This window comes from Polyodon spathula, chromosome 17 (genome assembly GCF_017654505.1).
Source record: "Polyodon spathula isolate WHYD16114869_AA chromosome 17, ASM1765450v1, whole genome shotgun sequence".
Taxonomy (NCBI): Eukaryota; Metazoa; Chordata; class Actinopteri; order Acipenseriformes; family Polyodontidae; genus Polyodon; species Polyodon spathula.
In genome coordinates, this window is record NC_054550.1 from 11411698 (window position 1) to 11555876 (window position 144179).

At 39.2% G+C, this 144179-nt stretch overlaps 4 protein-coding genes across 5 annotated transcripts; all 4 read right to left on the minus strand.

The window, feature by feature from the left end:
- Nucleotides 1–7930: 7930 nt before the first annotated feature.
- On the minus strand, nt 7931–12544 carry LOC121330036 (PHD and RING finger domain-containing protein 1-like). Its single transcript, XM_041276264.1, has 3 exons — nt 11387–12544; nt 9271–9399; nt 7931–8859 (listed from the first exon to the last, which is right to left on the minus strand). The coding sequence occupies exons 1-3, from the start codon at nt 11594–11596 to the stop codon at nt 8704–8706; spliced, it is 495 nt and encodes a 164-aa protein (XP_041132198.1). The 5' UTR covers nt 11597–12544; the 3' UTR covers nt 7931–8703.
- Nucleotides 12545–15262: 2718 nt separating this feature from the next.
- On the minus strand, nt 15263–19026 carry LOC121330034 (PHD and RING finger domain-containing protein 1-like). Its single transcript, XM_041276262.1, has 3 exons — nt 18554–19026; nt 15740–18199; nt 15263–15527 (listed from the first exon to the last, which is right to left on the minus strand). Exons 1-3 carry the CDS (start codon nt 18618–18620, stop codon nt 15280–15282), a joined length of 2775 nt encoding a protein of 924 aa, XP_041132196.1. The 5' UTR covers nt 18621–19026; the 3' UTR covers nt 15263–15279.
- Nucleotides 19027–32525: 13499 nt separating this feature from the next.
- LOC121330035 (PHD and RING finger domain-containing protein 1-like) lies at nt 32526–64511 on the minus strand. Its single transcript, XM_041276263.1, is given in 10 exon segments — nt 32526–33632; nt 46683–46870; nt 52925–53016; nt 53109–53230; nt 55058–55112; nt 55114–55136; nt 55292–55491; nt 55779–55910; nt 62200–62317; nt 64426–64511. Coding segments are annotated over 9 exon segments (1149 nt in total). The 5' UTR covers nt 62294–62317; nt 64426–64511; the 3' UTR covers nt 32526–33389.
- A 41224-nt stretch (nt 64512–105735) lies between these two features.
- LOC121329896 (ras association domain-containing protein 8-like) lies at nt 105736–142416 on the minus strand. Of its 2 annotated transcripts, none has more exons than XM_041275897.1 (6): nt 142156–142416; nt 113421–113566; nt 111850–112769; nt 109612–109780; nt 108369–108476; nt 105736–105964 (listed from the first exon to the last, which is right to left on the minus strand). In XM_041275897.1, the coding sequence occupies exons 2-6, from the start codon at nt 113521–113523 to the stop codon at nt 105933–105935; spliced, it is 1332 nt and encodes a 443-aa protein (XP_041131831.1). In that variant the 5' UTR covers nt 113524–113566; nt 142156–142416; the 3' UTR covers nt 105736–105932. The 2 variants fall into 2 exon arrangements, with proteins under 2 accessions (XP_041131831.1, XP_041131832.1); XM_041275898.1 differs by lacking the exon at nt 142156–142416 and adding an exon at nt 114846–114870.
- Between the last annotated feature and the right edge of the window lie 1763 nt (nt 142417–144179).

The window sequence follows — 144179 nt, forward strand, 5'->3', positions numbered from 1 at the left end:
CCTTTTATAAAAGAAAACAATGTCCACGTTCCAATGCAGCAAACCACTTTGCAAATATCTTTACAGTGAATAAATAAATAAAAATAACAAAACAAAATAATATAATAAAGAGTTAAACAAAAATAACATTTGTATAGATTGCCCTAGCCCATGCCCATGCCTATTACAGCAAAGGTCTGTGTCAACTGAGCTCTTGGGTAGAACTGACTGCTAGTGGAAATCAGGACTCGATAGCTACTTATCCCCACCCACTTTTACATGTGCACCACATTCACTTTAATGAGCTTGTTACCTTAAAGATAAAGCCTAACTGGAAAGCAATAAACATGAAATAACAATACATATAACAAACAAAAATTACGAGACTAATTCAGTGAACTGAATATAAAAAACAACCATGAAATAGTTAATGACTTAAACTATACATAAGACCAGCAGCCGTCCAGTTCCTGTATATAAACAGCACAGAACAAACAAGAACAACAACAAGCGCTTGGAAAAGTTTTACAAAAACAAATGTATTTTATTTATCTGTGTCTTCCGGGAAAGACAACAGCTAGTGACGATTAGAACGTTGATAGATGTGTTACTGGAATACAGGTAAGTCTGCGGTTTCCTGAAATTCCTTTATCAGGGTCCAATTCTAAACAAAAGAAAAGTTATAGGCCTGCGGCAAAGCCCATGTGGCAGGCGTGTGATGGTCCCCATCACAGTAATGATTACTGAATGTGATATATCTCTTATAGCCCGAATTTACTTCTGCACTTATCTCAAAGCTGCTCCTTTAAGAGCCATGTCTGCATTAGGCATCGTCTCAGCCCCCAGGAGATATCAACGACTGTCGCACAGGGATCAGCTTCATTTTTTCTTCAGGCCTGCTGCGTTGGTGTGAATGCAGCGACATTGAAGAGTAATGGTTACATTTCAATTTCAGGGAACCATGGTTATGATAATAACCTAACGTCCCCTTTCAAGTACAAAATGTAACCATTACCAAATACGATACAACACCCAAGCTGTCACAAGTGATGGCAAATGTGCTAAGAAGCAAAAAAAATCTACCTTTAGCATTCTGGCCAAAGAGTACAGTGAGGGAGAACCTCATGCAGTGTATACGCTGTAAGGTTAAACTAAATTATCTTACCATTAAAAACACCAGAAGTCAAGTTAAGGTGTGTGGCTAACTACCCCAGGGCCTTAAGTGGACCTTAAGGCTGTCCTTAACCGTCTGGTCCCAAAACCACGGTTCTGCTGATCTACTACATTCAGTGCCTATAGTAAGTATTCACCCCCCTTGGACGTTTTTAGATTTTGTTGTGTTACAACCTGAAATTTTGATGCATTTAAATGGAATTTTCCTTTGATTTACACAACCTACTCAATACTTTGAAGAGCCAAGAGAATTTTTATTGTGAAACAAGTTAATGAAAAATAAAAAACTGGAATGTCTTGATTAGATAAGTATTCACCCCCTGAGTCAATACTTGGTAGAACGACCTTTGGCAGCAGTTACAGCTGTGAGTCTTAAAAGGTAAGTCTTTACCAGGTTTGCACATCTGGACTGTGCAAAATTTGTCCATTCTTGGCATAATTGTTCAAGCTCTGTCAAGTTGGATGGGGATCATTGGTGGACAGCAATATTCAAGTTTTGCCACAGATTATCAATTGGATTCAAGTCTGGGCTTTGAATGGGCCACTCTAGGACATTCACTTTCTTGTTTTCAAGTCACTCCAGTGTTGCTTTGGCTGTGTGCTTGGGGTCATTGTCCTGCTGAAAGGTGAATCTCTGTCACAGTCTTAGGTCTTTTGCAGACTGAAGCAGGTTTTCCTCAAGGATTTACCTGTATTTAGCTCCATCCATTTTGCCCTCTACCCTGACAAGATTCCCAGTCCCTGCTGATGAAATGCATCCCCATAGTATGATGTTGCCACCACCATGCTTCACAGTAGGGATGGTGTTACCTGGGTGATATGCTGTGTTGTGTTTGCGCCAAACATAACGCTTTGCATTTAGGCCAAAAAGTTCCATTTTAGTTTCGTTAGACCACAAAACTTTTTGCCACATGGCTACAGAATCTCCTGGGTGTTTGTATACTTCAAACGGGATTCAAAGTGGGCTTTCTTGAGTAATAGTGTCCTTCTTGCCACCCCATCATACAGGCCAGATTTGTGGAGTTCTTGGGATATTGTTGTCACATGCACACTTTGACCAGTCTTGGCCATAAAAGCTGGCAGCTCTTGCAAAGTTGCCACTGGCCTCTTAGTAGCCTCTTTGGTCAGTCTCCTTGCTCAGTCATCCAGTTTAGAGGGACGGCCTGATCTAGGCAGGGTCTTGGTGGTGCCATACACCTTCCACTTCTTAATAATCATCTTGACCGTGCTCCAAAGGATATTCAAGGCCTTTGATATTTTTATACCCATCCCTTGATCTATGTCTTTCAACAACTTTGTTCTGGAGTGCTTTTGAAAGCGCCTTGGTGCTACCCAGCAGAGGGAACCTACAGGAACTGCTGAATTTATCCTGAAATCATGTGAATCAGTACAATTTAACACAAGTGGAGGCCACTTAACTTGATGTGTGATTTTGAAGGCGATTGGTTACACCTGAGCTAATTTAGGATTGCTATTATAAGTGTAGTGGACACTTACCCAACCAAGCTATTTCAGTTTTTATTTTTAATTAATTTTCTACAATTTTTCACTTGGAAGTTGTGGGGTAGGATGTGCAGATAAATGATAAAAAAAAAAAACTATTTTAATGCATTCTAATTCCAGGCTGTAAGGCAATAAAAGGTGAAAAATTCTTATACTTTAGACTTTCTATAGGCACTGTATATCATTTTTAATTAAGGACTTCTAGAAAGGTATTTACAAACACAAACAAGTTTCCAACATTTTGTAAACGTCAGATTAGGACAGTTTAGATTGAAACATTACGCCAACATATCCAGGTGCATCGCTGGTTTTAAGAAACACAACTCCTCCTGAAATAAAAGCTCAAATTACCGTTCACATTCTTTACTCAACATGGTAGTTTATTAAAACATTCACACAAATATTTACAGAGGTAAAAACATTCTGATTCTGTGAAGCATGTGACTAGCTTCACATCAATCCCATTTAATAAGCTCTTTCAAAATGAATCCCTCTATTAGGACCAACTATTATTAAGGCTTAGTACAACAGATTCAGTTGTATATGCTTCCTATCTTTGGAATATATTAAGTTACAATAAAATCCAATTACAAAGTTTGACACATAGAAACAAAAAAGTTTAAATAATACCAAACTTAATTATACTATAAAATACCTTCCATAAAGACTCTAATTCCGACAATCATTACTATTATAAATCATTCTTCCATTAGAAAACTACTTTCCTATGCTATAAGAACGTTGAGTTATTATCATAACCCTGGTTCTCTGAAATAGAAATGTAACCATTACTGAATGGGTATTGACCGCCTAAAGACATGCAGTCATGCCCCGCCCCAAGGACACAAAATGACAGCGCTCACAGACCTCAACGTCATTTGCACCTGCTGCAATGATGGACGCAGTGATCATGACGGTTAATGGTTACATTTCTATTTCAGGGAACCAGGATTATGATAATAACGTAATGTTCCCTTTCAAGTACAAAACATAACCATTACCGAATTGGTCAGTATACCCAAGCCGTCGCAAGGGCAAGATTACCGCCTGACTGGAATGCTACAAGGCTAAGCCGAAACTGCCTTGTGCGTTACCATTCGGAATCCCTGTAACAAGTACCTAGGGTTAAATAACTGAGGGACAAACTCACCTCTATGCCTGTGTTGTAATGGTTGATGAAAATGCTGCCCTTAATACTAGTTCCAAAGCCAGGGTTTTGAGGATCCATGAGCCTTATTCTTATAACTTAGTAAAGGTACGGTGAGTAGCCCACACCGTTGCATTGGATTTGACAGATGCACCCAACTTTTTGTCCTGTCAACGTAGTGTGCCAGAGCCTGCACTGGGCAGAGTATATGGAGCTGTCGCTCCCTGTCAGACTTGAAAGGAGGTGGATAGAAAGCCTCCAGTTCCTCAGACTGGTTGACATGAAATGCCGATGCAACTCTGGTAGAAAAACAGGATTTGTATGGAGTGTAACCTTTGTCCTGACTTCTGCAAAAATTAAGCAAGCTTTCTCAATTGAAAATCTTACTTAATCTCACAATCTCACTTAACTGCCTTGTGGAGGTGATTGCAAGCAAATTTCAGCTCAGCTGAATGCAAGGGCTCAAATGGAGGCTCCATGAGTATTAAGCAGCATGTTAAGCCTCCAGAAAGGAACAATATCCTTCATAGTTGGCCGAAGATCCTTTCAAAAAATTTCCTGCCAGGAAGTGAGGTCCTGGGTATACAGAGTAAATTTTGACATGGCAAGCTGAAATAGCTGCCAGATAGACCATCAATGTAGAGGGGGATTTCCCTCGACAAACAGGTGTTGCAAAAATTGTAGTATAACTGCCATTGGGTAGGTTGTGCGGTTGAACCCAAGGCAGGTACCACGTCTGAAAGATGCTCCACTTGTACCCGTACTGGGCTCACGTGGACGCTACTCTGGCAAGGTAGCAATATCCCTATTAGACAGACCCAGATGCCTCAAACGCAGCCGTTCAGGGGCCAGACCCAGAGCTGCAGGCTCAATGGGTCGGGATGTCATAAGGTCCCCCAATACTTGAATCCAATTTTTTCACATTTTTCACATTTAATTTGTTCAGGTCTTTTTGTGGGTTGTAGTAGTATATAGAGGGAGCCTGAGAGAAATAAATGACACCAGCGTTTGGTGCTTCTTTCATTTGTTTGGTGTGCAAGGTAATCAAACATGCAATCATCAGGTGTGAAAAAGTTAATGCCCCCCCCCCCCCCCCCCAGTTAACTCAACCCAATTAAAAGGGATAATTAGGGTCAGATGTTTGAATACTTTGGTTAACAATCAGGCCTGATTTGGGCCAGCCCTGCCCAATATAAATCTGACCAACTCTGGCCCTTCCCATCAGAATGAAGCTCTCAGCACACAGGTTCTAGAGGCACATCATGCCGTGATCAAAAGAAATTCCTGAAGACCTTTCCGGAAAAAAAAGTTGTTGATGCCTATCAGTCTGGAAAGGGTTACCAAGCCATTTCTAAGGCTCTGGGGCTCCAGCAAACCACAGTCAGAGCCATATTGACCAAATAGAGAAAGTTTGGGACAGTAGTTAATTTGTATCAGAGAATTCTACAGGAGAATGTCAGGCCATCCGTCCGTGAGCTGAAGCGGAAGCGCAGCTGGGTCATGCAGCGAGACAATGATCTGAAACACACAAGCAAGTCTACATCAGAATATAATGGTTGAAGAATAAGAAATTTAAAGTTTTGGGACAGCCTAGTCAAAGTCCTGACCTAAACACCATTGAGATGTTGTGGCAGGACCTGAAACACCTGAAACAAAAAAAAAGTTTATGCTCGAAAACCCACAAATGTCACTGAGTTGAAGCAGTTCTGCATGAAGAAGTGGACCAAAATTCCTCCGCCGCGCTGTGAGAGATTGATCTATAACTACAGGAAGCGTTTATTTGCAGTTATTGCTGCTAAAGGTGGCGTAACCAGTTATTGAGTTTAAGGGGGTGATTACTTTTTCATACGGAGGCATTGGGTATTGCACAACTTTGTAACAACAGCAGTGCTTTGTCCCCGTCAGGCACACGTGCCTGGCAAAGCCAGAGCTACCTACGTGCACCTATCAATGCAGCCAGATTCCTGAGAAGGAATAAGCAAGGGAAGTGAAGATGGTTCCCTGCGCAGGCTACTTTCCCAGATGCGTCGTTTGCTCTCCCTTGGTACAGAGCCATGGGGTGAGGATGCAGCCACCTCTCTAACAGAGGGTGATAAGGAAGAGCGCTGTGCAGGAGTAAGGGATGCAGAACACTATGTAGATCTGCTGGAGAGACGTTTCTCCAATGTGCACTTAAAGAAACATGCGCAAAACTTGCAGAAACTGCAGTTCACCAGTACCTCCTCGGCGTGCTCTGGCACCAGGCAGGAAGAGCATCTGTCCTGCTTATCCTCAACAAGCAGACTGGCCTTGCATGTCTCGCAGGGATAAAATCCAGGCATGATGCAACAAGCAAGCAATGCAGTGTACAGTACACAGATATGCAGGTGCTGCCTCAATCTGCTTATAGACAGCAACCAGGCAGGTCAAGACCGGTTTGGTACCGGACTGGGGGCGAGAGCACCGGTTGGTAGTGGACAATGTAGGACCGGGTAGAAACCAGGATGGTACCAGGACTGTACCGTAAAATAAATAAACTCGTAATAAAACAAGAATAATATGTCCCATAACAAAAAATTAGAATAACATCTCCAGCCGGATCTATTTTAGCAGCCTGGAGGGAGAGCACAAATCGGTGTACTGGTGTAAGGCCACAGTGGGACGTAACAACAGGCTGTAGTGGACAAATTACGTGTAATTAGTGAAAACTATTACAGCAATTATTTTAACATCACATCAATATCGTGTAAAAACACAATAAATGCAAAAATTATAGCAGATAGAGATAAAAAGTACTTCTTTGAACAAGGCTTGTCCCATCAGGTCAATCTTTGAAAGAAAAAATGGCACGGAGGTCTGTGACTACAGTACTTTTATGCCCTCGGGGGCAGGCCATGAATGTGTCATAGGGTCTGCGAGCAGCTTTGATATATCTTATTCAGGTTTCACGATCTTTAGGCAATAAATACACATACGGTAATGGTTACATGTCGTACTTGAAAAGGAACCACTTCCCTACCATTATAATACATTTTCTTTGAAAAGTAAAAAAAAAATTCCCAATTAAAGTACAGCCCTCTTCACCATCTCGTACGTAGTCTTAAGAACCCTGTTTGCAAACCGTACTTTCAAATAGTGTTGCATTTCCATGGTCATTACACCTGGAGGGGTAAAACTGTCACAAAAAGACACTGCTGAGTTGAAATGACAAGTGCAAGTGTAACAGATATCCTGAATTTAATGAATGGAAATAACTCTTTCGTCGAATGTAGTACTAGATATCATGTTTTAAAATGAAAATACATGCTTGTTATAACATGTGATTCTTTCATAACTACACATTTGAGACCATGTCATCACATACAGTGAAATACAGTATGTGCACTGTAAATGTATGGGTACTCTTACTTAGGGCTGCTGTATATATAGTGTTGTAACTTCAGAGCTATTTTTAAGTTAAGGAAAGCTATTAGAAATGAAAAGATATATTAAACAATTATAAGAGGAGCAAAGACAATGAAACTTGAATAATCACTGCTTGAAGTATTTTGTAAAATTGCCAGATGTATCAAATGTAAGGTACTGTCACAAAAACAGCTGGAGTGGGTGATGTCAGACCAGAAACAAGAAATAAACAAAAAGAGAGGTGGAGTTTTGTGCAGCTGAGCGAATGGTTTCGCTCAGCATTTAATAAAGGAACAGACAGCCAGAAAATAAACGGTTGTAACAAACAAAAACACAGGACACGGCACTCGTTGCCAAAACAAAAAAAGACAAACAAAACGGACTATACAGACAAAACACAGTGAGCAGATATTTATTTATTATTATTATTATTATTATTATTATTATTATTATTATTATTATTATTATTATCACAATTATTACCTCCGTCTCCAATCCCGTTCTCCACTCACCGAACACACAACCCCGAGTGGGTGAAAACATGTAGCTTTTATGCAGCTATACCGTGACTCGATTGCTAATCAATCATTCAATTGGAGTCGCGGTACAACTGCACGTGAATTAATAAAGTGCAATTCCCCGTGCTCACATATTATTACGTTTTACTTGCACGTGAAGTGCTGTGCAATCCTCGTGCCTAAATATAAATATACATTTTAAACACTTGTGTTACACAGACCCGTTTATATCCTGTGTACCAATGACTATACACCAACATTAACACACAACACAAAATACACACAAGTACATACACCTTTTTTTCCACCCTGTGCAGTGCTCCCAGCCAAGATCGGTGATTAAAAATACGCTTGCGCTTACTGTTCATTCCAAATAGCCATGCTTTTAATAGAGGAGTCACTCTGGACAGAGTAGATTATTTATACATTCCTGTATTATACAAGAATTAACATCCAGATATGATCTTTTAAAGAATATTCAACCATGAAAAATCTATCCCCTTCAGTAAAAAAAATAGACTGGAAAATAGCACCAAGAGACAATCTTGACAAGTGGTGGCACAATATGGGCTCGACTCAAGACAGATGTATGTCACGGCTTGGTTATTACAAATTGGGTTCTGTTCCATTTAATTTAATTTAGAGCATTAACAGCTTCTGCTATTAGGGAGGACACTAATTACTGCTACTCTTCAATGACCTAATGCTGTTGTGAACATCACAATCAGATTCAGAAAAACAAGCAAAAACTACAGTACAAATGCACCCTGGTAAGGCTGACAGACCTTGAACATGCTTTTCACGTTTTTACTACCCTGGTGTAATCTCTGAAAATACATGTGTTAAATAGGGGTAAAAAATAGTAAGTCCTGTTTCAGACATTAAAACGCATTTTCAGTGCCCTTCATCTTTAATGTTAGTAGAACAGAACACGAATGTCCATAAACGTCTGTGTTAATAACATTTTAAAAACTGCTTCCTTTGGAGTGGAACTGGCCTTCAAGAGTCCAGTGCTTCGTGGTTTGTTTCAGTTTGGTAACTTGATCCCACAGACTCCTTGTTGTGTTTTCTTGCATGCTTGTACTTGTCAACATATGCCTTGACTAAATTTGAAACTTTGACAGGGTTGATTTCTCCACTTTTGCTGTGACAAACCTAAGCACAACAAACAAAACAAATACAAAGTAATTCAGCTTGCATATTGTTTCATGAAACCTGTAGATTGCTTTCCTAAATAAAGTTTTCTCCAGAATCTGCTGGACTTAAAGAGTTATTTGTAGGGAAACAGAGAAGTCAAATCTGTTCCGGTCAGCACTGCTTTAACTACATTACAAATATTGGTATTTATATCCCTGATGACTGTAAATAGCTACTTTTCCTACATTAATGACGAAAACAAGAAGCTGCAAACATATGTATAATGTGTAACACTAACAAAATGCATACAGTACTATCATAGGAATTAAGCTTACATTACTTAATAAAGTGGCATAATAGGAACTTATATTTATGGATATTCTTTAAACAATGTAGTATTTTCAGGGCTAGCTTAGACAACATCATTACCTTCTGGACAGCTTTTCGCAGAATTTCCTTGTATTCCTCTTTGGTGATGTCCCTTTTCTGGTAAAAGGGTTTTATTGCAAGTTTAACTTCCTCCACTGCCCTCTCCTGCATGTGAAGTTTCTTCATGTACTGAAATGAAGGAAAATGTACATTCGTCAAATAATTTTAACAAGAAACAACAGCTTTGTTTCAGGTCCAATTTTACATATCCTTTACATCCAGTGCATGCTGCACATTTTCAAATAAAAAGCAACTGAACAAAAATCAATCAGTTAGGAAACATCTACGTGTATTAGCAACCAGGAGATGCTACCTCGTCCAAATTTTTATACAGGTATTAACCAGTACACCGAAGAGGGCACTAGATGAAATTTTTGTTTACTTGGTTGTCTAGAAGCTCTTCTATTGTCCAGCTCGCTAGGATGATTCTGCAGTAGGTGATGCAATGATAATTACCATGGTAACTGTACTCACATGTGGAACATTTAAATCAATACATGTTGATAAGTACACTTCTCTGAACGGAAAAAAAAAAAAAAAACATTTTAGAAACTATAACTATTCCAAAATCTAGTGGTGACTGTTCATGAAATGCTCAGTTGAAAAGGGTGTCATGTATTTTAACTGTGTGTGAGTTTATTTAAATATTTAACAAAACAAGCAAAGTTTAATATGACTTAAAAAATCTAGCAAATACAACTCATACTGACATGTCTTGTTTGAAATAATGCAAACATATACACACGGCACGGTATATAAATAGCATGCATTTCAAACTACATTAAGGATACATACAAGCATTGGTTATATTTAAAGTGTAGATAAAGAGAGAGCACACGTTATTATTTTTGCATTAACTTTGATTTGAAACTTTAAATTGATTCCTGTCTTGTTTTTACTCCATCTTTTGTTCTCCAGCAATAAAACACTCGTCTTCATTTTCTATGGACAACCTAACATCATATTCTTCAAAAGGAACGTCAATACAAATATTGTAGTTACGGCAACAACCAGCTCAGACATGTTGTAGGTAATAACGGAGGGCTCCTCCAAACTTAGTTAGACACTAGGACTAAGAATTGGTCTCTTGGCAAGAAACACAGGAAATAATTTGTGATGCCATTGCCTTACTAATAAAATGTAAATCACCAACATTTCTTTGAAATTCACCAGGTGCATAAAATGCCAAAGCTACAGACACTTAAATTTCGGTTAGTACAACGTGGCTTCTCATTGTCTGGTATTCAAGATCTCTTCTCAAAATGTCACATAATTCTAGCATTACATTTCGAGTAGCACTGTTTCAATTTCATTATCGTTATATTTAATCTTGCAGATTTGTTCTGTCCCTAGATATTCTTATTTTTCTTTTCTTAGGAAATTTCTGTCGGGAAATCACGATTACAGGTTTGCTGTCACAGTCACTGAAATATGGTATTTATTCAGATTCATCGACTCTCCGGTAGCCACTAGAAGACCTCCAATGGGCTTCTAGGTTTAGAATTTAACAGCAGCAGAACATTTCACAGTGCTTTGTGAGACTCTATGAAAAGCCACTACATATTTAGCAGGTCCTTCTAAAGTTACTGATACCTATAAAATGTGAAACTGATAGAAGGATGCTAACTAGATATAAGTCTGCTAAATGCTAGAAGTGCCCCTGGCAGGCCCCTGCTGGAGAATTCTTATGACAGTTTGTTTCAAACTATTCAACTGTTCATGAGTGGTTTGAACATAAACAAGAACTCACAAATCTGTCAAACTGAGCAGCTGTGGGATGAGCTGTAGCATAACATTTATTAAAGCCCACAAATGCAAGCATCCCTGCCACGATGGATATGGAATCTATCTCTCTGCAACTTTTTAATCTGGTTGAAAGGTGAACCAACCACATACTGAGGGGTGTTTCTAATAAAGTATATGGGCTCTTTATATGTATGGCTCTTAATTTTAGACTGGGCAAGAGGTCATTCACCCCGTGTGAAGAAAGACCTTATTTCAAAAGAAGAAAACAACATCCTGTCAATGTTCCCTTGTCAGTAACGGATGTAATTATGTTTTGTTTTTGATGGAAATCATTAAAAGTCAGTACAGCTGAATTCCCAGCTGATCTTACTTCTTCATTATTTGTCTTGTCGGCTGCATGTCTGCTTTTGCTAAAGTTCGCTTCCTCTTTTCCTGCTGGTGTTTGCAATCCAAGCTCTAACACACCAGCTTGTACATTCAGTTCTGGTGGGAAGGTCTGTCCAGCAATAGAACTAACATGGGAAGGGCTGATTGGGGCACAGGAGGATGAATCTGGAGTAACTATAGAGGCCAGGAGCATGGTTTGGGAACAATCCTGTGATGGAAAATAAGAGAAATAAGATACAACACAATAGGGGTGTGACTAAGTACATGAAGACACTGACTGTTTTTGATTTGATTTAAATAACAGAATATTAGGAGTACAATTAGTTTTCATAAGCATTAACTTAGAAGATAGTAGGGCTGTAACAAATGTTATATAGAACAGTAATCATGTTTTTACCATTTAAATACAAATAAAAATAGCTGTTGTTTATGTACACGTAATTAATCCTGCTTGCAATATTCACATACAGTAGTGCTGGACAAATGCAATTTTCTGTTATCGATTTTAGGCTGTAAATTTTCACAATAATCATGATTATCGGCTGAATAAACAGAATATATAATATTGCTTTATACAATAATGATTAATACTTACACTTTATTACTTGCAACTTTTGTTGCACAATACAGGGTACTCTGCTGTATCTTTATAACATTCATTCCCCTGGTCCCACCCTAGTCTGTTGAAAATAAATGCTAAGAAATACTTCTGACTGGGTGCACATATTTTTGCAAACTGTAGATAAAACGAGAGGTTTCTCTGTTTTTATAATTTTTTTTGTCTTCTATTTTTCTGAAAAACATTTCTTGGACACTGTAGAGGTGCCTGCCTCTGTGCTGTGACCTTTCAACTCTGGTTTGTTTTTATTTTTCTTTTTTTTTTTTTTTTTTTTTTTTTTAGTTTAGTGTTATAGACTACTCAGAAACAATCAATTACAAGCTGAATGTCTCTATTGTTAGTACATTAAGATGGTGCACATTTTACACTACATGACCTCCACAAAGACGTACATTTATTCTAAAATATGTTAAGCTCACTTCAATGTAAAGCGCTTGCTGTGAAAGGACATTTATGCCTCAGGCAGACAAGACAGTTCAGTGTCGGCATTATACAAATCAAAATATCTAATTTTGCATGTGAGTGACACCAGAAACAAGCAAGGACAAGCGGAATTGCGCTAGGGGGATAGCTGAAGAGGGATTTAATGTGTGTTTACTGTTAACAGATAAAAAAGAAAAAAACGTCTGACAGTGCATGAATGCACAGTTACACTGATACAGCAATGAAATGTAACTTTCAAGCAATCAACATTCTATATTACTGCTGCTTCAACCTAGACTTTCACGTATCTATAAATCACAGCTTGCTGCAGTCAAGTTTCAGTCACATGTTTTTTTGTCCTTGAATAACTCTCACCCACAGATTTCTCACGTATAACCAAACACCAAAACATACGTGCTTCTGCCCCTATAAGTCCTTGAATAGAATTACACCTAATCAGAAGCCAGTTGTTATAGATAACTTTCCTCAAACACTATCCGTCAATGCCACAAACAGCAAATCTATCACACTTCAAATGGAAACAAACTACCTTTATTCAATTAAGTCCCATTTATGAAAATAACCATGGCTATGCTATAACACAGTTTGTTACAAACACATGTTTAATACTTTTTATCCAAAAAAAACGAAAAAAAACAAAAAGGTCATCGGCACTAAAGCACACTCCATGTAAAGGATCACTATAAACTGGGGATGGGCAGTTCTGTATATTTTAATAATCGTATACACATGTACTTTACTAAATTATTACACTATTATATTTTGTATCAATCGCATCAATCAATATTACAGTGTTAGCCAAAACCAGCCATATAAACTGCTAAATATGACACTGTACTCCCCCGTGATACAACTGAAGTCAATGCGATATGCGGTTTAGTTAACTTGTCCTGCATCTTCTGAAGACTAGAAGGCGTGATCCGACTAGAAACTGGTTTCTTATAGACTACTTCTGAAGTAGTGTTTCAACAGCAGGAGTCACACACTGTAGCTTGTGAATACCAAAAGCTTACATTGAGTTAGTCATTTTGAGCCTACATCAGCCTACTGTCTATCAATAAGTTAAGCAATGCTTTTGCTAAAAAATATGGATAAATGCAGCATGCTACAGCCCAAATGAAAATAGTTCTGGTGATATTATATAAATAAACCATAGTGGCTGAGTCAGTGGTTGCTCGGGGGCTAAAGCTGCACAGGAAAAAATAGAGAATAAGGAGTATCCGGCAGGAATGTTAACATAAGTTGAAAAACAATCGATTCAGCTAAACGTAGTAGTTGTGTACGTTCACCATTTAATTTCACTTACCGTGCAGATGTGTGTAATTTAAACCAAGAAGTAATAAAAATGTTTCTTAACGCATTTCCCAAGTGACAAAAGTCAGCAATGTACAGGAAGAATTCAAATTCAGGATTACTAGTGAGTACACTAATTTATGATGTTATTATTTTTGTAGCGTACTGAATTATATGGCACAAAAACTGCGGGTTTCCTCATCTAAATTGTTTCGGGGAATATTTAAAATATACGCATGTATTTTGCAAATACTTTTCACAACAAGTGTGACGTGGTTTTAAAAGTTTATTGGCTGCAATGTCATTTATGGTCCATACGGTATTGGCTTGTTTATTAATATTAACCACAGCGGTGCAAGTATGAATAATGATACCGTGGCTGTTGGCAATACCGCAATGTATGATATCTCTTTTTTTGTAAACTAACTATTTTGTCATCTCTTATATTAATTAATATAAATAAATATAATACATATAATTTTAATACATGCAATGTGGCATTCCAACCACCTCAGTTACCCACAGCTACAGTACTGCTATCACCTTGCACTTTTAAGAAGGCCTGTTTTTTTTTTTTTTTTTTGTTCCTCATGAAGAACTTGCTGAACGGTACCTAGATCTCCTTCTAGCTCATGACCTTGATCTGGAATGTTTTGTCTTCATGTTATTTTTGCCCTTGGTCAATTCTTTCTTTGTGGCCTCTGAACTACTAGATCTGGAACAGTCTTTAGAATTCTTTCTGTCCCTAGATTTAAAACTTTGGTTCAAGCCCAATCTTGAAGCTGCACTAGACTTTTGTTCTTCACAGACAGGCCTCTTCCTATTCTTAAATTTCTTTTCACTTCTAGTACTTGATGTTGAGCTGGATCATGAGAGCGAATGGGCTTCCTTTTGATGTACTTTCCTTGAGAGTTTACTAAATATCTCATCATCTGTCGAACTGGCATACTTGTGGCATCACTCTTACATCCATCTGGTAAAGGGTCATTATTTGTTTTATACTAATATATTGGGCTGCAGCAGCAAGCTTAGAATGGCTAATGGGTCTGTTCAGACATTTATATTTATTGCAATTACACGATAAGTAATTTTCTAAACGATTAAAAATTTTCTAATCGATTACTCAAACATATACACATGCCCATCCCTACTATAAACCTTTTCCTAGTTCTCATTAGCAGAACGACGTTTTGAGAAACCACTTTTCTGTTGATTAATTTATTTTCCAGATCTGATTTTTACTTCGATTTGGTTGAAGATTTTTTGTTTTGTTGCCATAACACTAAGTTGCTTTCAAGATCCAACACCCAATAACAATAAACCACACTGGGAGAATATTGGGCATATCAAACTTGTAGTTTTGTGACAGGATATATGAGCTTCACTTGAATCACAGTTAAAAAAAAGAAAAAGGCAAAAACAAAAAGAAGAGCAGCAAAATTAATATGTAAAATGCATATAGAAAATATTTTAATGAGACATTGCAATTCGCAATTAAAAATCAATGTCAATGAAACATTTTATAAACAGAAGGTATATATGGACATGGTTACAGGGCAGTTACAAATAAGATGAGTTGAGATAATCCACGATGCTTTTGAACAAATCTGGGTGCAGGCACCAACCTGTGAAGGATCAACACTGGAAAACATTGGTTGAGGAACCATGTAACTGGATGTAGGAGGTTCATTTAACTGCGCCTGGCTGGGATCCGGTACCTTCCAGGTGCCTTCCTTGCTTCTTCTTTGCATTTTATAGAGCGGAATTTCTAGAAGAATAAAAGAAAGGAGTTGCTTTCCCTTCACATGATAATACTAGAAAAATAAATGCTTAACTCTACTGCGTTTGATTTGGAAAAACAGTTAACAGCAGCTGTAAGAACAGAGAATCAATAGCTGCAAAACCAAGTAGTACACAGCAATACATATTTAATAGATTGTGTATTATCGATAATATATATCCCCATCATTTTAAACTTACTTGCAGTCTTTTCAGATGATGACTGATCCACTTCTTGCAGATTCCAGGTCACTCTCTTGACAAGATCCTCGGATTTGGAGCCAGCAACCACTGCAGATGGTTCTGACTCAGGCTTGACTGCTTCCTGCTTCACTTTCAACTCCGGTTCCTCTGATCTTACACTGGAATTTGTCATTTTTGGTACATTACTTTTTATGAAATCAAGGATATTGAGGACATCGCCTTCCAACTTTATTTCTTCAATCTTTACTTTCCCAAAGGATTCCAGTTTTTGGAAAGCTTCTTGGGTTACACTACCTATTTTTAACTCACTAGTTTTGTCTTTAGTTACAGTGTGAGTGCAAACAATATCAACATTTATTTTATCTGAGACCTGGTTCTCACATAAAATAGTTTCCTCAGACCACACAAGCTCAGATTTAACCTCTGACTCTAGACCAACACTATCTTTAATGCAACTTTCCGTGATTTGGGGTGCAGATTTTGAGATGTCTGGTGCATCCTTCACAACCACCCTCAAAGATGTCCCAACTTTTTGGGTGGAAGGCAATGCAGAAGACTTGCTTGCCTTTTGCAAGCTTCTCTCTCCCTTCCTCTGTACAAACAGCAACAAATCTCCACTGTCTGCACATTTCTTTTCTATGGATCGTGATCTAGACCTCTGCATTCTCTCTTTTGATCTTGACCTTCCTTGCACTTTAGATCTTGGTGAGGATTGTGACCTTGACCTCCCATTCTTTCTCTCCCTAGACCTTGATCTTGACCTGGATCTCCTTTGTTTTCTGTCCTTTAATCTTGACCCCCTCTCTTTACTATTATATCTTTCATAGCTTCTTCCATGCATAGGCTTTTTCTTTTCTACTCTTTCAGGACTGCTGGAGCAAGAATGCCTCCTCTTCTTCCATTTCTCAGAGACCCCGGATGAAGAACTCCTGCTATGATCAGATTGCAAGCCCAACCTTGAAGTTGCACTAGACTTTCGTTCTTCACAGACAGGGTTCTTCCTGTTGTTTTTTTCACTTCTAGAACTTGATGTTGAGCTGGATTGTGAGTGCGAATGTGCTTCCTTTTGATGTACTGTACTTGACATTTTACTAAATGGATCATCATCTGTCGAATTGGCTTTGTCACTTGTATCACCCTTACCTCCAACTGGTAAAGGGTCATTACTTGACCCCAGACAGACATGTTCCTTTTTTACACCATCTCCAGATGACATAGAAGCATCAGTGCAAGGTAATACATCATGTTCCTCTAAATCTGATCCTCCTTCCAAATCCTTATCTTTAACTTGAAGTTCTTCAACATTACCAATGTGTCTGGAAGCTAATGAGCTTGCAATTTGTAATTCTTCCTCCTGAGATATTGAGCCTTGAACACCACGGCTGATTGTTTCACTTTCTGAGGAAGGGCTCTGAAATATATCACAGATGCTACCAGAAGAACTAGAATCAGAGCAAGTGGGCTGAAAAGGATCATACATTTCATTTTTTATATATTTTTCTTTTTTCTCTGAATGTGAAGGGAATAAATTACATTTTTCTTTACTAGAGTTTTGTTGGGAGTCATCTGCATATTTTAAAGGGTTACTGAAAGCACCAGTGTTAGCATGTCTCCTATAATGCCACAAATTTCCACTTGTATTTATCCTAAAGCTCACAGTTGAAGAACCTGTACTTCCCTGGGAACTGTAAGACACTGACCCTGCATAGCCACCGAAAGTGGTAGATGTGGATCCTCCAGGACCATGTCTTTGTCTTTCATTGGTCTCACTTTTACTCTGATCACCTCTTAATGATCCTTGGTCTGCTGTCTTATCACAATCTCTATTACCCATCAATCTGTTCATGCACGAATCAGGTATGCCGTTATTTTTACTATCACTTGGCTGTGAGTCTCTAGCATTGTCTCTTTTAATCTTTGGTATTCTAGGAAGTTCAGACACATCAAACCAAACAGGTTTTAGAGGATTCCTTCTGATGGCACCGGCGCTACTTTTTGAATGCAATTCAGAGTTACCATTTGTGTTCTTTGAAGAAGATTGCATAGTGGACATTGCTCTTAATGCACTAGCATTTTTTATACTGTTCCCTCCTGTTTTTAAAGCAGTACCATGAGAATCTGCAATGCTGTGTGACATATTAGGTCTTGGAGTCACTGAAGTCTTTGGCCTAACATATACAGTTACTGACTTGGTTGGCCTTGAACTGAACAAATGTTCTGGCTGGGAAGATGGTTTTGGTGTTGATGGTAAGGAGTGACAGCCAGAAGCACCAATAGAGCCAAATAAGCTAGACGTAGATGATCCTGAATTGACATCAAGGTCTAGCATCTGAGTTTCTCCTCTGGAGCTAAAGGCACTTGTTCCTGAGAGAGATGAATGTCCACTGTAAATTTCTATTGATGTCTCTCCATCTCGAGAACTATTTCTGTTTAAAGATGTAGTTAAAGATGTAACAACTGTAAACAAAAAGGAACACTATTTAGTAAGCGTAGTAAATATCCTTAGTGTTAAAGCCAAAATAATGATGGCTTTACCACAGAGCATTTTATTATTTACTAAAGTAGGACTTAGAAGTGTAGACTCTTACCATAGTTCAGATTACCAAAAACCCAAGCCTTAAATGGATAGTTTATTTAAATGCTTAGCTTATTTTTACATAAAGAGTCAAATAAAAACTGCATGCCCCAATTAGTGTTATTATATAAAAAAGAACAAATCCAGATACTATACACACAAAAATTGCTGCATTATTCCTAAATTTCATTTAAGGAACTATGAAACAAATGCAACAACAAAAAGTTCCACATTACCAGGATTTTTGGCTTTCAAAGATCCATCTCTGTTGATCAAAACATCAGAACTATCCATCAGTAGCATGCTCTGTCCTGACAGGATACTTCCTAATAGGTCGGTTACTGGGGCTGCCTCTGCAACTGCCTCAGCTTCTGGGATACTTACCCCTCCCCTAGGTGCCAAAGAAACAATCAATTACAGGGGCTACATCAAGAGCTGACAACTACATGCTCTTGTTACAATGTTACAAGCATTCTGAACAGTGTTACTGTATAATCACACTAATAAGAAGAAGGGCTTATATGTATGTAGGAAGTCCACCTGTGTGTGATTAATGCAGGTGTCACGGGAAATAAGTTAGCATTTGCCTTTTTGAGCCTTTCTATGCATGCAGGAATCTTAGAGCTTAAAGGCAAACAAGCTGTCGACTTTCTGTCTGTGTACTTTTATTCAGGACAGACTTACTGCGATGTTTCCAATGTGTCTAGTAAATTATTTTACAATTATTATATTATAGGTTTTCCTAGTACATTTACTTGCAATATATTTGCAAGCATTAGCAAAAGAGAAATACATACAATACATGCGTTATTTTGTATATCGGTGTCACAGAGACGGCCGAAGTGGGCGGCGTCAGAACCAGGAAAGGTAAGGCAATACACAAAACACAGGACGGATGAAATGAAATGATGAAGACGCCTGTTGGCGCCGGTTTAATACAAAATAAAAGGTTTACACAAACACGAAAAACACAGGACACGGCACTCTACGCCAAAATAAATAGACAAACGAAAACAGACTACTACTACTAATTTCCTCCGTCTCCAATCCCGTTCTTCGCTCACCGAACACCCAACCACCAGTATGTGCCAACGTGCATCTATATATACTATTGTGCTGGGATTCAATTACCAATTAATTATTCACTTGAATCCCAGCACGTGAATTAATAAAGTGCAATTCCCCGTGCTCACATATTACTACATTTTACTTGCACGTGAAGTGCTGTGCAATCCTCGTGCCTAAATACACATATACATTTTTAAACACTCGTGTTACACAGACCCGTTTATATCCCGTGTACCAATGTCTATACACCAACATTAAACACACCACACGCAACACATAACAGATAATATACACAGGGGCGGGCACTTTGTTACAATCGGTTATGACAAACAGAAATAATTTACGACTTATTTTTATGTGCAATTATATTTGTGATTAAAATGTAATAACAGTTTTTAATATGACATATTATCTATTATTTAATAATAGGTGTTAATTTTAATTCCCAGTTTACAAAGACGTGACAAACTTTCACCAGAATTGTTATTTTAAATTTGTAATCAATGCGGATATTTATATATTAGGTACAAATAATACAGCGAAAGAGAAAAAAAAATATATATATATATATATATATATATATATATATATATATATATATATATATATATATAATTTGTATGTGTTGACATACTGTATCAGAAACTATTATGCATTTGTCTTGCGATTTATTTTGATGTGCAATTATATACTGCTGTCATAAGACAGTGTTGAAAGCTATCAGTCAGTTTTGAAATGCCGGTCAAGTATCAGACACTTATCTCACAATCAAATGCTTAACTTGTATAGTTAGTTTTCCTATTTCAAGCAGTGAAATTCTTCACTCCGAGTGATTCAGAAATGTACTAGAATTAAACGAGCGATGAAATACTTTCAAAAAGAATGAAAAATGTATTATTTAATGGGTATGAAAGAAATCTCACTAATAGCTTATTGTAACACAGTTAAAGCACGATTCCATGTTTAAATTATTGAGAATAGACATTTTTGCTGCTTACTATTAAAATGTTTTTGACCAAAATCATGTGTGTGCTCGTATATATATATATGCACACACCGGAATTTCATGGAAGTTACCAAAGAGAAAATCACCTCAGGCTGGACATGCACCTGCCGTCCTTCTCTGTCCGCTGGTTCAGACGGAGGGGGCTTGGGCTTTTTTTTTTTTTTTTTTTTTTTTTTTTTAATCAAATGTGGAATGTTAGAAAAATGAAAAAAAGATTCAACAAATTTGCATGAGCTATTTCCAAATACAAAAATATTTTTCTCGTGCATCACCCAGCCACATCTTTGGAAAAATGTAAATGTAAAAAAAATTTAAAAATAAATTAAATAAATAAAATAAATAAAAAATGTAACAGGGTGAACAACGTAATTTTGGATTTTGCAAGGGGATGCAATTCGGCATCCTGAAATTGAATCAAGTTGGGCTTTTTAGGTGGGGGGCTGGCCACATGAATGACACTGATAATAATATATTCCTAAAAAACCTCCAGCATGGAATTAAACCACACCTTCTCTAAATATACCCCTCCTTCTCATACCCACCCTTACACCTGTTTGTTTGTATATATTGTTTTGTATTGTATATTTTGAATTGTGTACATGTATTTATGTGTATTGTTTTGTTTTATTAAATTGTGTTTTTTAAATATCTTTGTTATTGAGAAATGTATATAGACATTAGTATTACTGTATGGTATGCAATGAATGCTGTAAGATATCAACATTATATTCATGATATCTTTATATTTGATTAATCAGATCTGGTGTAAAACATAATTAAAACAAATCAGATAACGTTAAGAGCAAGTTCTCACACAGTGTTTCACATAATAATCTACAAGTAAAAAGTATAACCTATGATATGACGTTTTATCTTTCCTGAAATACAATGACTGATGGGGACTTTTATTGTAGAAGTAAGGATGAGAGATTTGCACAGGGTACTACATTAAACTGGAGAGCTATCTGAATTATTAGTATTGTACAGTATGTCAACTCGGATTACATATGTTCATATAAATAATATAACTGGACTTTAGGACAGTACGTATAGGAAGCCAATCGTTTTGTGCATTTCTCAAATTATATATACACCTTAAAACACCATCTTCCACTAAAAACGTGTATGTTTTCTATATTAACATGTTTAGATATGCCACATACACTTAATTACAAAGTCAAAAACATTATTCTCTACATGAAGAAGTGTTTGTACCCACTTTCCCACTCAATTTACTGAAAAGGTTCAAAGTCACCAAGCAATTTACCGTGAAAATAATATAACTGTTAAAGTGAGCTTACATAAACACCCATTAAACACTTATTTGCTTACCTCACAGTATGACATGTTCACAAACGACATTTTTTTAAAGGAAATACACATTTGGCAAGTAGTGATTTTAACTATGCATTGACATAAATTATACCGACATAGTAATGTTTTTAAAATATTTATGTTAAAAAATAAATAAAATAGAGAGCAATTTCCTGAAGATAAAATGTATTTATAATACAAATGAAATGTAAATATACATTACGATAAATGTAACCTTTAAAAAGAATACTGTCTGCAATTATTTGATAAATAATATATTTAAACAACAACTACTGTCTGAAATGCAAAACTTGTTTTCATTTCTCAAAAGGAAAAAAATAAAAATGGCGTCCTGTAATTTTCGATGAACACCGAGAACCTTGCCTTTAAGCGCTAAGATTCGCGCATGCGTAGAAAGTCTGAAAAAGGCAAACGCTAACTTATTTCCTGTGACACCGGGACTATTTCAGAAGGAAGTGAAAATACAGTTTTGTTCTTGAACACTTCTTAAAGAACATTTTACAATCAACTATTATTGTGGTGCTGTGTTGTATTGAAAATGTAAAGACCTCTTAGCTACGTAGTTTAGCTATGGTATTTGCAAATTCACTTTTACCAGTTTTAATGTGTCAATGACATGTGCTTGTATCCAAACATATGTATATTCCAATTAAATTAAAGGAGTAAATGCATTTTACTAAAATTATTAAAAAAATAATAAAAAAGATTATCCGTAATCTAGCAACAGGGCGAGGATGCTCATGGATAGGCAGGAATAGGGGAAGAAAGTTTCACGGAATGAGTCTCAATTTAAACATATATGGTGGGATACTGTTTATATATCTACCACAGGCTGAAGACCTAACTTACTGTAGGCTACGTTATCTCTTTCTGGAACATTTCTTAAAAAGAAGGTACGCCAACACATTGTGATACTCAGTAAAACCAGAACCTTTATTACACAACAATAAATGAAAGAGGAACTGAACCTGTCCTTCACTCCCAAAGATGGTAGTCCCTCCAAGGAAGACAAAAATTACCTGTAATATGGTTTCTTCATAGGATGATGAACAGCCTCCATGCTGCTTGGTCAGTAGAAACAAACTGATCTCTTACCCAGAGATCATTGATGTAATCCTTTTTGGCAAGAAAGGCACTGTTCCTCCACGTCATATACAGATCGCTGCTCAAGTTTTTGCCTCTCTAATGATTTATGTACCGGTTTGGAGGCAAAGTGTTTTCAGCGCTCAGCAGATTGCTGAAAGTCAGAATGATTTAAGTGAAGGTGTTTATTGTGTTAACTGAGCCTCCAATAAGTGTGGTCCCTGAAAATTGCCACCTTTTGGTTACTGTTGCAGAGGAGTGTTAATGTGGAGGGAAACTGGAAAGTTTAAATAAGAAAGAAGACATTACCTGTGCACGTGACAGGTGTAGTTTTGCTTATCTTACTAAGGAGATTACTGCTGCCGGTGCCCAGAAATTCCTGAAATAACTGTGCTGTTGGCCCCTATCTAGAAGAGACCCGACAGCTGATGGTTTGTTGCCATCTACACCTATGTGGAATACACTAGGATACACTCTTCCTGAGTGTAAAGAATTCAGTCCTCAAGAATACAGAGAGTATGCTGTAGTGATATTTCCTTGTAGACCAATGGGCCCCTGTCTCAGTGAATGTATTACTTTGTTTATCACCATTATGAGTACCCCGGCTGTAGGAATCCCAAAGGGGAGCACCTATTGACAGACACTGATGGAGAAACCAATGTATTACTGCAGTTCTTGTATATGAGGGTATGGAAGTGACCATACCTATTGGAATCTGTCAGTCCCATGGTTGGACTGCTTTGATGATGGTAGTGGAAGTGCCACCTTGAATTTTTCCCCAAACTGATGTAAATGTTCAGACCGCCAAGATCTAGAAAAGACAGAAACTCACATAGTACCCAGGCTATGTAAGGATGAGGGAAACTGTTCTATGGCACAGCAATAGAGCATGAATTGATTTCTTCTAGTAATAAAAACTCCCTGTGGCAACCTTCAGTGTTCAGTGTGTGAAAATGCCTGTTGCTGATGGCGAGACAGAAGTGATATCTGTGACATTAGTGTCAAAAGCAACAGGTTTTGCAGGCAGCATCTTTTTTTCTTTCTCCCGCTGTAACAGGGATGCAAATTTAGTAAATCACTCCCACAGGGAGACGTGGTGGTGAGCAGCTCAGAGCAGTGGAATAGCCGGTATATTAAACTACTCTGTCATCTCGTCCTTTATGGCTGCTGGATCCTGCTGTGTTTTCAAGGAGATGATAAGCGCTTTGTCTGGTCGCAGAGCTAAAACGGTGGAGCCCTTCCCTTCTGTTTTGGCGTTCACAATACCTAACATTAACAAAGATTGCTGCTATAGGCTGTGAATCAGGAAAACACACCAACCACTGGAGTGAGGGGGAGGGCAGATACATAAAAGAAGCATCAGTAACCGAAAGCTAGCGAGGCAGAGATATATATATATATATAGATATATATATATATATATATATATATATATATATATATATATATATATATATATAGACACACACACACACACACACACACTTCCTACGCACCTAAACAAAAGCAGGAGAAATGTGGACAATGATAAGGATATGACGTGGGGTTGTATGGACGAGGGACACTGTTTTTTGTGACGAAAAGGATTACATCAATGATTTCTGGGTAAGAAATCAGTTTGTTTCTCCCGACCAAGCAATACGTTCATCATACCAGGTAAGAAACTTCTATTACCAGTGCATTTCATAGTCTTGCTTTGTGAAGCTGCTTTTCAACTACATAATGTTACATTTTGTCTGACTTTGCCAATGTATATTATTTCAGGACATTTTCCTGAACAAAAAGGTATTTGGAACATGCATGCATACATACACACACACACACACACATTAGATAATATATATATATATATATATATATTAATATATAGATATATATATATATATATATATATATATATTAAATGTTCGTTTTTACTTAATTTACAAGCAAAAATGCATTGTATCTCTATTTAAAAAAATCCTATACAAAGCATAACATTAATATTATAAAGTATTGTGACTTGTACCTTGAAAGTCCAATTGAAATAGGCCTTGCTACTGGCTGATGTGATCTAACAGCGGATTGAGAAAGACCTTTTCTCTTGACTTCAGCTGGTGACGAGGAACTTGCAGGCTGTTCTGTAGGTCCACTGTAATTAAATGAAGATAATGAAACCAAAACATTCAGCAAACCAAAAATTCATAAACTACCTGGTAAAAGTACAATTTTCAATTGTGTAAGAAATCAGGTTTTAAATAAATAATTTAAGCTAGATTCTGAATTTATATAATTATTTTCTCTTCTTGCTCTTCCGTGTACTAGTACATTAGCAGTTTCTACGGCAACCTGCTGCATATCTCGGGAACATGTGCATTTCCTTATATTTTTATGATGGTGTAGATCTTGCATTCAAAATGTCAATGATAAAAAACACTAATCATTTAAACCAAAACAGAATCTACTTGGTCATATTGGCTTATTTTAACAATATATACAGATAAGTAATCTAAGTAATTAGTTTAAGACTACAAATTCTGGGTAGTTTGCAACAAAGGTTTCTTAATCAAGGTAATTTATTCAGAATCTAAACAACATGGTGCTTAGCCACCTTTGCTTCAAAGGAAGATCCTTTTGGAAAACCAGACAACAATTCACACTTCCTGGCCCCTAAAGGGTCATGGAAGGACTAATATAGACCAAAGTAAAGAGAAAATATATTTAAGAAAATATTTCAAACAAAATAAGTAATACAGAAGGTATTGTGCTTAACACCTTTCCCTCAAAAGAAATGTCAACTCTGATATGAATAATCAGAAACTCCCTACAGCCTGCTTTGTTCCAAAATCCCACAAAACGAGAATTGTAGCAACTTTTTCTGCTGCAAAAACAGCTTCCAAGCTATTAGTGCTATACTGTGTTCTTTAAATTGCTCCTCGGAGGAACCCCATTTTGCTGCCTTAAGAAGTCCTTAAGCTGCATCCACACTGCAATGCGAGCAAAGTCGCCGAATGTCAATCCTCACCAGACTTGACTTGGAACAAACTGGAAATAAATACCTGAGCCTGTCTATGCATTCCTATTGGACACACTAGATGCCATGTTAACTTTTTGAAGTATTTTAATGTGCAACATTATTATTATTATTATTATTATTATTATTATTATTATTATTATGTTGTTGTTGTTAAGCACTACATAATCACTATCTTCATCTTTACTATTATTATTATTGTTATTAAAATCTGTATAATGATGTGCAGGTCACCACTTACCTTGTATTTATTTTTATTTATTTTTTCCTTTTAAAACAGTCTGCTGAACTTATAGAATAACGTATAGAATAGTAGGAGCTTGAAAATATTTAGTTTGTTTGGAGAATCTCCACAAAACTTAGCTTTATACATTTGTAAAGAACTTCTTGTCATAAATTTGTGCCACAGAACAACTTAGTGAACAAAAACGTTATTTATGATAACAACAAACAAACAAACAAACAAAATAGAGCTGAAAATTAGGTCACATGTTCAAGTTGTGTGAATGCGGGTCCTTTATTTGTGTCATTTTGAAAAGACAGCAAAAGTGCACATTTTAAATTTAAATGCTGGATATGTACATTGCATGTATCCTCCGGTTTATTTTTACTTATTAATAAACCTATTTTTATGAAACTTGCATAATCGGAAAGAAAATGTCTCGCTGCTGCTAAATGCACCACCTGCAAACCACCCAGACTTAGTCTTTCTTCTGGATGTCTTTGAAGTCGTTCAATTTACAGTTAATTAAACTCATAGATTAACATTTCGTCATCCATGATCAACTTGTTTTGAGGTGTGTGTTTGACGTGTCACAAGGGTGTTAACCTTGCTTCTGATTGGCCAGTTTCATTCTAGTCACACGACAATAAAACAGGTTCTATTTTAGCGATACAAAATTTTCTCAAAGCGATGTTACTCGCTGCTGGTGTAGATACTCCCATTTGACTGCAGTGACTCCTAAATGATTTGCTCATGTCCAGTGTGGATGCAGCTTTACTGCTTTACTTAACTATACAACGCAAACGTCACACTGGTATTACATAAGGTTAATGCTTATTAGGGTTACCTAAGAAGAGATGTGAACCATGACAGAGAGTTAAAATCTATGTCTGTATGCGATTAGATAACAGATGTTTTGATGTATAAATGTTAGTTTAAAAGCTATTTTAGGAATAATTAATAATTAATCTCACTGCATCCAGTACAATCTGATTTGCCCTTAGGGAACTATGAAAGAGATCCTATTGTAAGTTTGATAACTTAAGGTATTAATTGTGAAGTCATTTTACTGAATGTCTTATATGTAATATCTTAGAAATTACTTTGCCACATGCTATAGCAGGGGTGTGGAATTCATAACACCCAGGACATTTGCCTGAGCAACAACACGTTTTGCCGTTATACTTTGCCCATTGGACAAATCATTGTAATTTTTTATTTACTTATTTATTTTTTACTATGTTTGTTCTGTTGCCTCGCAAGTTTCTTAAAACTGAAATGTGGAAGTCTAGCACACACAAACAAACATTTAAAAATGCGTACCTCTAAACCTCAAACTAAAACTATATACATCACATATACATATCCCCTTAAAGCATACATAAGGACTTTTTTATTTTATTGTGTTACATGTGTTGCTACAATTGTTTATGTAAGGTGTATTGTTTTTAATTTTTCTATTTTTATTTTTACATTTTGACCACTTTTTGAAACTTTCCCTGCCTCAAGATGGCCTCCCATGTACCTGCATGAACCTCTCAGAACTACATTTCCCATCATCCTCCTGCTCACTGGTAAATCCATCTCAGTTACATATGTTACACAGCAGGAAGATGATGGGAAATGTAGTCCTGAGAGGTCCATGCAGGTATATGTGAAGCCATCTTGAGGCAGGGAATGCAATTTAAAAGTTAAAAAAAAAAAGTGGTCAAAATGTTTAAAATAAATAAATAACAAAACACACCTTATGTAAACAATTGTAGCAACACATGGGAACATGTAACAATAAAAAAAAGATCCTTATGTGCCCTTTAATTCAGAAACCCTCAGTCATACACACATACACATAACAATTAAAACTACAAAAAAATTTAAACAGAATAAAAATAATTTTAAGGCGCGGATTCAGATCAGTTTATGTAAACTGGTCAGAAAACAAATATCAATCCATACTTCATAAGAAATATGAACTCCCAAAGCAGAAGACACAGTTGGGTCAATTAGGAGAGAATGGCTCACAGTTTTCTTGGTTGCTGTATTAGTTGATGATGGAGCAGACTCCAAATACTGCACACTTTGTGGTAGAAAAACCAGAACAAATGCAGAAAAACATGACAGGATATACACAAGTCCTTTAAAAATCGGGTGCTCTACAGTTACAAAACTGAAAGAATATCAGGAAAAATCTGATATATGGCACTGATTTCGTATCTCACACTACACATTCAAATTTTTAAGCAGGAAACCAACTGAGAGAAAAAGTGGAAAAAAACAGACAGACGCTTTTAACATTGTTTAAACTATTTTCATATTTTAGTAACTCCAAGTATTTCTTATTAGTTTTACCCTTAGTATGTTACTTAAATGTACTTGCAAATAAATGTGTTCCAAGTTGCACTGAAAGAAACATTTCCTTAAAGTACTGTTAAGGTGGGGAGGGGTCCGAGAGATTGTGTGTATCTTGAAGAATTTAGTGTGTGTGTAATATACATATATATATATATATACTGTAAGGTACCAGGGAGGGGGTTAAAATCCTTCCCTGCTAAAAACCTTGTGAGAATGCACATTTGGGTATTATGGGGTTTAATTGTGTAATGGTTTAATTGTTTAGTAATCCCCTGCACCTGATGGTAGTTGTAAATTAGAGCCAGGTGCAGGGTATTTAAGAGAGGCAGCCAGTCTGTTCCAGGCTGCTGTGCGTAGGGAGGCAGAAGGTGTGGTCCGCTTCCAAGCAGTCAAGGTAAAGTGCTGTGTTAAACCTTGTGAGTTGTGTTTGGGTTACAGGTAAACAGCTTAGCTGTCCTGGTTGAGTTAGGTTCCAGACTGTATAGTTAGTGCTCCAAGAAGGAGCTAGGTGTTTGTTTGTTTTGTTTAATTTATTTGATTGGTGTTTATTAAAAGTGTGCGTCAGCACTTAAATCAATTCCATTTCTGTGTCCTGGGTCTACTTTGAAAGGGGCAACGAACGTGAAAAGTGAAAGGATCATTTACACATACACACACACACACATACATATATATATATATATATATATAATATATATATATATATATATATATATAACCAAATTCTATATTAGGACTGCCACTTGATAACAAATTTTGATTGGTTAATTTATGGGCATTAGCTGATTCATCCATGCACATTTTTAATAAAGGTAAGAATTTTATAGCGGCTGTCAGGCATACTGAAAAAAAAATAGAATTAAATAAGCCCAATGGGAATTTGGTCTTTTTAAAAGTATATATATATACACACACACACATACACAATGGCTTGCAAAAGTATTCAGACCCCTGACTAATTCTCTCATATTACTGAATTACAAATGGTACATTGAAATTTCGTTCTGTTAGATATCTTATTTTTAAACACAAACTCAGAATCAATTATTGTAAGGTGACATTGGTTTTATGTTGGGAAATTTTTTAAGAAATATAAAAAACTGAAATATCTTGCTTGCATAAGTATTCAACCGCCACACGTTAATATTTGGTAGAGCCACTTTTCGCTGCAATAACAGCTTTAAGTCTTTTGGGGTATGTACGTACCAGCTTTGCACACAGTGTCGGAGTGATTTTGGCCCATTCTTCTTGGCAGATTTGCTCCAGGTTGTTCAGGTTGGTTGGACAATCCTTGTGGACCGCAATTTTCAAATAGTGCCACAGATTCTCAATGGGATTGAGATCAGGGCTTTGACTTGGCCACTGTAGGACATTCACCTTTTTGTTCTTGAGCCACTCCAATGTTGCTTTGGCCTTGTGCTTGGGATCACTGTCCTGCTGAAAGGTGAATTTCCTCCCAAGCTTCAGTTTTTTAGTGGACTGAAGCAGATTCTCTTGTAGTATTTTCTTGTATTTTGCTCCATCCATTCTTCCTTCAATTGTAACAAGATGCCCAGTCCCTGCTGATGAGAAGCATCCCCACAGCATCATGCTGCCACCACCATACTTCAGTGTAGGGATGGTGTATCTTGAGGCATGGACAGTGTTAGGTTTGCTCCACACATAGCGCTTTGAGTTTTGGCCAAAAAGCTCTATCTTGGTCTCACCTGACCACAAAACCTTTTCCCACATTGCAGCTGGGTCACTCTCATGCTTTCTGGCAAACTCCAGACGTGCTTTCAGATGGTACTTTTTGAGTAACGGCTTCTTTCTTGCCACCCTCCCATACAGGCCAGTGTTATGCAGAGCTCTTGATATGGTTGACTGGTGCACCATTACTCCACTCCCAGCCACTGAACTCTGCAGCTCCTTCAAAGTGATTGTTGGCCTCTCTGTGGCTTCTCTCACAAGTCTCCTTCTTGTTTGAGCGCTGAGTTTTGAGGGACGGCCTTTTCTTGGCAGTGCCTGGGTGGTGTGATACAGCTTCCACTTGCTGATTATTTGATTATTGATACAACTGTGCTCACTGGGATATCCATATACATGGATATTATTTTGTACCCTTTCCCTAATCTATGCATTTGTATTACTTTATCTCTAACTTCTGTAGAATGCTCTTTGGTCTTCATTTTCCTTCAGATTCACAGTAGTAAGGTAATTGTGTCCTCGTCTGGGCAATTTCTTTCATCGGTGCAAACTGGGAGCTTCCACAGCACAGGGGTTGAATACTTAAGCAAGCAAGATATTTCAGTTTTTTTATTTTTCTTAAAAATATTTCCCAACATAAAACCAATGTCACCTTACAATAATTGATACTGTGTTTCAGTGTTTAAAAATAAAATATATAACAGAACAAAATTTCAGTGTACCATTTGTAATTCAGTAATATGAGAGAATTGGTCAGGGGTCTGAATACTTTTGCAAGCCACTGTGTGAGTGTGTGTGTGTGTATATATATATATATATATATATATATATATATATATATATATATATATATATATATATATAATTTTAGTAAATGTAACACATTTTCACAGAACAACCGTTCTGTCAGGTCACTGTCAGTCACATACCTGACAACACAACACAGCTGAGCTGGTTTTCATCGTCGGAAGTTTAACCTATCATTACAGCTCCATACTTGGCTTCCTCTAGTTCTGCTTTTATTCTGAATACTGAATCTTGTTACCCAAGAAAACTGTGGCTATTGACAAGCGATTGTGTAACATGCTGTTGTAGTCAGAATTCCACATAATTACCTATTTTTGAGGAACTGGTGCCTACATTGTGCCTCCTGAATACCAATTCTTGTTTGTCAAGGTAAAGAACAGAATCAATCAAGTGTTTAAAAACCTGATTATTGATCCAACTGTGCTCACTGGGATATCCAAACACTTGGATATTATTTTGTACCCTTTCCCTAATCTATGCATTTCTATTACTTTATCTCTAACTTCTGTAGAATGCTCTTCGGTCTTCATTTTCCTTCAGATTCACAGCCTTACAAATGATCCTTCAACAGCGGGGTTTTTATCCAGAAAACATGACAGCAACTTTAATAGTTCACAGGTGGAGGCCAATGGTAAGGTAACTGTGTCCTCGTTAGGGCAATTTCTTTCATCGGTGCAAACTGGGAGCTTTCACAGCACAGGGGTTGAATACTTATGCAAGCAAGATATTTCAGTTTTTTATTTTTCTTAAAAATATTTCCCAACATAAAATCAATGTCACCTTACAATAATTAATTCTGAGTTTCAGTGTTTAAAAATAAAATATCAAACAGAACGAAATTTCAATGTACCATTTGTAATTCATACATACATACATACACTACCGGTCAAAAGTTTTAGAACACCCCCATTTTTCCAGTTTTTACTGAAATTTAAGCAGTTCAAGTCTAATGAATAACCTGAAATGGTGCAAAGGTAAGCGGTAAACTGGCAGAGGTTAAAAAAAATAGTTTAGGTTACCAAAAACTGAAAAATAATGTACATTTACAATGCACAGTTATACAAAAAGGCCTTTTTCAGGGAACAAGTAATGGGTTAACAACTTACAGCTGTTCTGCAGCAATGGAAGTAAATTAAGCCTTAAAAGTTGCTGCTAACAATTCCTACAGGTGTCCCAAATTTTGTTGATTACTTACAAACCCTCTGTCTGTATAAAAGCAGTGTTGGAACAGACTGTGCTACTACACCCTCTTAAGCATTATTTGGACAGTACTGTACTGCAGGAAGTAGTATATTGCTATCATAATGGCAAGAAAAAGGCAATTAACAAAGGAAGACAGACAGACCATTATAACCCTTAAAAGTGTAGGTCTTTCATTTACAGAAATTGCAAAGAAAGCCAAGGTCTCAGTGAGTATAGTTTCCTACACCATCAAAAGGCACTTCGAAACTGGAGGAAACTCTGACAGGAAGAGGTCTGGCAGACCCAAAGGCACAACAGAATCAGAAGACGAGTTTCTGAGTGTCAACAGGTTGTGTGATAGGCGGCTCACAGGACAACAGCTTCAAGCACAGCTTAACACTGGTCGAAGTAAGCAAGTATCCGTTTCAACTGTGAAGAGAAGACTTTGAGCTGCAGGTTTGACAGTCGAGTGGCAGTAACAAAAAGAGGCTTGCCTGGGCCATGAAGCACCGCCTGTGGACCCCTAGCCGACCTAAGTCCTACCCCCCCACCCACCAGAGCGACGCTTGGCAAATTGTGCCAATTCTCCCCCTGGGAGCTGCTGTCCATGGTTGGCAATGGAATAGCCTGGAACCTCGAAACGGTGACGTCCAGGCTATAGGGCGCATCCTGCACTCCACATGGAGCTCCTTTACCGGATGCGCCATTTGGAAGCCCGCTCCATCTTTTTTATATGCACTGTAAAACACATTAATAATTAGAATTTCATAAAATATGACTAAGTCAATAAGAACAATCCACATATACATGGTGGCTACAAAGTCTGTGTACCACTTTGTAGTGCTGCTGTGAGAAAAAAAGCATTAACTGCAGGTAAATGTGATTGTAAATGACGACCACCAACATTGTGGGTAATAAATGGCCCTGTAGCCGTATATAAATTCCACCGCTTTGTTTTATTATCAACATAAAATTAAAAACAGCAAATTGCTCCATTTTAGAAGGACATACAACAGCACTGGTCTGTTCTTCACATCACTTATGAACGCACACCACCCCCCACCCCACCCCCCAGCAGCACTGGAAAATAGCATACCCTGAATAAAAACCTTTACTCTGAAAGCTTTAAAAAATCTAACCTACTGTTGTTAGCCTGTTTAGTATTCTGATCTTTCAAGAAATTATCAGTGGAAACCCATCAGAGTACAGGTTTGAAAGAGGCCCTGTAGTTAATGCATGGGGACCTCTAACCTCTGCATAGGGGGCTCTTCAGTTTCCTATGCTGTCAGTCCCTCATGAGAACTACATTTTTACATGACACTAAATAAATAAAAAGGTAAAGAATTGTGATTTAAACATAGATACTTGCCTGTCATCAAATGAATCCAGCCGAAATGGGTTTCCATAGACTGACAGGGGTGCAGCTCCAATATCTGACCTCATGCCTCCCAAGCTAGCATCCACTTGTCTGTACACAGATGGAACTGACACCCCATGAAGTGGCTTACCAATCCCCAGGTTTTTAGCAATACGGGACCATGCAGTTGTGTCCTTTCTTACCTGCTAAAAATGAAAAGAGTGTGATTGAAATGTTCTTGCCAAGCTCTGGTGGTATTGCAGGAAGCAGACTTGAGGCTTAAGAGATCATCAAAAGTGGTTATTTATTAAAGCGGCCATCTTGTTGTAACACAATTATTTACAAGTAAAACAAACAAAATAAACAGAACTAGTAATATTTGTATTGGCTGGTAACTCAACAGCTATTTATTACACCAACACTATTCACACTGAGCCACAGGATAAACTACTACCCATATCAACATGTATGTATGACTGTATGGGACAGGCTACCGATCTATATTAGTGTGCCACAGCCAACAAATGTGCACCCTTACTGTAAAATAAACACTGATCCCACTGCTATAACAAAGTTAAAACTCGGCTTGTGTTTTCTTTTACAGGAGACAAAACTCAACCGGGAAAGAACCCGCCAATCATCACTCCTACAGGTAAGGGTTATTTTTTATATTCAAAATATTTGCTTTAACAATTAATAATTGCCCACACAGTTCAGGGCGTAGCAGCCTATAACTGATCACAACATCCTCCATCACAACAGGAAAATATTATTAGATAATGTATTTATTATTAACTTGGAAAAATCCATATTAACTCATTCATCCTGCCCAGTGCCTGCAGGTGCTCTTCATTAAAGCCAAGTTGCTCCCGATAATGCTTTGAGGCCTCCTCTCAACAGTGACTTTCCTCCCGATGGATGGCTACAGGCCTCTGCACGCTTGTGCAGTTAAAAAAAAAAAAAAAAAATTATAGAATTTTTAATTGACAGAGTGTCTGACCAATAGGAGACTTCATATATATCAAATAACCTCTTCCCATTGGGGAAAAAAAAAAAAAAAAAGGATTTAATCGAGGCTTTGCTGGCAATCATATGCCGCCACCTCTTCCTGTTTAGCAGCAGAGGACGAGAAGTGTTGAGGCTGTATAAGCCTGGTGAGGCAAGGTTTCAGATACAAGTGCACAAAATCAGTGCAGCAAGAACATATTTATTGTACCATTTTGCATTGCCGTTTTTCACTTAGCATGTTCACAAATAAAAATGCAGCGTTTGTTGCAGCTGTTTGTTGATTCTATTGAGAGCTGAAAGCTTTGTTGCCAAGTTTGATCCAATGTAGGATTGAAGACTTTGTTGCTGAGAAGACAGTGTACTGGACACCTCAACAGATTGAGTTTCCAAACCAACAGACCAAAAGTCTAAGCTTCAAGGAACCGCATAATTCCAGTTGCATTTTCCTTTCATGGAACTAAATTAATTGTAACATATTCACATAGAATCGAACTGTTAATTATTTAGCTTGCACACTGCGTGTGAAACAACTTTTAGTGAAACTCGAAGTAACTATAAGTAATCTACTTCATATTGTTGTATGTAGAATTTCTTTAGAAGTAAACTTGCCATATACTTCATCTATATATCATTAATAAGCATGTGACATATTCTAAGATTGTCTGCATCATCTCAGTTGAGGCTGTGATTGTATGTGGGCTGTGACACAGCTGGCTGAGTGGTGAGGCAGAAAGAAACACACACCATCATGAGAATGATGAAGGCGCTTGCTTGCGCCGGTTTATTGCAAATAAAAAAGTTGAACAAAATAAAGCACACAAAACAAACTGCACATTGGCCAAACAAGACAGATGGGACGAACCAAACAAGTACCGTGAGAGCCCTCTTGCACGAGTAACATTTGTTATATTTTTAAATCACCTTCTAACTCCACCCGTTCTCCACTCACGAACACACAACCCTGAATGAATGCTTCGTGCATCTATATATACACTTGTACTGGGATTCAATTTCCAATCAATTATTCACTTGAATTCCAGCATGTGTGAACTAATCTGTGCACTCCTGTGCTCACATATCAGTACACTTTCAATTTGCATGTGAAGTGATTTGTGCCACCCTCGTGTCTAAACACAATTATACATTTTTAAAACACTCCTGATCAGAACCCTCATTATATCCCATGAACCACTATATCCACATATAACTGACAACATGAAACACAAAAATAGCACAGGGGCGGGGAACTTTGCCAAAGTGCGTGTGTGTGAGCAAGCTACTACGTCACAACTTGCTCGAGAGCTGCTGGTGTGTCAGGAGACAGGTGGTGTCATATTTCAAATGCCTGCTAGTCAAGCATGAATGTAGTGAGAGTTTTTTAATTGTGTTTGTGCTTAGAGACTAACAGATTTACTTTATGACCTTTCTGATTTCTGTTTATTATTTGTATACTTAATAAGTTACTACTATTGATTAGCCATTCCTTGTGTCTGCGCGTGAACGTGTGTTCATAGTAAATCATCGATCTTTGTAGTACGTCAAATAACCCTTTGTAGTCCGATGTCGGACCAGGTCCGACGATACAATTTTCCATTTCCAGTCCGATGTCGGACCCTGTAAAGCACAGGTCTCTAGTCGTTTTTTCTTCGGAAAAAGCAGAAAAAACCTTTCAATGGCCGAATGAAGCTGAAAAAATGGGTGTACCTGATAGCCCCATGCACCAAAGAGATAACACAGACACAAACAAAGGAGATAGCTGCTTCTGCATCCAGCGCTCAAAGAATATCATGGACAATTGCAGAGCTTTTTGAGATGTTATAGTAAGAAAATAATGACTTTGATCGCATTATTGAGTAGTTTGGTAATAAAACGAGTGATCAGGAGAGGATTTATCAGTACCTATAAAGAGATATGTGAAAAATACAGTGAACAAGGGGTGGGGCTTGGCTGGAGATGCAGTACTGATGTCCTTTGCCATGCACTGCTTTTTAAACCTGTTTTACTCTAGAAAAGAAATAAATAAACAGCGTGTTTAAAATAAACCATGCGTGTGAAAATAAATTGAACTGTTCCTACACTGTTTTGCATACCAGTCTGCCAGAGCACGGGTTACGATGTACAATTTGCGATCCAATCAAATCCGCTAATAAAAGCCAAAATAAATTCTCCACCAAAATTTACCGTTGTACGGTAACTATACACATGGGTTTGTGAACACCAAAAACAAGTAAGGTGAGAGAGCTGTTTTTACTAAGTAAAAAGATTTGTAAACATTAATACAAGTATAAGACTTATTTGTCATATACAATAACCTATATATATCAGACAAAGGTATTTGGGCAGTTTTTAAAAAAACAACGAAAGTGATTTCTAGAATTTCTAATTGTTCTACTGAAAGACATAAATTAAAGTAGTATTTGGGCAATCAACATATTTCGTATGAAACCCATTAGTTGCTAATTATTGACAATTATCCTGATTGAAAAAACACCACCTGATGACAACTATAGAGTAAGTAAATATATAATCAAGTGCTGAAAAATAAATTGGAAATTTGCGATTCAAAAATGTTTAAAACTAAAGAGTACAGCAAAGAAAAAGGAGAAACGGCCTGAAAAAGCATCGTGTCGGCTATTATTGACAAACACAGGAGAACAGTAGCTACTACAACTAGCTCGATGTGTGGAAGATCAAGAAAGATTTCTGCAAAATCAGAAGAATCGTTCAAATAGCCTCGCAAAATCCTCAGATTACTGCAAAAGATTTGACAAAAGAACAGAGAGAAGATGATCAAGAAATTCAAAGTGAATTTAAATTTATCTTTCAATAGAACCATTAGAAATGATAGAAATCACTTTCTTTAATGTTTTTATATATTTTTTTAACTGCCAAAATACTTGTCTGTGACTTTTTATATATATATATATATATATATATATATATATATATATATATATATAACTTCAATTTGGCACCATCTAATTAAAGTACTAACTAAAGCCCTCGTCCTGACGCCGCAGTCATATATCAGCTTTATAATACAGGCCGTCCTCAAATAAACGCCGCTATCAATAAAAAAAAAAAAACTTTAAGGTATTTTTTTTCTCCACCCTACTAAAAACACACACACAATAAACAAATAGACACGCAAACTGACTACGTACATGTAACGCCCCTAAAGAGACAGGAGTCTCAATCTAGCAAGTAAATTACAAACTAATGTACACACAGATAGTAAGCACATTTTATTTTATGGTACAGTTCTGAAAGAAAATCCAAGATAAACTACGTACAGAACAGCGGTCGTTCTGAAGTTATAGATGGTTTTGTTTTGTTTTCAGTTCAACTGTAATTCCCGTACTCAATCCCGTACAAACAAAAACAATGTGCTTACTATCTATGATAAGATTTCAATTTCTCTTGCAGATAAATTACAAACAAGCAAGTTACAGTGAGAAAAAAAAATGAGTAGGATATATTAAGTTTTTACAGAAATCAAGCTGATATTCTGAAGTAATTTTTGGTGTAGAAAAACATATACGTCACATTCTTGGACTGAACTGCGACACCAGCATTGTCCCACCCCTTAACAACCAATACACACTCCTAATTCGCTGGTACAGTACTCCCTGACCTCCCAACTCCCACCTAATAGGCTCTCGGTAACTGTCAGTAAATGTACTACATTCAAGCCCCAAAAACACACAGGAGTATAGTGCTGCAGATCGGAGCCTCTCGCGCGCCGCTTCCAAAATGCCTTAAATCATGTAATAAAACATTGCACCATTTGTAAAGCATAGTATTATTAATAAAGGCCGCCCTCATATAATCGCCACAGTCATTTTGATCAATTTAAAATAAACGCTGTGGTGCAAAGTAATAGGTGTGTGTGTGATACAGAGCAATGCATGTATTTGTACTGCATAAAACAAATGCAAAAGAATATATCTTTTAAATCGTTGACAATTTGACTACAATACTGTTTGCGGCAAATTGACTTCCAGACATTTAACTAGCAAGTATTCTGGTGGAAAATAGGTAGTATTTCCTGCCCAACTCACGTGATAACTCGGGTAACACAGAAAAGCATGGAAACACCACATTTTTCAACAACACGAGTTGTCCATCAACTTGACTTCTGGGAGAATTCTGGCCAATTCGAGCGCACTCAAGTAAACTTGAGTTGGCTGTCCATGGAAACGAGGTATTAGTCTGCAACTCATTCATTATTTTTGATTATGGCCATAAATCAGATTTTTTCTACCATCAAGTGGATACATCTGTTATCATCCTAACTAGGACTGGGACAATGCATTGAATCATTGGAATAACCATCGATGGATAAAAGAACCATTGATGAAGGTTGAGAAAAAAAAACGCATCTATCAGTTCATTAATAGGACCGTTTTTTATTAGGACCAGCAAAATGTAAATCTACACTCTTATTCCTTGCCTTTCCTTTGCTTCCTTTAAAAATAATATTAATAAAAAAAAAAAAAAACTCCCTGTCCACTACGCACCATGTACGTTTTCAGAGTAAGCGTGACAAAAACACAAAACCTAGAGAAGACTAGAGGTATGCCGCATTTCAGGATCAGATTTTGCTAGTTATATTGTCGATTTAATTACAATTTAAATAACGGCATCATACATTTGGAAGTTTTTTTTTAAAAAAAAAGAAGAAAATGGAAAGGTAAAATGCACTGTTTGTGAAGTTTTAAATGAGCTTCTGTGGCAATACCACCAACTTGCAGGATCATTTAGTAAGACAGCACCAGACAAAATATGACTGCGGGAACACAAGTAAATAACAAAAGGAAGCAACACCGTTAGTGACAGCTTATTTTAGAAAGATGATCCAAAAAGCATTGGAGCAAAAGAAATAACCTGCCTGATTGTGGATGTTGTCACACAAGATACAGACCTGATAGTATAGTAGAAGGAGCTGCGTTTAAAAATCTGATTGTGAATCTTGCTCCAGGCTATGAAATGCCCTGTCGAAAGACAATCTCCAAATTACTCTGGATCACGAACGTGCAAAGGAAAAGCTTTGATAGGATTTAAGTCAGGAGTGTAATTCAATGTCCACCACTACTGACGTATGGACAAGCATGGCACAAGAAGCATTTTTAACCGTCACCTGCCATTACATTAAGCAAAACTTGGAACTCAACACAAAAATTACACGAGACACACACAGCTGGGAATTTAGCAGAAGCGATCAATCAGATAAACACAGAGTCTGAAGTGGCTACAAAAGTAATAGCTTGTGTTCATGACAACACGGCCAATATGTGCAGTACAATGTCTCTGCTTTCTGTAAGCGAGCGTGCTGTGTTACTTTTTCGTAGCGTGGCAAGTGTGAGCTGTGCAGGGCTGCAATAGAGATAAAGAATCAATGCTGTAAATCTCCCTCCCAACAAGAAGGGACTCCGTGTAAGGACAGTGGTATGCTGCCTCCTAGATGGACCGAACCTTGATGGTAGGTGGAAACCGGAAGGTGACCATACTAGGAGGGGTGCGTAGTTGCAAGTACCCGGAACGACTCCATTGCAAGCAGCTGTGGGACAGCCCTCTATAGGAGAAACCATGGCGATGGGTTGTTTGCAGGGAGGAGTCTATGGGTACAAAGGGGAAGCAGCTACGTCGGTACGCTGCCTTGCGCTGAGAACGTAACCACTGGCCGAAGTGTTGCGTTTTCTTTTGTTACGTGTTTTGTTTTTTTTGTTGCAGAGGAGGAGTTCGGAGCCAGCGGCTGCAGCCACGGAGCCAGCCTGCAACACCAGAGCACTACCGTCACCACACGACACCAGCACTACCCTGTGGATAAAAAGCACACTTTCGTGCAACGGACTGTTGGAGTGGGGATTATTATGGAGTATTGTTTTTGTTTTGGTCTGCAAACCAGCCCGATACCATTGCCGGTAGAGGGGTGGTTCTTTTTGTTTATTTATTAAAAACACAGATATTTTTGGGAAACGTAACTATTTGGACATTGGTTTATTCACACCACCCACATCACATTTGGTGTCAAAAGTGAGATCCAGGATGGACGCGGCCACATTGGGAGCGATGCTGGTGGCACAGGAGCAAAGACAACAGGAGGGGATGGCGACCATGATGGCGCGGATGCACTCCATGTTGCTGGAAGCCAATCGGGGGAGGGAACCGGCAACTGAACCAACGGTGCCTTTTCCAAACGTAAGGGTTGTGAAAATGTCGCTGGAGGATGATCCCGAGACCTATCTGGTAGCCTTTGAGAAGCAGGCAACTGCAGCACAGTGACCTCGGGAGTGGTGGGCTACCCAGCTGGGACCCAATTTGATTAGTGAAGCCCAGGCAGCCTACCAAGCCATGACCAATGAAGACGCTCTCGATTATGACCAGGTGAAGAGAGCAATTCTATAGCGACTAGACATCACAGAGGAGACAGACCGTCGCCAGTTCCATGAATACCAGCGACCCCCAGGACTGCGACCTTGCGTGGTGGCGCAACAAGTCGCAGACCACGTGACCCGGTGGCTCTGCCCTGGCACCAACAACGCCAAGAAGATCACAGAGTTCCCCAATAGCAATTGAACAGTTCATAAAGGTGCTAGCGCCAGACACCCAGAACTGGGTCAGCCGCCACCGTCCCACCACGCTGAACGCAACAGTCAGATTGGCTGAAGGGTTCGAGGATGCTCTGCCCACCCCTCTAGTGGTTACCACGTCTGCTCCTGCCTCCAACAAGCCCCGACTGGCAGGACCACCACAACGCCTCACCCCCACTACCCACGGACCAGCACTGCAAAGTCACCCCATGGGCGGCCTCCCTCCAGCACAATGGAGATCGAGGGCGACCCCCAGCGGGGTAAGAGCAGAGCACCCCTCCCCGCTGTCGAACCGGCAGCGGGACACGCAAGCTCCGTGGGCGCCCTTTCACCCCACTTGTTACCGGTACCAGGAGGTCGGCAACCTCGCCAGGAATTGCCTGGCGGAAATGGAATGTGGTGTGACCTCCCATTATGTCCTGACAGGACCAGGTAAGTCCAGGGGTAATGATTAGGAGGGGCCTTGTATTATTAATTTACGGGTTGGACCTTGGTGGTCACGTGGGGTTGTGGTCATTTCCTGTACCCATGGGGATAACAAGGACTACCCCCTCACTAAATCAGATTTGACGATTGGATGTCATACCCGCCATGTAATCATGGCTGTGGCTGAAAAGTTGCCATATCCAGTTAATTTGGGTCAAGACTGGCCACATTTTGATACTAAAGCCAGTCTCCGGTAAGACCTTGGGAGCAGCGGCAGAAACTATTGGGGATATTTTTCCGTTGCACACTGATTTGTTCCATTCCCGATTTCACCCAAGAAAAACAAGAAGAGAGCGAAGGGTTGAAAAATGGGAAGGAATGTTAATAAAAAAAGGCTGGGGTTTGGTGGGGGAAACTTCAGAATCGGTCAAATGTAAGAGAAAGGGGATCAGGACTCAGTGTGACCTGCAGGGGCAGGTTACTGAGGCCCCCAGTGCTGAAGCTACTTAAGCTCCGCTCAATATCCTGAAATTCTGGGACAGAAATGTGGACGTAGCGATGGAGCAAAAGAACAACCCTTTGCTGGCACACATCTGGGGGCAGGTTCGGTCTATCGAGGGGAAGGATGTAGAGGATAACCGGCCTCCTGACATATCCTCACCACATTATTGTCGAGCACTTACTGTATAGAGTATCCCAAGCCACGAGCACAAGTCAGATTGTAACATAATTACTTGTTCCCCAGTCTTTTCGACATGAGATCATGCGGTTAGCTCAGATTGTCCCATGTTCGGGCCAATTAGGTAGCAACAAGACTTGGGAACGAATATTGGCTCGGTTTTATTGGATGGGAGTTTTTGGTCAGGTGACGCAATATACAGTGAAGTGTCCGGAATGCCAGCAAGTAGCGCCCCCAGCCCCGCTGGTCCCACCGCCCCCGATCTCAGTCCCCTTTGAACGCATTGCTATGGACATAGTGGGTCCATTGAGCCAATCTGACTCTGGATATACACATATTTCAGTAGTGGTGGACAACGTGACCAGATATCCAGAGGCAGTACCATTGAGATCCACTAGTGCTGCAGCAATTGCTCGAGAGCTAGTACATATTATAGCGAGAGTAGGGATTCCAAAAGAAATCCTCACTGATCACGGAATAAACTTTATGTCAGTGTTTAAAAGAATTATATAAATTGTTGCAAATTAAGCTTGGAAGATGTACGATAAGTCCACATGTTAGCGGCAGCAGCAAGGAGACTGGTTGCACATTTTAAAAAGAGTGAGATGGCAACAACTCCTTTAAATAGGAAACAAACAGTAATGCTGAACACAGAAAAAGCACCAGTCAAGTTAATACAGGACGTACAAACAAGGTGGAACATGGTTTATTATAAGTTTGAACACCTTCTTGAATTAAAATGTCCAGTTATTGCGGTTTTGTCAAACCCAGATTTGACCAAAAAGTATGACGCAGCTACTTTAGATCTCACGACTGGCAGTGGAAGCTAATGGCTGAAATACTACCTTTACTACAGCCATTCGAACTGGCTACAATACCTTTGAGAGCAGAGAAAAACATTATGGCTAGTTCTTTGTACCCACTTGCAACAGGGATTAAAAACACTGACTGAAATTCACCATGAATGGGAGACATCGTCTTCTTCAAATTCAACTGATTTGCTAATTTCAGTTACAAAGAGTTTGACAGATAAGCTAGTGTGTCATTTGTCACAGCAATTTTGTTTACATCAGCTGAATGACCCAAGTAATGAGATTATGCCACTGATTTTGTGTCATTTCTTGACACCACAATTTCGCCATCTGGATTTCCTAACCGAACAGGCCAAAGCCTGTGCTTCTGAAGCACTGTCTTCCAAACTAGTGAGGCTGGTGGAGGACAACCTCGAAAATGACAGAAATCGTGCCTGTATAAGTGACTGCAGCGCAGAAGACTTACCTGTTAAAAAGAAAACGGAGACAGAACAAGCAAAGGAATTGTTACTTTGTGGATGGCAACAAACACACACTACTTCCAAGGAAACCTTAATCCAACAAGAGATGATGATTTATGCTTCTGAAACTTCATTAAACATCAGCGAAGATCCCCTGATTTGGTGGAAAAATAACCAGACATGCTTTCCCAACATAGTAGCCTTGGCAAACAGCATGTTAAGTATCCCTGCAACATCGGTCCCAAGCGAGTGCGAGCAAAGCACTCTGAAACCAGAGAATGTGGATGCCATAATATTTCTGAATAAAAACAAAAAATAAGCTCTGGAGAGAGCACAAACGTTGTTATGTTCGCCTTGCAAATAGTTATTCTTGTGTTCCCCATTTGAGTTTTTTTTTTTTTCTCTAATCTGGTTACTGTCAAGACCTCTTCAGGTAAGACAGTAATAATGTTTTATTAACTTTTTGTGGCGAACCTCACTGCCAGTGTGAGACAAATTATTAGAAATGTGTAGTTTTAAGTTCAACTGGAGAAACATTTACTTTTCGTGATTTCAATTTAATGAAAAGGGTTGTACTTATTATTTACACGTTTCGTGTTATGAAAAAACAATGCATCTAGGGAGTGGACGGTATAAAATTTGCACAGTGATAACCGTTAAAAAAAATACCATGGTAACCTTAATATCATGGTATACAGTACATCATGCAAGTTATAAAATAAAGGCTTAAATGAAGAAAGACTAATGTAAATCACTTAAATTACTATAATTCACAAAAATAAAACCAACAAATCACACTTCCTTTCATGGAATGATTTAAACATTTGGTATTTGATATTTGGTATTTTACCACGCCAAATAACTTGGTACCTTTTTTTTTTTTTATAAAGACAATCAATTTTAAAAAAAATTTAAAAATTGTACACTCAATGTTATACTACAACAGTATTAAGATCTACTTGCTCAAAATGAGGTGGTGATGTAGTTTGTTAAAACATTTTAACGTATACAATTAAATAAATACTTTGTTTAGCTGATGGTAAATAGAGTTGGGAAACGATCAGTCTTTTGGTTAAAACACAAACATGTATCACAGGTTATTATTTAACAGCAGAGATGAGTCGTTTATTTTTTCAACCAGATAAATAAAATATGTATAGCAAAAAAAAAGTATTTTAATACTAAAATGTGTTATTGGATTTATAGCTACACGTCACGACATTGTACAAGTAAGCTTCCAATTATCGTTACACGTGGAGTTTGTAAAAAAAAAAAGAAAAACCTAAGAAAACTGGAATACTGTTATAACTTGTTTAAACAAAACTACATCTATCCTGCTACAGTCACAGGTCTGTGCTAATTTTATTTGAGACATTGGTCATGTTCTTATAGTGCAGATTTCCGCAATTTTGCACAGTGCTGCACAGAATCGCGGAGATGTGCTGTAGACGTCACTCAACACCCACAGAAATCTGCGCAGATTCTGCACAGCCTAGCACAGCTTTGAAATGTTACTGCGGGAGGCTAGCTACGCATGCCTAAAAAAGGTACCATGAAATGTTCCTGTCTAGACAACTGAGAAAGTCAGCACCTCTGTTTTTTTTTTTAAGTAACAAAAACACTTATTCACTGCCAAACATGAACTTCTTTAGATGTGTAATAGCTGCAGTACAGGATACTGACCTTTAGGGCTTCGGTGCTGGGAGAGGATTATTAATTGTTTTACTAACCATAATATCAATCAGTGCAGTGTCCTGACAGGAACATTTGGTGGTACCTTTGTAAGGACACCGCTGACTGCGGCCGTGAACCAAAGGGACGATGCAAAGACCATGAGTGACCTGTTAATTGTAATGCAAATGCTGCTGCCACCTTGTTAGCGGAAACGAACAACATTTTATCATGTTACAATGAAGCCGTGAACAGCCTTGTCAACACTATATTAAATAAATCAAACAATGTACTAAATCCGTGATAAGTGATGTATAATTTTACAATAAAGTTAAAGTTAATCAATTACATTAAACTGACTTGATTATCCCAACAAATGTAAATATAGGACGCTGAAAATGTATGCTGTGCTTTCTCTAAAAGCTGCGTGTGTCGTCAGAAAGACGGCAGCCAAGAGCAGACAGCGCAGCAAGCTCTGGTTAACAGAACGCAGCACTTGAAACGTGTATTCTGTGTCATTGACAGTTTCCTTCAAATCCATTATCATAATACAGTTCACAAAAAGATCTTCCTCAGACATTTTGATATGGCTGCAAGTAATATCTCTTAAGGTATCTGTGACCAACAGATGCATATCTCTATTCCCAGTCATGTGAAATCCACAGATTAGGGCCTAATGAATTTATTTCAATTGAGTGATTTACTTATATGAACTGTAACTCAGTAACATCTTTGAAATTGTTGCATATTGCGTTTACATTTTTGTTCAGTGTAATAGTAGTCTGTCGTATATATTTGTATGACTTACATCCACTGTATGTACATGTAATAACTTTAGTGACATACACACATTTGTATGCTTCCTTTTACCGGCTGAATGCATTCCCCCGCAGAAGATAAGGAGTTTATTATTTGGGAACACCAAATATACACAGCGGGAGAGATCTGAGTGGTTTGCCCTGAAATGAGTTAACTTATCTAGAGGTTATTTTAGGATTACCATTGAAAATAAATAAAACTTCTTAAATTACAATGTGGCAGAGCAAAGCTCTGCCCTTTTAAATTGGCAGGGATGGGGTTAACTTCCCCTGCCTGCCTGGGTTTATTATGTTCAGGTGGCTGGGGTTGATTAGGGTTGATTATCCAAATTAACATGTATTTATACTAAAGTAATACAAAGATGACTACAAAAGATTTAGAAGCGAGTAGTAGTATATTTACAGTATAATAGTAAATTATACAGTATAATTGTAAATCTCGAAAAACTACTCACTTCTAAATCTTTTGTAGTCATCTTTGTATTACTTTAGTATAAATACATGTTAATTTGGATTCATATGTTGTTTTTTTCTGACTTTATGTGAACGAAAAGACACACATTTGCCAGTTTTCCCATTGGAAATAGTGATATTTTGAAATATCACTGTCCTGGTCACAAAAGCAAAGTTTGTGGGGAATAATAGCCATTTTCTATACTTTTGAGGCATAAGCAATTAGGAAATAACACTTACTACCCAGGAACAAAAATTGTGTTACATAGTGTAATCTAAGTTTTTTTCAAACTGCACCTTGATACATCCACCCCGTTCTATAATCTGTGAAATACCTGTGCTGTCTGAGCCTGTGTGATCCTGATCCTGTTGACGGAGGCTCTGACCCTCTCACTCTGACGAGTCCTGGCAATGGCTCGTGTCCTCCCTGTATTGGTGTGCAGTCGGCTGGTGATGGGCACTGCATCAGCCACTAGGGTGGCCACTTCTTCCCCACTCACCTCTTCCACTGCTACTGCTGCACCTGAAGAAAATATACATCACACTAAAATAAATCAGGAACAGTTTAAGTAATTTTAAATTAAAGGTTTGAAAAATCGCTTGCCTTGTCTGTTTTCATGAAATCCCATTCTGTGAAACTGACATCAATGTGACATTAATATTTAATTAATTGATGATCCAAATTTTACAATGGCATCGTCCTCCTATTCATTTCTACATGACATTACAGCTTTATCATTAAAGTGCAAACTATAGGAAAGGATTAATTAGCTGCTAAGAAATGGTCAAGCATTGATGGCCCGAATGGTCTCTTCTCTATGATAACCTTTCTTATGTTCTTGTCTAATAAACACAACCAAATGTTTCATAAATAACTATACAAAACTCACTGGTGATGAATTTAGAAATTCTAAAAGAAACATAAAATCAGTGACAAACCTTTTGACCTAAAGTAGAGGTGCACCGATAATCAGTAGCCTATCGGCACTGCTCCGATAAGGAAAAAAATCACAATCGACTATCGGCAGTTTTTGTTGTTTTAGCTGATAATGTACACCGAATGCCTGAATTTGTTCCAGCACAGAATTTAATGTTTGGTTTGGCTTGCTTACTAATGACGTAAGAACAATGAGACAGTAATTTTCCTTGCAGTACCGTGTAAAGTGCGATCAACCTGCAATATATGTCTCAAAAGAGCGGTGTTTGGATTTATTTTTAGATATCTAAAGACAACAATAGGATAGCTGAGTTGTGTGTAGCAAAACAGACTCGATGCTACATTAAATGCAACGATGAACTGTGTGTAGAACTTTATTGTGATGCTTTTGTATTTTATTTTTTTTCAGGTTGAATCCTAAATAACACTGATGGTTTAAGCTATTATTATTTATTATTATTGTTATTATTATTATTATAATACAATGTACTTCAAAAATTCCCTTTTGTAATTTATGTTGATCTTGCTTAATCTGTATTGGTTGCAGGTGTACTCAGCGGTATTTTGAAGCAGAAATTGATTCTTGTGCCGTCTTTTGTTAAGTAACAAATTAAAGTTTAACTGAATTTTGTAACCTTTTTTTTTTTTTTTTTTTTGGTTAAGTGAACAATTTAAGTGTGCTGCATTTTTAAGCAGTGTATGCTTAAAATGAATTTAACAAAAGTTATTGTAGTTGACATTGCGTAGGCTACATTTTGTTTTTCTACTATACAGTACAGGTCAAAGTTATAATATGCAGTGCTTGACTGCAAGTGGCTATAAAAGTTAATGTCACATTATATATTTTTTTTCTACAGAAGTGTTTTTACTAGCACAAATGCAAAATATTATTTTTGTGTGACGATCTTGTAAAACAAATGTACAAGCCTACTTTGGAGATTTACAATTTAGTTTTTCAACTTCAGAATTCAGCACTACATGGCAATGCCTAGAAGTTGGAATAATGGCAAGATGTACCATTTCTCCACTGACTTTTACCGTGGCAATGGAAGTAATTATAAGGGCAGCAAAATGGGTAGTGGGAGGAGAGCGCTTGGCTTCTGGAATGCGACTACCACCAATTCGAGCATACGTGGATGACATGACAACAATCACTACAACAGAAGCCTGCACTAATCGGTTATTGGGCAATGTAGCAGGGGGAGATCTGTGCTGACTCTGCTAGCGTGTTCACAGTGCTGCAGGAAGAGGGCAGCAGTCGTCCGACAACCGCCTGTGAGTCATGGCAGTGACACGGAGGTGGGAAAGTGGGTGTGTGGACTTTCCCCCTCTCTGAATGGCTGAGAGGCGGGTCTTGGGGATTGTTAGCTCTATAAGTTAACGCTCTGTTGTTTCCTCAGGTCTGCCCTTTTAAACGCGCCGAGTGTGCGGAAGCGCTGGTCCACGACCGAGAACCAGTCGGAGAGAACGGAACGGAGGTTCAGAGCGAGACAGTGAGGGCGGGGAACCCTTGGGCAGACCCCTTAAAAGTATAGCTGAGCAGGCTAGTTAGCCGGCAGCGTAGGACGGTGATCTGGGTCGCACGGGCAGCGGCGACCGGGATATTGCTGCAGAGTGCAGCACCTTTTCTTTATAGTTTTGTTACTGTTTTATTTTCCCTGTTTCTTTGTGCCTTCTGTTTTGAATTATTGTTTCGAAGCACCTGCAAGGGCGCCAGTATTGTGTACCCTCGCTTGGTATGCCCGTGGTTCTGTTTACCATCGTTGGTAAATCAGACCACTAACCCACAGCGCCATCTGCGGGCTAAAAAGAAATAAGGCACCCTTCAAAATAAAACTAGGAACCTGTGTGGTGTTTTCAAGTACACCTGTCTGTCTCCTGGTCAGTGAATTACCCACAACCCTTCCACAGGCAAATTAACCAATAACACTGAATGGGCATGAATGCAATTCAAGCCCACTAAATCAAGGAGCATCACTATAATTAAAGATAAAGTAGTAAATAAAAGGTTCCACGTTAATGGTGAGGCAATACCAACAGTGTCCAAGAAGCCAGTGAAACATCTAGGGTGATGGTACGACAAGGATCTAAAGGACAAAGTTCGTGTGGGAGAAGTTAGACAACAAGCAGTGGAAGGGTTGAAGAGCATAGACAGCAGCGCTTTACCGGGCAAAGTGAAACTATAGTGCTTTCAGTTTGGTCTACTGCCAAGACTGCTATGGCCACTGACTGTGTACGAGGTTTCCTTGACAACAGTTGAGAAGCTGGAAGCTTTAATCAGTTCATATGTCAGGAAACGGTTGGGCGTTCCACGCTGCCTGAGCAGAGTGGGACTTTATGGTAAAGGAATACTGCAGCTACCAATCTCTGCTCTAACCAAGGAGTTTACGTGCGCCATGGTCTGACTGGAAATGACATTAGTAGATTCATGTGATAAATGCGTAAGTAAGGCAGCGCCTGTGCTGAAAACTGGAGGAAAATGGACGGCAAAGAAAGCTGTGGAGGATGCTAAGGCTACCCTTCGAATCTGAGATATTATGGGGCAAGTTCAGCATGGAAAAGGAGGTTTTAGTCTCAGTTCAGCTCCTCCTACATGGCACAAGGCAACCCCTGCTCAATGGAGGAAGCTGGTAGTCAATGAGATGCAAAAGCAGGAGGAGAGGATCAGGTGTGTAAAGGCGTTTTCTCGGGCCAAGCAGGAAGAATGGATGAGATGGGGGTGTGTGGAACAACGCAAGATCAGCTGGCAAGACCTATGGACAATGGAAGAGAACAGGATCAATTTCCTCATCAGATCAGCATATGATGTTCTCCCATCACCACAGAAACTAAACCTCTGGGTGGGTGAGGATCCCTTATGTCCTTTGTGTTCATTACCTGCAACATTAAGGCACATTTTGACAGGATGTAAGGTGGGTCTTAGCCAAGGATGGTTTTCTTGGCACCTTGACCAGGTGCTGCAATGTTTGGCCTTAGCATTGGAAGACAAGCGTAACCTGACCAATAAGTTGCCACCAGTTCCATCAAAGCATTACACACAAAAGACAACATTCCTCCGTCCAGGAGAGCAATCACCAAGAAAAGGTGTTAAAATCAAGCCTAGCTCAGGACAACTGGAAGCTGCTACAGACTGGAAAATGCTGGCAGATGTTGGTCAACGGCTTATTTTTCCACCTGAGATTGCCACAACTAACCTTCGACCAGACATTGTCTTTTGGTCTGGATCAGCACGCCTTGTTCATCTGGTAGAGTTAACAGTGCCATGGGAAGATGCTGTGGATGAGGCGTAGAAGAGGAAGAAACTTTGGTATGCTCAACTAGCTTCTGAAGCGGAACAGCGAGGTGGAGAGTCTGAGTTTACCCAGTGAAGGTGGGTTGTCGAGGATTTGTGGCACACTCTACAACCCAGTTTCTCAGAGACGTCGGATTCAGTGGCCAAGAGTTGCGTGGCACAGTGAAGAACTTATCTGAAGCAGCAGAAAGGAACAGCAACTGGCTGTGGTTGAGACGTAAAGATTCTGGATGGGGATCTCAAGCACAACAGAAAGAAAGCAACGCTGATGTAAAGGTAAGTAAGCTGGGCTGAGCTGAATTGGGGATGGAGGGGGGTGATGCTGGGACGCCAGAATCACTGTTGAGCACTCTTGATGTGTCGTGGGCTAGCCAACGAAACACAGAGGATGGAAGGTGCCCACTTGAAGACCCCAGAGATGTATCCTACTTAGCTCAATCCAGTCAGCTGTCATGCTGATGCGCTGGGGAGACCACACTGGGTTGATCCCTGGAGCCAGCATCGCAGCCGTTGTGTAAGCTGACGCAATGTGGAGGCAAAATGAGCTGATCCCTAGAGCCAGCATTACACTTCAGCAATCAACATCAGACAGAAGTATATCTACATCATCAGATGGAAAACAATGCAAATGGATGGAGATGCAGATGGATCACATTAGTTCAACTCAGCATGAAGTTTTAACATCTACTCTCATGTAATGGAAATCAATAGCTTACCTGCACTACCTATTATTATCAGTATCGGCCAATATCGGCAGATAATCATCGGCTATCGGTATCAGCCAAGAACATCTTAATCGGTGCACCCCAAACCTAAAGTCACAGAGCGTCTTTTAGTTCAAACACTAAACAGTAAATGTATGTATTTTAGTATTCTTAAAGTAGTTTGAAAAAATTATAGCCATTTGTAAGTGTATGCCAAACAGAATATGCAACTCCATGTATTCACAGATTCTCTCACTTGCTTGTGCTAAAGAATGTCAATCTCCTGAAGTAAGCAAACCTATGAGTGACATACAGCACGTACCTACAGGGCATAATGCCCATCACTACGGCTGCTATGATTAAATCGAAAATCGATTTTTCGATCGATTCTATTCTTCATTATATACACCGATATAAATACTTGATAATCGATTCAATAATTACATTTTTGAATATGCATAGTTAATAACATTATTTAAGTTTATCAACGAAACTATACCAAACGCCTTGCTATTTACAGTATTTCTGCCACAGACAAGCAGTGGGCATGCTCTTCTTTTCCTGCTCGTGTTAACTAGCCTCTGATTTGCTGGTCCCATCCTACCAATGAATCAGTTTTGAAAATGCTTTGTAAGTATACCCCTCTGTGTATTAGCTGTAATCAACAAAAAAAAGCATCCAGAGCAGAACGACAGGCTAGTATACCTGGCAAATAGCATGTAAATAAATTGTGCACATTGAAGAAAATTGATTGTAAATAATTACAATGAACTGTTACATAATGAATACTGAATGTTACATAATAAATATTTTTAAATATTCAATAACGCTAAAAAAATACAAATAAATGATCAGTGACGGTAAACGCATTTTTTGAGTAACAATCAGCTTGACCTATAGCAGGTCTGCATGTTGTGGTAAGTAAATCAATTTTTTATTATTATTATTATTATTATTATTATTATTATTATTATTATTATTATTATTATTATTATTAAAGGCAGGGATTTCTGCATTGTTTCACAGATAGTGAAGGTTAGGTGGTACAGTATTAACAAGATGCAATGGAAGACATTTTTCAAAAACCTGTGTCTAATTTATATAGATTACATTCCAAAGTACTGTAATCTGTTTGGAATAAATATTTTAGTAACACTCATGTAGTATGTTAAACTTGCATTTTTTTTTCCTCCTTACGCTACCAAGGTGTAATTACCCCACCCATTCAATTGTTGTGCACAAGTTTTTACTGAATTGCAATATGAAAATAATCACGTTGGAGGTAGAGGAATGGAGCAAAAATGTATGTGGGCAGTACAATCAACGATATTTATTTGAATCGATTGCTATTTTGAGGCTTAACTGACAGCCCTACCCATCACCATATCTTTGTATGTGTAACCACTCTGAAAACACATACTTGCAGAGCATTAGGAGTCAAAAAATCAGTGTTGCAAGAAAGTTTTATAATTGTGCTCTTAGATGACCTAGGCCTCCTATGATACATAATTCCATTAAAAATATGATACATAATATGATATAAAAATATATCATTAAATATGACCAATTTAAAATAAACAGAATTTGAAAAACAAGTAAAGAATGTAATTGTCTTTCCTAAAAATGAATTCAAAAGGATTATACCATGAGGTGCATTTTGAACAGCGCATTCAGGACAGAACCATTCCTCCACTGGAACTACATTCAGTGGGGGGTTAAGGCATTCCATGTGGTACCTTAAACAGAAATAAAGGTTTCAGTGGCATGCAATCAGAACAGCAATGGGAGTATTCTTTTCTTCCCTGTAAAGAGATTGTTGCTTACATACCCAACATCGCACCCATCACAGAGGAGAAGGCGGTCCTCTCTGTCACTTCTGCCACACACCTCACACTGTGTGTGGTCCTCCTCTGCCAGTTCATTGGCAGCAGCATGATTCTGAACAGGAATCTTTAAAAACACAAATTAAAAAAGGGAAACGGGAAAAAATCTGATCATTACTTTGTTAGGAAAGTTTTTTTTTTAGTACTGATGTAAATTATTATTATATTGGCTAATAATTCTGAGATAGATGTTCGGGTCGGATTGTTAATTTTTTCCCGGTTTATGTTTCGGCCTGAATTTGAATCCGCAAACTGTTTTCTGTCCTTTCAGCGTACTCGTCTGTAACCCTTTCCCAAGAAACCTATTGGAAGATGTACTGATATTTCCTACACTAAAGCAGGAGGCGATTAGGGAAGAGTCAGCTAACTAAGCAGTGTTCTCTGTTTGTATTGCCGCTTGTTTGTTAAGTCGCAAGATCCTTTTATCAGGTCTGCTTGGTGATATTAAAAATGCATGTGGACGGGGTGAAACAAAAGATAGCGCAGGGTTTATATCATGTACTGGGTAACAGTGCGAGAGGTGAGGAGAGAAGTGTGGAATTCTTTTGGAATTATAGCGAATGAAAATAATGATAATGTGACTGAATTCGTTGCTTGTAAAAACGTTATGTTTTTATGTACGACAGCCACAAAACTGGCACATCTCTGTAAAAGCATAGATGTAGCTCCCTTTCAACTGGTAGCACAAAAGGAAGAGATATGTATTTTATAATAGATAAGTAGAGATAGTTAATATGTTACAATGTTAAAATATATCCAGACCACTACGGCAAGCTACCTCGCTGTATAGCCTATTGTATAAACTCAATCTGTGCAGAATGGTAGATATATCCGTGTGTGAATGTGAGTGTGAGAGAGTCAGTCGGTGCAGGCAGTAGGTAAAGGACAAAGGTTGCAGGTTCGGGTCGGGTTTCAGGTCTTATTAAAACGGGTCGGGTCGCGGGTAAGAAGACGGTGCTGCAGTGGGTTCCGGGTTCAGTTCAGGTCCTGTAGTAGCAGGTCCGTGTCAGAAGTGGGTTGTAAAAATCGGACCCGGCAGGAACCTACCACATATTGCTACAACTGTTTAAATAATGTACCTGTGTTTTCTTTTCATTGTTAACATCCTGACAACTTTTTATACTCACAACTCTTGTGCCCTGGGGTTTGAGAGCTGTCCTCTAAATCACTGCAGGAAGAGCGAAAAAAAAAACATAAGTGCCCTGGCTTTTCTGTTCCATACCACATCATGGATCGTTATTGCTGTGTTACCTGTTTCACCATGTGGGCTATAATCCTTATACTATCAGTGCACTAGAGCGGCCATTTTGAAAAGAGATTTGAAACAGACTTTAGTTATAAGTGTAAAAAGTTGTCAGGATGTTAACAATGAAAAAAAATTACAGGTACACTATTTAACAACACGTGGGGAGGTGTAACGCTACATTTTTCAGAACCTTGTTACTTACTCTAAAAGGACCTTCAGAAAAGGTCTGCACTGAGATTTGGGGTATCAATAGCTTAGAGTTTAAAGGTTAGCCAAGTGTTAGGTGTTTAAAATTGTGTCTAAACATTTAACAATTGACAAAAATACGCAGGCCAAAGACCAATGTTAGCCTTAATGTTTACATAGCAGTAGGTACACAGTGTAAGACAATTTATTTCATATTCGGTACATCTTCACTGTGCTTTCTACATTCAATTAACTGCTGTACATACAGTCATACACAATTAGTAATTTATAAAACGTGATGGAGGGCTTCTTATGTTGACTTTTCTGGTAACAAATTCTAAATATGCAAAGTTTAAACATTTAATTTCCCACATTTTTAAACTTTAGTACTAAACTGAGATCATTATAATAATAACAAGGCTGAACATACATCAATACATTAGACCGCTTTTATTTACCTACCTTCTTGAGGATTTTCCCTCCAAAGCAGGATCTCATACAGATGTCTGTATAGATGATCCACAGGGCATGAGTTAGCATTCTATAAAAGAAAAAACAGCACCTATCAAATTCCTGTTCCAGGTAATATAGTGAGGTAGACTTCACACAATTGTTTGTGGTGACAGAAGAGTCTTTTTCTCTATTATTTCAAAATGACAAAACATTTGCAAACATTTATACATCACAAGCCCTTACTTTCGACCACTCTAAGATGCAGTCGAGACAGAAATAATGTGCACAGCTCTCCGGAGTTCCCAAGGCCTGCTCCTGGAAAGTGTTGAGACAGATGGGGCAGTTTTCAGCATCTTCGTCCAAACTCGGGCCAACAAACTTAGCCTCTTTCCCTCCGACTGCCCCCTCCTTCTCTGCTCCTTTAATCTCATCTTCTTCAACATCTAAACACAATCCACATCGATGACAATCAGAGACAATCAATTAGAATCACTGAGCTCTCCTAGATACCCCAATGTGGATTGCAAGCCACCTGGAAAAATTCATAAAAAGTCACACTTCTCCGTGGCAGCAGGTTTTTTAGAATTCAAAATCTTGTCAAGTTTTAAACTCCTCTGCTAATATCACAGTCACTAAACATTAGGCATTACACTGACAATGTTTTATGAATGGTGCCATTACAGTATTTATGAATCCGTATTTGGAAAAACACAATAAATGTTTTCCTTACCGTCACTATACTCTTCTTCCTCATCATCATCATAATCATCTATATCGTCACCATCTTCACCATCACTATCCTCCTCTTCACTTTCTGTGTCTCCTCCTTCAAACTCATCCATATCTTCATCACTAAATTCATCTGGGGGGGGGGGGGGGGGGTTATACAGTCAATCATGCTTAAATCTACACTGCTTCTTTATACAATTCTAAAGCAGCCTGACTCCAGTGCGTCTGACTGCAACACACTAGGTTATAACGAGACCCACATCACAGCAACTGAAACAGCATATCATAGCCACTACAATTTTGGAAAAATGACAATACCAAATGTGATTAAAAAGTGCAGTCACAACCAAAAGCACAACAAACCAGGATCAGTGGTTGAACACTGAGTTACTGTACATGTTTTGAAAATTGATCTCGAAGAATTACTGTCAATATGACCAATCCAGACTTTCTTTACAAAGCTTATTATTTTTTATTTTATTTGGTTCTAATGGTAAAAATATGAATACGTTTGTATTGTAAAGCATCCTGGCATGTGCTGCATGAAGCTATATAAAAGCAAATTGTAGTGTTGTATACATATGAGTTTATGGATAAGACCACGCACTTGATTTCAATCAACATGCTGGTAGAATGCAGAAACAAAGTAATCAGACAAACAAAATTTATTTCAGTATACACATAGTAAATGAAGCTATCGTATAAAAAAATAATCTGACTTGCTTAAAGAAACACCTAATTTAAAATAGCTTTCAGACATTTGCAGTAAGACTTTAGGCTGTAGGCTACAGTGCCCCTTAGAATTCACATGCTTATTTTTCAAATTCTGTTAAGCATGGCGTTCCTCAAATTACTATTACTAGTGGTCCTTGTCGGTAGCATCCCTTGGCTTGTTTAACAGCTTTGCCCAGTTTACTGCTTATTATAGTTTCACAATGGTTCAGAACCACATCTAATGTTTTATTTTCTTTCAACACTTTTGTATTTGGCTCTTTTAGCCAGTTTAACATAATTATTTATTTTTTATTAGGTCTACCAAGAGTAATATAACAGACGCAACTTCAGCTTTTCACTCCTTAGAATGCATTTTTTTTTTTAAACAAAGGTTTAAGTTAGGGTTCGCAGTCTGAGTGTTAGCCTATTGCTGGTACTACTAGCACCAGAAACTTTCATCAACAAACTGTTTTAGAAACCTGAAAAGAAAACAGGCTTATACATTCTGACACTTCGGCTGTCAGTACTAATCAGGTAAGTCTTGTCATAACTTTTGATTTATGCTCAAAATCTAACATGAAAGGAGATCACGTGACCTGCAGACAGGAATGGAAGCCTGAGTCTGCTGTTTCCTTCCACACGACAGTTTATTTTTTTTCCTTTAAACTTTATCCGGGCATTTTTCAGCCACTTAATTCGATAAAAGTTATTATAAAATATCGGAGAAGGCAATGAAACGTGACAAAGACATGAGTTCCTTTACCATTAAAGAAAGAGTTAAAAGATATCAGTACTGACCTGCCCAAGTCACAGCTACGTGCTACCGTTGCAGATTTGCTGAAACAACAGCTCAGGGATTTTCAGCCCCTAATGAGGCAAGTGATTCGGGAAGAACTTCACGGTTTAATGGAGAGGCTCGGATACTTGGAAAAGGATTTGAAAACATTTAATTTTAAGTTTGACAATATGCAGGTAACTGTTCGGGCGGTCAAACAGGAGTCAGCTGAAACCAGACTCACTGTTGATAAACTGCAAGAGAAACTGGTCCAGTACGAGGACAAACAGCACCAAAATAATCTAAGGCTTGTTGGGTTAGACGAGGGTGAAGAGAAGGATGACCCTATTAAATTCCTCCAACATAATCTTCCTAAATGGATTCCGGCTTTGGAGGGCAGATCTATTGAGATCGAAAGAGCCCGCATCTACAGCGGAAAGGAAGGCCGTAGAAATAGGCCGCGCACCTTGATTTTCAAGCTGCTGCGTTACAACGATTGCCAGGCCATTCTCGCTGGAGCTCAGACCAGCTCCACCCTGCAGCACAGTGGCTGTTCATTTTGCTTTTTCCCCGGATTACAGCAATGTCACAGCTCAGAAGAGACAGGACATGGCGCTAGCCAGGAAACTTTTGATTCAGAAGGGGATCAAGTCTTTCCTGATTTATCCAGCTCTGGTTAAGGTGTTTCATGGGGGGGAAACAATGGGTATTTAAAACACCTATGGAAGCTGAAGAGTTTGCAGTCTCTTTGGAGTCTGCGGGTCCTATTTCGGCAATGGACGCAACTCAGCAAGGGATCTGAACTGTGAAGCGATGTCTGAAGTTAAACGGGACTTAAGGTTTGACAGTACTGACATTACAGATTGCTCATTGATTATTGACAAATTATTTGTTAATGTGGTTGCATTTGTGCTATACTGTAAAGTGCCTTTTTTTTGTTTGTTTCGGTGCTAGGTGTGTAAGGTTAAAAAATAATAAGCCGATATACAGATATTTTTTGTCTTGTGGTTGACTTCGACTCGGGGCGGGGGTTTAGAGATCAGAGAGTTACCTTGCTGTGTTGAGGGGTCACGGATCAGCGAAGTTTTATGATTTTGCCAGCTAAAAGAGTAATTTCTACCCCTCTGCTGACCGCCTTGTGTTTATTGTTAATATGTCTCAGTGTTAACTTTCTACGAATATGTTCTTCATTGTTTATTATTTACACCTTCTTTTCTGCTAGACACAAAACCTATTCTCGGATTGACTATATTCTTACCTCATCTACACTTATTGAATATGTGACAAAAACTGACATACTGCCAATATTAATTTCTGATCATTTCCCTGTACTGTGTAATATATTACCTACAATACGCCCTCCACGTGCAAAGAGATGGCGCTTTAATACTTCTCTATTACAAAAAATTCAGAGTTTATTACACAACTTAATAATAAACTACAATAATTTATTAAGTTTAATCTCAGTTCTGCTAAGAATCCTCAGGTTCTTTGGGAAGTTACTAAGTGTTTTCTGAGAGGTAATTGCACTGCATTTTCCTCCCATATACACACCTCTAGAAGCAAACAAATTATTAATCTTGAAACCCAAATTCAAATTTTAGAGAATGAACAGAAGCAGGCTTTTTCTGATGATAGACCAAAACCATTAAATATTCTCAAAACCAAATTTAAAGCGAGCATAATTCCTCATTCATCGCACCAAGCAAAATTATTATTACCACGGAGAAAGGCCTAGTAGATTACTGGCTCTGAGACTAAAGCATAATGAATGTTTTGCAGAAATTAGCGCGATTAAAACTGTAACTAATATATTGGTTACAAAACCTGAAGAAATTAATAAAACATTTCAAGAATACTATTCCAAATTATATACATCAGAGACCACTACAGATCACGCTGCTTGTAAAACATTTCTAAGCAAACTAAATCTACGTAAACTGGATCCTGATCAAAGTAAACTTCTTAATGCACCTATTACCTTAGAAGAATTAAAACAGGGAACTAAATCTGTGAAAAAGCACAAGTCTCCGGGCTTAGATGGCCTCTCCCGAGTTCTTCCTAGCAATATAGTATATAGCTGGTCCTCTTATATTGAACTCTATAAACTATGCTACTGAAACAGGCTCTTTTCATAGGGACGAAAATACAGCCTTAACCTCACTATTATTGAAACAAAAAAAAGATCCAAATCAATGTTCCAGTTATCGTCCAATTTCCCTTACATGCACGGATGCAAAGCTCTATGCTAAGGTCATGGCTTCTAGATTAGAACAATATACTGTTAGTTTGAACCACTTTGCTCAAACAGGCTTCATGAGAGGCTGTCTAGTTTCTGACAATATTCGTACATTACTACATGACATTTGTGATGCTGCCTCCCACTCTGAATCATGTGCAGTTTTTTCCCTGGAGGCGGGAAAGGCATTCGATCGAATTGAGTGGCACTACCTCTGGTTGGTCTTGGAATGCTTTGGATTTGGTCCAGGTTTAATCCATATAGTGCAAGTACTATATAACAATTCTTTGGCATCTGTGATGACTGGTAATTGTCAATCCTCCCCTTTTAAACTTCAACAGGGAACATGTCAAGGATGTCCTCTCTCCCCATTGCTATTTGCTCTATCGTTGGAACCGTTAGCTCAAAATGTTAGACAAAGTACAGATATCTCTCCAATAACAACCGCAGGCTCAAAACATTACATTTCTCTTTACGCAGACGACATTCTTTTATATCTTTCAAATATTTCAGAATCAACTCCTTGTTGTCTAGCACTATTTACAAAATTTGGCAGTATGTCTGGTTATAAAATTAATTGGGCTAAATCAATTTTAATGCCTCTAAATCTAGCTGCAAAGAATACAGGACTCCCTATTACAATCCCAACTGATAATACATTTACATATTTGGGAATACAGATTCACCCCTCTGCAACTTTGAAACAAAGTTAATTACACTATTTCACTCAACAAGATTAAACAAGACCTGCAGAGATGGTCTCCTTTGCATTTATCTTTACAAGGCAGGATAGCCACGATTAAAATGAACATATTACCGAGAGTTAATTTTTTATTTTCTATGTTACCCCTATCCCCATATCGTTCTTTTTAAGGAAGCCAATTCTATTATATCTAAATTTATTTGGAATGAAAAATGTACCCGCATTCGTCTAACAGTACTGCAATGCACAAAGGTCAATGGTGGATTGTCTCTTCCTGATCTTAAACTATACTATTGGTCTTTTCAAGTTAGAGCCTTAAAAACATGGACCAACAGAGACTGAAAGGTCACCTGGCGCAATTTGTTAGCAGTTATAGTTCACCCACATAGACTACAGGACTTATATAAATAAATAATCATTTACTGACAGGAGGTAAGCCTTTTATATACCCTTTCTGGTCAAATACAGGTGTGCATAGTTTTAAAGATATTTTTAACAGTAAAGACCTTCGAATGTTCCAGGAACTCAAGGAAGACTTCTCTCACCCAGGTTTCTCTTATTTTCTATATTTAAGCAGCTTTACGTGCCTATGGGGTTCCTTGGGACTCAGATGTATGTCCTCAAACTTTGATAGACTGGTTGGTGACAGACAGCTGTTCACGAAGGGCAGTCTCAACTATCTATGGACAATTGCTAAAACAAGCATGAAATACTGCCAGTTACAAAAATTTGGGAGCGTTAAATGGAAAAGCTGGGCTTTTCTCCTGATTGGGGGACAATGTACGGAACAATACGTTTTTAGCTTCCAAGAACCCAGCTCAACAATTAATACACTTTAAACTTATCCATAAAGCATATGCTACTCCATACATACTGTTTAAAATGAAAAGGTCCCCTAGTCCGCTCTGTGCAGTTTGTCAGACTGGTGCAGTGGGCACATACCTACACATGTTTTGGGAATGTCCGATTGTGGCTGAGTTCTAGGACAGTGTAGCTCAAACTATTACTGAGCTGACAGAGGTTCAGATAAAAAAAAATCTGGTTGTATTTCTATTGAATGATGACTCCTCCCTGGGCCTTTCTCTACACCAGAGCAGGATACTTCTGGCAGGGTTAACTGCAGCCAAGAAATCCATTTTATGGCTTTGGATAGACCCTACTCCTCCTATGATTGCTACCTGGCTCTCGGACTTTAGAAGCATTGTTTTTTGGAATGCTCCACAGCCAGGATTAATAAGGCACGCCTGACAACTATACAGGCATGGAGTGCAACTGCTGCCGATTTGGCTACGCTGATGTTTAAATGACATGGGCTTCCTTTCCATTACCTTCATACTAGCTTCTATTTTTGGTATGTAATTTTATTTTTAGATAACAATATTGTAGTAACTTTCTTAGTTATTTTATTATTATTTTAATGTGAAAGCATTGGCAATATTGTAAATAGTTTATTTTATTATTATTTTTTATGCTTTGTTATTAAAAACTAAAAAACAACTGATCACAAAAAAAATCTAACATGAAATACTGTATTACTATCACAGATTTCAGTAGACTTATGAGATATTGGTAGTTTCTTTGATTACATGATGCAAAATAAAAGATCAAAATTATGTTCATATAGTTTAATTTATATCTCAATCCTAAAATTCTAGGTGATGCAAAACTTTTGGCCATAGCTGTATATAAAATAATTAATGTATGTTAATATGAACCGTCTACATTAAGAAAAATGTGCTACGACTGCCTTTTCATTGTACAATAATTTCGGTTTCAGTTCAGTTTTATCTTTTGTTGATATCATTCAGGTTTGGAGTTTTACGAAAATGACGATTTCAGTTTGGGAAAATCATAACCGTTGCATCCCTAATGAAGTTTGACCACTGTCTTTTACATTTAACGCACCTGAAGTCAAATGCATTTTATCATACTTGAATACACAGTTGTAATTAATTTCTCTGTTGTTATGACCAGTTTGCATTATGAATTACCTTCGTCACTGAGTATGGTGGCACTTCGTCTTCTGCCTTTGCCTATGTATGCCTTCTTGTTAATGAGTTCATCCTGGCTGTCCTCATCATCCATGGCCGGTCATTAGAAAAATTATCACTACAAAATTGAAAAAAAAGATTTCAGTTAGTTACATAGCTCATTTGTCTACTGCTTTCCCAGTGTTTGTTTTATGAAGGTTAGCCGTTCTGTTATACCACAAAGGGACGCCAAATAAAGCATAGCTGAGAATGACACTTATAATGACACCTGTTCTAAAACCACTTCTTACTGATGAAGCACTTCACATAAACACAACTCCTGCACTCTGCTTTGTTTTTGGTATAGGCCTAATACAAAGAGGACAAACAGAAACTTTCAAAAGGAAGTTTACAAGGAACATAATAACTGTAATACAAGATGGCCATAATAACAAATCAAATGTCAATCTCAACAAGTAGAATGTGTCATTGAATTCCCCAAATAATGTAGTGCCAGAAATTGTGAGAACTGGAATGTACCAATGCCTAAAACCGTTCTTACATGTGTCAAAAATATTGGCAAAACAGGGAATACTCTGATACAATCACCAAGTGCTTTCCCTATAAAGTGGGGAATCCCGCTAAAGCTGCTACAGCAAATAAAGCAGATGTATTTGTAAAAACCAGAGACTGTCATAATTTTATTGTGTGTTAGTTTGGATGTCTTTTTGTACACTCTTTCATAATGGTAGGGGCAACACACACAATAGCTCACTGTTATAACAAAGGGTTCCCCCAAAACAAGTACACCCAAACACTGTCTAGAAATAGATCCATGAGGATAATCATTTGCTAGCGCACATCCTTGTGGCTGTGTTTTCAAGTTTCCAAACTTAAACCTAACTTGACATACAACCTGTATATTCTAGCATTTGTTTTACATGCACAATAGATCTTCTAATTAAGTTGGGTACTGGTTTCTAAACTTCCTACAAAACAAATGTTCTTATTTAAAAAAAGAAATGTCACTAAACTGTGAAACCAACTTCATAGTACCATCTCTGGTATTATCTAAAAGTACTGCAGACAATAATGCATTGAAAAAACTCACAAACACTGTTTAAATGTTTTGATTTCATAAAATTGGTAAGCAAATTTGAATCCTCATTGGCATTATTAGGAACTGTCACTTATTAGATCAACTGAATGGACCCCCGTGTGCTTACTGGATGCTTATTGGGTGGCTATTTATTTATTTATTTATTCATTCACTGGCCTTTTTAGGTTTTGGCCAATAGAAGGTTATTTAGTGAACTGTACTGTAAAACTAAAAATATCACAACGTTTGCATGCACTCTTAATTGGTTACTGTAGTTTATTTTAAAACTAGCAAATATCTGGTACCTAATATATTTGAAGTCTTTCCTGTTGATTTCTTGAACAAAACTTTTTATTCATAATGTTATAGTCTCTACGATATTGCAGTGTACGGTGTATAAACATACAGTTTTATAATATGCTTAATGCCCTCATGCTTTCTGTAATTTGTTCTCTGAACAATTTTCACCGTTTTAATAAGGCTTGTTTAACTAAAATCATACTGTGTCCTTAGTTATTCAAGTGAAGGTAAGCGACGTGCAATGAAAATGAACTATTTACAGAAAACAAAACGTGCGTTTCGGTGTCTTTTATTAGGTTATTTTATTATTGTTTCACTGGCTAAGTGTATGTATAGTGTAATAAATACGGCAACTCAAACTGAGCAAACAATGTAAAAATGCAGGTGATTAATCAAACTAAAATGAGTTTATTAACACAGAAATAATAAAATACAACTGTTTTCATAGTACAGCCAATTATATATCTATGTTTATATCAGCCTGCAATAAAAAAAACCACACGTTTGTTGTCGGTTTCGTTTTATGTCACGTCGCAAATGTAATTACCAGCACAAAAAATTTAAACCTGTTTAAATAAAACCAAAACACATCCACTTCAATCCCTCAAAACCCTTATAAAACAACTGGCAAATTCCAGACGTTTCTTCGGCCACGGTTGTTTTGTTGTTGACGAGACCAGTCTAATTTGTGCAGCTAAAGCTGGAAAGTGATTTTATGTAAACATTTTATCAGCCATCCATGTATTATTTTGAAGCTCTGTAATGTATAATTATTAATAACCATTCTCCCTCCTCCTCCTCCTCCTGTTTTAAATAAAATACCGTACTTAAAGGTGTTTCGGACCTACCCTACGCTGGGCTGTGATGTGAGGTTTATTTTAGGTATTTCGCTGTCCACAGTACATGTGTTGACAGACACAGCCGGCTGGTCTCGAAGACGGAAATGATAGAATGTGCTCGAATTACTGTTACACACTTAAAGGGACAGTACATATTTAAGCCGTACAATACTACCTAAGAAACAACATCAACCGCACCAGTAGAAAGTCAACATTTAAATTCAAAACTGTGCAAGTGCGCTGGAACTAAGGGTGCTGACGGTGCGGTAGCACACCCTGGCTTTGCATGGCTTCCACCATATACTGGGGTTACAGTTTTGTCAATGGCTTTCAGCACCCCCACTTTAAAAATTATTACAATGCCACAGAAACTTTATATCATACAAACCGAGATTACTCAAATATAAATTCCAATAATTATTATTACTATCAGTTATGAACCGCCTGTACAAAAGTATACAATTATAACATGGTTGTGTGGGCCACTGCAGCTTTAAATTGCACATTTCGTTCAGGATCTAGTGTACTTTCTAGTATGAGCCACCAGGTGGCAGTTGCTGCAGAATAAGGGATTAAAAAACAATTCTATATAAGGATCTATTTGAATTCACTTGTGGTTTGGAACATTGCGTCACATTGAGCATGTGTGTGTGAAAAGTGAATGAAAGGGAAGAACACTGATTTGAAATCCTTGGTTTGCATTCCTTTAATAAGGCATAGAAGCCAAACTCCTCTCCTGACAAGGTTTCCTATGTGCAGCTCATTGGTGGGGTCCAATTAAGTTAAAAACTGTCTCCTTACACTTTATTGAAGTTTGTAATCATTTGTTTTTCAGAAACAAATGAAAATACTATATTAAAAACGCACTTTTATTTTGAACAAAATGTGCGTACAATGACAACCCAACGGTAGCTCTTACCCTTAGTAACATTCTTAAGAGGTAAATGTAAAGTGATATCTGGTACTACATTAGCTAAAATAAATATCTGTTTACAAGCCATGCATTTAGACTTGCACTTCCTAGGTCATGTCACATGTAGTGGGAAATGGTTTCCATCCCCCCTCCCACCCCCATAAGACCATAGGAGTCTATTTATGAAAATTGATAATAAGTCAAGAACTCTTTCTGAAAAGGTAAAACCCCATATAACAGATGAAAGAGGTAATATATCAATATAACAATAAAAACCCTTTTTACTTTTCTTTTTACTAGGCACAGTGCCAAGACAGCCTCTACTCAGCTCTGTGAAAACCCTATCATTCAGCCCTGGCCCTCTTAAAGCAGAGGCTTCCAATGATGTTTGTTTTTGAAGTTTGGACTAAATAGAGACCACAAAACTTAGATGAGAATTCCAGATCAATTAGGCTGTTTTCTCATGTCGTTTTTAAAAACACATGTTGGTCAGAGCATTACTCATTTAAATTAATTGTTGCTGGCAAAATAACCCCATGCATCTCACCCATTAGCTACACAGCTCTCAGGTGTGCAGTTTTGAAAGAAACACATTACAACAAACATGGATTTTCATTTTAAAACAGACATCTGGTTGTACACTAGGCCAAACAAAGTCCTCAGTTTGCTTGCCTTGCCTCACAGGAAGTCTGTGGAACACATGTAACTAATTATTTGCCATCTTGAGATTACAGATGACAATTTATTGTGGGTCATCACATTATTCTTTTCTTCTTTGTTCTTATTCTTTGATGATGTGCATTGTATATGATGACATGGCTAATAATTTTTTTTTGTTTGTTTGTTTGTTTTTAATAACCATTGTTTTTGGAGATGACTATTATGTGTCTGTTATTATCATTTCAGTAAAATATTATTCAAAAGCAAAAAAGGAATACAATACTAGTGAATTACAAAATATTAGTTGTCTTAATATTTCTTGGCTGGCATTTATCTATATTAACTTAATACTTGCAGGCACCTCTACTGTAGATAAAGTACTGTGATGTTTCAATTTGGAAAGACCCCGATTCAGTCACTAATAATATAATTGGATAAGCGTCTGTTTTTATTTTTCATTTTCAACGTATTGCTAGAACCTATTTGTACTATGGTTAGTTCCTGCTGTTTTTAACTAACCATTAAGCAATTAAAGATGGGCTCATTGCGTGTTGTTTAGCTTCCTGTTTTTCTAAATATTTGAAGTGATGTTTACAGGCTTCATTCTGTTTTAGGCTTATATTTTCCTGACGCTGAATTTTATCACGCTGTATCTGAAGGACGTGCATACTGGCACTATTCTAATGGAAAAACCATACAAGTGGACAGAGTTCTACCACTTAGAAACACGGGTAGAGCTCTTTACGAATTTTACGGTGCTTTCGCGAATAGGCAACACCCATCCTCCGGTTTGTCCTGTGGTAACCTCTGTTAATATGAGTCTTTCACTGCGTCGATACATATATAAGTGAATAGCCGCTGGTAGCAGGAAGTCGATGGGGTGAAAATGGTTTATTCCCACAGTAAGACGTGCAGAAATGAACGCTCCTCGCCCCAACGATAACTCATGGAAATCCACCAAACGCACAGCGATGAAGACACGCCTCTGTATACTGGTGATAAGAGGAGGCTGAATAAGGCGGGAAAAGGGACTCAGCGACTGCTTTTGATTGGTTAACCCAGATGTCTGTGAATGCAAATTTGTATAGCCAGGGATGGTTGTGTAGGCAGAGGTGTGGGCTGGACTGGTATTGTAACTGAAATAAAGTTCAGTGCTAAGAAGCGTGATATTAAAGAAATGTAATTTTGTATCTGCTCTGTTTTATATATTAAAGAAGAAAAGAAAAAACGCGCATCACTGTTTTAATGGTCAACTTCTTGATCAAATTGTATTTATTTATTCTGAATAATTTAAGGTAAGTATTATACATGAAATTACATTGTTTTTTGATATTGTGTATTATTTTTTAAATGGTTAAAATAAAATAGGATTGTTACAAAGAATATACTGTAATTTGCCTTTTAACATTATACGAACTTCTAAAAAAAGGGTGTTCAATTTATAATAAATATATTTCATATTTGTATTAATATGTTGGAAAGCATAATATATTTGTGTTCCTAAAACTATACTTAAAAAGCCTGAAGTTCAAAATGGTGTCAGTCTTTTATTAAAATATAATTTTAAAGCTAATACTAATTGATTTCAATTTCTACAACACAACACAAACTCAGTATATATTCTGATAATGTCACAAATGCTTTGCTAATTACATAATGAAAGTGTATTCAAGGGTTTATTGATGGATGTTGAACGGACTGAAATGTAGGCAGTTAAACCTGCAGAAGGTGTATTCTACGTTATTAAAAAAAAAGGTACTGCGTAATGAATTACGTTTTGTAAAGAATTGCGTAATGAATTACGTTTTGTAAAGAATTGCATATTGAATAACGTTTTGTTGTGGGATATTTTTTACATTGTATGTTGTAAGTTTCATAATGTCAGTTTTAATGGTGGTATCGTGGGGGGGGGGGTTGGCAAGTATGTTGTTATATTTACAGAATCGCTACAGTAAGAACGATCAAGCTGGATCCAGCAGTAGGAAAGCCACTGACTAACGCACATTGCGCTTATTTTTGATTCCACTGTGCGTGTGACAGCGGCTAACCTGCTTTTCGGACATCACGTGATTAATGTGTAAGCTTGCCTTTGTAACACGTGTGATATACAGAGGGATTGCAGCCCAAGCCAGAAGTCGTAAGACAAAAGTGGTATGGTAAATGCATATTATAACCATGGAAAAGGCATAAGAAAACCGAAAATGGTTGTGCAGATTTACAGTTATAAACGTTTTTAGGGTTCTTGCATAGCTTTTAAAAACTAACAAATATCAAAACAAACAATAAATTAAAAAAAATAATAATAATAATAAGCATGAAATAATCGTAGTCCGTTAGATTAGGGTTTGCTGTGTATATTTATGGATTTTTTAAATATTGTTTATAACAGTGGATTGTAAAAAGAAATAATATATAATATTACCTTTGAATACATTATTTGTTTACCACTTTGAAGTTATTTTGTGGGATAATTGTTAATTACTGCTATGGGTAGGATGGATTTAAAACGATACATATTCAACTGAGTTGGCCTGGGTGGTGGTAGAAAGTTGCACAATCAAGTTTAATATATGCACCAGGCCATTTTCGTAGTGTGTCTGTGTGTGTGTGTGTGTGTGTGTGTGTGTGTGTGTGTGTGTGTGTTTTGTGTGTAAATATAGAAAGCAACAGCATTATAATGTGTCCTGGTCAATATGTAATTTCAGGTTTTCAACGCAGGGGTTCATTTGATCAACCTATACCCTGCCAGGATAAGCAACAGTTGGAATTTTAGAGCATTTTACAGCACTTAGGAATCACATATGCTGTAAAATACTTGGATCACAACTTGAAATAGTAATCAAGTTGTGATACAAGCATTGGTAGTGTTAGGGTTACCATATTACAGATCCTCAAAAAGTGGACACTACCCAGGGGGGTTGCTGACGGGCAACCAATTTTTATTTAAGATTAACCTTTCGTTGTGCAAAATGAACACGAAAAAACTAAATTTATACTAAATACTTTAAACATCTGAAAATTATTTTAAAAAGAAGTATAATGGCCTGCATTAAACATACACATAACTTTTTACAGTCAGTACTTTATTGATTGGCAATCAAAAAAGTCTTTGCAAGATAACTCAAATCTGTGCACCAAACATCCGTTTCATACAGTGCTTCTTTTTGTGGCCATGCATATTTCTCTGCAGAGCGTATCTTTCTCAGCAATGGTTGAAGTAGCTCTAAAAGTCTTTGCAAGATGTATGCCTGAAGTTGTGCTGTACGAGCAGGATCCCTTTTAGAGACTCAACAGTAAAGTTGTTCCTTTCCTTTCTCCACTGGCTTTGCATCAGTGAAGAAACTCGCTCTACAGTTGCATTGTGAGAGGGAACAGCAAAGAACGTTAGGTTATTACCATAATCCTTGTTCCCTGAAAGAGAATGACAACAATTACCGAATGGGAAGAGCCCTGTCTTACCGCTAACACTATGTAACACAATTTTTGTTCCTGGGTAGTAAGTGTTATTTCCTAATTGCTTATGCATCAAAAGTATAGAAAATGGCTATTATTCCCCACAAACTTTGCTTTTGTGACCAGGACAGTGATATTTCAAAATATCACTATTTCCAATGGGAAAACGGGCAAATGTGTGTCTTTTTGTTCACATAAAGTCAGAAAAAAACAACATATGAATCCAAATTAACATGTATTTATGTTTCTTTTGTATTTATAAATCTTTTGTAGTCATTTTTGTATTACTTTAGTATAAATACATGTTAATTTGGATTCATATGTTGTTTTTTTCTGACTTTATGTGAACGAAAAGACACACATTTGCCCGTTTTCCCATTGGAAATAGTGATATTTTGAAATATCACTGTCCTAGTCACAAAAGCAAAGTTTGTGGGGAATAATAGCCATTTTCTATACTTTTGATGCATAAGCAATTAGGAAATAACATTTACTACCCAGGAACAAAAAATTGTTGCACGGTGGTAATCACTGAGCATATATAAAAAGCTGCGCTATCAGCTGCCCTGCTGTGAGGGGGAAGTCCCTCCCACCTCCTGCTGAAGAGAGACGTCCTCACAGTAGCATATCGCCATTTTCTTTTTCGAAAACAGAGGTCAGCTGGGGACACAACCTCGAAGGGTAATGGTTGTCATTCTCTTTAAGGGAACCAGGGTTATGGTAATAACATAACGGTCCCTTTCAATGGAATGACAACCATAAGCAAATGGGAAGCTGTACCAAAGCTGTCGTGGCTTCAGATTGCTAACAGTACAGCCTCACGGCGATAGCCACAGAGCCCACATGACACCTAAGGGCATGCCGCCTGCAACACCCTAGAGCCCAGAGAGGGTCTAGCTCGGTTTGCAACATCAAGCCGGTAAAAACGTGCAAATGTCTGACTACCTGTCTATGTAGCAGCATTGCATAGCTCATCTAAGGAGGCGCCATGAAGGAAAGCCCACAAAGTTGCCTGGCCCCTGGTAGAATGGGCCATAATGTCCCCCGTTAAGGGGGAGTCCATCTGTTCATAAGCCAAGCGTATCGCATCTGCCACCCAGTGCTCTTGACGTTGCTTCGATAGGGCCTGACCTCTAGAGCGGGACCCATAGCAGACAAACAGCTGGTTGGACTGTCTCCAGGGCGCCATTCTATCCAAATAACAGCGCAGACCCTGTACGGGGCATAGCATGTGCTGTCTATGGTCCGCCAGTGACTTGTGCGGGGGAGGTTTGAAAGTTTCCAAAACCACTGGTTGGTTAATATGGAATGGAGCTACCACCTTTGGCAAAAAGGCTGGATTTGTTCTTAATGTTATCCGCGACTCATTTCCAGTGACAGCCATACATGTATCATTGATGGACAATGCATGAAGCTCACTTACTTTTCTGGCAGACATAATGGCTATTAAAAACGCCACCTTCAAGGAAACAGGGCCCAGTTCTGCTGATGCCATGGGCTCGAATGGGGGACCCATAAGGACCCACAGTACTACTTTTAGATCCCCCTTGGTTACCATACTTTTCATGGAAGGACGAAGCCTCCGAGCCCCTTTAAGAAATTGCACTGCCAGGAAATGTGTTAGCACACTGATATTGCTGCCAGGTATACCTTCAAAGTGGACTATGATTTTATTGTGTCAAACAGGTGTTGTAAGAAGGTTGATATTGTCTCATTAGGGCAGGTCACCGGATTGTGACCTTCGGCAATGCACCAGTCTTGGAAAACTTTCCATTTGTATGAGTACTGGGCTCTAGTGCTCGCGCCTTAGCAGACTGTAGTGTTTCTACTACTGCATCTGGCAAACCTCGTTTGAATAGACGGTTCCGTTCACCGGCCAGACCCAGAGTTGGAGCTGGGCTGGGTTCGGGTGCCATAATAGCCCCTTCACTTGGCTCAGGAGGTCCTTGCGCAGCGGGAGCTGCCACGGCTGATCTGACAACATGTCGGAGAGGAGAGCAAACCAGGGGCGTCTCGGCCATCTGGGTGCAACCAGCAAAACCTGTGCTCTCTCCACCCTGATCCTCTCTAGAGTTAAGGGTAATAATGGTAGCAGAGGGAACACATACAATAGCCCCTGTGGCCAGGGGTGAGCTAGCCCGTCTACTCCCAAGGGGCCCCCGTCTCTCTCTATGGAGAACCATAGTGGGCAATGAGTGGACTTGACTGTGGCAAAGAGGTCGACTCGTGCAGTACGAAACCTCTCCCAAATCTGTTTCACCACTTGAGGATGCAGTCTCCATTCCGAGCTGTCTGGAGCTCTTCTGGACAGGAGGTCTGCTGCCTTATTGTCCACAACGGGGAGGTGAACCGCCCTGATGGAATGCAATTTTCTTTTGTCCAGGACAGGAGTCTGTGCACTGCGTGGTGAAGGCCCGGCGAGCGCAGGCCGCCTTGGTGATTTATGTAAGCTTCCACTGTGGTATTGTCCGTCCAGACCAGCACATGTTTGTGCACTAACTGCTGGCGAAAGTGAGATAACACCAGGTTCACTGATTGCAGCACTTGGGCATTTATGTGCGCTGGCTGCCAATGTCCATTCCACTGACCTCTTATTCCTGTCCCATTCCAGACCACTCCCCAGACCAGGCTGGAGGTGTCTGTAGTGACCACTTCCCTTCTGTGAGGGGATCCGAGGGGAGATCCTAGGCACATTGGCAGGACGGAGCTACCACTCCAGTGTCTTTCGGCATTGTCTGGACACTCGCACCAGCCAGTACCGATCTTTTTGACCTGTAGGAAAGTGTCCTCTCTGAATAGGGAGAGTGTGGCCTCCAACGACCAAATCCTGTCTTCCGGCAGTGAGGCAAGCATGCTCACAAAGTTCAGTTTAATCCCCAGGAACACTGTAGACTGAGATGGTACAAAGTTTCTCTTCTGTTGATGTACTGAGAGCCTTAACTTTGTCACATGATCTATGACCTGTTTTGTGTGTGCCTCTGTGCTTGCTTTGGAATGTGCGCAAACTAGCCAATCGTCCAGATAGTTCAGGATCCGAATACTCCGCAGCCTGAGTGGAGCCAGTGCTGCATCCATGCACTTAGCAAATGTGCGTGGCGCCAGCGAGAGGCCAAATTGCAGCACACAGAATTCTTATGCGTTGCTTTGAAAGGCAAAGCGCAGATATTTTCTGTGCGCGGGACGGATCGGGACGTGAAAGTAGGCGTCTTGTAGGTCGATCGATGTGAACCAGTCATCCAGTTGGATGGACTGGAGGATACCCTGTGCTGTCAACATGTTGAACTGTTTGAGGAACAAGTTGAGGACCCTGAAGTCCAGAATTGGTCTAAAACCGTCATCCCTCTTGGGCACCAGGATGTACCTGGAGTAAAAGCCGCTGAGAGCATCGCTTGGACTTACCAAGCGCACAGCGTTCTTCTGTTGAAGATTGGTGATCTCCTGTTGAAGAGTATCGCACTCGCTGGTTCGACGGTGGTGAGGAGCACACCTTTGAAGGGTGGCGGACATAAGTGGAATTGCAGAGCGTATCCGTGTCTCATTGTCGATAGCACCCAGGAGTCCTGGGTGCAGGCTTGCCATGGGTCATTGCCGTTGGTCAGTCCGGTTGTGGGTGCGATTGGTGGCAGCCGGGGCCCCTCAGGGGCAGTCTCCCTTGGGCTTGGGAGGGGGTGGGTCTTTCTTAGGCCCACGGCCTCGGTCTCCAGCAGGAGAACCGGATACCCCTGGCCAGCGGTGGTCCCTTGCCGCCGGCTCTGCCTTTATCGCCCTTGGTGAAGGTGGAATCTTGCACCAATACCATGACCGTGTCCCTGATAGTGGGGAATGTGCCTAGGCCCGCTTCTTGGGCTCCTGCAGTGTGCTGTTCTGGAGGCTGAGCGTGCAGACGCTGGGTTGCTCCAGGAGGAGTGCACCAATTCCAGGAAGTCCTGGCGCAAAGGGAGGGCTTGCTGTGGTTGCCCTTTTTTTCTAGAGGAAGCGGTTCCCCTTTCCCTCCTGTTCTGCCGGCCAGGGAACATCCGTGGCTGCAGCTGCACGCTGCATTAGCTCCCGGAACTCTTCCCTCTGCAACACATGTAGCAGGGGCGGTAAGGAGCCCCCCACTGTGGCCTGCCCGATGGAGGTGGCTGGGTCCAAGACGTTTGACCTTGGCGGTGACCATCTCGCCTCTGCATCTCTGTACCGGTGGTGGGGAAGGGGAGGGTGATCCAGGTGTGCCGGAGAGCTCTCTTGTTACTGTAGTGGGTGCAGCTTCGCCGAGCACTGGTCGCACTGGTCGCACTGGTGGAAACCAGCAGAGGATCCAGTTGACTACGCTGACATGGCGTTGCAGATGGGGCTGCTGCACTCGGTTCCGAGATCGAGTGGTCGGTGCCGAGTCAATCGGTGGCGAGGTTGGTGCCGGGCTGTAAATGGCTCCGAAGCTGTACACCTGTGCCGAATCAGTCGGTGCCGGGATCGATGTCAAGGAGAGCACAGTTGGTGCCGAGTGGTTGATGTCGAGTCAATCGGCACAGAGGTTGGTGCCGATGGGTCACATGGTCGGTGCCGGGCTGTAGACGGCTCCAAAGCTGTTCACCGGTGCCAAATCAGTCGGTGGCGGGATTTGCGTCGAGGAGAGCACTGTCGGTGCCGAGTCAGTTGGCTCCGAGGTCTGTGCCGATGGGTAGCGCTGTCGGTGCCAGGCTGTAGATGGCTCCGAAGAGGTTCACCAGTGCCGAATCAGTCGTTGCCAGAATCGGCGCCTAGGGGAGCGCTGTCGGTGCCGGGCTGTAGACGGCTCCGAAGGTAGTCACCGGTGCCAAGTCAATCGGTGCCAGGATTGGTGCAAGGAAAGTGCTGTCGGTGCCTGTGACAGGGTCTTCCTTGGGTCACACATGTGGGTAGCCGCTGTTCAAGCATACAGAGAGACAGAGGTGGTGTTGAAACGCCGGCAAAGGCGCGCAGGATTTATTAACAAAAACAGAAAACAAAAGTAAAATAAAGGCGGTCATGTGACGTTACCGGCGATGGTAACGCACAGAGGACAAATACAGCAAACTGTACAAAAAGTGCAAAATAAAACACAATAAACTACATATTTCATTGTGCAAGGCTTACGCTTTGCCACAGTGCCGAACAGTTGGTGCCGAGTCAATCGGTGCAGAGGTCGGTGCTGATGGGTAGCGCGGTCGGTGCCGGGCTGTCGGTAGCACCGAAGATGGTTACACCGGTGCCGAGTCAATCAGGGCCGGGTAGGCACTGTTCCAAGCCCATAGGTACGGCGGGAGAACCGTGGTCGATGTCGGGGTATGCAGCCGATTCAGTCGGCGTGGTTGCCGAGGACAAGTGCAACTGTGCTAGGAGAGCCCGAGGCACCAGAACAGCTCTCCGCATGGTGTCTGAAACTACACGAGGCCTTGTGTAGTAGAAAAGAGTAATGGCCACTCGCTAATCTCGTAAGAGGGGTCGAAACCAGCTCTAGTCAGTAAACTGAAGGGAGAATAAGGCAAGAGCACTCTTAGTAACGCTCGAAAGCAGGAGGTGGGAGGGACTTCCCCCCACAACAAGGTCCTGACAGGGCGGTTTTTTTTATATCAGTGATTGGCGGTCAGAGAGGGCTCTTCCCATTTGGTAATGGTTGTCATTCCATTGAAAGTTAACCGTGCAATACAGTATGTAACAGTGCTGAATGACATTCAATGTTTTTGGACCTGAAATAGTTTAAATATTTGGCCTATTTTTGGAGTGCTAGCAAGTTCTTGAACTCTTCATCACTTCTACAACCTTCCACACATTTCTTGAGATTGCAAGATTGCAAAGCACTTACCTAAATAACAAGAGGGTCAGGTAGAATTTGCAGCAGTAACAATTCAGGCTTTCTTTGCTTATCCTGCTGCCAGTGTAGCTTGTGGCATGTCATTATACAGCTTCAGGACTGAGCTATTTTCTGCTGATCACACGGTAATGAGCTTTGCATTAGTTCAGCTTCTGTCATTAGCAGTGCATATGGTACTGCTTACAGGGTTCTTTTTCAGGCACCATCCTTTTGAACTGTTTGAAAAGGAAAACTCAGCCTACTCTCTACAGCATTCATGTTAAAGTCCAAAGTAACATCACTTGATTAAAATTGCATAATACCTGGTGTAAAATGAAAAGAAAATTGTGGCCAGTGTAAAGGGCAGTGTTCTGTGATGCCCTGTTGTTAATGATTCAGACCCATTTGGTGAGTTGAGGTTTTAAGCTTTATTCCAGCCCCTGCCATGGAGTCTGGTTCTTTTTTGTGTCATGGACGCCAGGTTTAATTTCTACCATTTATTTTTAAGGGGATTAAACTTTAAATATATTTTCAACAGGAACTTCAAGGTCAAATCCTTTTTTATTTTTTACTTTTTGTTTGCTAAAGATCTGTTTTTGCATTGTGGCAAACACTATCAAGACGGGAAGCTTGTGTCTCTCGAGCCGTCAACAAACTGCTTTCTCATGAAGAGGTGAACACTGCAGGCTAAAATATAGAAGAATGTATTAATGTTACCCGGGAGAACTGAAATTATATTTTATCATTTCATTTGTTGTTTTATTTTTTAATCATCAACAATGACAAGAAAATAATATATACAGTATTAGTAAAATCAATAAAAAAAAAAAAACAGGAAAGGAACAACAGAAGACATACAAACTGAAAGGGAGAGAGAGCAAGCTAGAATAAGGAAATTGATGGAGTCAGTGGATTTGTATTAAATCCAATCTAAACAAGTTATCAGCTATGCTACAAAGATACACATGAATAATCTTGCTGTACAGCTACTTATGAAGTAGAACTTCATAAAAAAATCTCAGTCTTTATTCTGTAGGAGTTTTGAACACCCATAATGTATTCAACACTTGAAACTTAAAAACCTCTCTCCAGGCTATATTCTGGAACTTTTTTTGTTTAATCTTTATTTTAGTTTACACAGATATGATATGGCAGATTAGCAGAGAATAAATACATCAATAAACTATTTGTACCATAAAAACAATAATCTAAATGTTGAAAATTGAATTCAATTTTACGATTAAATACAATGACGTATCAAACAAGTATAATATGAAATGGATTTAAAACACAATTTTAATAAAACTTAGTTATCACAATCAAGATTTTTAAAAGCAATACAAAGTCACTGACTGCAAGTACTTTCCAATGTCATATACAGGATTAAGAGGATTCTTTTTTTTTTCTTCTTTTTGACGTACAACTTATTATTAGTGAGTTTGAGATGAAAATCCTTCTAATAATTTGGGTATGAATGAGTGACCAGCTATTACACCTGTCTAGACACCAGATATCACTATTGTTCCTGTAGTTTTTTATAGCCGGGAATATGCAGATTGTAGGAAGTAGGATGACTAGGATAAATGTGTGTGTAGGTGTTGGTGTGTTTTTAACAGAATGTAATGCCTGTTTTTAAATGAAATGGCATAACAGAAATTAATTCCAAGTAATGTAAATAGTTTGAAACAGTAAATGCAGTACAATTTCAATTCAGCAGCACAACTCACTCATTGTATATAGAAGGTTTAGTATATACATACACTGTCAAATGTTCTTATTGCAATCACATAAGCTGAAGTTTCTCTTCAGTTCTACAGTATTTATCTGCCATAGATATTTGTAAGCCAGGTTAGATAAACACCAGTGCCATCTAGTCCACAGCTGTGTATTGCCGGCAATACAAAAATAAACTTTACCATTCATGCCTGGTCACAAGATGGCGCTTGCTCTATGTGTTAAATATGCATGTGTGTGTGTGTTCCGTGATGTATCTTTCAAAATGTTTATTTTAATTGGTTTATTCCTAGCAATTATGGGCATTAATAACACAAGTCTGCTTGTTGCAAAAACATTTGGCACATTGCTTAACCATAACTTTCATAAATACTGTCCATCACTTCTTAATTTACACATCGAGGCTGGTCTGTTCCCACATTTGGATGCATGCCTGAACCAAACCTTCAGACAGTTCTTCTACATAACATAAGATACATCTTATGTGCTTTTTTACCCTTAAGAAATTAAAGAAACCACATTCATCTAAATTGTATAATATGAAAATCTGTTTACATAATCAGGTTCACAGTAATTCAGAAATGATTTTTCATTCATCAGATCCATATCAAGTGTTATGCAGATTTACCAAGATAAACAGTGTGTGCCAATAAAAGATCCCCTGCCAAGTATATAAAGAACGCATTACAGGTGTCGGTTGCAGCAAGACATGGGGACGTATAACGTTATAGTTTCAGAACCCCGCTACTCTAGGGTGATAGTTTAACCAAATGAATGTCCAGTTATGTTCCCTCACAGCAGCATCTCCCACAGGAAAACTGAAGGTCAGTGGGTGTGCTCTGCACATAACATGATCAAGCGTTTACCAGGTGAGCCACTCTGGGAACCCAGAAATAATTTCATTTAACTAAATATTTAAACAATATGCTTTTTAATTGTGTTCATGACCTAGATGTTCTTTACAGCAAACTGGAAAATATCTCAATGGCCTCAATTGCAAATGGCATCATTTTGGAGCAACAGCCATTAACTGCCATTGTAAATAGTGTGTAGGGGTCATTTTGTATTTAAGTTTGGCAGGGAAGGGTTAATTCCGTCCCTGCAAAATACACGTGGGGAATGTGCCTGGGTCTCACACAGTCAACTGTCAGGCTGTTAGTATCCACAAAATCTGTCAGGATCGGAAACAGCTGAGATTCCACTGCTCGGTCTAGTTTTCCAAATCTCTGCTTTCTTCCGAAATGCTGCAATCTTGTCACTCACCTCAAGTATGGTTGTATTACCCCCTTATGTCTGCGAGGTATCCAAGCTTTGTGATCCGTATTATGTCAGAAAAGTTCACGGCAAGTATGGGATTGTGCACAGAACGAAAACCCAGCAGCTCATTGCGAAGCTCAGAAACTCTTTCCAAGACAGATAACCAACGCACTTCCATATGAAACAATCATTTGTCATGTTCTGCACCCATGTCTGAACACAGCTTTGCAAACAGGCATGAATTCCACGGTCTGAACTTCAAAATTCAACACTGTCACAGTTGCATTTATTACAGCATGTAATTCAGGATCCATTGTCTTCGATGCAAGGTCCTGGCAATGCAGCATAGAGTGTGTTACGATTACCTGTGGGTTTATGACTCCTATTCTTGCTACACTACCACTCCTATTGCCTGTCATAGGGACAGCTCTGTCTGTGCAAACAGCAACACACTGCTCCCAATTCAACGATTCAGCTTTCATGAAATCATCCAATAGTTTGAAGATTTCCTCACTGGTTGTACGTTCTGATAACTCCTGACAAAAAAGAAAATCTTCCAAAATTTCCCCCAGCCAAACATAATGAACAAACTAAAAATTGCGCTGCATTACCCACATCAGCTGAATTGCAAACTGCTCACATGTACGTAGCCTTGGAGTTAGTTGGCATTTTATATCATCTGAAAGCTCTTCAATGCTCTTCTGTCTGATTAAGCTAGCGGACAGCTTGAGTTGTGATGGTGCTGAATCCTAGGTTTTTTTCCGGGACTTAAGGCCCCCTTGGGTCAAGGGTTTCTGAGGGAGGAGCTGTGTAACCCGGAGATTTGCACGTTATCTGTAATTTCTTATTCCAACCACACCACTAGCTAGCGGGAGGGGAGGGGAGAGGAGGGTGGGTTGCGCAGATGTCCACCTGTCTGGGTCCTGGCACATTAGAGAGAGTAGTAGTTGGAGCAGAGATAAGAACAAAGCCAAAAAAAGATGGAGTGAAGAGTCTAACAGGGTAACAATAGAATTACATAATGTTGATTTTATTTTAGCATGGACCTTGTCTGTCAATAAACCGTGGATTCAAGGTCTGAAAACTGTGTGAGCCTGCTTTTATTTTCCCACGACACTGCAGCGTGCAGTATATCTAAATATAAATATATATATATTATATATATATATATATATTATATATATATATATATATATAGTATTACGTCTTATATATATATAATGCAGACTTGCGAAAGTATTGACCGCCCCCCCCCCCCCCCCCCTTGGCATTTTTCCTATTTTGTTGCCTTAAAACCTGGAATTAAAATGAATTTTTTGGGGGTTTGTATCATTTGATTTACACAACATGCCTACCACTGCGAAGATGCAAAATATTTTTTATTGTGAAACAAACAAGAAATAAGACAAAAAAACAGTAAATACAGTTTAATCGTAAATCTCGAAAAACTACTCACTTCTAAATCTTTTGTAGTCATTTTTGTATCACTTTAGTATAAATACATGTTAATTTGGATTCATATGTTGTTTTTTTCTGACTTTATGTGAACGAAACGACACACATTTGCCAGTTTTCCCATTGGAAATAGTGATATTTTGAAATATCACTGTCCTGCTCACAAAAGCAAAGTTTGTGGGGAATAATAGCCTGTGGCAGGCTGGCGAGTGGATAGAGGCCCAGAGACAGACTGCAGTTCAAAAAAATAACTGTTTTATTATAAATAAACAAAAATAAAGTGCACAAGGGCAAAATAACAAGATACTCAAACACAAATAAAACAAAAACAAAACTCACAAAAATAACAGTTTCCAGGCTGGGCAATGCCTTCACTGGATTCAAGTTTTCTACACAACAAAAAAAAACCAACCTGCTTCCTCAGCTCCCTCTCCCCAAATGAGAAGCTGAGGCCTCCTTTTATATCAGGTGGCTGGGCGCTGATTGATCGTTAATCAACCTAATCAACTAATCAACCCCAGCCACCTGAACATAATAAACCCAGGCAGGTAGGGGAAGTTAACCCCATCCCTGCCAATTTAAAAGGGCAGAGCTTTGCTCTGCCACACACCTCCCCCCATGTACAACGTACACCGGCCGCAATCGGCCAACTCCCCCCCTCCCCCCCCCCCCCCCCCCCCTCCTCCCCCCAAGAGTCCAATTATGTCCCTTGGGTGGGCTGTTATGGTGGGTGGTGGTGGGCGGGGTTGATGTCGGAGCCCCCAAGCCTTCTTTGGTTGAGGGGGCCCCGAATGTCCAAGGTAGCATGGCGACGGCGGCCCGGCTCCCTCTGGTGGCGGAGGCGGCGACGGCGGCCCGGCTCCCTCTGGTGGCGGCGGCGGCGGCCCGGCTCCCTCTGGTGGCGGAGGCGGCGGCGGCGGCCCGGCTCCCTCTGGCTCTGAGAGCGGCGGCGGCTCCTCCCTCTCGGGCTCTGAGGACGACGGCAGATCCTCCTCCCTCTCTGGCTCTGGGAGCGACTGGCTCCTCCCCCCTCTCTGGCTCTGGGAGCGACGGCGGCTCCTCACCCCTCTCTGGCTCTGGGAGCGACGGCGGCTCCTCACCCCTTCTGGCTCTGGGAGCGACGGCAGCTCCTCCTCCCTCTCTGGCTCTGGGAGCGACGGCAGATCCTCCTCCCTCTCTCTCTCTGGGAGCGACGGCAGATCCTCCTCCCTCTCTGGCTCTGGGAGCGACGGCAGATCCTCCTCCCTCTCTGGCTCTGGGAGCGACGGCAGATCCTCCTCCCTCTCTGGCTCTGGGAGCGACGGCAGATCCTCCTCCCTCTCTGGCTCTGGGAGCGACGGCAGCTCCTCCTCCCTCTCTGGCTCTGGGAGCGACGGCTGATCCTCCTCCCTCTCTGGCTCTGGGAGCGACAGCAGATCCTCCTCCCTCTCTGGCTCTGGGAGCGACAGCAGATCCTCCTCCTCTCTGGCTCTGGGAGCGACAGCAGATCCTCCTCCCTCTCTGGCTCTGGGAGCGACAGCAGATCCTCCTCCCTCTCTGGCTCTGGGAGCGACGGCAGCTCCTCCTCCTCCCTCTCTGGCTCTGGGAGCGACAGCAGCTCCTCCTCCCTCTCTGGCTCTGGGAGCGACGGCAGATCCTCACCCCTCTCTGGCTCCCGGGAAGGCGGCTCACCCCTCTCTGGCTCTCGGGAAGGCGGCTCACCTCTCTTTATTGGAGTGACCGGTGCATCTCCCATGTCTACCGCCAGGTAATTAACCACCATGAGGGCAATCTCTGGGAAGGAGGCCGGGTGGTGTTGTTCCTCCCACTGTTCCCACCTCTCCCCATCTCGACGCCACAGCGTGTTGATAACTATGGGGAGATCGTGGACGAGGTCTGCCTCAGGGTGCATCAACCAGTCCCAGATCTCCTGGGACGGTGGTGAAGGTGGTGGTGCTGGAGGTAGTGGGGTGGCCCCTGATGCCCGGGGTGAACACTGCACTGGGCCTGGTTGTAGGGGCATCCTGCCCAGTTGTGGCCGTCCTCCTCACACCGGCCACACCAGTTTGCCGGTGGCACGTCTGGGCAGGACCGCCAACGATGTTCCTCCTTCCCGCACAAGGAACACCAGGGGAAGAGGCTGGCCGGGTCCTTTTTTGGCTGCAGCAGCTTAGCAAAGGGGGTGAATACATATGCACGCACCACTTTTCCGTTATTTATTTTTTTTTTTTTTTTGAAACAAGTTATTTTTTTCATTTCACTTCACCAATTTGGACTATTTTGTGATAGAGGCCCATTACATGAAATCCAAATAAAAATCAATTTTAAATTACAAATACTTTAAACAGGTTCCAGGCTGGGCAATGTAAGTTTTCTACACAACCAAAAAAACCACTGTAGGTTACTGGAATAACTATGGCATTTGCAGAAACACAGTAATGAAGTGGCCAGAAACAGGTGTCCTGTCATTGTTCCATAATGAATTCAGGAACAGCCAAGAAAACCCTCTAGTTCAATGTGTATTCCAGCTGCATACCCAGGACACAAAAATTGTGTTACATAGCGCTTATGTGACTTCTGAAGGTAATTGGTTGCACCAGATTTTTTTTACAGGAAATCACTTTTACGTTATATTTTTTAGAATTTTTTGAAACATTTGCTGATTGCAGAAACACAGTATATGAAGTGGCCAGAAACAGGTGTCCTGTCATTGTTCCATATGAATTCAGGAACAGCCAAGAAAACCCTCTAGTTCAATGTGTATTCCAGCTGCATGTGCACACAGGAAATCACATTTTCTGATTTTATCTATCCCAATTCCCCCCCCTCTCCGCACACAAACAGACAAGCAATTGTTTTACTTCCATAAAACAGAGTCCTGTGATTTGACTGGGCTTGCTACAACTATTTGCCAAGTAAATTTTGGAAAACTTACCAGATTCCTCAATCCAAACAAAGGGTTAAAACCTTTAAAAAAAAAAAAAAGAAAAAAGAACACCATTGAAAAACCATCTAAAATTTTGCAAAACCCCTTAGTCAGCAAAAACATGGTTACCAACATTTCAATTAAATGCTTGGTCAAGCAGAGCTATACCTTTGTAAAGATACAATCCTACAAATTTAAGAGTAAAAAGTATGCAGAGAAAAATTGAACAGAACTAACTTGCACTTCTTATTCAGAGTCCAAGCTCCACCCCTCCTGCTTCAGCACAGCCACTGGAAGGCAAATTGGCCTGCTTCATCCTGCCAAAGAGACTTCAGCCATCGGCCAGGGTATCTTGCACAATAGCCATTAAGTTTATTGCGCCCCATTGTCAAGTCAAACTAGTAACTCCCTGTATACCTAAAGCAAGAGAGTTTACGTACACTGTAACGTGCTAAACGTCAAATTAAATTGTGGGTCTCGAGGTTTGACAGTCATTTAAACAAATGAGCATTCTAGGTGAAACTATAGTACCAACGGACCACTGAGGACTGACAGCAACCCCAGCCGTTCAGAGCGGAATACAGATAGCAAGTATAAAACTACACAAGCTAGAAGATTGCTAACTTACTTTTGGCAAAAATAGTGGTTTTACTGATATTTATAATTTGAGTTGGACGCTTTTTGGGAATTTGACATTTGAGCTTTACTGGTTCATTTTATTATTTTTTTTTTTTATCTAATGAATTTTGTTTGCCCTCAAATACAAAGCCCCGTCTTACAGCAGGGATAGTCCAGAAGTAGCAGCACCAGGTCCCTATCAGTCTTCATTGTCGGCACGATAAGTCCATTAAAACATCCGTGCTATTGGGGTATATATATATATTATATATATATATATATTATATATATAATATATAGTTATATATATATATAGCAAATCCAATTATGTAATGTACAAGTCAATTTCTCGAATCCTACTTTACTAACATGCCCCACAAGCCCACCCCCCCCCCCCGCCCCCTCCTTCTAGTTTGGTTTTGAGGAAGATCAAACCAACCAGTCTCAGGGAAGCGCCATGGACCATGGGAGCGCATCCAGTGCTTCTCTGCAAGAGGAAGATGCAAAAAACAAACTTAGTGGCAGAATATTTTGGTGCTCAAGTCAATAAAGAAGCTCCAGGTCAGGCACTAATCAGTGCATTTCACCCAGGCCTAGATACTTAAGCTTTGGCCCAAACTAAACCTCCATCTTCAAAAAGGATAGCACTGCTTCTGTACCACCATCTCAATCACTTACCCATTAATTCATAAGGCAGTCTTATCCAAAGTGAAGGTTCCTTCACCAACAGTGATGAGGCCAGTATGACCATGAGCAGATCGCTTAGCCTTCCCAGGCCAGGGCTTTCCTGCACAGTGCCCTCCCACACCAAGATCTACTGGAATAGGCATCTGTGGAAGGAGAGAGTCATTGGAATAACTAACCAACATGGTCTGAAAAGTAAAAGGGCAGACTTCATGCTGCAATAATTGAAGGCTTGACCTAAAAAAAAATGTCCAAGCTTTAAAAAGGACCAACATCCTTGTTGGCGTCCAAATAGTGCCTTTCAGGAACATACCTCTCCCATCAAAGCATCCTTCATTACAAACACTGCGTTCTGGGGAGCACACTTCAGTTGAACACATGAAAAATCTAAAAAAAAGAGAAAGTAAATAACAATAATAAAAAAGTTAGAGCAGCATTTGCCTAAGAAAAGCTGCACTTCCAGATACACCTTGCTTCCAAGCAAGAATCTCAGGGGCAGATGGGACTGTGGGTAGAAGCTGGTGTCCGCAAGAGACAAGTGCTTTAGAATAAGCAAACACTCTTACTAAACCAACCATTGAAAGGGGGACTTCAGCCAGTCAAATCTAGCAGTCATTATGTGATAGATGCCCAACATAGGGCTACAGCTCCACAAGACAAAATGGGAGAAATCATACTGAAAGACATTACCTTTGGTTTAAAATGGAGATTTGAAAGCCTGCATTTTTATTCCATTACCTGTGGCAATCCTTAACCTAACCCCAAGCAAGCCAAAAGCCAAAGCTGACGATGTAGGCGGTGGGTTCCCCACAAAAGTAACCAGTGCTGGCCAAATTTCCTTGAGAATAGCGACATTCTACCTGGAAACTACAGTGTGGAGAGGAGACAGTGAAGATAAAGAATCAATTTAGTTACCAGTTACCACAGATGCTCCATTCAGTAACAAAATGCATGAGGGCTTTTTACTCCAATCATGGGGTCCCCCACCCACCCATTACAACCAGCAAAACTGTAAAATAGGCTTCTTTTCCAGCAAGAGGGTTAACTGGCTGCCTGTTCCTAGCTTGTGTAAAAGAAATTACCGATAAGGGTGGTCTCTGCTTAATTTGCCATACATATGCTGGTTCCCCTGAACCAAACCATGAACTTTAGCAAGATAGATAAAAAAAAAAAACACCTTGGGGATGAGAACACTGAAGCAGATAGTAGGACTGTAAAATCAACTGGGCCAGCCCAAAACCACTGGTAGTAGAGTAGATTAGCAACCTACTCCCCCCCTCCCCCCTTTAGAACATATGGCTAAATAAGGACTGTAATATTGTCCATGTACTATCTTTGCAGTACCCAGGAGAGTGCACTTACAAAGACATGTGTCCCACAGCCAGTCACAGGAAATTTGGAAAGTCTGGAGTGCAGATTACAGGGGCACATGATTGGTTTCCTGCAATTACCAGACTGCCAGGATCAATCTCTGGCTTGGTTGAGATGCGGTATACTGCAAATACAAAATGCCCATCTGCTGTGCACGCTGAAAGAGCCAAGAATTAATAAATGAATGCAAATGCAATAGTGAAACTTGTAGGAAATCTTCCACTTTCTTTGCAAACTGTTCAATCTGGATTGCTCTTTAGATGAGCAGTGCTATATCAAAGTGTAAAACCAAGCCATACCATCCAGAGGATAGTAACACTGGGAAGTTACTGCATCCACACAACATCCATTGACCACACAGTTGTGGATCAGCATTAAGCTGACTGCAAGCAACCTGCCGATTTCTTGGTATCTTGCACCCTGCAATACAGTAAACATAAATGCTTGTTATATAGGACCCTGTAGTTTAGGTTTTAATATCAAAGTAAATCCTCAACTTAGTCAAGCAGCACATTGTATGCAAGTAAACGCAACACGAGACTGAAGCACTCCTGCATTATGAAGAAGTGTCCAGTGAACAAACACTTACCTTCACATGGTACTAGACCAGGAGCAGGACACTTTGCCTGTATATCTCCTCGCTCCCCAGTAAGTGTTATGTAAATGACTCAGGATATAAAAGTTATTCTGGAAATAGGAAGAGAGTTTCTTTGATCACTTGCAATACAAATGGGGGATCACGGCTGCAATTGTCCTCAGCTTACCAGTATCTTGACATGACAGGCCTTGTAAGGAGCAGTCAAGATGTTCTTGCTGTTTCCCCTCACCACACTGTAGCCACAAGTCTTGGGAGCACTGGTAACAGCTACCAAGTTGTTGGATCCATCTACAACAGATGCCACATTTAGAGCATGCTTTCTGTTTTACAGCACCCAAGTTACTGTGTACCAAGCCAACTCACCCATTAAGAGGATATCTTGTAGCAGTCCCCCAGGAAGCTCCATTGTAATACAAGTATCACTGCAGAGGACAGAAACCCCAAAGGGAGGGAGCGGCGATCTGGTTGGTAAAGCTGCACTAGCTGGACATTTCATCTGCACCGGTACCCTTTTTCCAGTAAGGGAAAAGGAGTCAGGACATAATTCCCATTCTGGAAGAGAATGAAGGGAGGGGGAGGGAACATTTACATGCATAGGAATTTTAAAAGCAACAGTACTGAAAGTTAAACATTTACCAGCATCTTGACATCACAGGCTGCGTAAGGGGTTGTGAAGATGTTTGTTCTTCTCCCATGCACCAAGCTGTAGCCACACTTTCTGTTGTCATCTTGGACAGTTAGAGTGTTGGATTATCTGCAAGGTTGCCATGAGATTGGGTTTCCAGGGTTATCCTCCTTGCCAAGCAGTTTGGGTGGGAGGTTATCTGGGACAAGGCACAACTTACCCATCAGGGCTAAGTGTTCAATTGGTCCTTCAGGCAACTCCATTGTCATGGTGGAGGGTTTGCAGACAGTGGGTATTGTTGGTTTTCCAGTAATGGTTGTAGAAGGAGGTGTTTTTGTGGGCTTTACAGCCCTGGTTGGGCAGATCATCTGAACATACCCTTGTTGCCCAGAAGTTGCATAGCAGAGTGTCAAGATGTAGTTTCCATTCTAGAATACAAGAGGAATTTAGGTCAAGAATGCCAGTTACTGATCTGCCTGTGCTCTACATCTCCAAACTTCAACTACCTTCAGACAGAACCTTGAGCCAAGAGGCCACAAACAGGGTTTGAAATTAGCTCACACAAAAAACCTAGTCTGTATGGCAATAAAGATCCAGCAGGTAAAAATGATTCTCCAACTATGAAATCATTGTACACCCAGTTTAAAATCTTCCAGTGTCCATGTTTGCTTCAATTAAAAAAAAAAAAAAAAAAAAAAACAACACACCTCCCTCCCCTTGATTACCAGTATCCTGACATGACAGGCTTTGTAGGGGGTTATGAAAAAGGTCCTTCCGCTTCCCTGCAGCAAGGTGTAGTTGTAGTACATGGGAGCCTTGTTGACTACTACCCATTTGTTGGAATAATCTACAAAAAAAAATACCGTAGGATTCCCCTACTGTGCCATGACCAAATTTACAGGTGTTTAGCAAAAGCCCAAGTCACCTTGAAGCTCCACTAAGTCCAGAGGTTCCTTGGGCAGTTCCACCATCATGATGGATGAGTCACACACCACGGCTGGTGCTGGAGGGGTCCTTGTTGATTTTGTGGTTGTGTTTGTAGTTGCAGGTGCTTTTGTTGGTTCTCCTGCACTAGTTGGACATTTCATCTGCACATACCTTACTGTACCATGAATTGTTGTATAGCACAAGGCCAAGAAGTAGTTCATTCTAGAAGAGAATTCAAGATGTGCATTAAAAAGGGTTTCAGAGTTTAGGGTAAGAAAGTAAAAATCACCAAAACAGAATCTGGATCCAGCCAATACCTAATTTTGGTCTCTGCAGCAACACTAAACATTGTATTAGTTCATGCAACATTAAAAAATCCAAGAGCTGTGCAAATCAGGGTAAACCCTAGCCCTATCAAGAGCACTACCCCCCCCCCCCCCCCCCCCTTTTGCAGTTGTGTTTTCAATCCAAATTTGAACAGACAAAGTAGTCTATTTTGCAAAAGAAAAGGATTACCAGAATCTTGACATCACATGCCATATAGGGAGTTTTGAAGAGGTTCCTTTCTCTGCTTTGAATAAAGGTATAGTTGCAATTCAGGAGCATCAATGACATCAACCCACTTGTTAGATTCAGCTACAAAAGAAGTTGGCATAAAATTCTCTCATGCCCTTTTCAAGTTAAGTCACATGAACAAAAAGAAACCAACTCACCTACCAGTACCAAATATTCCTTGGACAGCTCCACCACCATACCCAAGGCTGTGCAGACCACAGTTGGCTCCCAACCAGTGGTTCTTGTATTCCTAGTAGTGGAGGTTGTCATTACAGGGGCTTTTGTTGGTTCTCCAGCACTGGTGGGGCATGTCATCACCACATCCCCTTTTTTGCCATTAGTTGTCAAATTCCAGATCTTCAAAACAGTTTATTCTAGAGCAAAGAATAACATTTTATATAGTTAGTTTAAATACCAGCCGAACATTCAGGAGTTACCAGCGTTTTTTTTATAAAACCAGAATCGCCACTTGTTTCTGGATAAAAATTTCCCCAACATCCCCGGCTGACGACGTGCAAGAAAGCTTCCCACATCAGTTTGTTGTGGCAAAACACATGCCTCACATTTTCTGTAATGTCCAGAACAAATCAAGGTCTGCTACCAGCCTGGAAACGTGTGTTTTTATTACAATCAAAGCAGACAACTTAAACTGTTGGATGTACAGTGTTCATTTCAACAGAGCAAACAAACCGGCTGCAGAATTTGTGCCACAATTTCTTAATTTGGCCTGGCTTTGGTTTCAGGCGAGTAAATGCCTTTTACTAGCGTCACAAGCTGCAAAGAAAATGGGTTATTGATGTTTATGTACCAGTTTCTACTGTGGAACATGGGTAGAGGGGTTGTTTTAAATCATTTCTAATTGTGTCAGTCTTGAAAATAAGTGGTCACTTAAGTACCTGCTGATTTATGCCGCAAACAGATTCTAGTGCTTTCAAAATTTGCATCACAAGATGCTGGATAGCTCATTTAATAAAGTAAAATGGTAAGCATTAGATCAGTGATTCACAGCCTAAGGGTTGCAGCAAAAAAATAAACCTGAATGAAGCAATGCATAAAAAGGCCTACAGTAACAATAGTACTGACCAGATATGCACATCCATTTCAAACTATACACTTACTGCTACAATTACTTGGGAGACAAGATGGCTCGTTAGGTTTAGCAGTTTTGACTTTCAGCCGAAAGCAGACACAGTTTCAATTTTACAGCTGTCGTATTACGCAGCAGGATGGCTTGGTTGCTAGGATAGACTGCTAGAAGTTAAGGCAGTCTATGAGCAAGAGCCAATAAAGCAGTGTTGATTTCAGTGAACTTTGTATTGTGTGCTTTCAGTACATCAGCTTACGTGTTCAGGGGGTCAACTCCAGCCAGCATGTCAAAGTGCAGTCACACGGCTCCCAATAAGCTCTCTATTTGAAGCATCCAGATTTCTGGGTAAAGCCCAAGAAGTTAATCCAACTGCTCAATAGTGGCACAGCCACATAACCAAGCACAACTTCCCACCAACTGGCTGTACATCTGAATGACCAGTGTGTCTCTGCAGTTACTTGTAATCTAGTTCTTGTTTCATATAAAACCCACTGCCTTGTTCGTAGATTTGTACACCAATCCTTGGAGCAGAGGGTGAGAACCACTGTTAGATAGTCACTGCTACAAACTTGAAGGACAAGAGGGAAGCAGAGCAAACTGGGCCAAGCATATCATTGTTGCCTAGACTTCAGATGAAGCTATGTTAAAAGCCCACACAAGACTATTGAGAGAGAGAGAGAAACAGGAGATCAAAAAAACCACAGGGTTCACCTTATTTCCAAATTAGACAAAACTATTACCAGTATCCTGACATCACAGGCAGTGAGGGGGTTATGAAAAAGTTCCTTCCCCTTTCCTGAGACAAGGTGTAGTTGCAATACTCAGCAGCATCAATGACAGAGACCCATTTGTTGGTTTTATCTACAAAAAAAGGAAAAGTTGCCATAAGACTCCTAGTGTCAGCCATTGCGCCCCTGTAAATTGCACAAAAGCTTTGCTCAACTAGAAGCTTGACCTGTTTTAGAGGTTCCGTGGACAGCTCCACCACCATAATGGAGGCTGTGCAGAACAGTTTTAGGGGCCTCGGTTGACTTCCTAGTGGTGGTTCTAGAAGTCTTGGTTGGTTCCCCAGCACTGGTTCTAGTAGTCTTTGTTGGGTTCCTAATAGTGGTCTTTGTTGAACATCTCATGTGCATGTACCCTCACTTACCAGCAGTGGTTATGTAGAGCAAGGTCAAGACGTAACTTGAAATGTACTTGCCACTTGTTCAACAAAACAGCCAGTGTAGATTGTTGTAAAGATTATTTTCTCCAGGTGCAGAGACAGATTGTAATGGCATTGTTCTGCTACCTCACTTGTCACAATGATTTTTGCCAGAAAGATCTGCAATAAAAAAGTAGACACTACATCAAGTACTAGGAATTCCACTGCAGCTTTAGCCAAGACTATAAAGGGAATAAAAGCATGATATGCATTGGTTAATCAAATGCAGCATCTGATCAGGTGCCGCCATTAAAATCAATTCACAGGATGTTTCTCCCGGGGGGTTGCAAATAAAATAAAGCCACTCACCTGTCATGCCAATCCCCCACCAAGGGCCATTGGGTAAAACTACCGTCATTCCATCCTTGTTGCAGGTGGTAGCAGACACATCCACATGAATTACTGTAGACAGTATACTGGAAGTTACTTCAGGAGTTGCAGGAGTCTCAGGTTGGGAAGTTGGTTTTGGCAACCCACCCTAATGGCAAAGTGCAGAGACCTCTTCCATTACACGATCACCATGCTGGAATTGGATATTCAAGGCAAAGCATCCATCCTTAGAAGAAATTCCATTGACATTTCAGTATTTCTTGTACTGAAGCAGTTTGCTTAAAGCATGCTGCAGCATTTAACCAATCGTGGTCATAAGGGGTGGGCAAAATGACTCCATATTACCACAAATGCAATCTGACAGCTTTGGAAGGAACCAATTAAGATGATGTCCAGTCTTCATTTGAAAGAGTTGATAATTGCACTTCTTAGCAATACTACTGACAAGTATCGCCTTGCCGAAACCATCTGCAGAAGACAAGCAATTTCGTGAGAATTCCCTCCACAGCAAGTTTTTCTAGATGTGCTCATTATACAAGACAACCGTTTTGAGGCTTCAGTTGTACTACTCCAGCAAGTCAAGAAACGTCATCAATTTAACATGTGAATGGTTCACAGCTTCAATTTGTACATTGAAAAGTTAGTAAGGAGGGTTCAACTGACACAATCAGAATTCACAGGAACAGACAACTCCTCTCACTTTGACTGCGTTAAGACTTCCCTTTGGCAATTTGATCATCATGCCAGACTTGGCACAAAACACTGACGGCAAAGACTGTTCAGGAGGGACTGGAACATTAATACCAGTCTTGGAAGACATGAGTGCCTGTCCTAGCTTCCCTGGAGCAATCTGATAGTAGATGTTGTAGAAATAACAATCCATCTAGGTTTTTTTTTTTTTTTTTTTGGGGGGGGGGGGGGGGGGGGGGGGGGACAGGAACAAAAAAAACCAAACCCTGGCTTGTCACTGGAGTTTTAAAATCTTCACAGTATCCTGTTTCTATGTGTAGGAAGGCTATTCTAGTTTCATATTATAGAAGTAAGCTGCCAAATTGTGCAACAGTTCCAATATTAAGAAAATAAAACCATTATATATATATATATATATATAATGCATAATTCTGTATTGGCACAGGTGAAATACTGTATTGTTAGTTCTTCACAGGTCACAATGCAGGCTGTTTACAGAGCACAATGTTTCCTATACTGGTGAAAAGCAGGATACACGTACCTGTCTCCTCACTTGACATCCATTGTATGAAGTAGTGAAAGTGATCCTTCCCTCCGAATCACTCAACAGTTGATATTTGCATTGAACAGCAACTTCGTAAATGGATACCCATTTGTTGAATTAATCTACAATTGGAAAAAAATTGTGAGCTCTCCCTCTATTAAATAGGTAGCTTTCCTCAATTGGCTACACACCAACATTGAAAGGAAGCCAACTCCAAAATAAGTATTGTATTTACTCAGAATTACTACAAGCATTTACAAAAATGCATGAAATTCATTAACTCACCCACAGATCCCAGTATTAGCCACCACTGAAGAGTACCCATGACTGCTCACACTACACATAAATACTTGTTCTGTTCAGACATTTACTAGGAAAAAAATTACTGTAGCACACATGTAAGTTTCAAAGACATGTCAGGAGTTACAACAAGGTATATGGTGAAGCAAATACACCCACACATTCCAGAATAGGATGCCATTTAGTGCAGGCAGAAACAACTCACTTTTTACACAAAGCGCTTCTATTGGTCCTGCTGGGAGTTTCATGGTCATACTACTCTCACCACAGGTTGTAATAGGTCTATCAGGTGTGAGAGGGGGGGTAGTAGCTACAATAAGACTTGATAACCAGACCACTTCCAGAATTACATAACCAAGTTAAGTAAGAACCCTTACCTCGCACTTTGAGGTCCGTCAACCTTCCACCAAACAATTTGATGGTCATGTCTGCAACACCTCATGTGGTTGCTGAAGCCAGGGTGGTGGGCTCTCCTCCTGTGCTATGGGGAGGAGAGTCTTGTGGGGTAATAGGTAGATTAAATACACCATAGGGTCCTACAGAGGCATCAGATATGTTGCTTGGCAACCCAGGACCTCCAGAGAGATCAGGAGAGCTGTGTGAACTGGCAACCTTAAGAGCTTCATCCAACTCCAGATTTATCAGTAAGCACAGATCTGTCAAAAGAAGAAATGTGCATTCCATTGAGGTCACCACTATCTAGGTCCTCAAGGTGATATGCAAAGTATCAGTGCCTTCCTTTTCAAGATCTGCAAAGGCAGCAGAATCATAGCATAGGGTTTCAGAAGTCAAACTCTTCATTGCCCATACCAATTCCTGCTGCAAGATGAATAAGTGAATCATGGCCTTCAAGAAGGGTATTGGATACTTTTTCTGAAGTAGCTAATTCAACATTTGCAGAGACTTGAGAGAAGTCAGCATCAGGGTCATTACTCTGATCAGTAAAGAGTACAGGTTTCACATCTCCTTCAGCAACCAAAGGGACAGAGTTCTTGGTCAAATCAGAATTGAAGTCATCACTACCTGGATTGGAAAAGATAGGCTGTTCAAGTGCATCCTCATCATACCTGTAATGCTGGCTGAAAAAGCCCATAATTTGCAGCATTAGATTCAGTCTCAGTAAACACATTATCAAGAGACTGCAGCTGTTGATCTGCAGAATAACCAGCAATCTCAGAAAGTTCACCTTTTCCACTTCGTGAAAAGTAATCCTGTTCAGAAAAAAAAAGGTTCTCAGCATAAGGAATGGCTAAATCAATAAGCAAGCTCAAGTTCCCTCCACAATCCAAGCTTCCTGTCTCTGACATGGAATTCGCAGCTGCTTCTTCCAGCAGACGATCATAAGCTGAAGCAAAAGCTTGTGTGAGCCTCAAGACCCAGGCCAATAAGAAGAAAGGCAGCATTGCCCGCCCTCTCCATAACATCATTATTGTAAATAAAACACAACCATAAAACAAAAAAAAACAGTCAATATGGATGCGTTCTGCTGGCACGGGTATTTAAACTATGAGGCTTCAACTGTTGCCGTTTAATTTGTAATTGGCAAACCAATCGCTACAGCTGAATTATCAGCATTCTCAGATCATTAGTAAAGCACTGCTAAACTGAATTCTGCACGAGAGAAAAAAAAATCACCTGGTTTAACTTTCAATATACTAAAAGATTAAAAAAATAGTATTGCATTAGAAATAGGAATGAACTTCATGAAATAAACAATACCAAATATACTGTAGCGACACTAGTTTTATTGTTGTAGCACCTTTTTTTTTGTTTGTTTGTTTTGTTGCTACTTTGGCTTCCAGTTAACCGAGGGGACCCTTCATATTTTCTTATGTTGCTTTGGAGTCTCTTGTGTGTGTGTGTGTGTGTGTGTGTGTGTGTGTGTGTGTGTGTGTGTGTGATAAAACTCCTTGTTATATCTACCCTTGAAAGCTGCCTCTCCCTCTCCTGCTTGGTATCAGGTTTTGCAACACACACCAAACTAGTCGGAATTCGAAACTGTGGTGGATGGGGGATAAATTGTCGTAATATTTCTTGTATTGTGTCTAGGGTCCTAGTGCCTTGCAAAACACTAGGTGGTGTAGATCGGCAGACTACATTAGTTGCATTGGGCGACACTAGCCAGGGCTGCGAAGGGTCCTGAGACCTTGGACGCCCCGTGTGACACATGGTTTGTCAATACTACGTACCGTAGTGATTTTGTTATGCAAATCTTTGATTTATTTGTGTGAGACAACTGAATGAACTAATTCCTGTTTATGTATTTTTCTAGTGATGGCCAAAAAACAAAGATTTAAAAAAAAAAAAAAAACGTGGTCAGATAATTTTTTTAAAATTAGTTAGGCCTGTTTCATTTTACTATATTTTATATTGCACAGTGCATTTATTTGAAGCAAAGCTAAAGTATTGCAGAGCGCACTATAACGCAATAAACCCAAAGAGGCTTTTTGTGCTGCTCACGAAATACGCACTCCCGTCAGTCTATGAATGAGCCGCTGTAGTTCCTCCATTTAAATACGTTTGATGAAGCTCTGATCCCAGTGTGATTCTGCTCTGAAGCAAGATCGAGTTAGGATCAGGTTTTGGGCTCAAACTGAGCTCCGGATCCACCCTGATTCTTTGAGTACAAATGAATAATATTCAGGATACAATTTGTAACCACACACATTGTTTTAAGTGAACTTGTGGAACGGATTGCCCATTAAAATCATTTGGCTTATTTAAAGATGATCTAGTTGGGGATACCAGGATATTTAGTGAGATGAGTGGGCAACTAATGTCCCACCCCAGTCAACAATATCCAGAACACTTCACAAAGGTAGCTTGTATGGCAGGGTGGCAAGAAAAAAGCCATTGCTAAAAAGAAGCCATCTCAAAGAAGCCTGCATGGAGTTTGCAATAAAGCACCTGAGTGATCCTGCAAAAATGTGGCAAAGGGTGTTGTGGTCAGCAGGGCGTTTCTAGCCTTTACTGTCTTTTAACCGTTTGTACAAGCACACATATGTACGAGAAAACATACAATGTACAAATAAACACGTAAAGACTAAAGGGGGACCAGTTAGCAGCAACATCATCTTTTATTAACAAAAGGCAGTGAAAACACAATTGGAACATCACAATTGCATTATGATATTTGGCCACTAGATGGCACTGAAGGTCAGGAACTAACACTATACAATCATTGAAGAACTGACAAGGCAGAACAAAAAAGCTATTAAAAGTTTAATAGTTTAAAAGTATAAAATATTTCAAAATCCCACTTAATAATGACATTAAATTAACATTGAAATGGCCTTTTAAATCAGGCAGGTGCAAAGTGCAAACAAACAATAATAGTTAAATAAAAATGTTTAAATAATGAAAATAAATATCCCCAGATAAAGCGCAAATTGAAAATAAAAAACGAGTTAAAAAAACAATAAAAATCTAGTGACAGATAAAACAGTGACAATTTAAATGGTAACCAATTTACTATAGCCTTCTTCCCCTCCTTCATCCAGCTATTTTTTTCCCTTAGAACTTCTGTCTTCTTGCCTTCTTGGAGGCAGTCATTTATCCCTCATCATAAGAGCGCTGGCTGCCAACCTGGTGGTTGATGCTGATGATTGCTAGTCCACTCAGGCATTCTTGTGCCATGGAGGACCTCAGGTAGGTCTTTATCAGTTTGAGCTTAGAGAAGCTCCTCTCTGCTGATGCCACTGTCACTGGGAGAGTACAGACTATTCTCAGAGCTATCCAAAGATTTTGGTACAACTCACACAGCTCATTTTGGTGGATGAAGGTAAGCAGCTCCATTGCAGTCATCTCTGCTTTGGGAAGGTATGGAAGGATCTCCTGTATCTCCATGGCCAGCTCTCTCCAGTTAAGGTCAGCCTCTTCTCCACAGGTGAGCGTGTCCCCCGAGCAGCTCACGCTGGTCTCTGAGTGTCCTGGCATCAAGATGATGGAAGCACAAACTTGTCTCTTACTTTCCCCAGCGACTTGAACTGGTCCTCCAAACACTGGATGCCACAGTCCACCACAACATTGGATAAGACTGCTTCTAGCCTCTCCATGGCATCAGCCACTGGCTCATCAGCTGCCTTGTAACCAAATTGCCTTTTTGTGCTCCGCAGCCTTTTCTCTTTTAGCACCGCCTCCACATTCATGTCTTCACACAGCTCTTTTGCTGAGGCCTGTGCAACAGTGAAACCGGTGGCCCTGTAGTGGATCAGATATGCCTTTGTTTTGTCTATCAGACTGACTGCAACATCCAGCTGCATGTTGACAGACTGAAGGAACTTGCTAGTAGTGTTGATGTTTGAAAGAATGTCATACCAGACAACAGTGCAGAAATCTAAATGATCCAATTTCTTCTGCCAGGGAATGGGCCTCAGTTCTTATTGCTGGATCATTTGATTTTCCCTGACCTCTAGCAAAGCCTCCCTTATGCTATCGGGTTGGTAACGCAGAGGCTCGATGCTGTTCACTCGGCTCTCCCACCTCGTCCCACTCCAGGACTAGAGAGTGAGGTCCACATGTTCCTTAAGGATGGTCCACCGCTGTGTAGAATCTGAGAAGAGGTTATACACCTTTTGAATAACTCCAAAGAAGCTAGTGGTCTCTAACGACCCTTTGGCTTCATCCGCCACCATCAGGTTCAGGGTATGTGCCCCACAGGGAACATACAGAGCATGTAGATTTTCTCCCAACAGCCTGGCCTGCACACCTTTATTTCTGCCTTTCATGTTGGCACCGATGTTGTTGGACTGTCCTCTACAGTCCTGAAAGGGGATGTTCAGCTCCTCCAGCCTGTTCAGGATCAGTGAGGACAAACCAAGGCCTGTGGATGCACAGGCTACTAGGAACCCCAGAAAATCCTCCTTGATCACTGGTGTTTTCTCGAGGCTGACAGTTCGGACAACAGACATCTGCTCCTGGTGGCTGATATCTGGGGTGCATTCCAAAATGGTTGCAAAATACTTTGACGCTTTGATGTCAGCCACCATTGCGTTCAGTATTCTCTCACTGATACAGCAGATCAGTTTATTTTGGATTATGTTTCCTAAGTATGTGGTATGATAAAGATTCTCTTCACTGTCTATCGGTCTGACATGTTCTTTTAAAACAGGGTCAAATTTAGCAAGTAGCTCTACTTCGTTGAAGAAGTTTCCATTGTAACGATCATGTAAAGTGTTAACAGTCCCCTGGAAAGCCAGGTTCCTCTCTGCTAAGGACTGAATGATGCAAACTAACCAAGTTAGTATGTCTCGTCACTGCTTCTTCTCGGCTTCCATGAGGGAGATTTCAGTCTGATCTATCGTTTTCCCTTTTTTAAGACGGAGCTCACCAGGTTTTTCATGTGATCTGGGCTGTTTTCATGTTGCTTCAATAAGATGCCAATATTGACCCAGTCATGTTGTCCCTCTTAAAAGACTTAAAATACTTCTTTGAGAACAATTTACAGCTAAAGCAGTGGACTGCATTGTTCTTTTTGGAGTAGGTGAGCCAACTATGCTAAATTTAGATTTTGATGAGTGTTCTCTATAAGTAATGGTGATGAGAGGTTCTGCCGTCACGTCTTTTGGGGAATCTGTATTCTGGACCTCCCTGCACTGGCCCTCTGATTACCAGATGAGTCCTTACTGAATGTGACAGGACTGATGGCCACTCAGCATGATCAACTGGTGGGCCTGTAGGGAAAATTAATAAAGAGAATTCTTTGTTTTAGTTACTAAGGCATTTTTGGAAATAGATATTCCTCACATTGCAAAGCAAATAGTTTAATCAGTATGACACAACAATAGAGCAGGCAAGGGCCCTTTGCAGTAAACTCACCAGCAGTGTCAGCATGACATCTCTGGCACCAGCAGCAGAGGGGGTAGGTGGTGTGGTTGTTGTCCCCAAAGGTGTGCCCTCATCACCATCAGTGGAGGTAGAAGGACCTGCTATGAAACAAAGAAAATAAATATCAGTTTGAATCCACAGAGTTATTTTATGAATGGAGAATGCTCTCACTTTGGAGGGCATGGTCATATTTGTCAATGTGCCACAACAATAGAGCAGGCAAGGGCCCTTTGCAGTAAACTCACCAGCAGTGTCATCAGTGGAGGTGGATTGACCTGCTAAATGCGCAGTATCAGTGGTCCCAGGAAAGGTAGGTGGTCTTGGTTGAGCTCAGGATGCTCCATCAAAATACTTCAGTAGCGCTCCTGAAGAGGTTATACATGTATTAAAACTTTATGGACACAGCATGTTGTGAATTAGAAATGTTTTACACCCATGTATTATACACAATTACCTGCATACTAGGCCTAGCTGTTGTTCTCACACTGCAGTAATAATCTACCTGATTAGTACGACAACAAATAAAATTGCAAAATATTCATACAATTAAACAAGAACCCAAGGTCAGCCAGATATGGCTCATTCATAAGAATAATGAAAATAATAATTCCAACAATTGTAAACATGCAATGGTCTATCATTAATTATTTTGTGAAATAATTTAGTAGCCCTGCATTTCCCCATCTCATTTGCTACCAATGACATACGTTTAGTGGTTTACAAATGCTTGCCCCAGGCTTAGTCAGCAGCATCCCATCATGTGTAGTCTGAAGTCTGTCAGTCAACAAAGGTCCTGACTGATATTTGGCAAAGTGCCCGCCCCTGTGTGTATTTTGTGTTGTGTGTTAATGTTGGTGTATAGCCATTGGTACACGGGATGTAAACGGGGTCTGTGTAACATGAGTGTTTAAAATGTATATTTGTATTTAGGTACGAGGAATGCACAGCACTTCACGTGCAAGTAAAAAGTAATAATATGTGAGCACGTGGAATTGCACTTTATTAAGTGCAGTTGTACCGCGACTCCAATTGAATGATTGATTAGCAATCGAGTCTCGGTACAGCTGTATAAAAGCAGCATGTTTTCACTCACTCGGAGTTGTGTGTTCGGTGAGTGGAGAACGGGACTGGAGACGGAGGTAATAATGTAAAGTTAATAAGTAAAATATCTACTCACTGTGGTTGTCTGTGTAGTTCGTTTTGTTTGTCTTTTTGTTTTGGCAACGAGTGCCGTGTCCTGTATTTTTGTTTGTACAACCTTTTTATTTACTGTTCTGTTCACTCGTTAAATGCTGAGCGAAACCATTTGCTCAGCTCCACCAAACTCCACCTCTCTTGTTGTTTATTTCCTTGCTCTGGTCTGACGCCACCCACTCAGGCCATCTTTGTGACACACATCTAGCAGGTTTAGTGTATAAAATAACCCTATAGAGCTAGCTACAATTGCCATTTGCTGATTTTAACTTACTAGCTAACTAGCTCCCTTGATCATTGATGCTGCAGAAGCTAGCTTAGCTGGCTAGTAGCTAGGATTAAATTTGTATTGAGGCAAAAAATAAAACATTGATCAAACCTCTTGCAGATCCTGTTCATGTTACAAAGGTAAAAGTTATCATCTTATAAAGCCTGAAGACTGTTCATGCAAACTGCAAAGCAACATTAAATCCCTTGGATGATGTTAACGTTAAAATGTGATGAGCCATATTATTTCAAAGATTAAAACTAATTGTCTCCCAGCAAAACCACAGCAACCTAAAATGACCATATTCATAGTGTCAGAAATATGTGATTTTTAAAAGGACAAAAGTATAACATCAATATTAATAAGTAGATGGGTTCATACCTTTTATTGACTTGCATTTGGTTCACTGCTACTTAAGTTGCCTTACACTGCTGGGAGTGGTAACTGCTGCTGACTGGTAAGACTGGTGTGGACACTGTAACTGGTGCTGACACTGACTCATGCATTGATCGAGTTTAGCACACAGTTTCTCACTCAATTCTAATATTCTTTTGTCAATATAAATCAACGATAGGAAGTAGTACAGTACTTCAGGGGGGGAAACCAATTGCCGAGGTCCTGGTGCTGCCTAGTGCCCAGGCCTGGTCGCTATAGATGACCTTACTGCTATAAGAAAACGCTATGCTATGACAGGTAGGGTGATAATTGGATGAGCTGACTGTCCATTTAAAAAACATACAGCCAGCTATCCTGTGGGCCTCGACTGCCTAAATGGACGCTACCCGCCTGGGCACAGCCAGTATGCAAGCAAGTTACAGCAATAGAAACAAAGCAAAATCAAATAACCTTTCTCTTGTTGTTTTCCTTCTTCAGTTTTTCTCTTTTTACGCTTCTTCGCGCCAGATTGCTACGTTCTTGATATTTTTTCAGCCATAATTTGGTTGCAATCCTCAAAGAAGCTGATCTTTTTTTTCCCCCACAGCCAAATGTTAGCAGACAAACCAAACACAATGCAGCTGCAGGTGGAAGGTGGCAGGTGGCAGGTAGCTAGCGCATGCATGAATGATGCATGATTCCATGATGGTCCTGGGCATGACTCACTCACAAACAAAATCTGTAAATTCTTTGAAAACTGATCACTGTGATCATTTATGAAAATCAATTTAAAAGAAAATATATTTTTATTTATTTATTTATTTGCTAGGGAACCCGTAGCGCCGAGGGGCCCTAAGCGGCCGCTTATGTTGCTTATGCCTAGAAACGGCACTGGTGGTCAGACAAGACCAAATTGGAACTTTTTGGTCTAAATGCCAAGCGTTACGTTTGGTGCAGACCTGACACAGCACATCTCCCAGTCAACATGGTGGTGGCAGCATATATATATCTACATATTGAGCATACACTGCGGTTTCATGCAACAGTTACCGTGGTGACCAAACGTGTGTGAGTACTGTTGTGAAAAAAAAAAAAAAAACTGGATAAAATTAACAGTTGCATTCAAAAAAAGGTTGAACACCGAAAACCAAAATAGACATGCATTAAAAAAATGCCCTGAAAACTTAACTTAAAAAAACTATTTAAATGAATCAATAAGCTTAATAATTAAGGTAAAAAGAAAATGCAAAGGTTACTCCAATAACCCTACTTTATCACATCGTATTACAGTCACATCGTAGAGAGCCTAAATAAGCACAGCAATTTACCAGAATAAAAAGCAGTCATGAAAAAGAAAATGTAGAACATAAAGCGCAACCAGATATAGTCAAAGAAGACAACATGTTATTTAAATTCTTTGTTGTATTATATATTTAAGGTAAGGCAAGTTTATTTTTCTGTTAAAAGTGTTCCCGGCTATAATGTTCTGCTGCCCGGCTGTACAAAATAATATATATATATATATATATATATATATATATATATATATATATATATATATATATATATATATATATAGACACACACACACACACACAGTGCCTTGCAAAAGTATTCAGACCCTTGACCATTTCTCTCATATTACTGAATTGCAAATGGTACATTGAAATTTCGTTCTGTTCGATAATTTTTTTTAAAACACTTAAACTCAGAATCAATTATTGTAAGGTGACATTGGTTTTATTTTGGGAAATATTTTTAAGAAAAATAAAAAACTGAAATATCTTGTTTGCATAAGTATTCAACCCCTGTGCTGTGGAAGCTCCCAGTTTGCACCGATGAAAGAAATTGCCCTAACGAGGACACAATTACCTTACCATTGGCCTCCACCTGTGAATCATTAAAGATGCTGTCACATTTTCTGGATAAAAACCCCACTGTTGAAGGATCATTAGTAAGGCTGTGAATCCAAAGAGACCATAGAGCATTCTACAGAAGTTAGAGATAAAGTAATAGAAATGCATAGATTAGGGAAAGGGTACAAAATAATATCCATGTGTTTGGATATCCCAGTGAGCACAGTTGGATCAATAATCAGGAAGTGGAAGCTGCATCACACCAGCCAGGCACTGCCAAGAAAAGGCCGTCCCTCAAAACTCAACGCTCCAACAAGAAGGAGACTTGTGAGAGAAGCCACAGAGAGGCCAACAATCACTTTGAAGGAGCTATAGAGTTCAGTGGCTGGGAGTGGAGTAATGGTGCACCAGTCAACCATATCAAGAGCTCTGCATAACACTGGCCTGTATGGAGGGTGGCAAGAATGAAGCTGTTACTCAAAGTACCATCTGAAAGCACGTCTGGAGTTTGCCAGAAAGCATGAGAGTGACCCAGCTGCAATGTGGGAAAAGGTTTTGTGGTCAGATGAGACCAAGATAGAGCTTTTTGGCCAAAACTCAAAGCGCTATGTGTGGCGCAAACCTAACACTGCCCATGCCTCAAGACACACCATCCCTACAGTGAAGTATGGTGGTGGCAGAATCATGCTGTGGAGATGCTTCTCAGCAGCAGGAACTGGGCATCTTGTTACAATTAAAGGAAGAATGGATGGAGCAAAATACAAGAAAATACTGCAAGAGAATCTGCTTCAGTCCACTAAAAAACTGAAGCTTGGGAGGAAATTCACCTTTCAGCAGGACAATGATCCAAGCACAAGGCCAAAGCAACACTGGAGTGGCTCAAGAACAAAAAGGTGAATGTCCTACAGGGCCCAGTCAAAGTCCTGATCTCAATCCCATTGAGAATCTGTGGCACTATTTGAAAATTGTGGTCCACAAGCGTCGTCCAACCAACATGAACAACCTGGAGCAAATCTGCCAAGAAGAATGGGCCAAAATCACTCTGACACTGTGTGCAAAGCTGGTACATACTTACCCCAAAAGACTTAAAGCTGTTATTGCAGCGAAAGGTGGCTCTACCAAATATTAATGTGTGGGGGTTGAATACTTATGCAAGCAAGATATTTCAGTTTTTTATTTTTCTTAAAAATATTTCCCAACATAAAACCAATGTCACCTTACAATAATTGATTTTGAGTTTAAGTGTTTTAAAAAAAAAATATCGAACAGAACAAAATTTCAATGTACCATTTGTAATTCAGTAATATGAGAGAATTGGTCAGGGGTCTGAATACTTTTGCAAGGCATATATATATATATATATATATATATATATTAGATATATATATTATATATAATATATAGTGGGAGGTTTGACATGGTATATTAGTGTCATATATATATATATAATATATAATATCATATATATTATCACCATTCAAGCTGTGTGTAGTGGTGCAAATTCTTCAAAAACAACACTGCGCAAAAGATTTATTTACAAAAATAATTCATGATCTCATCTTCGAGACATAAACTAAACTTTTAACACACACCTAACTGAAACAGGATGTCTAAGCTGTTTAGCTGTAAATTTTTATCTCTTTAAAGTATTTTTTCAATTTTTCAATTTTTGTTTATTTTTTTTCTCTCAAACCGTAATCTTTATTCACATTTGTTCCATTCCTTTCAGACCAAAAACTACAACACCACAGGTCTTATATATACCCCACCTGTAATTGTTTAACAGTCAACCTAAATTGATTACACAGACACAGTTACCTTATTAAATTGATTTCACAGACCTTGTTTTATATATGTTCTGTAAAAGGGAATAATGCTTTACTCAGCCATAAGCTAACATCCCTTCTGTTCCTTTGCTACAATTTTCTATTATTATAGTGTAGAAGTGTGTATTTACTTTACAATTCCAGGTTAGGGGCTAGTTAAGTACAGCGAGAGATCCGAAGGGGGTTCTTAAAAGCAGATATTGGACACTACAATCCACTGCACTTCATCTAGGAAACCAGTTTCCTTTTCCATGAGGCTTTTAAACACCCTGTGGCTACTTTCAAGCCTGCCAAATTCCTACTCACCGTCTCCTGTTGCTACGGAGGTTGGTTCTGTCAAACACGAACCTTTCCTCGGGTCACATATCAGAGGTAGAAAACAGCTTTGCTCTACTTTTCTGGGTGGATGTAAGAAGTACCACATTTGTTCCTCGTGGTCCAGCCGACTGAGTCCTCTGAGTTATTTGTACATTGTTCGACTGCTAGAGTAATGTTTACAAGTAGTTCTTGGATAAAACTGCCTTGCGCACATTTTGGGTTAAAAATAGTACAACTCTGTAAAAATGATTCTTCATATCATACCTGCTTTTGTAATATTTAATTTATATTTAAAATACTATCATTTGTATTCTCTGTTATTCTCTATTGGTGTTTTACTTTAGATCATTATTTCTATAAAACGTACTCTTTTAATTGATCAATTGTGGATTCGTCAGGAAACTATGGATTAAATGGATTGAAACGTGGTGCCAACGTGATTAATCGTCCATAACTATTAAACATTCAATAGTGATACATTTAGAAATACAAGAAGAAACTTAATAAATGAATGACAGACATTTCGACTAGAAGTCTTTTTCAATGTCAGTGATTAAGAATACAATTGACATGTATTTTGTAATGTATAAAAGCTGTATCTCCCTGTTATCAATCTATTTCTTTAAAATACACTTTGACAAGAGAAAGACGCAGTCAAACTTTCTCAAAGAATTTAAGTATCATTAGTGTTTCTGTAGTTATAGATTAGCAGAACCAGTTTAAATCACAATGGGTAAGACAGAAGTCAGATCTGACAGCTGTTGATAGAGGCTGTGGTGCTGTACTGACAGGTGCTTCTATAATCAAGGATGCACACATTACTGATGTTTCACGAGGAACAGCCTCAAGCTCTTTGGCCTCTTGTCACTTGAACTCGGGAGATTTAAAGTTTTATTTGTATAAAAACATATATATAGTTTGATATTCAATAAACTGCTATAGACTGTTGTCCATATGAGTGAATATCACATTTTCGTTGATTCACAGAAAAATACAGTCTTATGAATTTGTGATTAGTATATGTAGACCAGTTTGTCTGGATACTGGATAGAATTTTTAAATTTATTTATAGTGAGTACTTGTTTTTTTCATGTTGACCTCTTTACAGGCACACCAAAGACCTGCAATGATCTCTTTCAATGGGCTGGTGTGTACTAAGTACAAAAATGTTTTATGGATGTTCTGTATGGAACATGGCAGTTTTTCTAACATTATTTTAAGGTTGCCACTAGATGGCGCCCAAACTAAGAAGTGCAGTAGTACCTGAAAATCAGCATGTAAAACGATTTCATGATTTGTAGGAAATGAAAATGCAATTAGAAGTTATACCAGCACATTGTCTCAGTTGATCCAGGAATTCTATTTTTCATAGGATAAGTCAAAGCATTACACTAGAGCTATGAATTTAGGTTGAGAGAACTGAATTTATTTAGCCTAGAACAAAATATTGTTTAGGGCAGACTTGATTGAAGTCTTTAAAATCTTAACAGAAGTTGATAAAGCTAACCTAAAGACATTACTTTCGGCACAGCACAGAAACAGGACTAGAGGACACACAGCTGGAAATCGAGTGAAGACTTAGGGCATAGGGTAGGACATGTTTCTTCACACAGACTGGTGAGGGTATGGAATGGGCCACCTAGTTATGTTGTTAATGCTGAATGATTGGCTTCCTTTACAAAGTTTTGAGATTAACCAGCTTCTAGGAACTGGATGAGCACTGATCGCCAGAATGGCCTCCATTCCTTACATTTAACTTTCTACCTTGTATCAGGTGTTTAGATCAGCTAAACAGCACCAGATTTGTCACATCTGTCTAAAGAGAGGTGTGTCTAAAGAGGTGTGTCTTTTGTTAGGAAACCATTAACACTGGTTACAGGTTAAAAACCATGAAACATTTATTTGCAACATAAAGAAATATCAAAACATAGCATACATAAACTTTAATATATTTATACACATACAGTTCAAAGTAATAACTCAGTAAAATAAAAGGCCATACTGTGACAAAATATTTCTATTACATGCTTCACAGTATGTCATTTTGCAAAAAAAAAAACCCTAACAAAAATAGATATCATTTTATAGGATAAAATGTATAGTTTGGTATACAGTGATCTGCACCTTTCCTCTGCTTGTCGGCCCCATGCTATCTCCAGGTGGTCTCCCTTGATGATAGGACTGCAAGACATACAAAAATAATCTAAGTGACCTTTTTTATTTGTTTTGAAATAGTTGCTTAAGCTCTCCAGGTACACACTGTAAAACGGGAGCATGCATCGTTGTTACAAGAGAAGATTAAAATAGGAATAATCACAGCTGCCAAAGATGGCAAATATTTTGTTTAGATGTTGAAAGTCCTCTTTGTATCCCTTAGGAGAGAAGTACATAAAGCACACCTTCCACCAATAGACAGTTTGACCCCTGATGGACTGAACTTTTGCTCTTGTTACAAGTTTGCTTCATTTTTTTTCAAATCAAACACCAAATATTTGCCTATGAAATTTGCTTTTCGCTATGTTGCAGAAGAATAATTAAACAACTCAAAATGTTAATTTTAAGAACTCACACAAGCACACATTTGTATTTCTCTAATGAAAAAGTGGTGCCATTTTTTCACTGGAAGGAAATTTATTTGGCCCATTAACACTAAAGCTGCCAGGCTCTGTTTAGGTTGCAGTGTAGATATTTGATGTTTTGGGTAGTTTTAGCACAAAATAATTATCATTCAGTTAAACTATAATGACACCACAATTAAAATTAAATGCTTTTAAAGCACCAGTCTAATTAAATTAACTTTGCTCCTTGTAAACCACATGTTAACACATATTCAAGGTTTGGCAAACATATTCTACAAGATCTTTCCAACTTTTATTTACTATTATTTAACTAAATTTGCTATTGATTAAAGTGTTTTTGTATTTCAAGTTGCCAAACAAAAAAATGCAGTTCCAAATATCTTATAAGAACTTGTTCATACTTGGTTTATGGGGGTTTGGTTTACTTTGGTTAGCTAGGAAAGGGGTGTGAATAATAAAGCTCAACAGATAAACCTGAAGTGTGTCTGGGCTGAGTATTAGTGTACAGCATTGATAAAAACACTTTGATGTAATGTTTATATATCAAAGGGTTTTTAAGATCGGGTGTTAAAAAGTTAGTGGGGATTAAATTAATGTAAAACTAAGGTCTACAGAGCAATGATAAAAACATATATTTTCTTATTGTGTGCTTTTGATTTTTTTCTTCATGAAAAGTCTTTTTCTATTGTAACAGTCATGCATGGTTCCAGATAGTAGTGTAGTGTAGTTATTTACTTGTGGCTATGCTGAGACCATCAAGCTCATTTCACTTGTGACCTAAGTGGGATTCAAGGTGAAAGGCATTCTAGTGAATTAGTCTGCTGTGTTACCGAGTCCCTCAGCAACGCAAAGCCTGGTCCATCAGCAAACAAAACAAATAAAGTGTAAAGTGCAGTGTGTACACGCGTGAACTTAGTGAACCATGAAAAGGGGCTCTACTTCACATCTAAACAAACTCCACATGTTTACTTTCAGGTAAGTGCACACAATACCAATACAAACCAACTGTTTGTAATGAGCCCATTGTCCATACACCCTAATAAACACAGCTTCCCATTTTTGGAGTGTATTTAAAACATCAAGAGATATTGCCGATCTTACCACAAATTATTATGTGAGGATAGCCCCAAGCCATTAGTTAACTGTGGTGTTAAACTGAAGGAATGGGTAGTGCCTGACAACTTTAGGGTTAAAATAAACCCAGATCCTCAGTTTGGTGTTGTGGAATCAAAACATACAACTATGAAAACAGGATTGGCTTAAAAGATTACCAGCACAGCAGGCATGACCTCTTATACTTTCTGACTGTGCCAAAGAACACTTGTAATAGTATTGGCTTAAATGCAGGTGTATCACAAATAACATACAATTTGAGGAAAGATTACAATTACAATTTGTAATGAATGTCTGTATCTGTATAAACTACAGAAGTTTACAGTCATATTATTTACAGCTGTCGCGCAACCCCTGTAGGATAATAAGACTGTGTAGATAACAAACACAAACATTTTTAACAACTTCGCCTCAGCTGTGCAAAATCAGCAGATCAAAAAAAGTGTGCTTCTCAAAATGGCACAGGGAGATTTCATGGCACATCTGGGAGAATGTTGGACAAAGTCAAAGCCTTTTACAATGTCCTGGTTTTTCCAAATTTTTACAGCATTTTGGATTTTAAAATGTATTTGACAGTTTCTTTTGGATTGGATGCAAAATGTCTCAGTATAAGATAAAAACCATTGCTGAACCAGTAGCAAGTCATTGTGGCAGTAAAGTTAACCCAGAGAAAGCAGAGAGAGAGGAGAGAGAGGAGAGAGAGAGAGAGAGAGAGAGAGAGAGAGAGAGAGAGAGAGAGAGAGAGAGAGGGATAGTCTGTAACCCTGGCAAAGTGGGAACCCAGAGTCTCTGTCATGCAGGCGTTCCAAGGTACCCCCAGAGTCATGCTGAGCTCGGCAAGGCTGGCTAAAAGCTGGCAGGCAGCAGGCAGCAGGCAGTTCAAACATACACACCCTCTGGATTCAAGCTGGACACCAGTGGATTCTGGAGGTTGCGAGGGTTACCCAGGAACTGTTTAGCTGTGGGCCGTGGAGGGGAGTCTGTGTTGGGGATTGGAGAATCTGCAAACAGAATATTTATCAGTTACGATAACTAAGCACCTTACCAGTAAGAAAGTTCGCATTGCAGTTTATTACTTTCTCCAAAGGTAGTTGGGACAAAAGCGTTCTTCCCCATTGAAACCTGCTAGCCACTTTTTAATTCTCGAACCACTTATAATGCCTCTTTCCCACTACCTTTTACCAGGTATAGCTGAGCTGGCCGGTCTGGACGAGGTGTAGTTAAAGATGGCTGGCTGCGTTCCAGAGTCATTTTGTCAGGTATAGCTGACTGAGTAAGTAGTAGTGCAGCAGTAAAGGTCACATTGTTATTATCTTTAATCTTCTTGTATTCATTTTTCAATGTTTGTATTGTATCTCAACACAAAATAGCGGTGTGATTGATTCCCTGCTGCTGCAGAATTTCCGTGATTTTGTTAAACACTATTACATTTCAAACTGTGCCTAACAGCTGCTCATGAATGTGGTTTTACACCCAAATGTTGTGGAGAGCTGTCATTTCTTCTGCATCGCACAAAGCAATAACTTTGTTTTGAACACAGCTTACAGCCACAATTGTTCAAAACAGTTTGTCTCTTAACACACGTCAAAATTTGACCCTGGGGTATGAGATACTAAACTGTACTGTCTGATGTGTAGCTGAGGTATAACCTCAGTGGAAACACCCTCCAGCTACTCCTCACCCAGACCGGCCAGCTCAGCTGTACCTGGGGAAAGGCAGTGGAAACGAGGCAGCAGTCTTCTAGCATTCTAGAAGCCTGCTACTTTTTCCATATTTGTTTTAAGTTCTGGGGATAACATTTTACAGAAAATTCCACAGCATTTCAGCAGGGAGTACTACTGCAGCTGTTATTTTGTCTAACTGGCCACACAGCCATATGTAGCAATGCTGTAGCATAAGGCATGGTGTTTTGTAATATCTTTTACTTCTGAAATTCACAATGCTTACCAATGCTCTTCCATGCTTTCACTATGCTTTATTAAACTTTGCTATGCTTTTACTGTAGGAAACTTGTATCAGGGCTTTAGAACAGTGAGGGGAAGCTCCCATGACACGTGGAAGTACAGTTTACTAATTTAAATACAAACGTGAGAAGGGGAGAGACTGAAATGCCTGTGGAAGAGAGAGGCTCTGTACCCCCATTTGTGTGGCTGTATGGCAGAGGCTCTGCAGGTCTGTCCTGCTGCTCTGCATGCTCGCTCTGGGGGTTCTGGGCTGTTACGGGGGTCCCAGTCTGCTGGATGAACTGCTGGAGGTTACACTGCCTCAGCTCCTTGTTCAGCTCCCCCTCCTCCTGTTGCTTCATCTGGAGAAAGAAATAAATTTAGGATTCAGACACTCACAACTAAAAACAGATCTGTGACAGGCAACCACTATAGAGCAGCAATGCATACAATACAGCCTTGAATATCCGAACTCCTCCTTGCTACTTGATGTGTGCAGTGCTCTTCTGCCTTGCTATTATTCTGTCACAATCACTGTTATTTATGGTATTGCAGTATTGTGCATTATGTATTCAAAGGTAAAGGGGTTGTATAATATCTTTATACAAGTTATAAAGTCATATGAACAATTTCAGTCTGATTTTACAAACAATTCGATTATCCAAATACCCCCTGGTACCAATCAGTTTGAATTACAGATGTTTTACTGTATTAGAGTACAGTAAAGCCCATCATTTTCAGAGAATTTATTTTAAAAAAAAGTAGAAATGCGTGCAAATAATTAATTTCCCAGTTTTATTTTTATTTTTTTTTTTTGATACACACTAGGAGTAATATTAGGGGGACAGATGGAAAAGCAGCTCGTCTGCTTTAACTCGCTGTGAAAGCAACTGTCTGGGTGTCCGTGAAAAGTAGGCGATGTTCCCATTCCAGCCCTGACCAGCACATTCACGCTCCAGAGAAGAAAGAAGTGCACAAAAGGAATCTGCATGGACGGAGCAGCTATCCAGTTTCCACATAACACACATAACTGTCCACTGAAGCCCCAGGTTTATATTTCTTCCAAGTCCAAGTAGACTTCATACCTCCAGGTCAGACACCTGAATAATGTATTCAATGGCTTGCACAAAACCATACAGTTGCCATGTATTAAAATGGAGATTCACATTGTGTCCACATGGGGGCATTGTATACATAATATCCTACTGGAATCAGGACCTACTGTGGGATCTGGAAAACTCTGTTAGCTTATGATAGTTCAGACTACTATTTGTACCCTGGGCTGTTCTAAAAATGACAGAAATATGTTCCAGGTGTTACTCATCTTAGCAGTGAAGTATTTTGGAATGCTGCTGCTTGGGAATTGAACATGCCAGGACTCACCATCATTAGGAATGTTTGGACGAGCGTGCAGGTTGAGGGGAAGTCATTTTCAGGCTGAACAAACATTTGTTCAATTTGCCAATTGTAGCATCTGATTTGACACTCATATCTCATGTACGTATTGTCAATGGACAAGGTTCAATAAGTGACGGCCAAAAATGAAATATTTCCTATGGAAGTTGTTTCACCTTTAATGGAACTACCATAGGGCCAGTCTGAGCACACCTCCCTCTAAGGTTAGATGAGAAAGAAATGATTGCTAAATGTTATATTTGCAGAAATGAACTTGTGTATTACCACATGCTTATTTTGTCCATGTGTAATCCTATGTAGGCCCACTTGTGCACAATTTTAAGGTCCCTTTTCCTGCTGTTCATCGTTTTTTTAATATTAGCGGCAACATATTTTTGTCAAAAAAAACTGTAACCCACATAAATTTACTGAATAAAAGAGTAGAAAAATTAGGGGCTTTAATTGATTAAAATTGTCTAATTTCAGAGCTAAATTTGAATGCAAAAGTTCTTACTGTGCAGAATATTTGGGGGAATTCTATATCACATGTGGCTGTGAAAAATCAGTTTAGCGATCGTTCAAACGCTCTGAATAATTGGTTATAGGTTTAGTATTTCTAGAATATAGAAATAGTAAAAGAAATTGAATACATGTTGTCATTTGTTTCTTTTTCAGTATTTCTAAATTCAGCACTATTGAGTGTTAATAGCTATAGATAATACTAGAAGGTCTTACTTGGTTTATTACGGCACATTAAAGGAGCATAAAACCAAGGCTTTATGAACCGTGTCACTAACCACCCTACCCTTTCAATTCAATGCTAGTTTTGATTTGCACAAATTTTAATTTCTGCTGCTTCCCAATGATCACTATAGGTGGAATGCTTAGGCGTGACATACAGCACTATAAATAATTAGGTGTCAGCAGCAGCCACTTCTAATCTAAAGCAGTGGGGCATTCTGTTTCAAAGGTATGTGTGTGCATCAGAGTTGCGGTGTACCTTCAGCAGTGGGATTAATCAGGTTTGTCCCCATACCTGAAGGGTTCTCTCAGCCTCCTGCACGGCTCTCTCTGTGATGCTCAGGGAGGTTTCCAGAGCGATGCTCTGCTTGGTCTTGGCCTCTATCTCGTCCTTCATCCTGGCCAGGGCCTCCTCTGGCTCTATGTGACTCAGTCTCAAGGCGGATTTGCTCTTTTTGGTCTGCTCTGCGCTCTCCAGCTGAATGTTGCGCTCCAGGGCCTCTGACTTGCTGCTGAAGTTGGAAAGTTTGTGGGCGCAGTCCTGCAGGGTCTTGTGGAGGTCATTCAGGTGCCTCTGCATGGCCTGCTCGTTCTCCTGCTCAATCTGCAGCTCGCTCTCCCAGAACTCCCCCTCTTCCAGCTCCACCCCATTCTTCTTGACTTTGAGCTCCAGCAAGGACAGCTCTTCCTCCAGGTCTTGCTCAATCGGCCTCTCCCAGGAATGGATCTCCAATTCCAGGGACTTTATCTGCGATTCCAGAGCGTGAAGCTGCTCCTGCTGTTGCAGCATCTTTTTGAAGATGTCCTCTTTGGAAACGTGGGCAACAGCAGAAGCCTGGTCCCTAGTGTCTCTGGAGTCACCTCCGTTTTGTCTGTGTTGCTGAAATTTACTCCTTGGTGAAAGATCCCCTGTCCCCATAGGTCCCAAACTGAATGTCATGGACTTCTTAGGCTCCCTGCGTTTGGGCAGCTCCTTGCCCTCAGCTTTGTTTTTAACAGGCAGACTTGCCCTGACAAACGTCCTTTCAGGAGGCTGTGTGTCTTTGCTGGAGGAGGGTCGGTCGCTAGCGCTGGGGCCAGTCCGCCGTAGGATGAACTGCACGTCATTGGCGTACTGTCCACAATTTGCCAGAGATTCCAGAGGTTTTTCATTGGCCAGCAGCTGCCTCTCTGTATCCCGCAGTTTCTGAATCAGAACATAGCGTCCCGTTTGACCTAAAAACAGAAAAACACAATTCATCTGACTGTCCTCTTAACATAAATCAAAACAGCAGGGATTAGTCACTGCAATTCTGCAGATTTCAAGCCAAGGGCACTGACTTTTTTGTTGCACAGTATCTAAACGGGAGAACTAAAATAGAACTTTAACAGATTTTAGTTTAAATTCTATTTATTTAATCATTAAACTGGCTTTGAGAAATTCTTATTTATACAGGAGTTTAGTACAAAGTACAGGCAGACTTGTTTAACGCAACCTTTTAGACTACAAATAGGCTAGGCTACATATAAATAGGCTACAAACCTGATTTTTATGTTTTCCAACCTGTAAGTAGCCTATCCATTTTAAAGTATGCATTACAAAACACTTAATTACTTAATTGACCTGAAAACATGGTTAGCAAACAGTGTGTTGTATCAGATATCTTTTTTTTTGTTTGTTTTTTTACTGTAACGTGTTTCTTTAAAAACTGTACTTTTGAGATCTATTCATCAAAAGGAGTTGCACAACAGGTAAGATTTATGGATTTATTTTGCTGGCGACAATCACTTTAACTGTTTTACAGCTAGTTTCAATCCCATTCCCAACCAAGCTCTCGAACTGGATAATGGCCAGACTTGTTATCTGTGATTGCAGGAGCCTCTTACCGATTGCTTGGGCCAGTGCGATCACCACCTCCTGGCATGACGTCTGCTCCGACAAGCCGCACACCACCCTCATAATCCCATCCACCCACACCTTCAGCTCCATTACCAACGCCAGACAGGGGCTCTAGACCATCGCAGTCACTGACCTGGAAGAAAATAAAGCCAAACATAAACAAGCAATTAATGGAGTTATAATGCTCCTCCTTTAAAGCACTATAGTCAGGAGCCACAGTTATGAGACTGTGATACTTATGTTCAGCCTTATAACGAGAATGCAATGTAGAAGGAGGTACAATGGCCCGAGAATACAGCGCAGTGTCTATCCATTGTAGCGGTGATCATATGGGAAAAGGTAGTCGGGTTGTTTGTGTTAAGGCTGAGACCTTTTAAACAGTGTGTGTATAAAATAAAATGCGCATATGAAAATAAATTGGATCTGACTAGTCTGACGGGCACTGAATAAATGGACCGCAAAGGGTTAAGGTAGTGTTTACTGCAGTCACTAAAGAACAAAACCCTTTTGATGATCGGAAAGCGGCTTAGCCATCCGACAAATAGACAGAGATGAGAAGCTTAATAAGTGCTCCTTTCCAGGGGAACTCTTTTGTTTGTTTGACTACTTATTGCCAGTTTTTTATTTTTCTTAAAAATATTTCCCAACATAAAACCAATGTCACCTTACAATAACTGATTCTGAGTTTCAGTATTTAAAAAAAAAAAATCGAACAGAATGAAATTTCAATGTACCATTTGTAATTCAGTAATATGAGAGAATTGGTCAGGGGTCTGAATACTTTTGCAAGGCACTGTGTGTGTGTGTGTGTGTGTGTGTGTGTGTATATATATATATGTATATCATTTATAAAAAAAAAAAAAAAAAAAAAGGAACAAAATATACAAGGCACAGACAGGAACCAAATTAAAAGGTTCAAACAAAACAAATCAAACAAAACAAACTATTCAGGCTGGGAATTTGCCTTCACTGAATATACTCCTGGTTAAAGAAATGGGCTTGTAACCAGCAGGTCCCCGATTCAAATCCCAGCTCAGCCACTAACTCATTGTGTGACCCTAAGCAAGTCACTTAACCTCCTTGTGCTCTGTCTTTTGGGTGAGTGTGGGAGGGTAGTGGGTGGAGCTTTTGGGAAGGACCAGAAATGACAGCACACAGGAGCCGGAAATGGAGATTAGTCCTTAGAGCCCTGTACCATCAATGGTATCAGGGCAGGGTTTTATTTTACAAAAACAATAAAAATAGAACAGTCCGGTATTGCAAAAAATAAACAAGAAAACCACCTGGAATACCAGCAATGGTAAAATAAAAAGGTTTGAAATAAAAAGAGTAAACAAAAATGTCACGGTTACAAAATAACCACAAAGGAAGCACTGGGTTTCGTTGTGGTACTGCGGTGGGTTTCCTCTCACCGCTTCTTAGCTCCCTTTCACAGATCAATGGCCAGTCCTCGGTTCCTCACTCCAGTAATCCAACAGTGTCCAAGATTTTCAAGCTTCTGTGAATAACAGCAGTGAATGAAAGCAACAAAGCAAGCCCAGCATGTGTTTTCAGTTCAGCCCAGACAGCGCGAATGGCAAAACCATACTGCTTAAATACTGCCAAGTCCCACCCCTGCAATCAGCACGCTGCCCCACGTCAGCCAATCAACGAGAACAGCACAGCTGATTGCAATGATGGGACCCGACGGCTGCATGGTTCTACCTTGGGCCAAGATGGCTGCCTGACCCGGAACTTCCTGCATGGTCAGAGTTCAGCCTCCTGATCCAATCACGGTCAACCCTACACAGCGCTGCCGGTGGTCGGGAGGGCAAATTACGACAGGGACTCTTTCCAGTCCTGTCACAGTGAGGCATTGTTGTAAGTGACTCTGCATAGTTCACACACCCTAGTCTCGCATCTTGTAAAGTGCTTTGTGATGATGGTCCACTATAAAAGGCGCTATATAAAGATTATTATTATATAGCATGAGGCTGGGGCTTGAGTGACTATCAGTTATTCAATCAGCCACATTCTCCTCGCAGATTCTGGCAGGGATGGAATTAAACACATCCCTGCAAAACTTATATTCAAATTAATTCATCTTTATTTACACAAAAATACAACAACCCTACACAAACACACTATTTACACCCGCAGGGCTTCAGTCCTGCCACATACATACACACACACACACACACACACACACACACACACACACACACACACACACACACATATATACACACAAATGATCTGTTCCATATTATACGAGTTGTTTAACACTACACAGCACATAACTCTATTGATTTGTATGTATTGTTATGTAAACGCTCTTTGATCCTATGACCCTGAATATAGCCCTTACTTATTAATGGCCTGTGATACTGATAAGTGCAACCTTCCTGCCTTAGGGATCAATTCGGGTTCTACTGCTGTAGACAAAGATAATAGACTTGCTGTTCCATCACATGCTGAAGCTGAAAATGGGTGAGGCCATTACAGTGCAATGAATAAAAAAAACAACCAAGTTAACCACTGACCCTGTCTCTTATGATCTGATATATCAGTCAAAGTGTGATTGCCAGCCTAATATCGTAAGAGACAGAATCAACTGGGTGTGACAGCTACACCCAGAGCAGCTCTGTGCTCACGCCTGAGAGCTCATTCATACTGCTTCCACTGGCTGCAGGGCATATTTCAAACAGATTTGCTTTGTCAATGAGAAGCTGAGATAGCCACAGGAGCTGTATAAATGAAACAATGCAAAAAGAGTAACAGTACATGGGCGATATCATTTTGTACTCCCTTATAAATTACTCAAATAAAATGATTTTGATTATGTTACATGAATAATGCATTTATAATTTCTATATGATTTATCAGGAATAAGTTATCGTAAAAAAATTAAGTAATTTATAAGGGAGTTCATCAACCACCTAACTATAGTGAAACATTCAATCATAATTCATAAAAGTAAACCCAAGATAAGCACATGACTTCCCTGGAATCAAGAATCACAAATATATGTCCAGATATCAAAGCTAAGCTCAAAGCTAGTTAGAACCAGTTATAGAGTCGTTAGAATGGTTTTATTTTTCTTTTAACAACTGCCTGGGCTTTGCAGTTCAAAATAGGGCACCTGATCTGTTGTAGGATTTGGATATTTACGCTGTTGGCCCTTTGAGAAATAAGAAATTAAGATACATGATCAGAGTATAGAGTAGTTCAAAATGCACTTAGAGCCAATACGCATAACTGGCTTTGTACTATAAACCTCTTAAGAATATGCAAATTGTTGATACTGTCCAATTTATTCAACAAGAACACTACAGCAGGACTATCCTCCAGTCACCTTGCACAAATGTCTGATCCCTTAGTAAACGGATATGTTCTACCAACATGCAGAACACAGTTCCCTTTTGTCCTTTACTTTTTCTTGAAACAGGAGACAAAATACCTGCTTTGTGTTCAAACAAAAGAATAAAGCCATTGCATTCTTGTGTTTCCACTGTTCTTTCCTGTCCAGCAAGTTAGTACTGGAATGCTACTTAACAGGATTGGGATACTGCACACCCTGCATACCTCCAGTATTTCTAAATGGGGACCCAGTCAGAAGATTAAGAACCTGTTCCCAGTAAGTAATTTCCACTCTCTCAGCTGACGGTGACAGAATGGGCATCACAAACTGAGGGACACTTAAACTAAAAGCACTAATCACAGAACTGAGCACATGCAAAATAGTTTTAGACTAAACCGTTTTCGGTGGAAATCAGTCCTGTATAGTAGTTAACGATCGCTTCTTAAGACAACTCTGAATACGCTCTTGTCCCATCAGGTTTAGAATGTCCCTTATAAAAGTTTCCAATAGTAAAAGCATATCAAGTTGTAATAAAGCACAGGTAAGCACTGTTAACCTCAGTGAGGCATGTAAAGCATGTTAAAAAAAAAAAAAAAAGCCAAAATGAGGTAAATGCATAGTACAGCCATGGGAAAGTGTGAACAGGTTGGCTGTAGTGTTGACGTCAGACCCAGAACACCACACAATACTGAGGCTGAAAGGAATGGATATCTACAGCAGATTGGCGTAATAAATGCACTGCAGCGCTTTTATAATTAATAAACAGAAAATAAAAAGGTTGAACAAAACAAAACACTCAAAATAAAGGGCACAATGGCCAAACGAACAGACAAACAAACAAACTGGACAAACAGACAAAGAAGTACCGTTCTGGTTGATAGCCAGCATGTATAGCAATTGTTTAAAATTACTTTTGTTTTTTATTTCTCCTCTATCTCCACACCCGTTCTCCACTCAGGAAAACACTAACCTTGAGTGAGTGAAACGTGCATCTATACATACAGTTGTGCCGTTGTTACTAATTAATTATTCACTTGAATCCCAGCACGTGAACTAATTTGTGTACTCCCGTGCTCACATACTAATACACATTTTATCTGCATGTGAAGTGATTGTGTAATCCCCATGCCTAAATATATATTACAACACCTGTGCTACATAGCCCAATTTATATTCTGTACACCATCCACATATAACAGACCAACATGAAACACAAAATACGCACAGGGGCGGGGCACTGCCACAGAAAGGCATGGTGTCACAAGTGATTTTCAAACCCCTTCTCTCTTAGATAAGGTGCTGGCTCCTATTGAATGGAAGACTTATGCTGCTAAAGTATGTGGCCCTTTGATAGAACCAACTTAATTTCTCCTGGGGTTCCCCACTGAAGATATAGAGGAAACTGAGGTGTTGGAAACCTCTGATATGAAAAATAGTGAATTCTGGCCTACTCAGATATTTTGGGTGGAAGAGATACCTAACAAAATAGCCCCCTGTGATCAAATTGAAATGTACAAACTAAATAGTTTCAGTGCAGGACTATTGCTCCCTGTGGGAATTTCCCTGAAAAGGGGGACATATTTGCATATACCCAGATCAATATGTCAGAGGTGTAGAACAGGGCTGCCACAAGCAGAACCAGAACCCGTATGTTCACATCTGGTAAAGCATTGTAGAATAATGTTTGAATGTGTCCATAATGACTCACAAGTATTATCCTTTTCTCCTCTGAATGTTATAAAAGACAATGTGAAGAGAATTTAATATATGGTATGTAATGTATGGGAGGTAGCACATACAATAAAATGGGCTCAATCAGGTAAACTAGAATGCAAAGATAGGAAAGCTGCTATGAGTTCAAGTATTCTACTATAAGTTCAAGTATTCTGCAAAGACAGGAAAGCTGCTATAAGTTCAAGTATTGTGAGAGACTGTAACACACACCTGTGGTTAGGTTTAAGGACTTTCAGAGCAGAGCCAGAAAAGGATTTTCAGCCCTGATGGGAGCACCTCGATATCTCGGAAGAGAACTGGGTACTGTAGTCAAGAGACCTTAGGAAGAAGAGAAACTGTAAAGGCAAGAATATTCTTGTAAAAACTCTGTATTAATTTAAATTATGCTGAGACAGCTACAAGCAGAAATGTTATTGCAAATAACTGTGTTAGCTTAGTGATGTATTTAGTGAACCATAAAACACTGACATGATTCAACAACTTTGTAAAGCCCCTTGGAATGCTCATGTAGCCAAATTCCTTATCAGCAGTTGCAGCTTCGGACAAGAGGCCTCTTGCTTTTATAAGCTTATCTGTCGTGGTACATGGAATTTCATGGTACAAGAAACTATATTTTAACAACTAAGGCGAAACTTACTGACAGAACAGATGCTTTAACTTAAGGGCCCCTCGCTTCTATATTCTTATCTTATAAAGTGAGAGGAGCTTCATAATACAAGAACATATAATTATTAATTTTAGAGAAAGCATCATATATCATTGTATTAGAAGAGGGGAGACAGCCTAACACTGTGTGTGTGTGTGTGTGTGTGTGTGTGTGTGTGTGTGTTATTAGTTTTAAGGAGTAGCTTATTACCAAGAAATGTAATATTAATGTTACAGATAAGACTGTCTAACGAACCAGCAGGGGCCCCGATATTTGAAAGGTTTGCGTACCGTGCAGAGGGATATGCGCGTCGCAAATGGCCAAGTTGCCATATTCAAAACGTCCTTTTGCATGTCACAATCCATTCTGCGCCGTGCGGAAACATAATGTATGCATCGCACAATACGGGGGGAGTGAACGACAATATGCGTGATCCTGGTATATTCGAAGGTATGCGCCAAGCACAAAACCAGGTTTATGATGTGCAAAATAAAAACTGCTTTAACTCTGCGCACACTACCATTCCAGCACTGACTACAAACAGACAACAATGGGAAACATGGGTAGCATGCAGCGTGTCCGTCGACATGTGGATGTTATTGATGCAAGGCACACCCAGCAACAGCAACTCCTGACATAGGCAAAGATATGCTGAAAGGGTGTACCGGCCTCGGCACACATATGAGGAGCTCAGCAATGCGCAAATCGTGTCCAGGTATCGTCTCGACTCATCTATGTCACATGCTGCATGATGACCTGGCCAGAACAAACCTGCGCAGTCATGCCTTGTCTGAGCAACTGGTAGTGTCTGTCTGTATGTGTATCCTGGCTACCGGGACCTTCTAGAAGGTAGCTGGTGATACAGTGGAGATCACCCAGTCAGCCGTGTCCCTCCACCTCGACAGGTTCATAACCACGTTGCAGGGAGGAGATAATACAGGGTTTTTATAAGGTCGTGCACCTGCCGCGTGTGGTAGGTGCAATTGACTGCACCCATATTGCTATCCGGGCACCTGTTCCAGTTTTCCTGTTCTATCAGGATTCCAGTGGTATTCGGAATAGTGGGAAATTTGAATAGCTATTGCATGCCATGTAAACACAGGGTATTCCAAATAAATCAGTTCGTATTCTGCATACCAGTATCCCAAATACCAAATACCCACTTAGTATTAGGATACTATCGGAATACTAGCCCTTCTAGACACCTTATTCAGAAAACCTTTTTTTTTCTAGACACACGAGTTGTTGTTTTATAATCTGTAATATATAAGACGATGGCTTGTGTGCCCAACAAAGCCTTTGCAAAGACTGTCAGCCTTTTTAATTAAGAAATTGAGTCTCTTCTCAATTCAAATATAAAGAGGGCATTGTGCTTCTGTGCGGGTGTTAATACAGTACACAATTTGTATAAAAAAAAGTATAGTTGGTTGATCTGACAAAGAATGCCTCAAAAGGTCAGTCCATCTTTTCAAATCTGGATTCTATTTGTTTTATATTGATTAGCTAAATGTGGAAACAATTCACTATATCTGTGAAACTTGATACTACTAACTTAAGAAGCAGATCATTCCTAAAACAATCTGAAGTGTTACAGAACCCCATGCAGTGTTTAAGAAACACATTACTTTCCTTTGCTGATTTTGTTGTTGTCCAAATAGCAGCATTTTTTTTCAACATATTCCAGACAGTTTTGGTATCTTTATTCAGGCATTACTGGTAAATAAACTAGGGAATTGCTTTTTTTTCCCCCCCAACTTTTACTCCTGCAACAAAGCTGGTGCTCTGATTAAATGAGTGGCGTATTGTGGGAACATAAAACCAGCACTGCTACAGGAGAGAGCGTAATCTGTAAACACAGCATTTTTTAGTTCTACTGGCAAATGTTCATGGTTGATGTTGAGAATTGTATTTCCCAGTTGATTGTGACCCATGATGTGTGACATAAGATTTAACAAGATTTAACATTGTAACAAACTATTATGAAGTGTACTTTAAATATACACAGGACAAATGTATGCGGCCAGATTGATAGATAACACAACTAATATGAACAAGCCTGTGGCAAAGTGGCTGAGTGGAAACAGGTGCAGGAGTAATGCAATGCGTGAAAGAAATGTTTTTATTGTATTTTTCAGGTCTGGCAACCCAACAATAATCCCCCAGCAATACACACCAATGTGTACTGGACGGGGTAAATAACATGGGAAAAGACAGTCTCAAACAATAAACAATATCCGCCCCACAATAATACAGACACGGTCACCAGTCCTGGGTGCGTGCAGTAGTGCTCATGGTGGGTGATACAAGTTTATATTTGTGACAATGGTGAAGTGCTGTCCGCTTTGGTGCTAGTAATGCATAAGAGAAGACAATTATAAGACAACAAAAAATAACAAACAAAACACTCACTGTACTTTTTAACATGCAACGGGGTCTCTCACAGGCCTTCTTAGTTTATTTACACAAACTAATGCGAAGGAACAGATTACAATTCTCCGTCCCCTTTTATGCTGTCACACATGACCAAGTAAACAAGTGCAACCGCCTCTCCAATCTGAGGCTGCCACGTCATTTCCCTTCGGGGTCAATGTGTAATTGCAACAGAGTCTCGCCCCCTTCCTAGCTGGCCAACTTCCCTTGAACCCTGGGAAAGAACTGTCAGTCCAGCCCGTCCAAGAAACTCTGTTCTTGCTGCTTAGAGCCCTCACAGGTCATGAGGGAGATTTACAACCAAGAATCATTGTATTTCACTCACAAAGTAATTACTACCTTTAGATTTTTCTAGGGAAGTTATCTAAAATAGTCTCTGTAAGTTATTGCTAGACAATAATATGATGTGCTTGTTTAAGTCTGTGATGCTGTCAATAAACGTGAAGGTCCCCATTTCTCTTTGAACTAAAAAGGCTTTTCTCCAAGGTAATGGCAAGGCTCCAGCCATTACATTAGGGTATGTGAAATAAACCTAGCCTTATCTCTGCAATGCATTTTATCTTCTTTTAAAAGGGTCCTAAGCAATTAAGGTTGAGCTAACTTCGTTTATTTTCAACCCCTCGGTGGATTTCTCACAGTCTGTTTTAGCTCTGCCCTGGCTGATAACCCCAAAGTAAATCATTAAATAAAACTGCATTCCTTCAGCTTTACACACCAGCTTCAGAGCCAATGAATCAGCAGACATGTTACTGGAGCGCTGTCCTCCCTGCCCTTTCAGCACAGCTCACTGAACACATCACAAAATCAGACCTCATATTTTGCACAATCAATAAATCTTCTTACCTGTTATGTAACTGCATCCAGTGTGATTATTGCACTTAGTATATTCACAACACATATTATTGCATTTGACAGGCTACTTAAAGATTTTTTTTTTTTTTTTTTAAACCAGTACTGCATTGTAACAAAGTCTGCAAATTATTTTCCTTCCTTAATTCTAAAGACATCATTACGAGTGTAATTTAGCTAGAAAATAAAACACAGGGCTATAGTCAGTAAATGAAAACATTAAATTAGCATATGCAGCTGTAAAAATCTGTTTCACTTCCCAATCACCCTCCTTTGTCCACTCACCAGAATCCTTTTTTTTTTTTTTTTTTTTTTTTAATTAAACTTAATTTTAACAGATTTTTTTTTTATCTGCTCTGTCTATGATCATCCATCAGCAGTCCTCACAATGCTCCCTTAACCCATCGTCACACAACTGCTCTTCAATCAGTACTCAGTATTCCATGCAAAATTCTAAAAGGTATTGACAATGTCGACCCAAGGGACTTTTTTGACCTGAAAAAAGAAACAATCACCAGGGGTCACAAATGGAGATTAGACAAAGGGGCATTCAGAACAGAAAATAGGAGGCACTTTTTTACACAGAGAATTGTGAGGGTCTGGAATCAACTCCCCAGTAATGTTGTTGAAGCTAACACCCTGGGATCATTCAAGAAGCTGCTTGATGAGATTTTGGGATAAATAAGCTACTAACAACCAAACAAGCATGATAGGCCAAATGGCCTCCTCTCGTTTGTAAACTTTCTTATGTTCTTATGCAGGGCTCTGATGAAGGTTGAACCCTGTATTTGCTGTGTGTTAGACTAAACGAGAATAGCAGGCATACATCACAGTCTCCATACTCCCATTACCTAGACCACACCCATCCCGATAGGAATGCATAAAGATGTCAGAAGGCAGCTCACAATAATAGACAGTAGAGACTTTGTTGTGCATAGGCTAAGGAAACACCCCCTTTTAATAATTACAAAAATATTCCAAGCAGGAGACACAGGTATCAAATGGACGACCTTGTGGTTTCTATGAAAGAATGTCAGGCATTGGAAATAACTGTGTTAATACTAAAGGTATTCAACACAGAGGGTCCCGAAGGTTCCAGCACTCAAGCTTTGGAAATGAACACAAAGGAACCCAAATGAAATGACATTTGATTGAACAGGTGGTCTATCAGATCTGGCGATTTTAAAATGATGTACCTACTGCAAAACATCCATGTTCTTAAATCCAGCCCTTGCTGACAGGTTTTAGTTATCTTTCTGGAATAAAAGCAATATAGACTACGATTCTCTTACACAGCGTGAGTTAAATACTTCTCTATTAATGAGATCCTTCTGAACAAACCACAGGTAAAGGAATGTCTTCATTGAATCAACATCTTTAGGAAACACTCCCCACGAGCAATATGCTTAGCTATATCAGAGCAGCAGTCCATTTAAAAATAAACAGAGTGGAACTATAAGAAACTAAATCAAAGGTGCAAATATTTAGGCTTGTGCTGATACAAGGCATTAGTCAAAACGACTGACTAGTTGTCTACTAGGTTCTTCTAGTTTTACCTGTGGATTTATGATGGAGAGTTTGAGTTTATGGATGAGCCAGCTCCCATTAGGACCACACTCTGTCAATCTGGAGCCCATCTGCAGATCTCCTTCTATAGGGACGAGCTCTTAATTAAGACCATTTCACTCAGTCTCTTTAGTGGTCGTAGCAGTGAGATATTATTTTTGGCATAGTAACTTTTTAGTACTAATGCTTACAAATTGATTTCAATTGCATTATAAATACCATACTATGTGTTCTTCTATAAGCGTTGCAAAGTTGCTTTCAGTAGTTGAAACCGAGCAAACAAAATGCTTTTTAAAAACCTTTTTTAGAGCAAACTTTCAGTGCTGAATTTCATTTTTGTTTTTTTTCCCTTTGAAGTCAGAGGATCATTTTTTTTTTATTCCAACAATGCTAAATAAAACCTTTGCAGATGTCACCTGAACTACTGTCTCCATCAACTTTATTATGTAATACAACACTAAGAGGTAGATGCACTAAAGTGTTGCGGCTGTCACAATAGTCACAAACCAGTTGCAAACGAGTCGGAAATCTAGGGTGAAATGTACTAAACATGTGCAATGCTGTTAGTGACTTTTTAGGGAATGTTTTGCGGCAGCAGTTTTTTTGCGGTTCAACCTTAGATGAATATGTAATTTTGGGCGTTCCTGCATAAATTCGCAAAAAGGGGGTGGCGACAGTGCAAATGAGGGTTTTCAAATATTAGAATGAGATACTAAAGCTCCTGGCAATTGTGACATTTACAATCACATCAATTTGTTAAGAACTTTTGCAAGCATGTTTAAAACAAAACTGTCCCAGCATTTCACATTTTCTCGTGTGTTGACAGTGGTGCTCAATGCATTTTTGAGGTAAACACCCAAATACCTATTTTTACCTAAAAGCAGGGTTTACTTACAAGCCTTGAAAAAAAATTTCGATGACATTTCTGGTTTCAGCTGTACAGATTTATATTTTTTTCATTATGTAATGTGTAGGCTACCGAAAACACATTAGTGTTATTTCAGTGCAATGATTTATACATTTAAAATACACTGAGCACTCCAAATATGTGTGAGTGTGCGATTTTATTGTATTTTTTTATACACGACACCTCCTTATGTCGGACAAACATAACCGGTTTAGCGAGGGGTTGATGTATGATTATGAAAAGCTTTTTTAATAGAAACATATCTTTTTATTTGGGAGTGAAGGTGAGGGACTCACTATAGAATCTGATGGGATTAAACTGCCTTTCATTATTTATTCGAGAGAATGGCCCACGACGTTAGAGATCTCACGAAAATGACGCAACACATATTAAAATTAGTATACTGCAGCTCTCTTATTAACATTTTGCTTCTTAGTTCATACAACAGAATGTATACTTTGCAAATTGTTGCAACAGAAATGCAAATCGCAATATGTTTGCGTTGCAACCAGCCCATCTTAAATCTTCCATTATTGTATGAGAGTTCAGTCGTGACCAAATTTACATGCAAATACTCCTGGATACTGAAGTGCACCCAGGACACTGATTGCTTATTTTAAATGTAAACCCATGTGTGCCTGAGTCAGTACCAGCATAAATAATACATCAGTACCTCATGAATAATACATCAGGACCTTGTGAATGAACAAATATTCAGTGGCCACATGGCCTTAGTGACAATCATCTGAGACTTCATGGAGGGGAGGCACGCCCCCACTCCCCCCCCCGCGTGCAGAGCTCGAAATTTTGAGCTGAACTTTGAATTTCAGAATAGGGCTTTAAATGGGTAGTTTTATGATGGTACAATAAAAGCCTGATGATTCAAATTTGAACTAACCAAACACCTCTGCTATCCGAACTGCCCTGCTTAACCTGTCTGGTTGAGTGCTGTGCTCTTCAGCCTTATCTCTGGTATTTAGAGTAAAGTGCAGTGCTGTAGTTTAGGGTTATCGGAAATCTTATTTTAGGAGGTTTATAGGTTTGAAAAGCCATTTAAACAATGTTGCAGTTATAATTTGATTATCATAATAAATTAATTAATTATCAACACTCCTGGCCTCATTTAGTAAAGTAAAAGTTGTACTGTACAAATAAGTTGTACTATACAAAAGTACAGGCATTATTGCAGAGGGAATATTTTAAAATTAAGTAGATAGATAACATTTACAATTAGGCATGCTTAAGATTAAAAGGTAGTGCACAGCACACAGTCAACCACACATTGACTGGTAAAACACAATTCAAAGCTGTTTTATTATTTCAAATCTTTTTTACAAAACAAATATTAAAACTTTAAAGCTGCAGTGTCCAGTGCAAACCCGCATCATATAAAGCACATCTGGAGGTGAAAAACACTAAAATAAAAGTCGTTACATTAAAAAATAAATATATATTTTTTCAGTTCACTGAAATAAAGGGCTTTATATAATCTCTGCAAATTGCAGTGTCCAGTATGAAAACACAACGAGAAATAACAAATTAACATCTAAAAGAACTCCACGTCTTCGTTATCTGAACTGAAGATAACCCTAACTCTGAACCACTCAATGCACACAGCAACTACTTCTAGGCAGTTTTTTCTCTTCATGTGAGCCACGATATTTCCCCTCAAGCATTATTTGCACATGGTTATTAAAAACCGGAAATTTGACTTTCAGCTTAAAGGGGGTGGGACGACTGCTCAAGTGTTGACTTGGCAGAATCCAATAAATCCTTTAAATACTACTTTTTCATGGCATTAGATGTTATAAATGTTTCAAGATTCATGCATGGTAGATCAGATGTAAAAGCTACAAGCTGCTGCCGATCTGCCAATGTCGTTCAAGTCTCGTTTTGTGGACTTTCACAGACACAGCACTTTCAAGTTCATGATTCGTCCCCATTAAACTTGTGTGGAAGCACTAGACTTGATGGTGATTCTGGGCATCTCAATCGGAGATTTGGAGCTGGAAGTTGCTGACTTCTAGAAGTCAGATATTGGGGTTGAAAAGTTTCACACAAAAATAAAAAATGTTGCACTTTAAAGTACATAAATTGTGTGTTTATGATTGGCTCCTTGCAGACCACTTGCTCTAAATTTCCATTCAGTTTGGCTCTCTTCTAGGTTAATGTACATTAAACACAACTTCACATGTAAATACCAGTAAGCTGAGTACTCATTGCATCAAAATACTAAATGAGTCACTTGTCCTCAACAGTTAAAGGAATATTCAAACAAACTCGCAGCAGAGAGCTTGCCAGTGAGGTGTCAGGTGCCAATCAGCTATTCTCAGAAACTGCCTTGCCAGTGAGGTGGCAGGTACTGGGCTGCTATTCTCAGAAACAGCCTTGGCAGTGAGGTGACAGGCAACAAAAACAACCACAGACAGCCATTATCTATTTTTCTCGCACTCGTAATGTGCTATCATAGGCAAATGTGAATCCTGATTTATATTATCAGCCTGATTTTTTGCTTGAACAGGAGCTGTGATACCAGCAATTAAAACGTAAGAGCAGATCTCAAAATCCTGCTCAGTCGAGTGCACTCTTTCTTGGATAAACCTTTGGCGAGGACCTGACGGCAGCCGGCAGTTGTATTTTCAGTTTTTTCACAGGAAACAATTAAATTCAAATTTCTTTTTTGTCAGAATATTTATTGTTTTGCGAGATGGACAGAACCTCACAAAAGAAGATCCCTAGCCTTAGATCTTTTGTCGTGCGGCAAAATTGTTCTTTCATGCTCAAACATCTAACTTGAAAAGCTGTACTGAGCATGCTCAGAACCCAACATTGCAAATACATAGAACCCACGAACGGATCAATATTTGTTCAACCAATAAATATTTGTTTAGAGACACCATATACAGCCAGGTTTAACATGACAGTGAAACAGAGATACAAAGAAAACTATTTCAGGAGGGACAGGTGATAGAGGACCAATATACATGTTGTGGTTACGCCCCTAAAATGTTCGCTTCAACAGGCTGTGTACAAAATAATTTCAGATTCTACAGCTTCAGCACTGTCACACATCGTATTCATTTCACTACTACTGCAAAAGGTTTCAGTTAACTAAAGCGACTGGGGAAACGTCCTTTGTGTGTTCAATTTGAGTTGAACCTTAAAAACCCTTGCTGTAGAGTACAACATGACGTGGCTTGTCATAGCTAACCACTAATAATAAATGTAAGTAATAATAAGAAAATATGAAGTTTTATATGCAACTTCTAGATGCAAGACTCAACTTTATTTATTTTCTTACAGCCATACCAAGCAACATTTGTAATAAACTAAACCCTTTACATGTGACTTAATATGTTTTAGAGGATAACATAATACTTTTCATTAGTCTTATTTAAGCATTAATGTCTGATTCATTTTTATGGTCCTTTAACTTAACAGAGAGTTATCACTGTAAATACATTTTATACTTTTATTGAATACAAACAACAGTGTTTTACAACATATTCATGTAATGAAAGAAAGACTACTATTCTCAGCCCTGAAATTCAAAAGAAGGGAAAGACCGGTACGCATCCTATAAGTTATGAGACTGACACACTGCTGCATGGTTTACATTCCACACTGGTGAGAAGGCTTGAAAGTTTCAGTTCAAAACAACCTGCCCCCAGTTCACCATCTTGCTCAAAGCGATCTCTGTGTTATTGTCTTAAAGAAACTCAGGTTAGTTTAACACTTTAAATAACATGCCTGGGCTGATTAGCTGCTTTACTCCTTCCTTTAAAAGCAACAGCTGTTGGCAGCTGTAAAAGTACAGAGTTGTATTTTGCATGCTCTGTGTCTTGTACAGGTTGTCACAATTCATAATGAAAGGTTACAACAGTCATTGTTAAAATGTCAAAAACTGAGAACACCTATTTTCTGTTTATAAGGAGTTAAAACTAAAGCTTTAAATGCATTATAATTATTTTAATATGCAGACTTCTATTCCTGTTGCAAAAAGCATTGCTTCCCCCTAAACTTTATCGACACTATTGGAGGTTTAAAACAAGCAGTAGAGAAAACTTCAGCATTATATTTAAGGAATGCTTTTAAAACCATTTTAGGTTCCCAAGTGAACAGAAATGAAATCTGTTTTGTTTTTGCCAAAATTGTAAACAAATCTTATCTATATTTTACAGGCGATATATAAGAAATATAAAAACGTCTTTCTTCACCACAGACAGTGACTTTACTGCTTAAAATGAAACATGAAAACAGGTGAGGCACTTAAAAAAGCTGGAGCCTTAAGCACAACTTTGTTCCATAGAAATCCCTTACGCAAACAGATCTATAGAAACCCCTTACTTTCAAATAAAAACATATACATTGGTTTTCCTGTTGGGAGTTTGCAGTTTCCAAAGACTTGTATTGTTTTGTGTTGTGAAAGCAATGAAAGCTTGTGGTGCATCGCTAACCCTGCTTTTTGTATCTCCTATACAATGATTTATAGTCTGTCTGTGACATTTCAGAAAATGCCTTTGCTGTATATTCAAAAATCATTAGCACTGCATAAGACTATAGCATTTACCAGGACATACTGTAACTGGTAATGTGTTATGAATGCAGCGCAAACAGCACAAAGAAGTACCTCTGTATATGTAGAAAACAGACACCAAGTAATACATAAAAGCACATTCTATCCATTCTTTTCATAAGCCTCTATCCTAAGTAAGCCATGATTTAGATTTAAGCTCCTAAGATTAAGTTACTGAAGGCATCATATCTTTAATTGTGGATGTAAGGTACTGAGGATATTAAATCACCCATGCACAGAGAAACATGAATCAAAGTGAATTTTAAAAGGAACAGGTTACTGCACTCTGTACAGCTGCCAATCTGGCGTTATTAAAACTTCTCCAGAGCACCAAGCTGTGGCACAAAGAATTACCCAAACAGTTACCCACAGATTTAATATCTAGTTTTATTAGAGTTGGGTTAAAAAAAAAAAAAAAAAAGAAAACAGTATCAATAGCCTTCTGTATAACCAGCAGATGGTACTTACAAAAGAACATTTAAAAACTGAAGGAGGCCATTCAGCCCACAGTACTCTAAGTGCGGTCTCGCAAATGCACTATACAACCTCATCATAACCTTCTTTGATTTGTACTCTACACTTTTTGCTATATACCCAAGCATTCTGTTTGTCTTTTTTATTGCTTTTCCACGCTGTCTGGTTGCTGACAGTGATAACATACTGATAGCTATATATATACAGAATAATCAAGTAGCAATGTTACCAAGGGAGTATTTATAAGCGACCAGCTGAGTAGTATAAATGCATGGCTACAATTACAAGTTTAGCAATGTACAGTAACTGCAAGGTTTATGGCTACAGATTTGTTCAATTGCTGCACTTTCATATTTTTCTTTTTTTCCTAAATTACATTTATGTTGATATTGCGTAGCCCTTAAACTGGGATTTAACTCAAATGAAGGGGATTATCAGGGAAAGTGGAAAATCCAGACCTCTGTGACCATTCAGCTATTTCTTTTTGCTGCACTACACTCCTTTTTCTTTATAATACTGATAATTCAACTGAAATGTGCCTTACAAATAGCTAGATAGATTCAATTGACACTAGTTCAGTTTCTTAAAGTATGTGCTTAAAAGCCCTTGAGCTTTGTTAAAAGCATTTCTGCAATGGTGACCACCAAGAAATTTGCTATGACATTCAATGTCTTGGTAGTCACCACAAAGTCATTCTGCATGGAAAGTAAACAGATACCATTCTGGGTTCCACTGCACTTTTGGGTGCCTTACTATTTTTTTTTTATGTGACCAATTATTTTACCTTCAATTTTCTCCCCAATTTGAAATGTCCAATCACTTTTCTCCATCACCGCAGCAGTTCCCCACACAGTGAACTGAAGGTTCAGTGGGCATCCTCCAATCCCACAACCAAGCCAACTTCCTCTTTTACACCCAGGAACTCGAGAGTGGATGCCAGCAAGCTACTGACCTCAGGAGGACAAAGGCCAGGCCTGCAGGTGTCCGCTTCTGAGCTTAAAATCTCCAGCGAAGACCGTCTACATCTCAAAGCCACAACCTGCGCTATATGACTCATCCTGCACACCACACAGCTGTGCTTTTACCAGGTGAGCCACTCTAGGACCCTTAAAATGTATTGTCTGTGTTTGCAGAAGGGACATTATCTATTCAAGGATCAAGGTATTTTGTAAGCAAGGGGTCTGAGATGGGTAAAATGGCACTGCACCATCACCACAAAATTCTCTACACTACAGCATAAACAACACATTCCACACTTAAAAATCTCCCTTATTAAAGGATGGCTTTGAAAAATAATAGATGCTGTACAGGTTAGCTTTTATTCTATATCGTCTATATAAGTTAAGAATCATCTCTGGTAGCAGGTGCTACCATTTCATTTTGAAAAGCATGCACATTATTAATAAGGTTTTGGCAGGAAACCAAGCTGAAGCTTGATGAAGACATTGTTTAACACAACTTGCCCAGCACGACAGGTAAAGATTTCCTGCTGCAATAAGTACACTCAGTAACAGATGCTACCCAATTACTGACTCTGTTTCTGCCAGTAACTATACACCTGATATTCAACATTGGCTCTACTGGGACTTGTAATTATATACCTTCAGACTAAGGCAGCTTAGGATGATACCACAGGTTAAAATGGCTTTTGATACTAACAATGAACCCACTGTTTTGACCAGCTGTGGTATGATTAATAAAGTTTCTGTCCGGCAGGGCAGCTGGGTTTCACTTCCCTGAGTAACCTTCCTAGATGCCTTGCGCACTCCTAGATTCCCATAGAAGCCCTACACCCCCTGTTAACTATGCTATGGCAGGTGTTCCTTATTGTTTTTATGTTCCACGCAGTAGATGTGGTTGGAAACATTACAATGGAAAAGGAAGTGTAAACATGTGGTGTAAGATTTAATAGGGGAAAAACGCAGCTGCTTGAAATGAAGCAAATAATTGCAGTGATCATCACAATGTCTCTAACAAAAGTTATGTTTTCAAAGTCATAGAAACTGGGACACCCTGTCTTGCAACCATGTCAAAAACCACTTAACTGAAATACTGTAACCTGAAAGCCATCATATACTGTATTTCAGTACCAATTAAACAAGTTACTTAATGTCAGTGAGTAATTTTTTTTTTATTTTATTTGAGCTTTGTAATGTAAAGGGTTGTGTTATTTTTAATTGCCTAATTATGTAGACAAGGATTTTACTGTATATATACAGTACTATATCCACAGCACATGTGCAGATTTATGCAGCAAACTTGGTGGTAAACTGGACAGTCGAATTCACATTGGTTTAAACAAGATTTACAAATCGTGCCGGATTCCAGAATAGACAGGTTCTGGATTGTAGGGGTTATCACGCCATTCCTTTCAATAAGGATTTGGTTGGGACCCATGAAGGATGTTGAATTAAACAGTATGCTGGTTTGTAGAGGGGCTGGAGTAGGTTTTAATTTAATGTGTGTTGGAACAGCTTACTGCCAAATAAACTTATGGATCCCATTTTGCATAACAGTCCTGTGTGGGGCTCTTTTTATATGTGTATTATATTGCAGTTGTAGTCCATTACCTGCATTTAACTAATATAAGTTTGGTTATAAGGAAAAGGCTACTTTCAATATTTTAATTAGTATACAATTGATTAATGTGCTCATTAGTACTGTAGAATGAAATAGAAAAGATCTCTCTCCCAGATAAAAATACAGTAAAAGTACAGCAAAGTGTAATAAAACCCAGTGAACACATTGAAAACACAAGTAAACATATTAAAAACATGGAAAACCATGGTAAACTATGATAAATACATATTATAACTATGGGAAAACTTCAAATTACCGGGCAAATGTACTGTAGTAAACCCTTATAAGAGCTGAGATCTTAGCCAACAGATACGATACAACAAAAACAACTACAAGCTACATAAAAGCTCTGTGGCCTGCTTTGTGTGGCCATTAGTACCGGTAACTGCAGGTTGATTTACGTTGCAAATAGCCATTACCAGGCAACAGCAATAAGGGATAATGTTTCGTCTCTCCCAACACCCATATCCAACGCTGCCTTTTCATTAGTGTACATTCTTAGTCATCAGTTTCTGATAGACAGCCCTCTACTCTTACTAGCTACGCCGTAGCTGTGTTTCTTCAAACCCCAAGTCTAACAACTGGAATGTTTCACCAGCACTTTCTTAACTGACCCCCAACATCCACCCAGAGCCTTCAAATCCTACTGCTCTGCAATCCTTTTCAACAACCAACACATCTAACTATGATAAGGTAAAACAATAAAAAAGAACAAAATGTAATATAAAAACAAATACATACCAAGTTAAGCTTAACAAAAAACGAACGTTACATTACATCAGCATGTCATCCAACTAAACACTCACTAGTGGTACATTTTAAAATACTAGAATAAACTTTGCAAATTCAATGACAAACGTTTTTACTAAAAGTCGTTGGTCCAGACTGTTATTATTGCAGAACCTGGTTTATTAATCTTTGGTTGGCTCAAAAAAATATAACCGAGATACAGTAAGACCAAAGGCAAACCAGGAGTTCAGAGTCATCTTTTTTGCAGCAGCAATGTTTGCTAATAGTATGAAGCTGATTTTGATAGCCCTGAGTTATCACATTTAAAATCACTAAGGTTTTAGCTCTTAGAAAACAAAGCATGCAGGCTCAGTGCTGGCATGAGTTCACTGAGGACTAGTCCAGGAGCACCAAATCAATTTCACTGAACCCTGTTTGATTTTGAAAGGTTAGTGAATTAACCTTCTGCAACATCAAGCCCTGTTTGTATGTGACTTTGTATTGAACTTGTATATGTTTAAATAATTTGGTATAATTTTAATAATGATAAATAAGTCAATAAATATAGAATCAAAAACATAGGATTTACAAATTAAAACAGACTCAAAACATGTTTGAGAAGTTTCAAATTATCATTTGTATAATCCCATTTTCTTTAAATACTCTTTGAAAACATGTTAATGAGTAAAATACTGACAGTAAATAGGAATCTAGACATGATGTCAGGCTGTACATGAGGAATACTACTATAGTGTACAGCACAGCATTTTATTTTACTGTATTTCATTTCATCGAAGATCCCTTGTTCCACCTCTGTGGAACAATATCGGCTTCAGCTGTGGCCTAACCTGACACCTATTTAAACTAAAAAAGAAACAGCATGACGTGCATTATCAAGGTGTTTTCCCAATTTGCATATCCCAGCTGGAAGACACAATTTGGTCACATTATCAGTTCCCTCCCAGGCTTGGCACCAACCCAGGCCTACTGTACCTGCACAAAAGAGCATCCAGACACAAAATAGATGAGCCACGGTGAACACAGCAACACCTGGCATGATTCGGTAACTCTTAAAAGGTACATAAGGACCTTTTTATTACATTGTGTTACATGTTCCCATGTGTTGCTACAACTGTTTACGTAAGGTGTGTCTATTCTTTTAAATTGCATTCCCTGTCTCAAGATGGCTTCACATGTATCTGCATGGACCTCTCAGAACTACATTTCCCATCATCCCCCTGCTCACATATATAACTGAGATGGATTTACCAGTGAGGTCAAAATATTAAAAAAAAAAAAAAAAAAAAACACAATACACACACCTTACGTAAACAGTTTTAGCAACACATGGAAACATGTAACACAATGTAATAAAAGATCCTTATGTACCCTTTAACATAAATGTGTTTCAACAGAGTACTGGCATGTATGACTACCCCGTTTTAATTGTAACCCTCTGTACAGTTCATTTTAGACAATATAGATCTGTTGACTACAGTACTAGTCTGGGAACACAGGATAAAATGCAGGGCTCTATTTGAAGGCTTTTAAGTTAATTGAAGACTGGAGTAAACACTTTCTAGTGTTTCTACTCTGAACAGTACATTAAAGTCATGGTTGGTTTACTGACCCCTTCACCTGCTGAGCAGCTGTTATCAGCCCAGCAGTAACAGCACTCATTGTTCTAGTGCACACAACAATGACCACAGCAAAGATATTCAAGCCAGTTTATATATATATATATACCAGTATTGAGATTAGACAGACAAACATTTCAACAAAATGACTGAAAAACCTAAATAAACATTGAAAACAACTTTACAAAAGAAACTGTTTTACTGTTGTAAATGCCTCTAAACAACATACTTGGTAAGTCAAATACTGTTTGTGCTGAATAACCCGCTGTGCTTCTCAATACTCATCTCATACCTGTGGGGCCTGCAGTAATACACACATAAAATGAAGCACACAGCTCTGTCATGCTTCAGTAAAAACTCCTATCCACAATAAACATGTCAAGTTAATATCTATCTGAGGTAAAATTATAAGAAAAGAAGCTAATCTGAGGTTTCTAGTGAAGCATTCAGATAAGTAGCCTATGAAATAATGTTGTAACCGTTCAGTGACAGAGTGACAGTGTGTATCTGTAGCTGAAACCACAGTAATGGAATGCAAGCAAACCAGTCGACAGACTCTGGTTTCTGGTGAAGTGGCCCGCACGGTAACAAATGGAAGAAAGTTGCCTCTCAGGATTTTTTTTTTTTTTACAATAAATAGAGCACTGTATGTTTGTCCTTTAGTTCACCTAATGTATACTAAAAGCTTTTTTAAACAAAGGCACCATTTAGGGCAGGTTTTAGTGCAAAATGCCCTCTTTTACATTGATCTTACTATTTACCTTGGGTGTATCAGAGAGGTAATATAGCCTACTTTTACCAAACATCCATACATCAAGGAAAACAAAAATTGTATTGTAAAATGTAGCAGATGCTTCTTAATATTTACGTCATTCATAAACTAGGAACATAAGAATGATCAAAGCTGGTCCAGTTCCTAGTGTCCAAAATGTTGTCAAGTTGGGTCTAAGGATCCCAATGATTCAGCATCAACAACTAGGTGACCAAATACCCACACCACTCCATTTGTAAAAATATGTCTCTTCCCCTCTGTCTACCTAATTTTCAACTTTGTCCTCTGGCCCAGGTTTATATTCAGAGTTTAAAGTACTATATTGGCAAGGGTTAAGTTTGTCACTCATCAATTTGTCTACATCACTAGAATCAGCATACAACTTATTTCTGTAAAGTTAGTCTCCATAACCACACACACACACTGTGCTGTATGATACCGTGGAGCGAACTAGACTGATAGACTGTGGCTTGTTTGCATTATCCGGACATATGCAAATATAGGAAAATAGTACAAATTAAAGACACATCCCTTATTTTCAAAAGAGAATTAGTATATTATATAACTATTTCACCTGTCTATACCAAAAAATACATGCCAGCAATAAATAGTTTGACTAGGTGTTAACTACAGCTGTGTTTAAATGCTAGGTAATGCTTTTATAATGTTTAGGATGACACAGAATTATTTCCCTTCTTTGTATTTTACAAGTCTCCTGCAACCTCTGACTCACCATGTGTTGCTTAACGCATGACATCAGTTAAAGGGCTCAAGTACATAACTGCATATGTATACACATGGGTGTGCTTGTGTGCAAGTTACCATCTGTGTGTTTCATCAACAAACAAAGCCGACAGTAACGTGGATACGGACGGGGATATTGACCTTATCTGAATTAATTCACTCTGCTTGAAAGATCAAAGCACACTTGGGATCTGGCATGGTTTTTAAAGCGATTTTCAATGTGATGCCCAAAGCAGAAAACTCAGAAGTGCTTGATATGAAAACAGAGCAGTAAACTGTTACAATATTCAGTATTGTTAGGTTCAGTAAAACAAAACAAAAAAGCACAGTGCCCTCTCTCAAATAGCCTTCTGCAATAAAGTAATTGTAGGAAACAAAATACAGTGTTACACATCTCCACATGTTGCTACACCTGTTTAAATAACATACATGTAATTGTTCTTTTCATTGTTAATATCCTAACAACTTTTTACACTTATAACTTTAAAGTATGTTTCAAAGCCATTTTTTTAAATGTCTGCTCTAGTGCACTGGGGTTTGAGATCTGTGCTCTAAATCACTGCAGGAATAGTGATTTAAGAAAAAAAAACATAACAACAAGTGCTCTGGCTTTTCTGTTCCATACCACTTCATGGATCGTTATTGCTGTGTTACCTGCTTGACAATGTAGGCAATAATCCTTCCACTATCAGTGCACTAGAGCAGACATTTTGAAAAGGGCTTTGAAACGCTATAATTTTCGGAATTTACGCTACTTACTCTTTAAGCCCTCGTACTGTAAAATGAATGATCAGTAACAAATCAAATGGAGTTTAAAAATACAGGACTAAGGCAGAATCGATTCCATTCATTTATTTATTTTTTATTATTTTAATCAGTCTTTAATCACAAAATCCAAAAAAAGATGTTTTTTTCATTAGACATTGAAAAGGGCTCTGATGTCAGCAAGTTTAAAACCACAGTAATTGCTGTGATGCCCTTCACAAATAGTTTGCAAACAAAAATAGTTTATATGTTTTATTTAGACTTTTAGAATACTTAATAGAGTTTAAAATCATCCATGTGAAAAGTATATCCAATGTATATGTATTATGAAAACAGCATTTGTTTTTAAAGCAGTTTACTTTGCTCTCCTCTGTCATAGACACCCATTGCAAGTTCACACTTTAGAAGGACTGTCCTCCTTCAACCTCAAAAAACAGAAAAGGTCATAAGTGGTTAATCACAGCCTTTTCTAGACTTTTTCCCAGAACTGTGACGTCTATTCACACATTTTAGACAACTACGGTGCTTAACACGCCAATAACTGATGCAAGCTGGATTTCACAGTCACTGGCCTGGAATTGTGAGTATCAAAGCAAAAGTCCCCAACATGCATCTCTAATTTCTTTAGCCATAGGACTGGAGCGAATGTGTGTCTAAAACGAGGAAGTCCTAGTGGAACAGGCCGCCACAGTGTGTCTGACTGAAACACAGCTGCCCTGGTACTAACAGAAGGAAGATTGGAAACTATTTAGTGGATAGAAACTGCTGGGGACATCAGAATCATTTAGACATACATAAAGTAGCACCAACAATTATATAAACAGATCCAGAGTTTTAATAGCCATAGTGTATAATCAGTATATTTTAGTTCAATTAAAGCAGTAGGGGTACTACTGTACATTTTGCATCAGTGTCGATATTTGTATTATCGCCATTACCTGCCTAATACATGTAGCTAGACAGACTTAAATTCACACTATTACTTAATTTAAACAGTGAGTCATTTAACTTTCTGAACATTGCTCAAAATTATGTGTAACTTGTTTTTAATTATTTATTAGAATAATAATTTAATACAGGCCACATGTTTTAGGTAATATTGTAAAGTTAGGTAGTTTACAGGAAACACAATTGAAATTCTAATATATAGAAATCTTAAAACCTCATACAGCCCTGCAAGGTGTGTCTTTAGAAGGGGTTAGAAGATATTAATTTGTACCCTGTACATGAGTCCACTCAGTTCAAAATTCTATAAGACTACAGTGTAAGTCAAGAAGACAAATGTCAGTTGAAAAGGCACCTTTGCTGAAACCGTTAACAGCAATATTTACAACAACTGTCCTTTACAATTATTTTGCCAACAAAACATAAGATTCATAAGTATTTATGACATGAACACTTTATAAAAGCATTTGCAAACTATTAAGGGATTATACACGTGATTGTAAAGCATGGGACAGAAGTAATACTCAGTTCTCAAACAGCTGTTTAACCAAAGATAATGTTTATTAATGCTATAATAACTCAAATAGGAGAAATCAATTACTGGTAAGGATTGGTCAAAATCCCAGAACATCTTATTTTGTGTACTAATGTCATCTCGTGCACAGAAGGTCCTGTGTATAAAACAACAACTCCTTGTTATGTTCAATAGGGTTCCTGAGCACAATTTTTGTGATTTATCAAGTGTCAATACCATTCAACTAAAAAAAACTTAATTTAATTAACTTAAATAAAAAATAAAAAACAAAAAGAAAACAGTCCTTCAAGTTTTGTGAATAAGGCCCTATAGTGAAAATGTAACTGTAAACTTTCACTTGGGGTCAAGAATCAGCCAAAGTGATTTTGAATTTAAAAAAAACAAGAAAAAGGTGACAGATTTTCCAATATAAAACCACAGGCAGGTGTTGAGAGAGATCATTCCTTAGTCAAGCCATTCTTATAAGATAATCAAAATTGTGATTTTCTTTGTTCTTATTAGTGTCTCGTATTTAAGCAGGCTATTTAAACCAACATTATATTAAGCATATTATTCTGTGATACAGCCTGAGTAAACATCCTGTACAGTTCCCTAGCTTCAGACAAACAACAAACAGTGCAGAGGGCCTAAGCACTTCAGACTGTCTCGCTACACTGCACCTAGAGAAAACTTTCCTATGTGACAGGTAGGCCATAACAAACAGGAAAAACAACCATACACCCTTACACCCTATCTTGAGGAATTGTTGTGGTGGCCATGCCAGTTTTGAGCAAGCAAGTAAGACATTGAAATACATCTGAAAGACTTTTCCTCAGTCCAGCTACTTTAAAAAGCCACATATATTTTGTTAACATGTTTCCCTGTTATGGAACTTGCAGGTGGAATTCATGGTATTATATTGGCAACATTGTAAAGTTAACATGATCGGTTTCAATAGCATTTTGGACTTTATCTGCAGAATCCACACAATGTCACAATAACCCTATATATGCCAATAACTTTTATCTAGCTTTGGAGTCTTGTTTACAATTACTGTCAGTGGCATTTCAGGGAAGGTGTTTCCTATGAGGGTTAACAAAACCTCTAAAACACACTGGTCTGCCAAAGACATTGGAAAACAAGACTGGAAACCCACAACACAAACCTCCAAATAATTTAAAAAATATGCTAGGTAAAGGGAAAACAGCATAAATCCCTCAACACCCACAACACAAACTTCCAAATAATTAAAAGTATATGCTAGGTAAAGAGAAAACAGCATAAATCCCTCAACATCTGACCGTTATCTGTTTGATGTTAAAGGGGATGGAAATGCCTTTATATGGAGAGAACAAACACGAACTCTTTATGTAGCTATATTTTAAAAGCAGCAAATATCCTTCTTAAAAAAGCGAGAACTGTACTGGGCTGGAATCATAAGCCTTCACTGTACCTGGAACTGGACTGGGGCTGGAATCATAAGCTATCATTGTACCTGGAACTGTACTGGGCTGGAATCATAAGACCGCACTGTACCTGGAACTGGACTGGACTGGAATCATAAGCCCGCACTGTACCCTGGAACTGGACTGGGCTGGAATCATAAGCCCACACTGTACCCTGGAACTGGACTGGGCTGGAATCATAAGCCCACACTGTACCCTGGAACTGGACTGGGCTGGAATAATAAGCCTGAATTGTACCTGGAACTGGACTGGGCTGGAATTATAAGCCTGCACTGTACCTGGAACTGTACTGGGCTGGAATCATAAGACTGTATTGTACCCTGGAACTGGACTGGGCTGGAATCATAAGCCTGCACTGTACCCTGGAACTGTACTGGGCTAATCATAAGTCTGCACTGTACCTGGAACTGGACTGGGCTGGAATCATAAGCCTGAATTGTACCTGGAACTGTACTGGGCTGGAATCATAAGTCTGCACTGTACCTGGAACTGGACTGGGCTGGAATCATAAGCCTGAATTGTACCTGGAACTGTACTGGGCTGGAATCATAAGTCTGCATTGTACCCTGGAAGCTGTTCAAGCTGATCAGTAACATGTTATCAGGGATGACTGTGCAACCCTTGCCACCATAATTACAGAATAACTGTTTCACAAGTAATCAAACAAGAATCAAACAGTTTTTTTCTTCAGTATAGAGAGGAAAGATAACTGCACTGAAAATGACAACCACTGTTCCAGTAAAGCAATTATAACTCAACACAACACAACAGACTGGTAAACATCATTTTTATGTATGTTAAAAACAATTGTCAAGTTTCACAGACCACAATTAGCATTACTTTTATATCAGTTAAGGTAGTGCAAGATTAGTGCTAATCAGCTGAAAACATTTGGCTCAGAAGTTTCTTTAACTGAAGGTGTACATTTCACAATTTAACACGCACCATTATACCGATTTTAGAGAATCTCTTTGTGTTATATACTGTGTGTGCTTATTTATGCCGTATTCTTCTGTCGTATTAAGAAAAACTAAAATAAATTTTGTAAACTTAAATGACAAACGTTTCAACTTGTAAGGCTTTTAGTTGATTTTTGTAGTTTTAAATGTACCTCTATTATTGGTTTTACAGTTCTGGGTGAAATACTGTAACCATATTCTATACTTTGATACAAGATTAACAAGAGTTCACGAGAGGTAGTAATGTATAATAAGATTAAATGTCCTACTTTCACAGCTGAACTTGTGTCTGGTGACAATAATAGACACATTACACATAGTTTACACACAATACTTTCTTTGGTTGGCAAAAGCATGTGAAAATTGTGAAAACATTTATTCATGATTATAAATTCAAAAGTACAAACTACGGTTTCAACCTTGAACACAGTGTAAACTCAAGTGTTACTCATGCAGGCATTCAGATTTTGTATTAGAAAACAGCATGTTCAATACAAGTACCTGTTTGTTTTCCCTGTAAATTTAACAAAACCCTTCAGATCACCACAAGCCTTGAGTCACTTCTGCCTTTATGACAGCTTCAGACAAGAATAAGCTTCCTAAACATATTACTTGGACGGTATTTCTACTGATTTTAAACTGTATATGATTACAGTAGCACCAAAAATGATTCAGACAGCCACCCTGAGTCATCCATAGTTTCATACTGTGTAAAAACAAGTCCAAAGCTGAAGACAAATACAATTTACACTTTGGAAAAAACAAAAAAAAATATTATAACACATAATTTTGAGACAGTTAGACAGTATGCCTTGGCTGGTATAAAAGGAAACACTGTGATAATTGAACTAATAAGTAACTACTGAATCATTTTGGTGCCAGTTACTGAACACTATACTTCTGAGTACCAAAGTTTAAAACCCTGAAACTCTTCCTTAGCAGCTACCAAGCTGATTTAAAGCAACACAAACACTAAAAGCAAACAGCCAAAGCCGGAAAGCATAGAAGCACTCTCTCCTGTTACAGGTATGGGTTTACTGATATGTGATCAGGTGAATTCAAGAAGCTCTGGAATAGATATTCACTTGCCTGCTTGGAAATTCCAAAGTTGTTCTTTTGCTCCCAAACCGTTCTTGTCCCACGGAAAAAATGAATAATAAATAAATACAAATAAATTAGCTGGTCAAAACTCAAATATGGACAGCTGCCAAAGCAAGAGAGCCCCGGTATACAAAGCAATCAGCTTCCTGCTGTTTCGCTCTGACAGCAGTTTTCACAGGAATGTTGGAAGTAGTGGGTTGTTTCACTCTGGCTGACAGCAGCCTGACTAAACATGAATACAGTGTGATCTCTCACCAACTCTCTCACTCAGCCCCGCCCTCCTGAGCTAACACTGCTCCCCCCCCCCCCTTTCAGGTAGCTTAGCGAGCTTAAATGGAATCTGAAATTGTACACTGACAAATTCCTTGCTTCTGCCTGTCTAAATGACAAAGTCTGTCTGTCTGTCTGTCTGTCTGTCTATCCACGTCTATTTTCTTAAAACCTCTGTGGTTCTTATCTCAATACTCATGTAAGGTATCTAGACCTGGGAACTCACAGGTGAAACTGACAAATGAGCACTTCCTGACTACTAATGAGGTAATCTTCATGTTTCTGACTCCTCTGTTTGCAAATAGGTTTCAAGGGTCATCAGCTGTGCATGTTGTTGTTGTTGTTGCCATGGCGCATTGTTTAGAAAGCCATTGCCATTTATGGTGAGGGGAAACTGAATTTACAGTTTCTGCTTCTGAAGTAACTTTTTCCATTGGTGTCTCCTTTCTGGCATCTGGTTTACAGCACTCAGAAACAACCCTACACAATTTTAAAAATAAATATTGATTACCTTAGGGTCAAAGATTGTGGCCAACTGGAAAGAACTTGTTTTTCTTGCCTTTTTTTATTTTATGGGCCACCTATTTTAAGCTATTTGCTAAATACTAATTCAAGTGTCATAATTGTGTTTCTATCAGTATTTATTTATTTATTACTTTATCGTTGGTAAAAGGAAGTCATACGAAAATTGGACCTATACAATTACAACAATATGCTTTCAAATAAAAATCTGTACCCTGATTGAAAATATAAAATTACCATACAACCTGTAGCGGTGACAATTTTTCAGATTCCCATAAAAATGCACATTCTTTCCTCTCAAATTTAATAAACAATTTGTTTAAATGTGCTTTAATAAAAATAAAATAATGGGGTGCGTTCTACGTGTCACACAGGGTGACTAATCCAGGACACATCAGGCAGCCTATTATCATTTTGTCTTGTATTAGTTATAAATCACGTTTAATGGTGTGGGTTTGAGCTTTTATTAAAGTGTTATCTTTACATTTGTATTTATTTCTATGCTTTCTTTCACCTTTTTTTTGGAATGCACTGAAATGTTGTTTTTTTCTTCTTTTATTTTGTCACTTTTACTCCCAGTTAAAAGATGGAGTACCCCAGGGTTTTGTTTCTTTGATATCTTAACTCCTAGTTACAAGTGGTGGAGTTTTATTTGGACTTTGGGGGAGGGGAGAGGGGGGTGGGGGTGTGGTTATACCGTTTGTGCAATAAAAGTATTCTTTAAAACAAATTAGTTAGTCTTTCCCCCTGTATGGGAGAGGGGTGGGTGGTACAGCTGTTCCAAACCTAGGTACAAATTTCAAACACAGGAAAAGCAATCCATTCAAACTTACAATAAGAACTGTATGTCTGGCTTCCAGTATTCTGTCAGCTCAAATTAGTATTGGGTTAGGGGTCCTAGCAACCTGTTTTATTACTGAGTGCTGTAGTGGGCACACCTCATTGCAGATGCAGTGTACTGGGCGTGGAGTTTGGTGACGGTATTCTTTTGCCGTCCCGCTCTAGTAACGATTCATGTGACTTTAGAGGAGGTTCCTTACCAGACAGGAAAGCTCTGCTTTGAAATCTACCTTCTCCCGACAGAGAAGCTCTGAACAACTGCCTATTCGAACAGAAAACTGACAGTCCACCTCAAAAACTGGTAGCCGATGAATCACATGTCGAATATTGTGAAGAGCGCAGTTTCATATGGACAGAAGAGCAGTTGGAATCCATAAACA

Bases quoted from the DNA above. Each gene is read 5' to 3' on its own strand.
- LOC121330034 (XM_041276262.1), bottom strand. From the start codon at position 18,620: ATGCTACTGATGGATAGTTCTGATGTTTTGATCAACAGAGATGGATCT. The intron at 18,200-18,553 runs GTAATGTGGAAC...TTTTGTTTACAG, and splicing joins TTTGAAAGCCAAAAATCCTG to TTGTTACATCTTTAACTACA. The intron at 15,528-15,739 runs GTAAGTTTAAAA...TTATTCTTCTAG, and splicing joins ATCATCTGAAAAGACTGCAA to AAATTCCGCTCTATAAAATG.
- LOC121329896 (XM_041275897.1), bottom strand. From the start codon at position 113,523: ATGGAGCTGAAGGTGTGGGTGGATGGGATTATGAGGGTGGTGTGCGGC. The intron at 112,770-113,420 runs GTAAGAGGCTCC...TTCTGTTTTTAG, and splicing joins CGCACTGGCCCAAGCAATCG to GTCAAACGGGACGCTATGTT. The intron at 108,477-109,611 runs GTACAGAGCCTC...TTCTGTTTGCAG, and splicing joins ATACAGCCACACAAATGGGG to ATTCTCCAATCCCCAACACA.
- LOC121330036 (XM_041276264.1), bottom strand. From the start codon at position 11,596: ATGCTCCTGGCCTCTATAGTTACTCCAGATTCATCCTCCTGTGCCCCA. The intron at 9,400-11,386 runs GTAAGATCAGCT...CCTTCATTTCAG, and splicing joins ACAAGACAAATAATGAAGAA to TACATGAAGAAACTTCACAT. The intron at 8,860-9,270 runs GTAATGATGTTG...TGTTGTGCTTAG, and splicing joins TGCGAAAAGCTGTCCAGAAG to GTTTGTCACAGCAAAAGTGG.